General features: G+C 35.4%; 5 protein-coding genes across 7 annotated transcripts; 4 read left to right on the plus strand and 1 right to left on the minus strand.

Moving 5' to 3' along the window:
* The first annotated feature begins 19604 nt into the window (after positions 1 to 19604).
* LOC122047508 (kinesin light chain 3-like) lies at positions 19605 to 81946 on the plus strand. Of its 3 annotated transcripts, none has more exons than XR_006130549.1 (19): positions 19605 to 19950; positions 26269 to 26361; positions 27648 to 27841; positions 28510 to 28614; positions 29297 to 29397; positions 33829 to 33907; positions 34495 to 34506; positions 34620 to 34685; positions 47594 to 47662; positions 47744 to 47800; positions 56439 to 56522; positions 56900 to 56997; positions 57074 to 57119; positions 58533 to 58660; positions 61524 to 61623; positions 63930 to 63992; positions 80051 to 80116; positions 81094 to 81184; positions 81394 to 81479. XR_006130549.1 is itself a non-coding variant. In XM_042608856.1 (19 exons), the coding sequence occupies exons 3-19, from the start codon at positions 26331 to 26333 to the stop codon at positions 81601 to 81603; spliced, it is 1509 nt and encodes a 502-aa protein (XP_042464790.1). In that variant the 5' UTR covers positions 19609 to 19950; positions 20024 to 20117; positions 26269 to 26330; the 3' UTR covers positions 81604 to 81946. The 3 variants fall into 3 exon arrangements, 2 of the variants coding, with proteins under 2 accessions (XP_042464789.1, XP_042464790.1); XM_042608856.1 differs by lacking the exon at positions 81094 to 81184 and adding an exon at positions 20024 to 20117 and having other exon boundaries at positions 19609 to 19950; positions 81394 to 81946; XM_042608855.1 differs by lacking the exon at positions 81094 to 81184 and having other exon boundaries at positions 81394 to 81946.
* Positions 81947 to 83647: 1701 nt separating this feature from the next.
* On the plus strand, positions 83648 to 90719 carry LOC122047509 (phragmoplastin DRP1C-like). Its single transcript, XM_042608857.1, has 17 exons — positions 83648 to 83856; positions 83950 to 84013; positions 84100 to 84204; positions 84606 to 84707; positions 86251 to 86301; positions 86394 to 86455; positions 86816 to 86906; positions 87311 to 87375; positions 87481 to 87675; positions 87775 to 87894; positions 87976 to 88046; positions 88399 to 88624; positions 88837 to 88887; positions 89135 to 89375; positions 89522 to 89661; positions 89968 to 90144; positions 90456 to 90719. The coding sequence occupies exons 1-16, from the start codon at positions 83725 to 83727 to the stop codon at positions 90103 to 90105; spliced, it is 1854 nt and encodes a 617-aa protein (XP_042464791.1). The 5' UTR covers positions 83648 to 83724; the 3' UTR covers positions 90106 to 90144; positions 90456 to 90719.
* A 10809-nt stretch (positions 90720 to 101528) lies between these two features.
* LOC122049613 lies at positions 101529 to 106706 on the plus strand. The gene is made up of 7 exons (XM_042610979.1): positions 101529 to 102030; positions 102141 to 102196; positions 102277 to 102322; positions 103436 to 103519; positions 103878 to 103997; positions 105347 to 105426; positions 106307 to 106706. Exons 1-7 carry the CDS (start codon positions 101584 to 101586, stop codon positions 106407 to 106409), a joined length of 936 nt encoding a protein of 311 aa, XP_042466913.1. The 5' UTR covers positions 101529 to 101583; the 3' UTR covers positions 106410 to 106706.
* A 5795-nt stretch (positions 106707 to 112501) lies between these two features.
* Positions 112502 to 113359, minus strand: LOC122047510 (60S ribosomal protein L27a-3-like). The gene is made up of 2 exons (XM_042608859.1): positions 112835 to 113359; positions 112502 to 112674 (listed from the first exon to the last, which is right to left on the minus strand). The coding sequence occupies exon 1, from the start codon at positions 113293 to 113295 to the stop codon at positions 112843 to 112845; it is 453 nt and encodes a 150-aa protein (XP_042464793.1). The 5' UTR covers positions 113296 to 113359; the 3' UTR covers positions 112502 to 112674; positions 112835 to 112842.
* A 15970-nt stretch (positions 113360 to 129329) lies between these two features.
* LOC122049614 (homeobox-leucine zipper protein HOX21-like) lies at positions 129330 to 130477 on the plus strand. Its single transcript, XM_042610980.1, has 2 exons — positions 129330 to 129905; positions 129979 to 130477. Exons 1-2 carry the CDS (start codon positions 129411 to 129413, stop codon positions 130321 to 130323), a joined length of 840 nt encoding a protein of 279 aa, XP_042466914.1. The 5' UTR covers positions 129330 to 129410; the 3' UTR covers positions 130324 to 130477.
* The last annotated feature ends 13702 nt before the right edge of the window (positions 130478 to 144179 follow it).

A 144179-nucleotide genomic window follows, 5' to 3' on the forward strand; every position in this document is an offset into this window, starting at 1 on the left:
AAACTCTTCTTATTAAGGGGTTATTAATGGGTCATTCATGGGATTAAAGGGTCATTTATAAGTTATTAAAGGATCATTAAGGGATCTTATTGTAACCATCTTGCTCTTTAATTTAATAATTGATGCATGCCGAGAGCTTGAGAGGTGTGCAGGTAGGTAACTCGGATCGGTTTGGAGTTGGACCATCCCAGAAGATGAACTGTCTCGAAAGATGAGATACTAGCACATAATCCCCGCGTTGACCGAGGCCTAGAGAATACCACCCAGACTCTCTATTAACGGAGTCAAGGGCTCATTACGTGGACCCTTAGTTGGACTTTGTGGTTGTTTTGATGTAATCAACCAAGTTAGTTAGATCCTGTTTATTTTTAATCCCTGTGTCTAAGTGTGCAGGAGCTTAGGAGCGCAGGAAGTCAAGCGGAAGACACAGCTAGCGAGAAGGACGGCACGGGAAGGGAGTCGACGGGCTCGGTGCGTCCGAAGGACGGGAGAGATGCAGAAGAGTACACCGGTGGGCGAGAAGAATGTGTGCGAGGTTCGAGGGACGTAAAGCCGGGATAGAAGACTGCTCGAGGAAAAGGCCGAAAATTGGGGTCGGATGAGTCATATTCCGGTTAGCCGCAATCACCCAAGCTCCTCAACCTTGGAGGCACCTCCAATAAGTGTTGAAGGTGCCTTCAACAATGGAGGCGCCTTCAACACTGCTTGAGGCGCCTCCAAGCTGGTCAACTCGACCGTTTGAGCACGGATAGAGTTTTATTCGCTTGACTTGGTTAGAGGCGTCTTGGACCTTTGTTGGAGATGCCTTGGACCTTCGAGACAGAATTTCCAGGAGCTATTTAAAGGCCCCTGGATCTAGGAAATTATAATTTAATCAAGCATTCAATTCCTAACAACTTGTGAGCTCTTTTAGTGTGTAAAAAGGCTTCTCGCCTACGGTGAAAGAGACATTCTAGTGGAGCTATTCAACCACCTTGGATTAACAACCGTCTTGGTTGTAACCAAATTAATTTCTTGTCTCTTATTTAATTCTGCCTTTTACTTTAATTGTTGCTATTTAGTTTGAGTTGAGAACCGAGGAGGGTATACTTTTATTTTGCAAACAATTCACCCCCCCCCCTCTTGTCGGTCCCTCTGCACCGACAAGTGGTATCAGAGTCTGACCGCCTCAGAAGGACTAACTGTCAACTGAAGCACAAAGATCAAGACGATGGTCGGAGCGAACATTCATCCCCCGAAGTTTGACGGAGACTTTACTACATGGAAACGTAAAATGGAGGTATTTTTTTAAAACCGAATTCGATATTCTTTTAATAATGAAATATGGATATACAACGTCAAAAGACAAAGAAGAATGCAACTGGACAAAGAAGGAGCAGGCCGATTTCGTGACCAATGAAAAGGCAAAATTTCACCTGCTCAGTGTTCTGCCGCCCCAGGAGATAAGTCAGATCGGAAGCTACGACTCCGCCAAAGACCTCTGGGATAAATTCCTGGAGCTCCACGAAGGCACCTTAGAAGCAAAGCTAACGAGGCGTGATATCCTCCGGACTCAGCTGACGAATCTCCGGATGAACACCAACGAGAAGGTAGTGCAACTCCAAGCGAGAATCAAGGAGCTAATAACGCAACTGACAAATCTCGACGAATCGGTATCAAACCGAGATTCCATCCGTTATGTACTCAACGCCTTCCCAAGGACTCCAGAGTGGGCGTCCTTAGTAGATGCTTACTACATCTCTAAGCCTAAACAAGTAGAAAAGTCGAACCTCAACATTGCCCTATAAGCCGAAAAGGACGATCCTGACTCCGAAACATCGATCAACGAAACCGAAGAAGCACTACTGGTAAGACGTTTCAATAAATTTCTTTAAACTAATAAATTTAAATCGCAGTCGAGGAAGCAACATCGCAACAAAAGGACAGTCCAGTACTACAACTGCAACAAGGAAGGGTACATCAAGGATAACTACCCCAAATTAAAGAAAAAGGACAACGAAAAGTCTCGAAGATCGACGTCCTCGAAGAACAAAATCCTGAAGGCCACGTGGGATGATTCGACATCCTCCAAATCTGAAGTCGAACCCTTCTCGGGACTAGCGCTGATCGCCAACCATCTGCTAGAAGAAGAGTTAAGCTCAGAAATGAGCATAGATGAAGGGGGAGGAACATCAGAAGAGGAAAGTTATGATGAAAGGGGAGCATCACAAAGTAAGATAAGTAAGGTACGTGCTCTAAACCCTAAACAGTCGTTCCAATTTATTAAAGCTCTTTCTAAAGACTTAGCTGAATTAGAAAAAGAAATTACTAATTTAAATAAAATGTTAGATAATTTGAAATCTGAAAATGATAAATTGAAACTCCAAATTGAAAAGTTAAAATCTGATACATGTTTAAATACTAATGTCTTTCAAAAATAAAAAATTAAGGTTTATGAAAAATTAAATTGGTATATAAGAAAACATCTGGGTTAACTTAGAAGAATACCTAAAGGCTATATACCCCCTAAGTTTTTAACTAACCCTGCTGCAAGGAATCTATACTAGGTTCCAAAATCTTTACTGAATTAAATCTCTTTAAGTTAAAGCTTTCAGAAGAAAATTAAACATTAAAATTTCTTTATGAAACTTTGACTAAGGAAGTGGTTGTTGCTCTAATAACCAAGAAGGCATAGTGCCTCACCACGATTTGGAAGCCAAACTATTGAAAATAAAATATTTAATTAACTTTCTGATAAAAGTATTAAAATTAAAAATAGATAATACTTTGAAAAGTTTTTAAACATTTTTTTGAAAATTTTCCAAAAACATCTTTTTCAAGAAAAATGTTTCTTGAATTTTTCTCTTACTTAGAAAATTTTTAACTTGGAAATTTTTTGTACTTTGTTCCCCTCTCTTTTTGCTGTGATCAAAGGGGGAGATAGTTAAGTACAAGTTTAAGTTTAGGAGTAGTTAGGGAAATTATAAATTTTTTTAAACTTATGTTGCAAATTCTATTATTGTAATTTTTGTACTTAAAATGTTAGTTTAGTAATTTTCTTAAAATTACTATTTGGTTGTTTTTTCCCTAACTTGAAATTGGATTGATGCACATAAAAAAGGAGGAGATTATTGGACTCCGTGGTTGTTTTGATGTGATTAACCAAGTTAGCTAGGTCCTGTTTATTTTTGATCCCTGTGTCTAAGTGTGCAGGAGTTTAGGAGCGCAGGAAGTCGAACGGAAAACGCAGCTAGCGAGAAGGACGCCACTGGAAAGGAGCTGACAGGCTCGGTGCGTCCGAAGGACAAGAGAGCTGCGGAAGAGTACACCGGTAGACAAGAAGAATGTGTGCGACGTTCGAGGGACATAAAGCCGAGATAGAAGACTGCTCGAGGAAAAGATCGGGAATTGGGTTCGGGTGAGCCCTATTCCGGTTGACCACAATCACCCAAGCTATCGGAGCATTGGAAGCCAAAAGGAAGTATAAAGGAGCTAGAACGCTAGCTGGAGGTGCCCTCAATGAAGCAATGGAGGCGCCTGCGTTGTCCTCAACCTTGGAGGCGCCTCCAATAAGTGTTGAAGGCGCCTTCAATAATGGAGGCGCCTTTAACACTGCTTGAGGCGCCTCCAAGTTGGTCAACTCGACCGTTTGAGCGCGGATAGAGTTTTATCCGCTTGACTTGGTTAGAGGCGCCTTGGACCTTTGTTGGAGGTGCCTTGGACCTTCGAGATAGAATTTCCAGGAGCTATTTAAAGGCCCCTGGAGCTAGGAAATTATAATTCAATCAAGCATTCAATTCCTAGCAACTTGTGAGCTCTTTTAGTGTGTAAAAAGGCTTCTCCGCCTATAGTGAAGGAGACATGCTAGTGGAGCTGTTCAACCGCCTTGGATTAACAACTGTCTTGGTTGTAACCAAGTTAATTTCTTGTCTCTTATTTAATTTTGTCTTTTACTTTAATTGTTGCTATTTATTTTGAGTTGAGAACCGAGGAGGGTATACTTTTATTTTACAGGCGACCCTTACTTACCATATGCATCACAAGTATCACTTTCAAGTCTAATGAAGGAGGGTGTACGTCGACTGACTGGACAAATATTCTACTTAACTATCGATATGGTCCATGTGACTAAGTACCTAAAGGAGTTGATGTGATGATAATTAATCGAAATATGTCAAGGACTAAAAGAGAAATAAATCTATGATTGAGTCATAATCAGGGGAATAAGTGACAATTTTATCCCCAATAGAGGAAATACTCAATCCGCAACTATGTTCGAGTCGGAAAAGAATAGCGAACTCGATCTCATGACTCTCGAATAACCATGGAATTGGAGAGAGAATAACTTGATCCACAACTATGTCTGAGTCAAAAGAGAATAGGTCAATCAATGACTAAGTCCTAGTTGGGAGAGAATAACGAACTCGATCTTATGATTCCAGAGTACTTGTGGAGTTGGAGAGAAAATAGTTCGATCCACAGCTATGTCTGAGTCATAAGAGAGTAGGTCAATATGCGACTATATCCAAGTCGGAAGTAAATAATAAGCTCGATCTCACAACTCCTGAATGTAAGGATCTTGAAGGCAAAAACAACACAAGTGCAGCGGAATAAATACAAGATCCTTTCAGAAGATCCATGCAAAGGAAACCGTATACTAGTTGTGATGAGAGTTATACCTTTGTTGAGTAAACATGAACTCCCAATACTAACTTTGTCCTCTTTGGATCTTAGCATGATCAAGTGTTCACGCGTGTTTTGATATCCACACAAACATGTTTCATCCGTCTCACGAACTCACAAACTTGGAGAAGAAAAACCACCTAAGATTGTTCTAGCAACTAAACAAAGAGGTTTCAGTCAAAAAGGAAGAAGAAGAGGAGGAGGAAGAACACAAGTGTTGCACACAAAATGAATCAAAATCCCATTTTGTATTTATTTAATCAATTGTCTTAATTGGCATTAATTTTCCATTAATCCAATTAAGTCTTTTGGTTTTCATCCAATGCATGATCAATTTAAAATTAACCTTTTCTCTTTCTTGGTGAATTCGAGTTCACCCAATGAGTCTGACTCATTGATCCTCATCAATCTAAATTGACTCCATGAGTCTAATTCGAATTGCACTCAATCTAATAGTTGGATCCAATTGAATCTAATTCAATGAGTTTAATTCGGATTAGACTTAATCCAATGATCCATCATATGAACCTATCTCCAAATTAGCATGTTCTTTGTGTGTGTAATCCAGTAAGTTCTCGTAACGTTGGTAATATCTCTAAAATCATTTTAGATACATAAGTAATAAGTGACATCTAACAATGCATCATTGCTACCTAAGTAACGAGAATGTCAAGATTCGACTTAATCTTTCCGTATCTATTATTTTGTATGACTCAATCCTTTTATCCTTGATATCTAAATTGATCAATGAGGTATAGACCGTGTTATCCTCATATCAATCTTTATGTTTCTTGATCTCTAAGTAGATACACTCAATCAAATAAGCTCAATATCTCATATTCACTCATTTGAACATGACCATGTATTCTGGTTACCCAATGATTGACTTTATAGTCCACCTTATTATAGGTGATGTTTGTCGATACCAAAGTACATAACTCTTTATGTAGGGAACTATAGTGACTTCAGATCTAAGGACTATTCATACTAATAGTTACTATGAGAATGTTTATGGCAATTATATAACAACCCATCAAATATTCTTATGATGGGTCATTTAATACATATTCTCTAATATATACTCATGTGTCAATATCCATGACTTGTAAAATTAAGTCATCCATTGACCTAGATGCTAGTCTCAATGCATTAATATTGTCTTTGTATATTAATATCTAATTAGAGATAGTTAAGAGTAGTGTTCTATATATGTATCTATAATATCTCATTATCAATTCAACAAATTGATATATTATAGACTAGAATCTACTACCTTAGAATATTATTGCACTTCTTCATTCGGCACTGAACTAAAGTAAATATAATAATAAACTTTATTTTTTATTAATTAATGAAATATGATACAAAAAGTGTCTTTATTAATCCACCTTATTATAGGTGATGTTTGTCGATACCAAAGTACATAACTCTTTATGTAGGGAACTATAGTGACTTCGGGTCTAAGGACTATTCATACTAATAGTTACTATGAGAATGTTTATGGAAATTATATAACAATCCATCAAATATTCTTATGATGTGTCATTCAATACATATTCTCTAATATATACTCATGTGTCAACCTGATATCTCATATCCATGACTTGTAAAATTAAGTCATCCATTGACCTAGATGCTAGTCTCAACGCATTAATATTGTCCTTGTATATTAATATCTAATTAGAGATAGTTAAGAGTAGTGTTATATATATGTATCTATAATATCTCATTATCAATTCATATAACAATCCATCAAATATTCTTATGATGAGTCATTCAATACATATTCTCTAATATATACTCATGTGTCAACCTGATATCTCATATCCATGACTTGTAAAATTAAGTCATCCATTGACCTAGATGCTAGTCTCAACGCATTAATATTGTCTTTGTATATTAATATCTAATTAGAGGTAGTTAAGAGTAGTGTTATATATATGTATCTATAATATCTCATTATCAATTCAACCAATTGATATATTATAGACTAGAATCTACTACCTTAGAATATTATTGCACTTCTTCATTCGACACTGAATTATTACATACCCAGTGATTGACTTTATAATCCACCTTGTTATAGTTAATGTTTGTCGATACCAAAGTACATAACTCCTTATGTAGGGAACTGCAGTGACTTTAGGTCTAAGGACTATTCATACTAATAGTCACTATGAGAATTTTATGACACTCATATAACAATCAATCAAATATTCTTATGGTGGGTCATTCAGTACATATTCTCTAATATATACTCATATGTCAACCTGATATCTCATATCCATGACTTGTAAAATTAAGTCATCTATTGACCTACATGCTAGCCTCAACACATTAATATTATCATTGTATATTAATACCTAATTAGGGATAGTTAAGAGTAGCATTCTATATATGTATTTATAAGATCTCATTATCAATTCAACCAATTGATATATTATAGACTAGAATCTACTACCTTAGGATATTATTGCACTTCTTCATTCGACACTAAACTAAAGTAAATATAATAACAAATTTTATTTTTTATTAATTAATGAAATATAATACAAAAGTGTCTTTATTAACCATCTCATAATTGGTACTAGAGCTAATACTAACATTGAATACTTATGAAGTCGGAAAAAGAATAGCTCGATCCGTGATTATGTTCGAGTTGGGAGAGAATAAGTCGATGGAGATACTATGCGCACTCAACCCTTATACGAAGGGGAGGTTGATATCGTCGCCTTTGATCTCAACCCTGATTATGTCAGAGTCGAGAGAGTTTGGGCCTTGAAAATGATATAGTGATATATAGTATGCACTCGTCCCTTGTGCGAAGGGGACCAGTCCATTGAAGCAACATCGGTGCATTAGAAGATACCTTGGCCTATGGGAACGCCATAAACTACTTCTCCCATATCGATCGATAAGTCCATCACTAAAGAACCTTTGTAGAATCGTCTAGTAAAACCCCTCATCGAGGTTTTCCAAGGGGAAAGATCCCTGAATTCAGTGGATTGAAAGCCCCTCGAGATTCTCAGTTCTCGAAGGACATCCAGGTTGAATTGCCAAGGCACTTTTGGGTATTACAGATTGAAGAATATAATGGTACTATAGATCTAGAAGATAGCATCTGTAAATTTGAAAATGCTTCTTTGTTACACCAGTATACGGATGATGTCAAGTGCCAAATTTTGTTAACCACGCTCTTAGGTTCGGCTCAAAGATGGTTTAGTTGACTCCTTCTTCTATTCGGACATTTGAGGAATTTAAAGTTGTCTTCATGCAACACATTACAACCAGTCGAAGATATCATAAAATGCACACAATTTGTTTGCTCTCAGGCAAAAATTTAAAGAACCCTTAAAAAAATATTTGCAATGGTTTAATCGAGTAGTCATGGTTTCTCCCTTGGTTACCCTAGAGGTGCAAGTTAGTGCTTTCTCTTAGGGGTTAGTTGATAGAGATTTTTTTTTTCAAATCTTTAGTAAAAAAGTCTCTAGCCAATTTTAAATGGTTAAAGTCCGGGTACTTAGTGTATTTAAGTCGAAGAAGCCCAGTTAGCAAAGACAAAAGAAATGTTGACTCCGGCTCCTGCCCCCACTCATCAAGATTGGAGAGCTCCTTCCCCACTCTTGCGAAATTAGGAATTCACAAATCAGAGGAGAGAAAAAGTGGTACAAGTCATGGAGGTAACCCTAGTCCTACTCCCAAATCGGGTCAAAGATCCGCCTAGGTGATTCAGTACTGTGCCTACCATCAATCAAGCATTCATTTCATTCGAGATTATCAATAGTATGCAAGAGAGTTGAAATGAATAGCTAGCCAGCGAAACACCATTCAGAGTGAGTCGGGTAAGAGGAAGTCTTCTGAATCCTACAAACACCATCGCCACCATGATACCTATTGACCTGCGAGTTGGTGATCCCATTCTCTTTCAAAAGAATCTGAGGCTCTTCTCGGTTTCGTAAGAAGGTCAAAGAGAAAGATACAAGCAAGGACAAGGTTGATGCTCGAGGGACCATAAACAAAATCTCAGGTGGAATCACAGACGGGGACTCCACTCGAACCCGAAGGACTCATGGCAGAAGGTTGGAAAGTTACACTGTCAGTACCAGCCGAGGAAGAGGGCAAACTTCTTCCATAAATTTCAGATCTAAGGATTTAGCAGGAGTCGCGGGCCCCCATGATGATGCTTTAGTAATTGAAACCTTCATCACTAATTATTGAGTAAAGAGAGTATTCATTGACATTGTCAGTTTGTTAGTGAAACCCTGAGAGTCAATCAAGAATTGATTGACTTAGAACATATTGTATCATATTTTATTAATAAAAGACAAAGGTTATGGTTATTATATTACTTCATATCTGTGTTAAATGAATAAATATAATAATATCATAGGGTAGTAGGTTCTAATTTACAATATATTAATTAGTTGAATTGATAGTGGGAAGTCGTAGATATATATAGTGTAGGTCCCTTAGTGCAACCAACAAGAGGGGGTGAATTGACTTAAAAATAAAAAATAAAAATCCTTCTCGACTTTTCGAACTAAACCCCAACTATGTCTAAGTTTGGAGAGTTTGAGCCCTAAAAAGACAAAGTGATACGGTATGTGTTCGACCCTTGTGTGAAGGAGAGGTTGATAATATAACCAGGATCTCGATTCCGACTATGTTCGAGTTGGGGGAGTTTGGATCCTGAAAAGGACAATGGTTATACAATACGTTCTTGTCCCTTGTGTGAAGGGGAGGTTGCTGCCGCAATCAAGATCTTGACCCAAATTATGTCTAAGTCGAGGAATTTTGAGCCTCGAAAAAGATAATGAAGATACAATACACGCTCAATCCTTGTGTGAAGGGGAGGTTGATACCGCAGTTGGGATCTTGACCTCAGCTATATCCGAGTCGAGAGAGTTTAATCCTTGAAAATAACATGGTGATACAGTATACGCTCGACTCTTTTGCAAAGGGGAGGTAATTGTTACCTCAATCATGATCTAGACCCCAACTATGTCTAAGTTTAGAGAGTTTAAACCCTGAAAAGGATATGATGATACGATACACGCTTGACCCTTGTACAAATAAGAGGTTACTACCGCAGCCGAGATCTCGACCCTGACTATGTCCGACTCGGGGGTGTTTGAGACTTATAACTTACATGGCGATACGGTATGCTCCCAACACTTCTATGAAGTGGAGGTTGCTACCATAGTCAGGATCTTGACCCTGACTATATCCGAGTCAGGGGAGTTTGTGCCCTTAAAAGGATAATGGTGATACGATATATGCTTGACCCTTATACGAAGGGGATGTTGCTACCATAGTCGGGATCTCGATCTCGACTATGTTCGAATTAAGGGAGTTGGGTCATGAAAAGAACATGATGATATGGTACATGCTTAACCCTTATGAGAAGTGTTGGGATCTTGACGCCCACTAGAAAAGGGGGGGTGAATAACATCTCACCCAAGTCGTTTGCTTCCTATAATATTATTACACAACGAAATACAAAAATAAATACTAATAAGAGAAACCAACCCTAACACGTTGATTTAACATGGTTCGGAGATAAAGCTCCTACTCCACAGTTGTCTGTAAGGTGGACGATCTCAATCCATCGGTGAATGATTCCCTCGAGAACTTCCGGCCAGCTCGTGTAGCTCCTTATAGGTGAAGAAACCTCACCACAACTCGCACAAGACCACACTAGATTACTTGAGCACTTGGAGACTCTAATAAGGGTTCATCACTATTAATTTTATCAACTTTGCCCAAGCATCCCGAGCTCTATTAAATAGAGCTGGGGGCATTAAATTATTTTTCCGCCACCAGTTGACTGGTAAAAACACTAGTCGACTGGTTCTAAGTGAAATTCGATCGTTGCAGGCCAACGGCTCGATACCAGTCGACTGATGAAAGTATCAGTCGACTGTTCCACATGGGTGAGCAAACAGAAATATTCTGTTAGCTACTAGTCGACAGATGAAAACACTAGTCAACTACTACAGTACTGCTATGATAACTGTTATAATAAAACCCTACACATAGGATTTTATCCTGAGTACAATCTCTCATGCATTAGTCCTTGTCCGCACAACCTAGACCTAGCCTTCTAGTCTCCTTCATCAGCCTCGCGTCCCTCGGATGCCTCCCCATCCTTCATGTCTTACCTTCTGGAGCTTCCATCGGCCTTGTCATTGTTGTCATGTCTTCTTTGGCAAGAGGTCGTGCCTCTGAGACTTCATTCATTGCCAAGTCACACTTGAACTTATGTTGCCAAGACTACATGCTTAGACTTACACCGCCAAGACTCACCCTTGAACTTTCCTCCTTTGCTAAGATGATACTTGGACTCTCCTTGTTATACCTGTATCTGTACACTCACAATGCATATCAAATACAATAATAAATCTAACTTAAACTTTGTCCAAACATCAAAACCTAGGGCACATAGATTTCTCCAACAAGAAGGAGAAGTTGCTACCACATCCGGGATTTCAATCCCGGCCATGTTTGAGTTAGGGGAGTTTAGACCCTGAAAAGAATATAGTGATATGGTACACATTGACCCTTATGCGAAGAGGAGGTTGTTATTGTAGCTGGAATCTTGACCTCCGAGTCAAGAGAGTTTGGGTCCTAAAAAGGACATTTGTCTATAGAGACCATTGGTCCAAGACCATGACTAGATACCAAGTTGTTTTATCATGACTCATGCAAGGAGTGTTGAGATTTGTGTCCCGAGTTTGTGAAGTTGGACATAGATAGTAGCGTTAATCACCCTATGAGACATTAGGCCCAGTTTTCATAAAAAAGAAACAATAGTGCTAGGGCCAGGTATCACTTAGCAAGAATTTTGATAATAATTTTCATGCATCTTCCAAGATAAAAGCATCAACACTGGTTAGAACTTTAGGCTTCTCTAAGTTAATGCAAGCGAAAGACATAGGAAGCAATTCTAGTACTATGCTAAGAACATACCCAATAGCTTGATAAGAAGATAATCATATTAGATATGTTTATACTGACTTGAGTATAGATAGGAAAAAAATATTCATCCACTTAGTATATCAACTATCGAGTGATGATGCTGTAAAAGATAAATGAGATAATGCAAAATAAATGACTTATCTTGCAAGCGAGGATTCCTAGAGACTTCTAAATTATTTAACAAGAGACAAATTCTAGCCAACAATAGGATCCAACTTGAAATAAGATATAATAGCTTCCAATTCAGCTCCATTCTTGGTTTTCCATAAGTAAATTGGTGAAAAATAAGTAATAATTTTGATGTGGATTAGTAAATCAATAATTTGAAAGGATTATAAAGGTGGTTGAGGAAGAAGTCTTGATTTTTCAAGATATGCAATTGCCTCTAATCCTTGACCATTAAGATAAATAACATTGAGACCATGAAAACATAAATGAGTACCTTTAATGAAGAAAAAAATCCTGAATGTCATTGATGATAGAAGAGAGTTTTAGTAACATCCGTTAGAAAGAATATTGTTGGGTTGAACTTGTTAGTGCAGAGAGCATCAAAATTGAATCTATGTTTGATTTTGTAAAAGATTCAAATTTAAGTCTTGTTGTGATTTAATGTGCTTATCAAGTGTGCAGACTGAAGGATTTAACGGATCTAAAAGATCAAACACCAGACTGAAGTCCAGTTAAATCAGAAGGACCAGATAACTGACAGGAAACCTAGATAGGTTAGAGATAGCTTGATATCTAGCAGGAAGTCCAATTGTGTCAATAGGACATGACAACTGGTTGAAATCTAGATGAGGCATCTGGTAAGAAGATCTGGTCAATAGATTAGACATCAAGTAAATCTGTAAATAGTAAGTGGAGGTAAGCAACTAGAGGGGAGAGATCTACTGAGGAAAAAGTTTAGTGAGATTGTAGACGCTGGTCAAACTTAGATCCATTTTAGAAATCTAAGTTGAGACCAAGATTAGATTCTGGTTATGCTAGACAAAATCTAATTCATAATTTTATTATATGTGCTAATTTTGTTTTGTAGATTATTTAGTTATATGGACTAACATATTTTGTAGGAACTAAAAATAAAAAAATCAACTTCAGATGAATAGTACTTGAGGCACTTCGGTTGATTGAAGGGTGCCTTGAGTGAATCTGGAGGTGCCTTAGATGCCTTGAAGGTGCTCCAGAGCAGATAAACTTTGAAGATAAAGTTTCAACCTTGGACGCGCCTCAGGTGACTTAGAGGCACTTCGGAGTTGATAATGTTGAAGTGTTGGAGGCGACCTCAATCGATTGGAGGCACCTTCAACCACTTGGAGGCACCTCCAAAAGGATAAGTGCCGAAGACTTGAGATCGGACCAGAGTTCATGTAGCTCCCTCATTGGAGGTGCCCTCAATGCATTATTAAAGAACATTCAGCTAGAGCACTTCACAATCAATTCCATTGTAAGCTTCGACTTGGTTCTATTGTGTCATTTATACTCAACTTTTGTGTGTGCGACTCTACTACACCCAATTGCTGTAGTTAGAATGACACTGACACTGAGCTTTGATCTTCAGCTACAATTCATATTAGTAAAACAAGTGTTTTCTTTATTATTGTTATACTTGCATAAGAAAGTGTAAGATGTTACACTTTCCTCATTTCTGTATTCAACATCTCTACTTGAAGGTTTTTCAAGAGAAATTTTAGTGGATTGCCCAATCAAAACAGTCCAAGGGATCGTAGGCCTTGGAGTAGTAGTTGCTAAGCTATAAACCAAGTAAAAATAAAAATGTCATTTTTCTTTGTGATATTAGTACAAGTTTTTCGCACGTACGTATTCGAGTTTTCGAAAAGATTTTACCCCTCTTGTTTATTTCCATCCTACATAACTCAACGTCTTTCATCCTTCATAGTAGCTCCAATCTCCATCAACAAGAGATATCTTCTCATTTTGGCGTGACCTTTGATCTCAACAATAACATTCTTCTAAGGAATTCCATCAAACACTCCTTGTGTCTTCCAATTTTCAATAGTTATGAGAGTTGCAAATGAGGGGAGTCTGAGTGGATCGGGAGAGATGACTTGGTAGCCTCAGGCAGTGAGGGAGAGGATTTGGTGGCACTAGACATACTAGAGTTTGGGGAAGCCATGAACGAAGAGGGCGATAGAGTCATCGCCTTTCTCAATGAGATAAATGTTAATTTTGTTCCCAGAGTTTGATTTCCCTGCCCCTCTACTTGTCGACGTCTCTCCTCTTTTCCTCCCTAATCCCTTAGGGAAACCCATCCTCCTCTTACCAAGTTGAGAAGGCAGAGCTTCTGTCGTCGTCAAACAGCCGCAGAGGTGGTGATGGCTACATCCACACTCACTAGTTATTGAGAAAGAGACGGTTAAGATGCATTTCGACTTATGGCAGAGAAGGGGGACGATGGTTATGACAACATAGTTGAGGCGACCATTAAGGCATAGGGGAGAGGGCCAAAGATTGGATCATCAGCATGTCTTGGATTTTTCGGAAGAAATAGTCGTCGTGAGCGCATGGGGCGGCAGAGTCACGGATGACGACAACCATCTTGATCACCCAGATCAAACACCTCAGGGAGTTAGCAAACCTCTGCGGGGGATTAGGATTTTTGGAACCTACTAATAGAGAGAAGAAGAAAAATAATAGATCTGATAAAAAAGAACCAACAGATTTGCACAAGATCTGCACCGAGAATATGTTTCTGTTGGATGGTCGGGGAAGATCATTGGAGTAGTCACTTAGCGTCTTTCGCTCACGTTTCCACAAACAGCGCAAATTCATTCTAGTTTGAAAATCTCACCATGATGATGCGGTAACAGAAATCCATTCTAGTATAAAGAATTATGAAGTCGAGGTTTTCTTCTATATTTCTCCCTATAGCACCATGATTTTCTATGGAAAGTAGCGAACGCCAAAGGGTTCATCGAGAGCAGCCCCAACGAGACCATTCCGATGTCTAAGCTAGCATAGAGGTTTGATAATAATCAGAAGAGCCCCCAGGACGTAGTACAGACGGTGGTCGCATGACATCTTTAGCACTTTAAAATAGTATATATATAAAACAGTTATACATAAATATAAAAGTTATCAAGATTAAAATTATTTAAATTTAATTAAAATTATTATAACTACTATTAAAATATTTTAAAATTATTTATTAATCAACTACTTCTTTAAGCTACTACTATAATAATAATAATAATAATAATAATAATAATAAAATACTAAGCTAATTTAGTTGATAAATACATGAAATAATGGCTATAATGATAGGGGGTCAATATTTTACCAGAAATTTCATCATCTTTGTAGACATTCATTTATATATTTATCAATTTAGGTTCAACTTTCTTGCAGTAATATAATATAGTAACGAGGGGACTGCTAATGTGACGATAATATATTTTACTATAATAATGTTAACATAAACATATTTTTGAGAGAAAAAAAATATTAAGATGTTATTTTAGACCTGCAGTGTTGATATTTCTTTATATGGGACTTGTCTATCAAAATTCTTACATGATATTTAGCGGGTGGGAATGAGCTGCGCACTGCCTTTGTTTTTTTTTTGTTTTAATTCAGGTGTTCATATATTTCGCCCAATTAATTTTGGAGGTGGACTTCTTCTAATTCATCTGCCAATAAATTCGGAACAAAATTTATATACACTCACAGGCCAACCTTAGAATATTTATCTCTATTACAATTATTCTCTTAACTGATTTACCATGCACCGTATCCATGGGGCACGTGTATTGTCTTCTAATTAAACTTTCTGGCGTACTTGCATTGTTTTCCACCTATTCTTTCTTTTTTCAAGTTAATTCATATTTTTTTCAGAATCTTTTCCATGTTCATGTATTAATTTAACCTTGATACTTGTGGAATTCAACCATTTCATCTTTCAATATTCGCTAATAAACTAGTAAAATGATAAGTTTGATGAATGACCCTAATTCTGAGGAAGAAAAAAAAACTTTCTAGGGATACACCTTTTAGCGAAGATATCAACTAATTAGTATTTGGTCCCTTATTGATGTTATAGGAATTCAAAAACGTAGATTCGTTATATCCCACAGATATGAAGGGATGTACATGCAGATACATAGGTACCACCGTACCAGGTGCATGGTGGGGTAAATCCCAGGTCATCAATTTCTGAGAATCGACCCCTGACCATTACGTCAGAGATGTCATGCGTCCACCGTCTGTGCTACGCCCTGGGGATAATGAATTCAGGAATTCAAGCATAGATGGGCGATTGTCATCTGAGCTAAGTGCGACCTTTTTTTAATGGTTAATTAATTATAAGTAATTTAAAAAATATTTTTTAAATCACTTTGCATATAGGAGAAAAATGTATAATATTATGAAAAACCCTATACAATAATATTAAAGTAGTCTACTAATGAATACGTGACAATTACGTTTTTCGAGACTCCATGTTTTGAAAAAAGTTGCAAAATTGACTCATTATCGATAGTATTAAAAATATCTTTCTCGATATAGACTACTAAACTGTCATTCATCCATTCATCTCCAAACCTATTTCGTAAATCTGTTTTGACAATATTCATTACCGAAAATACCCTTTCAACAGTTACAGTAGCAACTGAAAGAGAAGTAAAGCTAGCCCAATTATCCGATACACCAAAGCAAACACAATAAAGGTAATTATTGATCCATTCATCCATCGATAGATCCAACCCAGTTAATTTGTTCCCTGTGATAGAGTTTAGAGTGTGTCGTCTACAAATATAGTGGATGTTGCCTGCCTTCTCTGTCTGTTGTGATGAGCTAATTGACTAGTGGAATATGCCGGTGGTGACAGGTAAGGAAGTGGATGTTTGGGTTGATTTGTAGAGCTTCACCGGAGATGTCATTTTCCGAACTGCTTTCGATAGTAGCCTTGAAGAAGGAAGGAGAATTTTCTAGCTTCGTGATGAGCAGGCTCTGCTCATCGCGGTGCCCTGTCGAAAGCACTTATGCCAGGTTACAAGTGAGCACCAATTACAGTGACAATGTGATTTATGTCGATGTAGAATTAAAATCATGGATTTAATTTTTCTAGAGTTAATTGTCTACTGATCTACTAATACAAGTATTTGCCCACTCGAACAAACACTAGAGTGAAAGCAATCGATAAAGAGGTGAAAGATATTCTTCTGCGCATAATCAAAAATAGAGAGGGGAGCATGAAATCAGGCGACGCAAAGAACGACAACCTTTTGGGCATGTTGCTGGAGTCCAATCAGCAACACCTCCAAGAGCACGACGACACCGGGTTGAGTCATGAGGGTCAAGACGTTTGCTTGAAGCAGACGACGCATTGTCGCCGTTCGACGCGTTTAAAAGAGAAAAAAATGCTTCAAATGAAGCAAACGACGATATCCTCCATCTCAACAAGTGGAACCCATAATACTAGGGGTTCCACCGTCGATAAGAGGGGCGACCGCCGCCCCCACCCCCAATGGATCCGCTCCTGGATGTATGTTCCGTTAAAGGTCTTAAAATCATCGTTTGTTTCTAGAAAGATTAACACATTCTCTAAGTGCCACAAAATTAAATGTCTCAATTTCTTCTTTATAATATCTCAATGTTCTCGTTTTGGAGTTACACAAACAAATCAATTTCGTCCCTTTAGGACGTTCTAGTGGCTAGCGCATGAGGTACTGCCATCATGAGATATGAAGTTCGAATCTCGGCATAACCGAGGTAAATACCTCCCTCATGCGTCAGTCATTATTCCAAAAACTAGTAGCCGCCCATAATTTACCTCCTCCATATTGATCCTGGGACAGATTGGTGGGGCCGCTGGGGGTGAACGTAATCGTGTTTTGCCACCACGAACAAACCAATTTTAAGAAGTCTCTACTTCAATGTGTAGGACGACTTTATAACTAACACACTTTTCTTAGGGTATTAGGTTGGGTAACAACTCCATTTAAACCTCCTTTGTCCAAAAAAAAAATATTAATCTGACGTCGAGTCTAGGGTGATCGGTCCAGCTCCACAAAAAAGTTTTGTATCGATCACCAGGATAAATCGGGAGTACTTGCGGGCGGTCCAGAAACCCAATATCCCTTAATTGTAAGTCCCATTTACAGAAAAAATCCATACAAATATATTATAGCTGGGAATCGAACCGTGAATATCTGAAAAATAACTAAGCATCCTAGAGTTATCATTGCACGATAACCCTAGGGGCTAAACCTCCTTGTCTAGGTTTTTATTCATGAATGTTTATCAAGATCTAATTGACATCCAACTTCTAGTTAATGCCACCACTTTGACAATTCTAGGGAAAGTTTGTGTAAATCTCTCTCTTTTACATTCAAAGACAGATCTTCTTAAAGGTAAGGTTGTCCCAGGCTTTGACCCATTTTTTTTAATATCTATTGTAAACAATTTTCACTATTAAATTTATTATACATTATTTTTTTAAAAAAATACTGACCTTACCTAACTGTTTGCATATATCTTTTAGATAGCAAAAAGTGAAATCTATCATTCTAATAGCTCCACACGATTAACTTCCAGTTAATGCCACCACTTTGACAACTCTATGGAAAGTTTATGTAAATCTCTCTCTTTTACATTCAAACAGACATATCTTCTTAAAGGTAAGGTTGTCCCAGGCTTTAACCCATTTTTTTTAATATCTATTGTAAAAAATTATCACTATTAAATTTATTATACATTATTTTTTTTTAAAAAAAATACTGACTGTTTGCATATATCTTTTAAGTAGTAAAAAGTGGAATATATCATTCTAATAAATCCACACGATTAGCCTCATGGGAATTAAATTGAAAAAATATAATTGACCAGTATGACTTTTTTTCCTCGTATACCCTTTAGCAAACAACTTGTGAACTTATTCTCATGTGTCGCACCCATCAGTCATTTTCTTGACTTTACTAACAACTAACACCTTAATTAGGGCTGTAAACAAGCTGAGCCGAGCTGAGCTTTGGGGTGTTCAAACTTGTTTGTTAACGTAACCAAGCCGAGCCAAGCCGAGCTTAAAATGAATCAAGCTTTTGAAATGAGTGTTCAAGCTTGGCTTGATTTATTTTTTATGAGCTTGAGCTTGTTTGAAGCTTGGTTCATTTAGATGTTATCAAGCTCTTAATTCAAGCTTGACTTGAGTTTGGTTCGTTTAGATGTTATCAAGCTCTCAATTCAAGCTTGTTTGATTGGTTATTGAGCTTGATAATTTAAATTTATTTATTTTATTATTTATTTAGCATATTGAAAAAAGTTTTATTAATAAATATGGTTCATGAACATTATTCATAAATGTTGTTCATGAATGTTGTTCACGAACGTTAACGAGCTGAACACATATGTGTTCAAGCTTGTTTGTTTAGCTTAACGAGCTGTTCAAGCTTGTTTGTTTAATTAATCTTATTTATATTGAACGAACAAAAACAAGCTCTTATCAAGCCGAACATCAAATTTGTTTACGAACACTTGGTTCATTTACAGCCCTAACCTTAATTGCCCTTATTCATTGCCCATTAAATATTTTAGGTCACATTAGAAAGAGCTGTCTCTTTGATCTCTAAATTAGTGATAAATACATATCTATAAGAAATATACTTCCAATAATATATTATACGCTAGATTTTTTAAAAAATTAAAGTATTTTAGATCTTTATATTTAGTAATATATTTCTAAAAATACGACAAACTAAGATATATTTTTACATGTCATAATTACGTAAATATTAAAAGGTTAAAATTTATTTAGAATTTTTTCTTCTTATAAAAAATATCATTAATTTAAAACTAAAAATAACTTAAATATCTATAGAAATATAATTTATATTTTCTTGAAAGTATATATATATTGAAAATATAATTTATCTATTCTAAAAAAATAAATATAAATGTTAAGAATAAGTGAAGGTATTTTATGATTGGAAAAATGACATAGTAAAAATATCGCGAGAATTTCAATACGCGGCCCAAAAGCCCATACGCAAGTTCTTTTCGCAGCCACCGCCTTCCGCCTCTCGTTCGTGCGCGATCTCCGGCGGCGATCGATCGAGTGCAGAGAGTACTCTCCTGGGGTTCGACGTCCGACACCCCTTAATTCCGATAGGTGGAGTGGCGGAGACTGGAGAAAGAGGAGTAGGAGATTAAGGTTTGCCTTGCTTCGCAAGTACACGGTTTTTTGCTGCAGCATCATGTGGATCCGTCGGGGTCTTGCTCTCCTCAGAAGACTGCGACGCCCGGTGCAATTGGCGGCCCCGCGAATGCTTCCTCTCACGGGCACGACTGCTTCGTCGAGTAATCTTCTGTGTTGCTGTGTTCTTACTATATCTGACTTGGTTACTGAATGCCTAATTTCTGTGAAATTTAGGATTTTACGTGCTTTCTTATCATCATTGTTTGCGTGCAAATTGTAATGCGGGAACGCTCTTCCATTCGATGAATATATGAACACCACAATATTGGTAAAGCAATTAGCTTCATCTCTCTCTTTACTGAAGTTTAGTAGGCGTACGTTTGGATCAATCAAGTTGCAGCACTTGGTTTATAGTTATAATAACCTTTGTTATGCTGTTCGAATTGTAATTAACAAAGTGGCTACATGTGTCCTCCCTTCTCACTCATTCTTTGCTTTGACCACGTTGACTCGTGTGCGAGCAACTGAACCAAGTTGACTCGTGTGCGAGCATGACCTGTGCACGTTGAATACCGGACCGATCGGGGCAAAATTTATCCAAGTGAATGAATCAATTTTTTTCACCTAAATATTTTTGCTCAAATGAAATAGATGCATTAATTGATTATTAATGAATAATTTGTAATCTTCAGCCATTTGAGCTAGACGGATTAATGGGTAGTAAATGATTTTAATTTAGTTCTTGAATATTGTAAGGCTGGATCCCGCATGGTGGGAGATTCATGCACCGGGCTGCCCTTTTATTGAATATTGCAAGGGTCTAAGCTCCTATATAAGGAGGTTGTGATCAAGAGAAAAAGGCACAGAGACAATAGAGCAAAAATTTTCCTCCACCTTCGTTCCCCAAATCTTCTCTCCGTCTTGCATTTTCGATCGGTGGTTTGCCCATGATAGCAATGGGTACTTTCTCAGTCGCCTAGGTTGCCGTCTAGGCACTAGGCGCCCGCACCGAAAACATGCTAGTCGGCCTAGGCAAGATTTGGTGGTCCTAGGTGCCGACTAATCAGTTGAATCGTCTAAGCGCCATGGAATTAGTACAAGGTTTTCATGATTATTTTTTTAATTTGGGCTTTTAAATTTAAAGCTTAATTTAAAAAAACCCTGAAATGTAACCTTTTTTTTGTGTGTGCTTAAGTTTTATAAGGCCGAAACTTTGGTTCAATAAGAAAATCGATTTGTTGGCTTCCCTAGCGGCTAGCACCAAACTTTATCTTCAGAGTGAATGAAGAAGCCCACATTTTGGAGAAATCAGAGAGTTAAAAGGCTGGAGAAATCAATTTGAAGAAAAAATTGTTGTTTGATTTTTCCTTAACTGAGCAACTTGAAAGGGATTGAATTGAAGGTTGGTCGAAGCCTCATCCTTTAAAAACTTCATTTCATCAAATACTCGCAATATTCATTAAAGTCGAAAGGTAACTTTTTTTCATTTTGATACTTGCAAATTGAAAGATAATTTATTTTAATTATTATGTAATTTATGTTGATATCGTGGAATCCTCCTAGTAGCGCCTAGTCCCCGCCTAGGCGCTAGTCTGCCCCCCGACTAGCGCCTAGCGAATTTTAGAACATTGGTTGTAGAGCAGAGGTGACTATTTCTCTAGATGAAGAAGAAAGTATTGAAATTAAAGAGATAGATGGAATTAAAAAAACTCTTCCACTTGGCCCCATGGATAGATATGCATCGGTAATTGCTCCAGAAAATGTAGATTTCATGGGAGTAAAGTGCTTCGCCAAAAAATATAAATGAAGCTCTTTTCAAAGAGAGAACTCAACTATGGATGACAACGGGTAGGATTTTATATCCTCCGTACCCATCCCCATTTATTATATCTATCCCCATACCCATCCCCATATCTATCAGGTATTTAACTTTCATACCCATCCCCATACCCGTCGGAGGTTCGGGTATCGATATCCTACCTATCATCCTATTACCCCTACCATTCTTGTTTTTTTTTAAAAATTATTTTAATGTACTTGTCTGCTCGTCTTGCGCTTCTTCGATTGGGTGAATATTTCTCGTGGAAAAGAAGATGAGATACGCGTTAACGACCGGATAAAGAGGCAAATTAAGTCTTTTTTTTTTAGACGGAAAGCGGGCTAAAGTTTTTTCTTTCCTTATATATATATATATATAATCGGGTATCGGGTAGGGTATGGGTAGGATTTTACGACATTCGCCTCCATACCCATACCCGAAAATATTCATACCCGAATACCCATTTACTATAATCGGGTATAAAAATTTCCTCCATATCCTCCTCCATTCGGGTCAGATGTTGGATTACCCATCAGATTCCTGTGAAATTACCATCCCTAAACTCAACAAGTTCGGTAATATGTTGGGAGATGGGTTTATGAAAATGGAATCCCATTCAATGTTGTTGATAACGATAGCTTCAAGCAACTAATGGAGGTAGCGAGTCAATTTAGATTAGGATTCAAGCCTCTAACTCGATATCAGCTTAGGGAGCTACTGTTGAAAGCCAAAGTTGAAAGAACAAAGCAACTGTTAAAGAATCATGAAGAAGAATGAGTAAAGAATGAGTGCTCAATCATGACCGATGCATGGAGTGATAGAAAAAGAAGAAGCATCTTAAATTTGTGTGTTAATTGCAAGCTGGGTACTATATTTTTAGAGTTTAAGGAGTCTTCAAACGAGGCACATACAACTGAACTTATTTTTGAGTATGTTGACAAGTGTATTGAATAAATAGGTGCTCAGAATATTATTCAGATTGTAACAGACAATGCGATCAACAATATGGTGGCAGCTAAATTGATGAGAGAAAAGAGACCTGGGATCTTTTGGAGTTCATGTGCAACTCACACTGTTAATCTCATGCTTGAAAGCATTGGCAAGCTTCCACGATATAAAAATGTTATTGAGTAAGCCAAGTCTTTTACCATTTTCATTTATGCTCACTATAAGACTTTGTCATTGATGAGAAGTTTTACGTAGAAGAGAGATGTAGTCTGGCTAGGAGTTAACAGGTTTGCATCAAATTTCCTCACATTGCAAAGTTTAATTGAAAAAATATCTAGTTTAAGGTCATGTTTACAAGTGACACGTGGGAGAAATGTAAATGATCAAAAACAAACAAAGGGAAATTGACTTATTTTATTGTGATGAGCATGAGTTTTTGGAATGGTGTGACACTTTGTTTGAAAATATTTGTTCCTTTGGTAAGAGTTTTTCGATTGGTAGATGGAGATAGAAAGCCATCTATGGAGTTTCTATACGGGGAGCTTCTTCAAGCTAAGGAAGATATCAAGGTGACCCTGAACAACGTGAAATCAAATTATCAGCCTATCATAGTGAGTATTGAGTCAAAAATGAAGGATAGACTTGATACATGCATACCACTGTATTTTTGTTGAATCCCTATTTTTACTATAAAGATAGTTCTATTGCTCTTTATGAGGATATTTTTGAATGTATGGAAATTTTGCATGCCAATGAGTTTGATCTACTGGATGAATTTGCAAAATCTAGAGACAAGACTGGTTATTTGTAAAAATATTGGCAACAAAAACATGTGAAATAAGTGATGATACATTTGATCCATGTGCATGGAGTACATACGGTGCTCACACACCCAACTTGCTAAGAGTGATATTGAGGATACTTTCATTAACTACAAGTTTATCTAGGTGTGAAAGAAATTAGAGTGCATTCGAAGGAGTAAGTTTTAAACTTTAAGTCTTTAATTAAAATAAAGTATTAATTTTTAAAGTTTTATATTCATGTTACTAACTATAAAATTTACTCACTTTTTTTTTTTTAGATTCATACAAAGAAAAGAAATAAATTTGATGTCAACAGATTGAATAATCTAGTATTTGTCCAATTTAATGCTAGATTGTTGCACAGACAAAAAAGAGTAAATGAAAAATATGTCGATGTCCCTCTTGCAAAAGATGCTTCAACCTTGTGGATGGTGGAGAAGATGATGAAGTTGAACTAGGTTCTGAGCTCACATGGCAAATGGTTGATGAAGCAAGTGGAGCAGATGAAAATCTACAACTCCGAAGAAACCCTAGAGTGAGAGAACTTCACAAGGATGATTTTGCATTCAAAGAAGAAGAGGAAGATCACAATGATGATATTGAGTTTGTGTCCGATGAAGAACAAGTTGTTGAAAATTATGGAGAAGAAGTAGAATAAATTTGATGTTGAGTTTATGTCCGATGATATTGAGTTTGTGTCTAATGATATTTTATTAGTTGTGTAATTTTGAACTCATTTTAAATTTGATGTTATTGTGTTAGGGTTATGATATGTGATTTATTATGCAAATTATGTTGATACCGAGGAATCCGTCTAGCGGCGCCTACTCCCCGCCTAGGCACTAGGCGCTAGGCATTGGTTTGGCGCCCGACTAGCACCTAACGAATTTTAGAACCTTGATCCTGGGAAACATATGCCCGTCATAACCTCAAAGCACAACCGGAGGAGGCGAATCTGTTTTAAGGAAACTGCTTTAAAGCGGACATTAACATTTTCTTTTTGTAAGTCAGCGACTCGGCAGTCGGCGACTCGGCAGTCGGCGACTCGGCAGTCGGCGACTCGGCAGTCGGCGACTCGGCAGTCGGCGACTCGGCACTTGGCGACTGACGACTCGACACTCTGGCTGTTTGCGGGTACTTTCTTAGTTTGCCGCGAACAACTAATGTTTGGTTGTGTATGTGGTTCTGCCGTTGTATCTTGGAAACAAACGCCCATCATAACCTCAACGCATAATCGGAAGAGGACGAATCTGTTTTAAGGAAACTGCTTTAAAACAGGCTTCGACATTTCTTTTCTCCGCAGTCGACGACTCAACACTTGGCAGTCGGTGACTTTGCACTAGGCACTTGGCACTCGGTAGTCAGCGACTAGGCAATCGACAGCTGGCGACTCGGCACTCGGCACTCGACACTTTGCAGTCGGTGACTCGGCATTCGACAGCGACGGTCAACACTTGGATTTGACACTCGGCTAACTCGACAGTCAACACTTGGAGTCGGACTCAGCACTCAGACTCGACACTTGGACTCAACAGTCAGACTCGGCAGACTCAGACTTTGCACTTAGACTTAGCTATACAAGACAACCTAGTCTTCCAGGCAGCCGTCATCCTAAGCAGCTCCTTCCCTGCTTGGCTGTTTGAGATTATTCGCTCAGGCCACTCTCACAAATTGGTCTGAATTTAGTTTGTAAATTTAGTATTTTTCTCTAAAAATCTCCAACAACAGATTGGTTTACACAGTCTTGGTGGTTTCCAGTTCATGCAGACCAAATCAATAAAGGTGAGTTGCTGCATTTTGGCCAAGGTAGAAGTACTTCGTTGCAGGAGTTGCCCTGTAGGAGCTGAAGGCACCTTGTCTGAGCTGCTGGAGCATCATTACTGAATCTACACTTCTGGTGTTCCCATAGAACACACTTTTTCTTTGTCCTTTTTTCTTCCTAAGCTCTACATAATGTCATGCGCCTGCGTATCACTGAGCTGATCCATATTTTTCACCACAAAATTAGACTTACTATTTGCCAAATTATCTACACAAGTGCTGGAATAACTTCCTGTAAATAATGGAATACAAAAAAACTCAGATGACTTTTTGCTGTCCATAAAAAATATTGTAAACTTTGATGCTGAGAGTTATCTCTGTTTACCTTAGTTCTTCTTCTTGGATAAAACCATGCAGGTTAATTAAGATGCGTGTTCACGGTGCATAGGATGAAGGAATGGAATCTATTCCTAGTCCTCCTTAACTGAGCAGGCCAAAACAAGTTAACAACCATCTCAAGGACTTCTAGCAGACCTAGATGTTATTTCAATTCAGCTAGGAGTGGCTTATGCGTTCTGTAGTTCAAATAGAATTGCTGTATATGCATACATCCACGAAAGAGACCACTGAGTTTCTTATATTAACTTTTTTTCCACTTTTATGCCAACCTATGGCTATGACACAGCTAGGCACATCTTTTGAAAAGGTGCTGTTACATATTGTTAGCGTGATGCATCACTAAATGTTGCTTGGAAAATTTCTGAAACATCTGTTGTTTTAAGCAATTTTCTGAAAGATGATATTATTATTATTGTTTTTTTTTTTTCCATTTAAACTGTTTTCTATTTGTCAAAGAAAATGGTTATAGTAGGACGATTGTTTTTCTTTATATTGAAAAAAATTGTTTAATAGAAATACATGCCTTTGTTCGATTTAATGAACGTTGGAAATGCCCTGATCAGTTATTTAACAAGAGTATGTTTTTCCCACATAAGACATTTTTAATGCAATGGTTTATAAGGTCTGTACTTATGTAGTTACTTTCACCCATGGAAGGTTTTTAAACATACTCAGTTCTTGCTTTTCTTGAAGTAAAAGTTAGTGGTGAACTTATGTAACGAACACTCAGCCGCTAATCATTCTTGTAGGTGTAACTCGATATGGCTATTTCAAGTTTGGTTTTTCCTGGGATAAACATAAGTTGGATTTGATGTTGGGAATTATCCTATCTGGACAAACAGGTACAGAGTCATATCTTTTGATACCACGAGTGTTCTTAATTTTCCTGTTTACTGAATCATTGAAAACTTAAACTTGATGAATATCACATACTTTCCTTCTTATTCAACTTTCTTGGAATTCTTATGTTGGTCATTGCCTTTATTTTTGAGCTCATTATAGGACAAGTACTCCTGGGATGGGAGTTTTAGAATTTGTGTAAAGGCAATCAGACTTCCTTTTCAAATCTGGGGTTGATATATTTTGCCCATATTTAAAGTTACTCTGGGTTATTTCTGAAGAATGATGCACAATTTAATGTTTGTGCAATGTTTTAGCCTTTGGCAGACCATTTTAGGGACCAAAAGTTCCTTTACACTGAACACTGCAAGAAGGCCAATTCGTATATGAGGACTTCTATTATATATGTGCTGATCAGGCTTATATCTGTACTGTTTGAGTCACTAACATTGTTGGGTGATGAAGAGTTAGCATACTTTGATATCTTAAGACATGGGTCAAGTAATAAAAGGACTTTAATATTCTAAGTAAGTTAATTTTGTTCATTTCTTGCAGTATACTGTGTTGAGGTGTAAGATAAGATTAGAAGTTAATCAAGCAATGTGCCTTAGTGTTTCTGAATCATATTAGAATGTAGAAAGTACTCAGTCATACGGTTAAAGTGCTTTATGAGTTAAATTTCTTATTATTGCTCAACTATAACCTTCAAGATCTTTTATTTACATACAAATACTTTATTTCAATGAACAAAATTCACTTTTTCTATGACAAGATATACACAGTTTGGTTTATGCTGCTGAGTTGGTGCATAAGCGAATTTTACATTGAGGAACCTTTTTGTTGATGTTTTTGATGAATTAATCCCTTGACATGGCTTTACCGACTAAGGCTAAATCAGCATAGATATGCCTGGATTAATTTTGTACATCCACCTTGACTAGCCCTTGCTTGGGTAAATTCTATCCTTTACTAGGTATCATAAGATTACTGAATTACAAGGAAGCATGTTTTGGATGATTTTTAGATCAAGACAGGTGGAGGGAACCTTAATGTGATACTAATTTGTGTTATCTTTGTTTTTTTTGTATGTTATATTAGATACTAGGAAATGATTCAGCAGTTGTTTGACCAAGTTGATGAGTTGTTCTCTAACAATCTCTAGATTATCAACTGTGTTGTGTTAAATATGTAGGTGGCATTGCGATTACTTGGCTTTGTTAGTGTATGCTAAATATTTATGTTCTCATATATGAGTCGCCTTATCTAATCTTCAGCTGTGGTTCGACAGTATTTTTTCTTGGGGCAAATAAGAATTTTGTCTTTGCTCAAGATGCTTCTGCAATTGAAGCGTTTCCAGAGAATGGTCAAGAGCAAGCACATATTACTGGTTTGCGTCGAATTGAAGATGGTTCTGTAATTTCAAATACTCATACAACTAAGTGGAGAATATTTACAGATAACGGAAGGGAACTGTCTCTGAAGGTATGCAAATGATTCTTCTTTTTGCACCTTTGTTTGATTGCAAATATTGATATCCTATAGTGAAGTCAAACCAAGCATCAAGCTTTTGTTTTCATACAATACTGGACATGAGCTGAATAATTTCAGTGTGCTTGACTTAAGTAGCAGTGTTAGTAACTTGCATTTCACCCATTTAATGGTCTGATGTTTATTCTTTGGTGTTATTTTGCTGCCAATTTAACCACTAATCTGTATTTATATGCAACATTTTAGATTGTGAATTGATAGAGAGAAACTAGGGCCTTATTTTCTAAAAATATAAAATGTGTTTTTTTTTCCTGTTGAACCTTTTATTTTGTATAGGGCCACCTTGTTTCTTTCAAGTTTTGCCAAGAGATTTTTATATCTATCAAACATTTTGTGGCTTCTGTCACAAATCAACCAACCTTTGGGACTTCGATATCAGAGCAGTCATAAACAAGTGAACATTTATTCAATAATAGAAAATGAATTTACTTTCTTTCCGGTGATTTTTTTAACCTTGCTTATAGCTGACTTAAAGGATAAGATTCATGTAGTTAACTCCAACTACTTGGAAGAAACATGTCTTGATAATGATGATGATGATGATAATGAAACAAAATTGCTCCGTGTAGTTCATTGCCCACTTTAGTCTTATATGCTTGCAGGGAAAACTAGATGAGGCTGAGAGATTCTTCCAGGCTGCATTAGAGGAGGCCAAAAAAGGATTTGGCGAAAAGGATCCACATGTTGCATCATCATGTAACAATCTGGTACGCGCTCTATTTCATTTTTATTTGAACTATTCTTAAATGTCCACATCCAGTTTAAATAGACCCTTCAATGTAATTCAGAACAGGTCCTTTTCATCCATTTACAAAATCTCTCCTGCCCCAACCCTGTGCATTTATGGTCCACTGAGAATTCATTTTTTTTTTTACATAATTAGCTATGGAGTTGGCAGATGGCAGGACGTCTTGTGCAACATGGATGGTAATGTATGCTATGAAAGACAGGGCCCTGTCAATCAGCCTGTGTTACATCATGCAAGAACTAGTTCTGTTTTTTGTGCCACAAATAGCAGGGATGGTTCCAGTAAACCAAAATTCACTTATAAAAACAGAATAAATAAATAAATCAGAGAACCTCACTCTTAATCTCTTACTTTCCTGGTTTTCTAGTTTGTGATAAATGCTAAGGGTCTTACTAGACGTTTCAGTGGTGGTAAAAGGGATGCCATCCATCATTTGGTGGGTTCTTCATTTTGGCTAGTGAACCAGATAATTAACTTGTTCTATAACTACCTTGGTTAGTATACCACCAGACAGAATTAAAGAGAAAATTTGCCACTATAACTGAATCCTAATGCTGATAATTGATTGCCTCTTTCTACATACAGCCTTTATTTTACTTATGTTGATGGTTGTTTACCAACTTAGTCATCTATTCATGTAGGCAGAACTGTACAGGGTCAAGAGGGAATATGCCAAAGCTGAGCCCTTGTATATTGAAGCAATTAGCATACTCGAAGATTCTTATGGGCCTAATGATATCCGGTATGGTCTGTTTATCTTTTTAGTTTTCACTTTTAAATATTCTTTCCTCAAAAAATCTATGTTTTAAAGAATATTATTTCCTGGAAGGCATTGCAATTGACAAGAAAGCAAACAAATGCAAAAAAAAAAGCTTATTATCTGTTTCAACTTGTAGATTTTCTCTACTTTAAACAGATCAATAAACGTAGTGCTTTCATGCAACAATAAATCACAATGTATTATGTATCTGCATGGAATTGTGAATAAAAAGGGGAAAAAAAGAAAAAAAGAAAAGGTAAGAAAAAAAAAGAGGAAACAGAGTATAGGATGAAGTGACAATAAACTGATCTACTCATGAGGAAATTAGTCTAGTAATAAGATTGAAGAAAGCAGGTTCAAGCATGTAACACATCTAGGGGATTAGATGATGTAGGCATGTAGCAATTCTCCTTGATTAGCCTCAGGTGAATGCTGAACTGGCTCCTTTTTAAATATGCTTTAGCTCTTGCATGGTCAAATGCTTGATGGTTTTAGATTGTTGTGGATTGCTTAATGTCAAAGCATGACTCGTATAGTGGATGTTCTTTGAGTTCCGTGGATTACAGGTTTTGTGGGTGTAAAGGGTATTTAATAGCAAGGGGATTTCAAGGATGGGGAACTTAGATAATGTCTTCAAGGCTGGAGCCTCTCCAGGTTATCCAGCTCACGTGGTGGCAAAAAATGTGGCTACATATTATTGGAACCCCAAGATGTTTTGATGTGATCAAACAAGTTAAGTTAGGTCCTGTTTAGTTTAACCCTTGTGTCTAAGTGTGCAAGAGTTTAGGAGCACAGGAAGTCGAGCGGAAGACGCGGCTAGCGAGAAGAACGACACGGGTAGAGAGCTGACGGGCTCGATGCGTCCGAGGGACGAGGTGCTGCGGAAGAGTACACCGGTGGACGAGAAGAACGTATGCGACGTTCGAGGGACGAGAAACTGGGGAGGAAGGCTGCTCGAGGAGAAGGCTGAAACTTGGGTTCGGGTGAGCCCTATTTCGGATGGCCGAGATCACCCAAGCTAGCGGAGTCGGAGCGGAAGACCCGGACCGAGGTGAGCTGAACCGGAGCAGAGGGCCCGGACCAAAAAAAGTCAACTCTGTTGACTTCTTGGTTCGGGCGCCCGAAACCATTCGGGCACCTAGAACCATTCCGGGCACCCGGAACCCTTCCGGGCGCCCGGACCGGGATTCTATCCAGATCGCGGTCAAACGCGATCTATGCGAAAAGGGATAAAGTTTTATCCCCTCCCAAGCGCCTGGAACCCTTTCAGGCGCCCCGACCAAGGCTATAATATAGTCTTGGTCCAAGAAGCTGAACAACAACTTGTAATCCATTTCTGTTTACTCTATTTCTCTTTGTGTGCTGTTAACGCTGTAAGAGGTTACTCCGCCCGAAGGAGATCTTCAGATAGTGCGCTTCATTCTCATTGGATTAATTACAAACCAAGTACTCCTTTGTGTCTATTTCTTGTTTAATTAGTCTCGTTATTTTTTAATTACAAGTATTCTTAATTTAGCTATAAGTCGAGAAAAGGTTAATTTATTTTTCAGGACAATTTACCCCTCCCCTCTTGCCGGCCTCCAAAGGGACCAACACATATTACTTGCACAAAATTGAGAAAAAGAGATTGCTTTGGTTTAATTTTAATGTTCGCTGTACTAAGTACATCACACCATGTAAATGAAGTTACACACAATCAGTTTCTTGAATAAGAATTTTTATAATAATAACAATAATCTAATTGGTCAGACTTTACTTTGGCCATGCATTGACTTTGCACGTTTGTAGTCTTTCAACCAAGACTTCAGATCTTAGTTGACTGTGATTTTTTTCTCAATCTTAAGCAATAATGATCAAGTTACACATTAGAGGAGATATGTGACCGGTGTACCCTGTGTTGCCTTAAGATTTTTATTAAATAAACCATAATTTAAGATCTTGTGATGTTCTCGGTCGCTCGAACACAACACCACATTGACTGTTCCATTTCCTGACATTGCTGACTGTGGGATGGGGATCTTGATAAGGGCAAATGAAGGTCTGGTGATATGTTTAGTGGTTCTGTAGTTGGGAAGGACTGTGATCAACTTTTTGGTGATCCTAATTCTAGAGGGGCCCATGACAGTCTATATGCTGATTCTTCCTCGTTCTCCTCCACCTCTGGTGCCAGGTTGACACTTGACCTATGCCAACTTATATCAGATAGGTTGGTCCTATTACTTATTATTATCCGAGAATCAAACCAGTTCTGGATTCAATATTTAGAACCTTGAAAAAATCAACCTACAGATAGTTACTACAAGAGACGATTGACAGTGTGCTCATACAATTTGTTGGTTCTTCTTTCTATGCTTCTGTAGCCGACAAAGTTCACCCATTTCATCAATACGTTATGGTTAGCTATTGTGTTCATTCATGTGCCTTCATTTATACGTTGTCATGAGCTTAGGATTCTAAATTCTGTCGTTTCTTTCATTCAAAAAGCAAATTTACTGATTCTATTTCTTGTTCTACTCCTTTGCCTTTTCTTGTATGAATATTTTTCATCATCTGCATTATATATTTACATTACTTAGTTTAGTTTCTACAAATTCACCATCTTTTTATTATTGGATGATCTAAATCATATTTGTCAATAATCTTAGTCATCCTAGAAAATGATATTTGGGAACAAGACTTGAGAATAATTGCTACAACTGTTCCATCATTCTACAACGAATAAATTCAAGATGATTATTCTAAAATGAGAAAAAGAGAAAAAGGAAGAATTCCTAAGTTAATTGAACTAAAATTTTAGAATCAATTATTAAAAATATAACAAATATGTCAAATAATGATTATACCTTAATAATACAAAAATGAGTGCCATGTGTTAACCGGAATAACATCCTAGTGAAATAAATCATATAATTTTCTATGACCTAAATTAAATAATAATCACATGACATTTGGTATTGGAATTAATTTCTCCACATATCTATAAATAGTGATTAAAAGTTAATTAAATTAAATTTTAGAATTACAAGTTACAAAAAATATAGCAAACATCTCATGGTTATACCTTAGTAATAAGAAAATCAGTGTCATGCATTAATGAAATTAGTGATTGTTATAGCATCCTAGTGAAATCAATTATATAATTTTTTATGACCTAAATTAAATAATAATCACAACACATTTGGTATTGGAATTCATTTCTTCTTATATATAATTAGTGTCATGCATACATGGGATCATTGATTGTTATAGCATCCTAGTGAAATCAATTATATAATTTTTTATGACCTAAATTAAATAATAATCACAATAAGTTGGACTTAGACTAACATAATTGGAACTAGAACCTACACAAATAGAGATTTAACTTGAAGGATATCTCTTTTATATTACTATTGATCTGTCGTCTATTTTCTTCTTCCTCTCTTTATGTCTCCTCCCTTTTATAGTGTTTCATCTAGATCTAATCACGGTTCAGAATCAACAGTTCGAAAAATCTCAATACTTCACCTTAACCATCGAAGTGGGTTTGTGGGTTACGGTTCGTATCATGGTTCATTGAGAAAAATTTTGATGCCTAAACCTTCTCCTTGATGAATTCAATCTTCTATTTGAATTGAAGTTGAAAATGATTGAGATTTGAGAATTAAGAGACGAGAGTAGAATGGTAAAAAAATGAAATAGATTAAGGTATTTATAGATTTAGGGTATAACGGTTAATTAATGTAATTGTTAATAAAAAAAGGTCAAACAATGCAGATCGTTCAAAAAAAAGTAGATTGACTTTTGAACTACTGGCTAACTTTCAATTTCAACGGTTGAAACTGCAGGTTCACAATTTATTTTTCACTAAAACCTTAACTGGACCATCGCTAGATGGATCGATTACGGTTTTGACCTGTCAACCCAGGTCAACAGTTACTTGGTGGCCTGTTGACTCTGTTGATCCGTTTTGAATTCAACCCATGGTCAGGTCCAGTTTGGATCCTTCCTATGAGTGATCCACAAACGAAATCAAAGGATGAGTCGTAGATAAGCTTCATATTTGATTAGTTTTGTATGACTGTCTCTATTCAATGACCCATGCCTAATATGCACACAATAATTTTAATCAAAAAAGGGGAGAAGATAAAGTGTCATGATTGTTCAATGTTATGCCTAAAGTAATCAAACTACCTAAGAATTTTGAAAAATTATGTTTTACATGTATTGGGAAATGCATCTTTCTGAGGAAAGGAAGATAGATGGCTGTCATTTCCACAATTTAGTTAGATACATATATTTTTGGTATAGGAATAACCCTGTAACCTATGGTAGAGTTATCTGTTTTGTTTATACAGTTATTATGCATGGAGTTACTGCAATACTTTTTTTTTTCTACTTCATTGGCTTACAATTAAACAATCTGTTTTTCAGTGTGGGAGCTGCTCTTCACAACCTTGGGCAATTTTATTTTGTATTAAGGAAACTTGAACAGGCTCGTAAGTGTTATGAGGTAAACCAGCCTGCTTTCCTATTTAATTTTTTTTTTCCAGAAAATTATTGCTTATTTCTGTACTTGTATAGGCTAGCCTCATTAGCCTACAATTTTTCATGCAAGATTAAATTGGGAGGTCACACTTCTTGATTGGTGATGGAAGGAGATGTAGAACATAAGCGTGAAACTAATTCTGTTCACATATAAAGATCTTCATTTGACTTGTTATAGTTTCTCAGGCAATCATATTTGGTACATTTATATTCTTAAACTAGTTAGTGTTTCTTAAGATTAAACTTAAATCATCAAGATCCTCATTTAATTATCCCCTAGAAATAAAATACCACTCTGTCATACTATTGAGGTTGCTGAGTTCATTTCTTCTAGAAATCACACTTGGAGAAAAAAATGCACCCTGCCATGCTACCTAATAATTTTATACTTGTTGTTGATTCCGAAAGGTCAATTTTTATGCTTATTGTAATTTCATACATAAAAAATGTCATGTTTATTTAGATGAATTTCTGAACTATTATATTGATAACATTTCACTAACAAGTTTTCTTTTTTCTTGGCCTTTCCCCATTTCTTGTTCCTCTTGGCAGCGGGCTTTAAAGGTATGTCATCTGAGCTATGCTTTCTTTTTCTATTTATGTTATCCCACTCATTTGGTAAACGTATTACTGGAGGTATTAGTAGCATCTTGGTTGTGTATTATGAATATCTACAGATAAAGGGTCGTATTCTTGGTTTTGGTCACACAGACTATGCAGAGACAATGTATCACCTTGGAAGGGTATGGCATGCCAATTCATATTTATTTATATGATTTCTCGTATTACAATTTATTCTTTTGATGATTTCTTCTTATTTCCATACAAAATACATAGATATAATATTGCAATTTTAGTTCCTTGCCAATTTTAGTCTCTGTTTTGTTTTTTCTCCTTTCTTGCTAACCATGTGCTTATACACAATTTTTTTAAGAAACTGTTGCCGATAGCTGGCATGAGACTATTGAAATGATAGCAAATCCAAAAAACATCTTTTCACCAAAATGAAAAATCATTATGTGTGCAATTCTGAGCAACAAGCAATTGCAACAATAGGTTTGATGAAAAAGTTAGCTCAACTTCTTAGTTACCACTTCTTAAAAAGCTAGTTCAACTTCTCAGTTACCATCTTCAATTCATAATGGAAAGAAGTATTATCACAGAAAAATCATCAGCTCCTCATATTTGGGCCTTTTTTACCCTAATGCGGTGCTTGACCTATTTGTATTTGCTATTTCATGCAGTTTTCCTAGTTTGACCTTTGATTCACAATTACAGTTGACCTGTGCTGCCCAAAACAGTGGTATTTACCATTCTTGTAGGGACTGACACCCATACCCCACCGGCACGGTTGTGCCGACAACATGTGAGAATAGGATTTTCGCGTGCATCCTTGTCCTTCCGAGTGTGAATTTGATTCCTTCTGTTGATCATGGGGAAACTGTAGGGGAGATTAAATGGCCTATAAAATGCTCCAAAACCTGCCTTAAAGCAACAACAAGGGCAATCGATGAGAGATATCAACAATAATGATTGCGAGGGCAGTGAGTTCGAATAGGTAAGCTTTTGTATATGCAATTTGGAGAGGGGAGAATCAGGGAGATGGTCGGCCGTCTAGCAATTGCCGATGGTGATTCAGGAGAATTCAAAGATTTTTATTATTATTATTTTTGATAATTTTTATTCTTTTGGTATTTAAGGTATTTTTGATATTTTAGATATTTTAGATATTTTTGATAATTTTTATCTTTTGTATTTTTGGCTTTTAATCCGTTTAGGGATTTTAGGATTGTGAGTTTGTTAGAAAATTTTTCTTTTTTTTTAGAATTTCTTTCCTTTACAAGATAGGAATTATAGTCTATATATTCGGATTTCTTTCCTTTCTTTGTGTCTTAGGGTTGGAGTCTATATAAATATCTGTTTCGATTTTTGGAAGAATATGGAGGACGACGATTTTCTCTTGTCTTCTCCTCAAACCTCTGTTCTCGTCAGCCTGCAGGATAATCACTATCCTGCCCGAACTTGGTATCATAGTCGACAAGTTCCGATTGAGAAAGTCGAGCGTTAGATCCAATGGAAGGTCATCATGGCCGTGATTGGGGTCGTGCCAAGTAGGTTCCGGCTGAGGAAGCCTCGCACCATGGTCATAACACCCAGGATGAGATTGAGGATTTACATAGGCAAGTTGTAAATTTAACCCAACGTGTGAAGATTGATGATTTACTGAGGTAAGTCACAGATTTAACCCAGCGTGTAACAATGCGAAATCTTGAAGATCATGAGGTAAGTGGTCGAGAGGATCGACATGGAAACATTGGAATTCGAGTTAATCTACTTGAATTTTTTGGTATGTCACATGTAAAATTTTGTTGATTGGATCGAGAAAGTGGAGCGGATCTTCGACTATAAATAAGTTCCCAATCAAATGAAGGTGAAGCTAATTGCCAGACTCAAGGGTCGAGCATCGATGTGGTGAAAGCACTTGTAGTGCTTACGAGACCGACAAAGCAAAACCAAGATCAAGGATTGGGAGAAGATGAAGAAGAAGACTTTCTTCGCTTTGGTTACACTCAAACTTCGTTCCAGGAACAATTAGGTTTCACCATGGAAGATGATAGTTTTGACTCCCTAAATGACCTAGATTAATTTGAAGATGATTTAGGGGAGGTATTTGACATAAAAGAAATTGAAGAGGAATCTCAATCTCAAATTAGAGACGAGCCAAGTTGATTAGTGAGCCGATATATGATGATTATGGAGCAGATGCTTGATGATGATCCTTTATTTGTTCCGGATTCATGTTCTATCTAGCAAGATAGTGAGACATCAGACATGACAATCCCCTGGCTTAGTGAGCAGATTTGTTTCAAGGATACTCAATATCAGACTACCATGATGCCTGGTTTTAGTTTAGCTCAATGGATGAGCATGCAACAGAATTCAGCAATGCAGACTGAAGGCCTTCAACCTGTAATACAGAAAATTGGTTCAGGTGAGCAGACCCAAATTTTGCAGTAGAATAAGGGTGTTCTTGGATTGCCTCAACAAACCCAAGTTGATAAACTGTCAAAAGTTATCCTCAATCAAACTGTTCTTGACACCATACCTCATCAGCAACTGCAAGATTCACACGAGAAGCAAGAGGAAAAAAAATTGATCAACTATGTTCCTTGAGCCAAAGCTTGGAAAGTCTTACTCAACCTCAATCTCATGCCTAACCTCTTCTGCAGCAGCAAAGATCGGTGATTCAAAACCATACCACAATCCATCAAAACCAACCACAAGATCTTGACCAGATAATTCTTCTCCAGCCATGTCGAGCAACAGCAGCAGCTAAAACAACAACGAAATAGGATCCTTATTGATTATCCCAACCAACAAAATAAACAGTTCCATGTGTCTGATCTTCACCAGCAGCATTCATTATTGCAAAAAACAGCAGTTTAGGCTCCTGAATTACATCCATCACAAGGGCAAAACAAAATACTTCAAGTGCCACAGCAATTCCTAAATTCTCATGATGTAATAATTGTTGGCGCAGGGAGCACCAAAATCGAACCTATGTTTTGATGCTGTCAAAAGTTCAAAGTTAAGTCCTGTTGTGATTTAATGTGTTGACTAAGTGTGCAGATCTAAAAGACTTGACAAGTCTAGAGGACCAGACACTAGGCTAATGCCCTGTTAAGTCGGAGAGGACTAGATATCTAGCAGTAAGTCCAAGGACCAGACGACTAGCTAAAATCTAGATGGGTATCTGGTAGGAAGTCGTGGTGGGTTAAAAGATCAAACGTCAAGAAGATAAGTCTGCAAATGGTAAGTGGAGGTAAGAAACTGGAGAAAAGTTACAGTGAGGATGAGTCCAGTGGGACTGTAGATGTTTGTCTAACTTAGATCCAATCTGGAAATCTAAGTTGAGACCTAGACTAGATTCTGGTCTTAGTTATACTGAATCTAATTCACAAATATATAACTATTCATGCATTTGTGTAGACTCTATTCTGCAGATAGTCTTGCTATTGGACTAACATGTTTTGCACGAGTTTGAAGTGAAAAGTCAAAATGGAATGGACAGGACTCTAGGCGCCTCAGTTGGCTGGAGGCGCCACGTGTCACGGAGGATCCCCATCTGTGAGGATAGACGTCAGCGCATCAGAGGCGCCCGAGAAAATTGGAGGTGCCTGGAAGAGGATAAACGCCGACTTCATCAGATCGACATGCATGGATGCAGCCCATATGATTAAAATTTTGGTGACAACTCAAGACAATGAATTACAATTCGATTCTTCGATCAATACCATTGCTCCCTCACTCTACGTCTGCTTTGCTGTGACCTTACTGCACTGAACTCACACTCGAGCGAACTTCTGAAGCAAGAACAACACCGACATCGAACTCCAATTCTCGACTGCGATTATTGTCGGTAAAACGATATTATTAATTGTTATTATACTTGCATAAGAAAGTGCAGTGTGTTATGCTTTCTTCATCCTTGTATCCGACCTCTCTGCCCAAAGGTTCTTCGGGAGAGAATTTTAGTGGATTGCCCAATCGAAATGGTCCAAAGGATTGTGGGCCTTGGAGTAGTAGCTGTTGGAGCTACAAACCAAGTAAAAATAAACGAGTACTTTTTTCCACTGCTTTCGATTAAATGTTTTTCTTCCAATACGTACTTCACTTTTCGAAAGAGTTTTCAAAATGTGATCTACCCCTCCTCCTCTCACGTTCTATATGATCCTATAAGTCGTATCAGAGTCTGACTCGCTCATTTTTTGTGCAACCACAAACTTGAGCAAAATTTGGTTCTTTTTCAAAAATTGTCTTCTAAATTCTCTTTCTTTTAATTGCTTCTTTTATACCGCACTATTTATCCCAACACCAAGTCTTGGAAACTTCTCTTGAGTTTTTTTACAAGAACTAAATGACCCAAAGCGAGGGATACAACATTGCTCGTAACCTACTTTTTAACGGGGACAACTTTCCATACTAGAAGAGAAGAATGGAGGTCTATGTGAAGACTGACATCGAACAATGGCTCAACATTCGATGAGGGTACATATCTTCGACAGATGAATCCGGTATTGCGCTCCTCGACCCAGAAAAATGGAACCCAAAAATGAAGAAGAAAGTCCAAACTGACTTTAAGGCATTAAACACCCTCTAATGTGGGCTGACCATAGGAGAACTCAACCGAGTCGAACCCTTCGACAATTCAAAGAAGCTTTGGGACAAATTGATTAAGCTACACGAAGGCACAAACAACTCCAAGATAACTAAATGGGACCTCTTGAATAATTTGCTTAACATCAAAATGTAGGACGGAGAAACTACAAGCCAACTGCATGTTAGGATCAAGGACATCCTCAACGGACTCCACCTGATCGACCATCAGCTAAAAAACAGAGATGTAATAAGGTATGCCTTAAACTCATTTTCTCGAAATGCACTTTGGGCATCTATAGTAGATGCCTATAAAGTTTCTAGAAATCTTTCAGTGTTAAAATTAGACGAGCTTTTCTGTGAATTAGAACTACACGAATAAACTATTCAAAACAAGTTGAGAAGGGTATAACTTTTCTTGTCGGTTCAATCAAGGAGACGAAATCGAAAAATCGTACTAAACCTGAATCCGAGGACAAGTCCGAATCAGACGAGGAGGAACTAGTGAACATGGTAAGAAAAATATTCACTAGAAGAAAGAAGAACTTCACCAAAAATGATCTAAAGAAGATGATCGAATCCACACCAAGCAAAACCAAGGCAAATATCACCTACTACAGATGCAACAAGAAAGGTCACTTCAAGCATGAGTGCCTAAACCTAAAAGAGAACAAATCCAAGACGACAAGGAGAAAGAAGGCCTTGAAAGCAACCTGGGATGAGTCATCTTTGAAAGAGTCGGACATAGAAGAATCAAAGCAAACGAACTACATGGCAGTGGTGAGGGAGCAAGTAGTTGAACCCGAGTTTGAGTTCGAGGTAGAATCAAGTCAAGAAGATGAATCCGAGTTCGACAATGAGTTAAGCCATGGATCTGTATCCATTTTCGAAGGTCCAAACGCGGTAAACTCTAATCTAGAAATAAAATTCTATAGAATTATAACATGTTTAAATAGAAAATTAATTAAATTCGAAGAACAAATTAAACTACTCGTAAAGGAAAATCAAGACCTTAAGGAACAAGTTAACTTGGATCTCTCAACTAACAATATTCAACATGAAAATTGCAAAATTTGAGGAAGAGAATTCCATATTGAAAAGTGAAGTTGAGAGATTCAAGGGGGCATTGGAAAAATTCAATTTGGGAACCAAGTACCTTGATATAATACTTGGATCTCAAAGAGTTGTGTACAATATGTTCGAACTCGGATACAAAACAAATTTGAAAAATAGATCTTACTTGTCTCTTGTAAATCAAAACAAGAAACAACTTAAAACTTGGGTTCCAAAAGCATACCCAACCAATCAAGTAGGATACAATCAATACTAGGTACCTAAAAGTGAAATCTATTACTTAAACGCCGCCACCACAACAACAATAACCAAGCCTTATCCCACTAGGTGGGGTCGGCTATATGGATCCTTTTACGCCATCGAACTCTATCACTTAAACAAAAATAATAAAATCTATGATTCAGAGGAGGTGATAACTTGATTATTACCTTAACAACTTAACTTGCATGCTTAATGTTACGATTCCGCAAGTGCACGGATTCGTCGTCAGTAATATATAAGATTGTCGAACCAGGGACTATTGATTAGGCACTAGAGATGTCACAAAGTAAGTTATCTAGATGGTCGAAAGTTGACTTTGACGCTTACGAACTAACGAGTGTGATTAAAGAGAGGGAAAGAAGGTTGAGACGAAGAGAGAGGAGAGAGAGAGAATTGATCTTGGAGGGAATGACTTTGGGAGATGGATTCTAGGATTTCAGTTTCATTATAATGCTAGGAGATATTACATAGATTGCTTAGTTTCTACCCTCTATGTTCATACTCTTGCAGGAAGTTAAATTGGTCAATACCCCTAAGTATCGAATAGAGACGATTCCTGTGAAATCCTGTAATGGTTAACCCCTGTCACGAGGGCGCCTCGGTAGATCACAAGAATACATGTCTAGTAAATAACAATAAGGATAAAGGTAGAGATTTGGTACGGTTTCCTACTTATGGAGGAATTGCCTCTCCTTTCAAGAGAATGTCCTAGACGTCCGTGAACGGGTTACCCTTATCACTAGGGCCCCTCGGGTATACGATCTAGAGCACTCTTTCTACAAGAGCAGCGATTCCTAAGGGATTGTTTCTCCTTTTAAGGGAACGTCCTAGACGTTCGGAAAGGGTTACCCCTGTCACTAGGGCACCTTGGTCAATACGCTCTAGGGCATCCCCTTTGCGTGATTAACGATCCTCCACATCAATCAACAAAGCGTGCATGAACAAGGCATTAACAAGTCATTGAATAGAAATATGGCGAATCTACATAATTCTACATCTCCATCACATTACAAATACTTCCTAATCCCAGAAGAGGATTTCTACTCCATTGTGAGGGAAGAACAATCCCAAAACATAAAGTAAAGCATACTTACAACCCTTGATGTGAGAAGAAGGGGAAGAAGAGATGCTTGCCGAGGTTTCCGATGTCTTGGGGATGCCTCCTTGCTCTGGAGATAGACGGAACGTTAAGGGATGATGGTGGATGGAGCTCTAGGGTTTCCCCCGAAGAGGAGAACCCTTTCCTAAGAAGAGGGGTGAAGTCCCGAACTAAAGATGCCCCATGAATAGGGTTCTTGATCCTTTTATAAGCTAGGGCACGAGGGCCGCACGACCCGTGCCATGGCCGTGCGAGATCCGCATAGCCAACTGCCTTCTCCCTTCGGGTTGAGTGGCACAGGTGTGCGAGATCTGCACGGTCGTGCCTTCTTTTGTCTCTGGCTGTGCTGCATGGCCGTGCCAATTGGCACGACCGTGTGGATTTGGGGCTCGACTCCTGGGACACAGCCGTGCAGGATTGCACGACCGTGCATTGCTTGGCTACGGTCGTGGGGGGCACGACCGTGCAGGTTTGCACGGCCATGCAAAGATCCACCTCTGTTTGGCCGCACGACCATGCAAGAGTTGCACGACCGTGCCATGTTCTTCCTCTGTTTGGCCAATGGCCGTGCAAGGTTGCATGACCGTGTTCTCTGCCTCGTTCCGGTGCGTCGACAATCGCTGTTTTTGCTCCGAAAGTTATCCCTGTCAACACAAAACCAAACAAAGAGCATATCTCCGAACAAAAGAGTATTTATGCTGAATATATGCTAAGAGAGGTGAACATGCATAGAACATACGTGAATAAAGTAAGTGAATGTGCGTCAAAACATGTATAAATGATCATAAGATCTACGCACATCACTTATCTGTTTGACACTTAGGATTAGAAAGGTTAAAAACAAAAACAATAAGTTAGTTCTAACTTGATTAATAGTATTGGAAAAGGTTGGGATGATAGTATGTTAGGGAAGCTCTGTTGAAAGTATATCTAGGACGAATCATATGTGTTTAACCTAGTGCAATCGACTTAGTGGAACTAGTTGAAGCTACCCAATTAGTTAGATCAAAACCTAGTATTAAGTTCTTTGGGTTGGTTATTTTAGGGAAACTTTGTCTTAGGCACGTGATTACTTTAATGATGTCCATTATAACTCATCACAGCTTGAAAGCTTATTCTATAAACTCTTTCTTGATAAACTCAAAACTAAGTTTGAATCTAACATGAGATCAATCAACTTTTTTCATTTCAAATCAATTAATTAATCTTAATTCAATTCAATCAATCATCTTAATACAATTAATAATTAATATTAAATTTAAAAATAATTAATGTTTAACTTAACCTAATTAATCTGAATCCATCTTATTTCAATTAATTCAAATTAATCAATTCTAATTAATCAACTTAATTCAAAATTAATAATCAATTAACTTAAGCTTAATTTAATTAAGAATAAATTAATGACTAATCAATTAATTTAATCCGAAATTAATTTTAAATTTAATTAATAATAATCCAAAATTAATCTGAAATTTTAACTCAACTAAAATTAATACAAAATTCAAATCAATGAATAATTAATTAATTAATTAACTCAACTTTAATTTAAACTAAAATTAATAAGCAATTTTAAACAATCCAAAATTAATTAAAAATCAAGCTAATTCTACCTTAGACAAATCATGCACATAAGATTATCATGTTTATCTAGAATGAGTGAGATGTTAGGAAAAATAAATGAAAAAGATTTTTAAATTCATAAATCTAATTTCGTAAATTAATTTCCAAAATTTTGATAATTGATTTAGTGCAATTATCTATATACCTTTCAAAAATCAGTACACTTTTTTAAAGTGATTGTTGACCAACAACTAGTGTCTAATTCTTTAAGTCAATCAGGAACTCCTAGACCCAGACACATAGGTATATTTTCATTATGGTTAACAAGGATTTTCTAAGAAAGTGTCAGGTTTAGGGGGAGATTATATTGAAGGACACATTTTTGAAAAACGTTCAAAATAAAATATATTTGAAAATTTTATTTTCAAAGAGTTTGAAAAATTTTATCTTTGATTTTTTTTTGAAAAAAATAGTCTCAACATAATGTCTTTGCTTCTCAAAACTCTTTAGAAAGCATTTTCAAAATTATGTTTAGGAAATAGAGGCGTCCCAGACGGGATAAGTTGCGATGATAGACGTCAGTGCATCGGAGGTGCCTGGGAAACTGGAGGTGTCTAGAAGAGGATAAATGCTGACTTCATTGGATCGGTTCAGCGTGCATGGAGGCGTCCCAGATGATTGGAGGCGTCTCCCATGCCTTGTAAAAGAAATCTTCAGCCACAACTCAAGACAACGAATTACAATTCTATTCTTCGATCAATACTGTTGCTCCCTCAATCTGCCTCTGTTGTATTGCGACCTTACTTCGCCGAACTCACTCTCGAGCGAACTTTTGCAGCAAGAACAACACCGACATCGAGCTTCAATTCTCAACTACGATTATTGTTGGTAAAACGATATTATTAATTGTTATTATACTTGCATAAGAAAGTATATTGTGTTACACTTTCTTCATCCTTGTATCCGACCTCTCTGCCTAAAGGTTCTTCGGGAGAGAATTTCAGTGGATTGCTCAATCGAAACGGTCCAAGGGATTGTAGGCCTCAGAGTAGTAGTCGTTGGGGCTACGAAAGAAGTAAAAACAAATGGATACTTTCTTTCTGCTACTTTAGATTAATTGTTTTTCTTCCATTACGTACTCGGCTTTTTGAAAGATTTTTTAAAACGTGATTCCCCCCTCTCACGTTCTATACTATCCTACAATAATGCCTAAGCAATCGTTGATGAATAGATCGTTGATAAGTGTATGAACTACTAGATCATCTCTCCATTCTCACTTTAATTGATGCGTGCGAAATTGATTTTCAGCTTCTCAAGTTTCGAAATAAAGTTGCATATGGATAAACAAGAATCCCTAAAGTTCAAAAACTGTTAGTGGATTTTACTGATTTACTGTCAGATGATCTTCCTTTTGGGCTACACCTAACATTGTTCTAAACTTGAGGATAAATTCTTTGAACCCGGGTGACTGATCCAGATCCAGAGATTTTTATTATTATTATTATTATTATTATTATTTTTGGTAATTTTCATTCTTTTGGTATTTAATGTATTTTAAATATTTTTGACAATCTTTATCTTTTGTATTTTTGGCTTTTAATTTGGTTAGAGATTTTAGGATTGTGAGTTTGTTATGAAATTTTTCCCTTTCTTTTAGAATTTTTTTTTCTTTACAAGATAGGGATTGTAGTCTATATATTCGGATTTCTTTCCTTTCTTCGTGTCTTAGGGTTGGAGTCTATATAAACATCTGTTTAGTTATTTGAGGAAGGATCCTCGGTTATTAAATAAAGTTTTCTTTTTTTGAAAGAATACGGAGGATGGTGATTTTCTGTTCTTGCTTTCTCCTCAAAACCCCCTTCTCATCAGGCCGCAGGATAATCGCTATCCTGCCTAACGTCAGATGGTCGTTGAGAAAATCGTTTCGGTGACCAACAACACCCCATCATCTCTGTCCACATGCATATTCACGTGGACATTCTGACGGATGGTTTGGTAGCGCTGGAGATGGTTTCAGAGGAGGCCTTTCACTGTCACATATCCCTTGCTGACCTGATTAAGAGGTTTTGTGGTAGTATGTTTGATGTGGTCATTTTGTTGTGAGGTTGGTACCCATGAGAGTAGAGATATGTATGTGAGTTCTTACCAAAGATATCCTCATACTTTATCAAAGATGAATGTCCATCTTTGGACACATGTTTAATTGTACCTTTAATGATATATAATTTACCATTCATAAAAAAAAAAAATATCCGGATGATTAGGGATTGCAGGGTAGGGTGTTAATATAATCTTTTTAATTAAAACTATTATATTAAAATCAAGTATAAAATTATCTATTATAGTGTATATAGGAGTTATATATATATTAATTAAATCAATGTTATATACATCCAATTATATACTTTTTTTTATCCCGAAGTGGTTATATTAATTAATTTGATATATATTTAAAATTTTGAAATAATTCTAAAAATTAGTAAATAATTTTAAAATTTTAATCTTTTTTTTTAAATATTGGATTTTAATTTTTTAAAAATAAATTTGGTTATAAAACTGTAATATAAATTATATATATAAATATATAAACTGTAATGTTTAATATATATATAAAGGCAGCCCGATGCACAAAAGCTCCTGTATGACAGGTTCCAGGGAAGGATCCATTGTATGCAACCTTACCATGCTTTTTGCAAGAGGCTGATCCCGTAATCTTTTGGTCACAAAGTAATAATTTTATCGTTCCGCCAAGGCTCCCCTTCTTCAAGTGATTAAGATTATTTTATTATATACCATAATAATAAAAATATAAATTTTGATTTTGTACTTTATTATATCTATTGCAAAATTTGATAGATACCAAACATCTTAAGAGAAAATATAAAAATATGAACTCAGCAATATACACCTGAAATAAAATCAATAGTGAGCAATTATAATGATCAAATATTAGTAAAACTATTTTTTAATAAATGTACACTAATATTTAAAAATTAAAATGTATTAAATCCGATCGGCATGATACAATACACTACCGAAACCGTATCGTTTTGATCCTGACTGAAACTTTGGCACGACGCGAAATTTTAACCATGCTTTGATTAGGGATCTAAGAGAACCAAGAGAGCTGATTTTTTGACATTTTTGTATCGAAGCTTGTTTAAGAAAATTGAATACCTTGTAAAATTCTTATCATTTGTTCCAGTGTAACAAACTTAATAGCTATCAGAAATTACAAGAAGTTGAATATCACAATCAAATTTCTTAAAACTTGTGTTTTCTTTTTGGAGAGGAGGAGAGTTTTCCATGCATTTCATAAGAACGAAATTACATGAAAAAATCTGAAAAAAAATTTACATGGAAAATTCAAGTTTGTTTGGAATATAATATATTATAATCATAGAAATTAGAACCTACTGTATACTAATAAAATCTTTCATCAAAGAAGCTACACCTTTTAAGCTTCTAGTATACCTTCACTGGTTACTTTCTAGAAAATATTGTTTCCTTGAGGATTCATGTAGCTTAGTATTTTTTTTCTCTCGTCCAATACAACTCAAATAGTTTTCCTTCTTTTTTAAGTTCATCTGAATCTTTTTTGGGTTCAGAAACAACCAATAGATTGTTAGAAGAGTGGAAGGTGGAAAAGGTAGAGAGGGGTCAAAGGAAATATTAGACATAATAGAAGCAGTTTGATTAATTTAAATTTTACTAGTGAGAGAAATACATTTGATAATATTGATGATGACTATGTGAAGCTTGTGTGCTTGCCTTTCTATAGACTTAATTAGATGCATGGAGACAATTCATCAACATTTTTTTTAAATATCATGATTGCATTCTAGGAAGGGGAGCTTTGACGCAATAGTAAAGTTGATGTTGTGTGACCTAGAGGTCACGACTTCAAGTTTCGAAAACAATCTCTTGCAAAGAGGGAAGGTACAACAGACCCTTCCCTCGGACCCTGTATTGACAGGAGTTTCATGCACCGAGCTTCCCTTTATCATGATTACATTCTAGACTTCATTTTACCCATATAGAACTATGTTCCTGCATCTTTGTTTGCTGTCTGTTTTATGTAAAATGTACACTATTGGAAGATGTTGTTTTACAACTTCTAGAGTTTATAAGCTGTCACTACATGAGAAAGGAAGTTGTCTTAAGTTTTGATGGGTTTATTTAGATAGGATTAGGGTTTATTTAGAAGGGGAGCCTTGGCGCAACGGTCAAGTTTTTGCTTTGTGACCAAAAGGTCATGTGTTCAAAGTTTGGAAACAGCCTTTTGTAAAAAGCAAGGTAAGGCTACGTACAATGGATCTTTTCTCGGGACCCCATATGGCGGGAGCTTCGTATACCGGGCTGCCCTTATTTAGATAGGATTAGGGCATGGCCATTCCACAGGATGTTCACACTTGCAGGAACTTAGATACCTTATTCCTAAACTGTAAATTTCTTTTGACTTCTTAAAACTCTCATTCCTATTCTTCTTTGTCTCAGGTTTTGTATCTACAAAAAAAGGAGAAAGAAGCTGAGGATCTTATACGGGAATCAATTAGGATTCTAGAGGTTAGTTTTTCTAGTACTTTAGTTGTTTTTTCCCTGTTTTCATTGCACATTTGATTTCACAACAATTTTAACACATTCCAGGAAGCTGGCATGGGGGAGTCTACAATATGCATAAGGAGGATGAACTATCTTGCCCAGGTACTCTAGTTGCTTTTTGTGGAATTGGATGAAGAGAAAAAGAACTTAAATCTTTTTCATTATTTTATAATTTACAAGAAGTCCAACTTAAATAGGAGGATGCAAGAGACATTAGAAAGAAAGATTACAAACAAAAGGGAAATAAAAATCTCTCTTAATTACAGATTTAATTCCTTTCCATCTGTGTCAATCTCTATTAATCACAGATTTAATTTCTTTCCTTCTATGTCAATCTCTCTTAATTATCAAATCAAATCAGATCGGAATATTCTTTAATGTTGTCAAATCAAATCAGAATATTCCTTAATAATGTCAACACTCCCTCTCAAGTTGGTGCAAAGATATCTATCATGCCCAACTTGTTGACTTGAAATTCAAATGCTTGTTTCAACAAGCCCTTAGTCAACACATCTGCCACTTGCTGTGAAGTTGGCACAAATGGCATGCAAATTATCCCTTCAACGAGTTTCTCCTTTATAAAGTGTTGGTCAATCTCAACATGCTTTGTTCTGTCATGTTGAACTGGATTTTGAGCAATGCTGATCGCTGCCTTTTTATCACAGTACAACTTCATAGGGAGATTAATTTCCTTAGTAAGATCTTCTAGGACCTTCTTAATCCAAAGAACCTCACAAATACCTTGAGCCATAGATCTAAATTCTGCCTCGGCATTGCTTCTTGCAACTACACTTTGTTTCTTGCTTCTCCAAGAAACTAAGTTACCCCAAAGAAATGTACAGTACCCTAAAGTTGACCTCCTATCAGTGATTGATCCTGATCAATCAGCATCAGTATACACCTCAATCCCTCTCTTATCAATTTTCCTAAAGAAGAGTCCTTTCCCTGGAGTCCCTTTCAAATATCGAAGAATTCGATATGCAGCTTCAAGGTGCTCTTTAAATGGAGAATGCATAAATTGACTTACCATACTCACAGCAAAAGCAATATCAGGGCGTATGTGTGACAAGTAAATCAACCTTCCAACCAATCTTTGGTACCTTCCTACATCTGCAGGAGCATGGTTTAAAATTTCGAGCCGTGCCAGAGTTTCGGTCCCAGACCGGAACGATATAGTTTCGGTATCGTATCGCGTCGTGCCGATACAGTTTCGGTAGTTTTTAATTTTAAATATAAATGTAAGACAAAACAAATAAATATATTTTTCTTTTAAGAAAATTGATATATAAACAACTCAAATTAAAATTGATACATCATAATAAAATACCTTACTAATACCAAAAGGAATGATGTGAATCAGATTGAAGCATTGGTTCTTGCAACATTCTGGTTAAATCAACTCCATAGTTTTCCAATGCCCAGATTAAATAATCATCCCATGACATGCAATATTGATATTGATTTCTCCACATGTCCATCAGCATGTCTCGATTGACCACTGAAAGTTAAATTTGAACTGACACCACTGGAATTGGAACTGGTACATGTACAGGCACAGGATAAGGATAAGCATACGTCCCTGAGCTCTGATATGATGGATCACCATATGATGCATCAGAACTATAATAAGAAGGTTGAGAGTACGATAAACTTCGATCAGAATCAATCTCAGCTAAACTCTCCCGCATATCATGATAATCATGAGCTTTCTTTTGTTTGTCACCCTTAGATCGACGTTGATACTGAGATTTAATAATTCTACCTCTATGATCTTTATCTTGGGTTGCATGTGTGTAATCTTTCTCACATGTCCAAGGCTCCGGTGCCGGAGTAGGAGGAACATAGGTGCTACAGCCACCAGATGCATCACCACTGTCATCGCTTCCATTAGTACTTGCACTGCTATTGACATCACTATCATCATTTCGAACTTCTCGTCAGACTATAGTGTCAGAAGGTGATGATGTTTTATCACTATCATCATGCTCTTGCTCATCAATTGCATCGAGTGGATTTTCACTAATTCTCAATGGGCCACTTTCTTTAAAAGCTGGAGTTTTGACTTTTCTTTTCTCGAGTAAAAATTGCAGGAGTTTTACCTTTGTCTTTATCTGCGGACTTTGGTTGACTTTGAGGTTGAGATGATTGAGAACGTCTCGGTCGTAATCCGGAAAATCGAAATTCTTGGTCAAAAGTCTCATCATTATATTCTTCGCTGACATCTCCTCTAGCTTGTATTTTTTCAATCTCTTGAGTAAGAAATTGAGATGGTCGTGGTGGATCTCCAGTTTCATCAAGTAAGGGATTCTCAGCCTCCACGGCACTCCACCAATCCATCATTGGATCATCCTCAGTTTGGACAAATCCAATATCAAATGGGTCTACATCACTAGATTCTTGTTTTTCCAGTTCTTGTTCTTCTGTAATCGCTTTTTGTTGAAGACGCATATTATAATGAACGTAGACCATCTTCTCCAAGCGACGATAAGAAAGACGATTGCGTACTTTTGTATGAATGAGGGAAGAAAGTTGACCAATTTCTTTCGCAACCACTTGAAGACGTCTGTGAGAGAATGTAGAGAATTTGTACTGCAATCTTTTTTAAATTTGGGGCTGATCCTCCATATTGTAACCACCACTCAGCTGTAAGATAAATAAGAATAAAATTAAAATAGTATTTATATTTATTGACAACAATTAGTAATAATTTTTTCTATATTTACCTGCATCCATTTTATATCTGCATGACACTGCAAAAGAATCGCTAAAAGAACCATATGCTTCTCGAAATAATCGACTTTCATTAATAGCCTCAGCAGCTAATTCTCTATTTTTTTGGAGTCTTGATATTACATTTCTGAGGGCTACTAATAGATCTTCATTTGTGGCAAGATTATAATGATATTGATATGCCGGATTGAGATAATAATCTAAAATAATTAAGCATATATTTGACTAATTTAAGTTAATTTACTTAAGATAATATTAAGGAATTAATTAGAAAATTAAAAATTAATAAAAGGGATATAAACTTCGATACTGAAAAATAGCTAAAATTAAGTTAATTTTTTAAAACTCCAACTCATAAAGGAAATTGGTCATCTATTTAAGTTATAATCTACTTTATATAATTCTGTTTATAAATATTCTATATAAGTTTTATATTAAATAATTAAATGATTTAAATACTATAATTTATATTACAGAAAAATTAAATTTATTTAAAAGATTCAAATTTATTTTAATTTTTAATCATTTATAAATTTTTTAAACTATTTATAGATTTTATATAAGTTTTATATTAAATAATTAAATTATTTAAATACTATAATTTATATTACAGAAAAATTAAATTTATTTAAAAGATTCAAATTTATTTTAATTTTTAATCATTTATAAAAATTTTAAACTATTTATAGATTTTTAAATTATTTTAAAATTTTAAACTATTTTATTTATAAAATTAATTTAATATTTAATTTTTTTAATAAATTATAAATTCAAAGTTTTTAATTAAAATATTTTTATTTTTTATAGTTTTAATAATAAATAATAATAATAATATGAATTTATATGTCATAATTATATTAGTTAATTATAATTTATATAATAATTAATTAGAAATTATACATATTTTAAATTATTTATTACATATGTATATAATTTTAATTTGATTTTTAATCAATTACAAATATGAATTTAAAATCTAAATACTTTTATTATTAATAAAAATAAATTTATATCTTATAATTATATTAGTTAATTGACAATTTATTTAATTAATATTAATTTATATATATATAATTATCGTTTATATCATAATTAATTAGAAAATAGAAATTAGAAATTATATATATATATATATATATATATATATTAAATAATACATTATATAATTATATATGTAATTTTTTATAGAAATTTAATATAACACTGTTATAATAATTATAACAATTATAAGTTATAAACGAAACCCTATTCCTTTAAAATACTATTATAACATTGTTATAATAATTATAACATATAAATAAATCTTTTATTTTAATATAACGGATTTAATTAAAACCGTTATATTAAAAATTTTATTAAACGAAACCCTATTCCTCCGCGAAGTCGCGATCATCGCGATTCCGCTGGCATCCTCTGCTCTGCTCGCGATTCAGAGCTTCTCTACTTTTAAATTGACAATTTACTTTGTTACCTGCCGAAGAAATGTGATCGTCGCCTCACTGCCTCGCCGCCTCACTGCCTCGCCTCCTCGCCGCTCGCTGCCTCGCCGCCTCGACCCAATCTCCGTCGCTGATGCTTCCAGGTAAGTTTTCGTCGTTTATATAAGTTTTTTCCCTGATTAAAGTGATCTCGTGATCGACAGAAGGAATCCAATCGATTCCTTTTGTCGCGCACTGTGCCGCAACTGGACGCACACGAAGACGCATGCGATGACGATCCGAATTTCACGCCCTTGTGCTGTGTCGGTCGCGTGCTGTCTCGGTCGCGTGCCGGTGTCGGTCCCCCGTCGGAACGGTAAAAGCCGTGAGTTTCGGGCGGAACGGTTCGGTATTTAAAACCATGTGCAGGAGTTCCTTGTTTGACTTCTCCAAGCTTAACACTAACATCTATTGGCGTTTCTGATGATTTGCAGTCGTTCAATTCAGCTTCTTTTAAAAGATCCAGAATATACTTCCGTTGGGTAACCACAGTGCCCTTCTTGGATCTTGCAACTTCCATTCCCAGAAAATATTTTAGTTGGCCCAAGTCTTTAATCTCAAATTCTTTTGCTAAGCTTTGCTTTAATCTGCTCATTTCTTCAGCGTCATCACCAGTCAATATTATATCGTCCACGTAAACAATCACCACTAAAATCTTGTTTTTGGTGGATCTTTTAATAAATAGAGTATGATCAGATTGACCCTGAATATATCCTTGACCTTTAACAAACCTTGTAAACCTGTCAAACCAAGCTCTGGGGACTGTTTGAGTCCATATATAGACTTTCTCAGGTTGCACACTTTACCCCCAAATTTCTCAGTGAATCCAGGTGGAGGTTCCATATAAACCTCCTCTTCTAGGTTCCCATTTAAGAATGCATTCTTCACATCTAGCTGATTCAATGGCCAATCAAGGTTAGCAGCTATAGATAAAAGTATTCGTACTGTGTTTAATTTAGCAACCAGAGAAAAAGTCTCAGAGTAGTCTACTCCATAAGTCTGAGTGAACCCTTTAGCTACCAGGCGGGCCTTGTACCTCTCCAAGGATCCATCTGAGTTGTATTTCACAGTAAATACCCACTTACAACCAACAACTGTCTTTCCATTAGGAAAATCCACTTTCTCCCAAGTAGAGTTCTTCTCCAAAGCTTTCATCTCTTCAGGAATAGCTTCTCTCCACTCAGGAACATTCAGGGCTTCCTGGATGCTGTTAGGAATGGATACACTAGACAATTGTGAAATAAATGTACAATAGGAAGGTGAAATATTTTCATACGACACAAAGTTTGACAGGGGATATTTTGTACAAGATCTAACACCTTTCCTAAGAGCAATGAGAAGATCCAGTTGACTAGAAAACTCAGGATTACCGGGAAAATTAGGTCCTTGTGAATCATGAATTTCATGATTGAACCTCTAATTGGATTCTTGAGGATTCTGGGAACTGGGGCCTTCCTTCTTCTTTGAATAGACCAGACCTTTATATCGTTTCCCATCCATTTCTGTTATTTCATATTGTTTATTTTGAGATGACATTATCACAGAGTGTTCTTGTTTGTTGATAGACTCAATATTTTCCCCATTTTCTACCTCTTTTAGTGATAGAGCATCATTAGGAACAAGTGCAAAGGTTAAGTCAGATTTATCAACACATTCATCTTCATTAGGTTTGTTCTCCCCTTGAAGATGAGTGTTTTGGTATGAAGTTCCCTCAAGAAAAGTGACATCCATAGAGACAAATATTTTTTTCGAAATTGGATCAAAGCATTTGTAACCCTTTTGATTGTTGGGGTATCCTACAAATATGCATTTATGTGCTTTTGGATCAAGTTTTGATTTTCTAGGATCAGAATTATGAACAAATGCAACACTTCCAAAAATTTTTAGAGGGATGTTTGTCACTAACCAAGAATTAGGAAAGCATTCTGTGAAAACCTGGATTGGACTTCTAAACGACAAATTTCGGGTTGACATTCGATTAATCAAATAGGTTGCTGTCAGAACTGCTTCTCCCCAAAGATACTTAGGAACCTTAGTTGTAAAACTTAAGGCTCTAGCAACTTCAAGGAGATGTTTGTTTTTCCTTTCAGCAATCCCATTTTGTTGGGGTGTATAATTACATGAACTTTGGTCCACAATTCCTTTCTCATCAAAAAATTTTTCCAACATATTGTTAAAGAATTCCATTCATTTATCACTTCGAAAAATTTTAATCTGGGTTTGAACCATGTTATAAAAATTTTTGAACATATTGCAGCCTCAGATTTTTCTTTTAGCAAAAAAACCCATGTGACCCTAGTATGATCGTCAATGAAAGTAATGTACCATCGTTTCCCAGAAAGAGTGGTAACCCTAGAAGGACCCCAAATATCACTATGAATCATAGTAAAAGGTGCTGATTTTTTGTATGGTTGAGGTTGAAAAATAGATCGATGATGTTTTGCTAATTCACAAAATTCACATTGAAAAATTGACTGCTCTTTATTAATAAATAGCTTGGGAACCAACAACTTTAAATATTGAAAACTAGGATGACCCAATCTATAATGCCATAACAAAATTTCACTATTATTTGGAACAGAAATAGAGTTGAAACAAGTTTTACGGTTTGACCCTTCATTAAAGAGGTAAAGTCCATCATCCTGTTTAGCATCCCCAATCATCTTCCTCGAGGTTAAATCCTGAAATTCACAATGCGAGAAACAAAAATTAGCTTTACAATTATGATCATGGGTGAATTTACTGATGGATAGAAGATTGTAGGAAAGGGTGAGAACATGTAGAACATCTTTCAATGTTATAGATTAAGAAATAGGTACTAGTTCTTTTCCTGCAACGCAAAAGAACCATATGCAATTTTGATTTTTTGATTCCCTGCACTTGGTGTATAAGAAGAGAAATATTGCGAAATACTAGTCATATGATCAGTAGCACCTGAATCTAAGATCCAGAAGCCATTTGATTTGGTACATGCAAGGGTACCGATGGGAACAATACCTGAATCAGCAAGGGCACATGAAGGATTAGAATTTCCTAAGGATTGGGACTGAAATAGTTTTTGTAAGTGCTCCATTTGTTCCTTAGTGAAGGGAAAAGATTATGAGGAAGATTGCTGCTTTGGATCAGAATGGTTCACATGAAGGGCACGACTTTCATGTGCTTCCCCTAACTTGTTATCACTGCCCTGTTTCTTCTTTCCATATGCTGGTTTTCCATGCAACTTCTAGCAGTTTTCACGTGTGTGCCACGGTTTTCTGCAATAGTCACACCAAGGCCTTTGCTTTTCTGCACCATGAACTGCAAGAGCGGATCCTTCCATTTCTGGTTTTGATTCAGGAATATTTTTTTAGCATCACATATCGTCTTGCTTCTTCCCTACGTACTTCTGAGAAAACTTCTCTTAGAGGAGGTAAAGGCTTTCGTCCCATAATACGCCCTCGAACCTCATCGAGTTCCTTGTTCAAAGCAGCCAGGAACACAAATACCCGACCTCTTTCTATTTTTTTTTATAGCGAGCACTATCATTTGGATTTTCCCAATCTTCTTCTTCAAACAAATCCAACTCCTGCCAAACAATCATCATTTCATTATAATAAGTTGTTACCTCACGATCTCCTTGCTCCATTTTCCACTGTCGAGTGTTTAATTCAAACAATTGAGAATGATTGTCCAAATCTGAATATGTTTCTCTAACAGCTTCCCACACATCTCGAGCTGTGGGTAGAAATATAAATGACTTTCCAATCACAGGATCCATAGAGTTTATTAACCAAGCAGTGACCATAGAATTTTGAGACCGCCACTGCTCGAATCTTGGATCCTTTGTGGTTGGAGGTTTGATTTCACCATTGAGATACCCAAGTTTTCCTTTGCCGTCTATTGCCAATCGTTCTGTCTGAGACCACTCAAGATAATTTTTTCCATTCAGTTTATGAAGAGTAATATGGAGAGATCCAGTAGAGTTGTCAAGAAGAAAACCCGCCATCGGTTGAGCATTTGCTTGGGCTTTTGCCTCCAAAGGCATCATCTCACTCCCAGCATCCGAAGATGTTGGACCAGAGCCAACCATGGCTGCCTTGAAATTCATCCTTACATCCTATTGCTTTGATACCATGCGGAATTGGATGAAGAGAAAAAGAACTTATCTTTTTCATTATTTTATAATTTACAAGAAGTCCAACTTAAATAGGAGGATGCAAGAGACATTAGAAAGAAAGATTACAAACAAAAGGAAAATACAAATCTCTCTTAATTACAGATTTAATTCCTTTCCTTCTGTGTCAATCTCTATTAATCACAGATTTAATTCCTTTCCTTCTATGTCAATCTCTCTTAATTATCAAATCAAATCAGATCGGAATATTCTTTAATGTTGTCAAATCAAATCAGAATATTCCTTAATAATGTCAACACTTTTCGGTTTTCAAGTCTGCATCTCAGAATGCTTTCTTTTCAGTCAGCTTTATTAGCAGGTTCTGTATATTGATACATAAAGCATCAATTCAATTTTCTGTAATTTCCTTCTCTTGCAGATTTTACTGAAATCTAATAGACTTAATGTCACTGAGGGTGAAAATCTTCAGAGAAAAATCTTGCACATAATGGAACTTTCAAAGGTCTGTCAGATACATATTGGTATATTAATCATGTGCAGTTATCATGTTTAAGTTTTGCTTATGATTGTTGTCAATTTGCAATTATAGGATGTGTTGTGCCCTTTTAACTGTTCGTTGCATCACCTATTTCATGATTATGCACTCTTCTATTAATTTCGTCATCTTACAGTGAGAAATATTAGTTCTTAAGCATTTTTTGCCAGTAGGGATGTAATGCAGTATGCAGTATATTTTTTATTTATGCTGTAAGCTTATTTATCAGATATAAAAATAATAGAAACATGTTGAAAATTCTTCAGAGGGTAATTGGCAACATACTGGGTACTCCCTAGATATATTTACCTTTCTTTGTTTGTATTAATTGAATTACGTTCCAGGGTTGGGACTCTGTTGAGACTATATTTGCAGCAGAAAAATTGGCTCTTACCCTCCGGTCTCTTGGAAATTTAAATGAAGCAGAGGAACTTTTAGAACGGTTATTTTCTTGTCAATTTTTTTTTTTACTTCATCCATATTGACTTGTATTGCAAAATTGAAAATCATTCATGCAGATGTCTTGCTGCTAAACAGAAGATACTTCATGAAAATCATCTTCAGGTCTAATATTTCCTAGTGTAAACTTATTTCATTGCTTATTGCCTCATAATACTGAATGCCTGTTCTGTCACTTTTTCTTTTTAGTTACATGGTAATGGTATGAGAAGGGGAGCCTTGGCACAACGGTAAAGTTGTTGCTTTGTGACCAAAAGGTCACGAGTTCGAATCCTGGAAACAACATCTTGCAAAACGCAGAGTAAGACTGCGTACAATGGATCCTTCCCCGGCATCCCGTATGACGGGAGTTTTGTGCACCGGCTGCCCTTTTTTTTTAGTTACCTGGTAATGGTATAACTGATAAATTAAACTATGTTTTGAGTGATCCATTTGTTATCAAATGTGCACACATTGATATCCAGCCTCTGTCCTCCACTTGTCTTTCTTGTCTTGTCCACCACTATCGCTCGAACTCTCCTGTTCAATTTACATTAACCTCTGATATCAAACTGTTCACTTGCAGTTCCATGCATACTTCAACTTAAGAATGAGGAACATGAACATTGACAGAGCTGGAAAATATTTAAAATGGTTGGATATGTTGTAAACATAAGAGATTGCATAGCTATGTTAACAAGGATTAGTCATTTACTGAGAGGAATCATTAAATATCTTTTCACCATTATCAATATTTTTACCAAATATTTACATAATGGGTTCAAAGTCTTCTTCTTTTAATTATTTCAAATATATTATCCAAACATTTCCCACTTTATGTGTGTTCTACAACAGGAAAATTTGTGCTCTGCAGGTTTATTATTATAGTGCCACCTGACACCATGTTGTATACTCAAATAGCAATAGACTCCATCAATGTGCTGTGCCTGTTCTAACTGATAGAAAACTGGTTGTTATGGATTTGCCCAATTGGTTTTGATGCCCATATTCTGCAATACACGAGAAGTTGGATTTGCTAATTTTATCAAATTGTGTTAGTTGTGCCAAATTATTGAAAGGAAGTTGTTGTATACTTTGTTCTATGCATATAACCTCAATTGATGCCGCTAAATATGTTATGTTTTGGACTTCTTGTGCCAAGTGGTACTTTTGATGCAGCATGGAAACACTGGTAAATAAAATTGATAATCACTAGGCTTATCTCAAACTCTCAGAACTTACGAAGTAATAAAATATTATGGATTGAAGAATGTAGTTTCAATGGGCTAACTCATAATCCAACCAAGTCATCTAAAATGGCTAACTTATCTCTAGAAATATTAACAAACCTTATAAAATTACAAATAACCTTTAAAATTAAACACAGACTTTTAAAAATTTAAAACTCTAAAATTTAAAACAACCCTAAATTGTATTGGCTCAACTGATACTTCATGTGCCCAAACCAAATTGTATTGGGTCAAGGATCAATACTTTAGATGGCTTGTATGTGAAAAGTATTTTCTTCCTATATTTTAGGTTGCTGTAAATATGCTTCACTTGGCACAATTAGCTAGGCTCAAATCCAGCAACCTGCAAAAGGTGAAAATTTCTGAAGCAAGGGAGGAACTAGACAAGGCCAAGCTACTTTTATATAGCTCAATCAGGTTCGTAATTCATGCTCTTATCTAATGTAAATTCATTTGGTTTTTTTTACAATTAAAGTTCCTCCTTCTTTGAGGTCAGGAACAAGGAAATATAGATTGCACCTTTTTCTAACTGCTAAAGTGTGCACTCTCTGTGTGGTAGCTGCAAATGGTCTCTCAATCAAGTTTAGCATTAGTAATGACAGCAGAAGGCCACATGTTCTTTACAGTTCATGCACAACTTAATTAATTGCTTTTTCCTTAGTAATAGAGTATCCATTAAATTTCTAATGGACGCTACTTGATATAGAATTCTTTGATAAACTTTTGAAGCAAGAACTATAACAAGATATTATTTTCTTATTGCACTATTCCACAATTGCAATTGTTTGAATATTGAACTTTGCACTGGTGGCTCAGCTAACTAATTGGTTAGGTGCCTAGCAATACTTTTTAACTAGGTAGACTATATGCACATCCCTTTGGTATTCCACATGCCCTCCTTATTTTTGAAGTATGACTAATCTTGTCAAATTTAATATAAGTTAATGCACATATTATGTTAATTCTACGGGTTTCAAGCTGGCGTATCCTTTGTGTGTATCATTCTATGGATTTCAGGCTAGTATATTCTCTCTGTATGTCATTCTGTGGATTTCAAATTGGTGTGTCTTCTCTCTATGTCTATCATTTTGTGAACATCAAGTTACATTTGCCCTCTTCTCTCTGCGTGTCATTCCGTTGACATTCAAATTGGAATATATTTATATCGAGCTAATCTCTATAGTATATTTGAATCAGCTTGGGGGTATTAAGGGTTATATGTAAATATGTTAGGATTAAAGGTTATTTAATATTTCTTGCTCATCAATAATATATAAAGGTAGGAAAACTCCCATATGGGATGAGGGCCATTCAACAGGCTAGGGTTTTTGGATGTTGCTGATGATGTTGAAGGGAACGGGAGAGAGGAGAGGGTGGTGGTCAACATGATCCCAATGGAACCTGCTGAGCTGTGGAGGCAGAGAGTGGAGAGGAAGGTAGAGGAAAGTTTCTTGTTGATGGAAGAACAACAATGGAAGAGGCAAGGGGATCTTGCTAGTAGAGAGAGCTGATATTTTTCTCAGGTTGACTGGTGGATTATTGGGAGAAGAGTGGCTGTGAGAGTGCTTGTGTGGAGGGCTCGATGGATGTGTCATGAGCACAATGTTGTGGCAAGTGCAAAAGCACGCTGAGAGAGCAGGTAGTGGGCGGTGGCGGACATGCGCTGCGAGTGTGATGGATGCATGCAACGAGTATAGAAGCTCATGAAAAGGGAGTTCATGCATAGGTTGCATGCTAATCTGGTTTATTTGAAGTGAAATGCAACAGTCCACAGAACACATTGCCTAGACTTGAGTGACAAAGCTGAGTGACGATCGATGCGGGAGAGAGTATTAAGGCGCCTCCTCTCTCTAGACCACTCTTTCTACTATAGAAGATATTACAAGTAACCCCCTTAATCATTACATATTTACATGTAACTCCTAAACAGGTATGAATAACCTAAGGTTGTTAAATGTTGTTTTGCTGCCTATTAAATTGGATCATATACTAATAGGAAACTTTATTCCTCATAACTCCAGCCTCCTAATTATATATATTATTGATCAGTAGGAACATTACATATACAATTTTATCTATTTACAACTTGGTCTATAACATCACTTCCACTCTCCCTCAATCTAGTTTGAATATACTATACTCATCCTATGGCAAATGTACTCACCCCTCAAGTCCTTTTAGAGATTCATTGTATCCCATAATGAAGTGAAGATTCATTTGATTGCAACTATGAAATAACGATCAATCTTTACCTTTGATGAAGCACTAAGTTTGAAGCTACGTGTATAGCAATTTGGTTGTCGTGATTGGTTCCCGTGATACAAATTTATTGACTTTGCAAGGGCATATCCTACCTTGGTTATTAGTTGTTTAACCCACATGAGATCACGTGTACTTTCGGCCATAGCCCTATATTTTGCCTTTGTACTTCATCTTGCTACAACTGTCTACTTCTACTTCTTGCTTTTCCAAGAAATAGAGTTACCAACCTTTTGAGAACATAATAGTCAAAAGTCAATAATCTATATGGAGGAAAGCATGACCGATCTAAATTTGAGTATCTTTCAATCTGTAGATGGACTCAATCAAAAACAAGATAGGTTTTCCCAAAGCACTTTTGAGCAAAGAATCCTCATAGCTGCTACCCAATAGCTATGCCATGGATTCACCTGAAACTAATCATCTTAACAACAAATGAGATGCTATGGTGACTATGAGGTAATTTAGTTTTCCTACCATCTTGTATTTTTCGGATCAGTTAGAAGCTCTTTGGCTTGTTAGTAATCTACATTAGGATCCATGAGAAAATCTATTGGTTCGGAAAAATACACCTAAGGTGGTGAAATGATGCATAGCTGCTCAGTAAGCTGGAACACATAGTAATACAACAACAAATGAACTATGAGCTCAAACTATTTGATGTCAACTATATGAATTCTATTCTGCTATAAACAACTAATTGGCGTTATCTACCATGAGCCCCAATAAATAACTCAATGCTAGTCTGTAGCTTGCATGAAAAAGAGATGCAAACTTACATTAGGCCTTGACAACTAGTGTAGAACTGCATCAACAATCTTACATTTTCAGCATGCAGAATATAAACTTTATTATGGTAACTTTCAATATATAAATTATGGAGTGCATCCTCAGAATCAGACTAAATACATTATATGTTTATATGCTGTGACATTTCTTTCACATTTTCTTTATTCCTGGATGAGTTTTTCGCTCATATTGGTTTAAGTCACTGATTCTTATTTTTTGTTTTCCCCTTAAGGATTGCAAAGGAAAATTTAGGCTTTACAGGTGTGTCTCAGAAGAATTTAAAAAATAGCACCTTAAATGAGAAGGATAAACACCTTGCGCTGATTACTTTGGTCAGTCTTTATCAGTCATTGTCTTACATTTTTTGTATATCATTAGTTAGATTGAATTGTATACAGTGCTTTCCAGATAATTAACTACATGCTATCTACCATTTGCAGTATGCTTTCCATGATTGTATAATGATGTATTATTTGGTATATTTTGGTTCCTCATTGCTTCTCTAGTTTTGATGCACAATTTCACTGATATTTTTGCCAGTAAAGTGTTTCTTTGGTAGTAAAATTTTTTGCTTGCATATCAAGTGACTATTATGAGGATCCAAATATACACTTGGTTAATATTTGTCATACAATGGTTGTAGAAAAATATAAAGCTTCATAACAATTATCCTTTCTATAATGTTCATATTCCATAGTTCAAGTTTATTTCTATTCTTACATAAATTGGCACGATAGTTTTGTGGGTATTCTGCAAGCTCAGATTTTTAAATCAAACTTACTAGAGGTAGAAGGGTACTATTGTAGAGACCATCCTTCTTACTATGAATGATTACAAATAATGAAGGTTCCAACTTCCAAGTTTATTTTGAATTTGATTTAATCTGTCCCCAACCAAAAATTGAGACAATGATTCAAGTCATTTGAAGTCTTGTCCAAGAGTTGGTGTTTAAATCAAGCTATGTTCTTTCATATTGTTTGTTAGAGTTATAGGAGTAGTTTAGTGCCATGTTTTAGTTATGGGGTATTATTTTGAGTTGCATGTAATAACAACAGTATAATGTCCCATTCCTCTCAATTGAGCATAGAGTGGTATCCTCCTATGACTAGGGTTCTCTCTCTATCCCCTTATGATAAGCCTTTCAAGTTTGATATGATGGTGTGGCAACCTCCTCTCTGTCACCACCATAAAACCTGTAGGGATACACAAGTAATATTAAATTAATTTATGAAGAATGAAGAATGAAGAATGAAGAACGAAGAACGGTTGCTATTCTAAAGAAACTTTTGCTTCTATTCTATTATTAAATGAATCATAAGATGCATTCCTTTTTTACTACCTTTTTTGTTTCATTCATTAAGCAAACTTATTTTGTTCATCAGTTTTTTGAATTTTTTTCTCATCGATTTTAATCTATCAATCCTACCAATTGATTACCAAATGCCTATGTTTTTGAAATGTTTGACTTCAATATCAGCATTGCCCCACTGCCTCATCCTTTGAAGATCTCTATCTTGATGATCATCATGAATAGTAATCCAATGGTTACTCTTTGCATATCAATCTAGAGCCTCACATGATTAAGTTCTTTACTAGTATCATGTCTTGGTCTTTATCATCCTCAACCTCAAGTGTAGTTAATTTTATTTTTCTGTCCTAGCTACCTTTTTTTGTTGTAAGATCATTCTTTAGTTATAAGGGAATGTTAAAGTCATGATTTTGAGTGTATCAATACACGTCAGCATGATCAAAACATATCTTTTCAACTATTGATTGGTACAAAGTGTGTCGGGATGGATACATGTTATTTTGCATTTGTGCTAACACAACTTTGATGGAATTGATCAAGACAAGGGTCGCTTCGATTGGTACCATCCAAATTTGGCCAAGACATGAAGATTGTCTTCTTGTATCTCATTTTTCTATTCTACTTTGCCAATTATGAAGAGGAGATAAAACATTGTAAAAACTGATGAAATGGGAAGCATCAACTAAAGCACTAACAACAACAAAGGATGATGTTGGGTCTTAGAAATCAAGATGTATATCCTGTACCTGTTTGTCATTTCTGCTAGTTAGGGTCCAACTTCAGTTGTTAATCAAAATATCTTTATATGGCTTGAGATTTCAAACCTTGTTGCTTTATAATTTATATCGTTAGATAAGCAAACTTTTTAAGTGGAAGAATATTATCAGATTATAACTCATTTGAGTTGATCTTGGCATATATGGTACTCCAACTGTACTGATTGGAACCTGAAACTTTAACATGAAATATTAGCTTAAACATTGGTTAAAACTATTGGAGTCAGTTATATGTTTAGGATATTAATAATATGTAATAGTTGTCTCTTGTTAACAACAATACAATATTTCATTCCTTTCAACTATTTTCATAGATCTCTTGATAGTTTCCTTAAAAAATTATATTTGGAAAATGCGAGCTCACATTTGTCCTTTAGAATGCTTAGTTGCTATCGTTTATTGGGCAACTCCAGACTAAATGAATCAGATACATGTTTGTTAACTGTACAGGTTTTTTTTCATAATAACAATCTTATTACTTTTAAGCATCTCATGCAATCATAAACTATTTCATATGTTTTACTGAGGCTTGGACAATACACTTATTGTGCAGTTACAGGCACTGGAATCTATTATTCCTTTGGAAGTCAAGAGACAAGAATTGGCTGAACCTGAGGTCTGTTTTCTAGTTATAGTCTTGTTATTTTGTTTATGATGTTTGTTGAACACTTTGTTCATTTTGTTGTTTTGCAGCGTAGTGTTAGATAAGATCCATGTAGTAGACCTCATATAGTTGGAACTCACAGCTTGTAATCTTCATCTAGTGTTAAATTTGACTCACTGACCATTTAACCCGAAAGCCTAAACTATTACAAAGAGCACAATCTAAACTGACACTCTTAGGATTCCCCCTCACATTGTATGGAATTGTTGTAATCATCCAGTGTTAAATTTGACTCACTGACCATTTGCCCCCAAAACATAAACCATGGATTGAAATTTTGTGCCATGTTGCTTGGCACTAGTGAAAATTTCTGTTGTGCGTATACATCAACACACAAAATTAGGCAGAATAGGAGCGATTTTGACTAACACCCTGGGCAGCATGGGAGGATTTCACATACCAATTATAGGAAGAAGAGAAGAAACATAAATATTGACTGAAGATTGAAGGAAATGACATATTAGTAAGGAATTTAGAGGCATGGAGGCAGTGACAACGAAATATGAATTTTTTATTGGTGGATTTTAATAAGCTTGGAGAATCAAGTAATTACAAAATCTTCTCACTAGAGTTCTCGAGTCTCGTCAACATCATGATTTGTCGTTGTTTGTGTCGCGGTCGTGACATTGGGTCTATGTGTCTGCATCGGCATCTTCATCGGGAGTGAGGAGAGGTTTTTAAAGTTATATAATATATAATAGTAGTTGGTCCAGATACTATTTCTAGGGTTGTAAACGAGCCAAACCGAGCCAAACTTTGTGGTGTTCAAGTTTGTTTGATAAGGTAACCAAGCCGAGTCTAAAATGAACCAAATCGTTGAAATGATTGTTCAAGGTTGGCTTAGTTTCATTTTAATGAGCTTGGTTTGTTTAAATGTTATTGAGCTCTCAATTCAAGCTTGTTTGATTGGTTACAACTTTACATTTTAAGATTGTTTGGTTGGTTACTGAGTTTGATAATTGAAACACCCCTAGTTTTTTTTCTTTTTTTAATAATAATACATAAGCTGTGGACGCCACATACTCATACTTCCATAGCGGTTATTGGTTCAAATAAAATTACATAAATGACTTGAAGAAAAATAAGCATAGCTAAATGCGGAATTAATCTAGAAGGCCTTCGGGTTATACTGTCGTTGTTCCGAGTTGGCTCACTAGTCGACGCCTCCTACCTTATTGGTTTCGTTGTCTGAAAAAAAAGAACCAAGTCTGTGAGTCGAGAGACTCAGCATATTCAAAACTATGTTAAGCAGTAGTTAGTATCTATATTCTAGTGTATTAGGGGAGACCACATTCAAGGTAACTTGGGATCTCTCTACTATCATACTATGAACATTTGCACAGGCAGTGACATAAGTGTGACAACATAGAGGTAAGCATGGTAGATGAACTAAGCATAATGATAGACTTGATCGCGAGCATGTCCATAGACATAGGCATAAGAATAACATGAACATAGTCATAAACATCAGCCCTAAACATAGACGGAAGTGTAAATATAAACATAAACATAAACGTAAGTATAGACATAAACATGAATATGACTTGAACATACTTGCATGCGTACTTATAAACATATCGTTAGGGTAGCCTAGTTGCACTTAGCAGTACCTTAACATAAGTTGTTGATCAGACAATTACCCTAGCGCTAAGTTGGTAGAGGTCCGAACTTAGGACCAGAGTCCTCCTTTATTCTGGCGCGCTCACCGGGCTTAGGTCCCCGGATCATACCACCATTCCAGAACATATCTTGGTTGATTTTGGCGCGCTCACCGGGCTTAGGTCCCTGGATCATACCACAATCCCAGAACATATCTTGTTTAATTCTGGCGCGCTCACCGGGCTTCGGCCCCCGATCATACCACCATCCCAGAACATATCATGTTTGATTCTGGCGCGCTCACCAGGCGTAGGTCCCCAGATCATACCACCATCCTAGAACATGATTTGACAAGCTCCCCAGGCTTAGGTCCCCGGTTCATGACTTAACTCATAACAAGATTTGGTACGCTTTCCCGGGCTTAGATCCCCGAGTATAACTAACCACATTTATCTCATAAGCATAGATATAAGATTAAACATAAACATAATCATGATCAAGGTATAGGCATGAATATAAATATGTAAACGTAAGCAGGTTCATTTCAGGAGCAATTAAAGTTATCATGCTGGGGAGAGGAAGCATAGGACTAACTATACTAAATTCAAACCTTTTCTAAACTAGCAACCGGAAGTCACATGTAGGATATAAAATTGATGACAAGCAAGAAGAAAACATAAGCCTGCCTAACTAGGAATCCAAAAGTACATGTTGCATGTAAAGTTAGCATGATGACAAGCAAGAAGAAACATAAACTTTCCTAAATTAGAAATTCTAAAAATACATGTAGCATGTACAGTTAACATGATATCAAGCAAGAAGAAACATAAATTCTCCTAATTTAGAAAATTCGAAAATACATGTAACATATAAAGTTACCTTGATGACAAACAAGAGGGAAACATAGGCTTGCCTAAACTAGAATTTCCAAAAATTACATGCAGCATGTAAGGTTACCATGATATCATGCAAGAAGAAAACATAAGCTTTCCTAAATTGGAAATCCGAAAATACATGTAGCTTATAAAGTTACCTTGATGACAAACAAGAAGGAAACATAAGCTTGCCTAAACTAGAATTTCCAAAAATACATGTAGCATGTAAAGTTACCATGATATCAAGCAAGAAGAAAGCATAAGCTTTCCTAAATTGGAAATCCGAAAATACATGTAGTATATAAAGTTACCTTGATGACAAACAAGAAGGAAACATAAGCTTGCCTAAACTAAAATTTCCAAAATCCAAACCCACACAAGACATAGAAACTCAACTAGAGCAGAAGCACAATTGACAACATGCTTAAATTGTATGGCCGAAACATGATATCCTTACCAAGAGATCAAACCAAAACCTTTCAAGCTTCCAAGGTTCGAAACTACCCAAGGCATAGGAACTAACCTAAGGCACCAACATAATTGAAAACATGCTAAATTTGTGTGGCCGAAACATGACATCCTTATCCAGAAAATAAACCAAAACCCTTCAAGCTTCCAAAAATCCGAAACCATACAAGGCATGTAAACTAAACTAAGGCACTAACATAATTGAAAACATGCTAGACTTGTATGGCCGAAACATGACATCCTTAACAAGGAAACAACCAACACCTTACAAGCTTCAAAAATCCAAAACACACAAGACATAGAAACTAAACTAAAACAATAACATGGTTGAGAACATGCCTTACTTAGCTATTACTCCTTGTCTTCCCTTGAAACTCTAGTACCGGCGGAGAAACAAAGGGTGGGAGAAATCTCCTTAGGGTCGGCAACAATGAATAGAACACGTTGGGTTCTAGGTGAGGGTTTTTATAGAAAGTGGAGGCTTTAATTTTATCTAAATTCTATCAACTATGCCATATAAATCTTATTATATGTATACCAAGCTGTCAATTTGATATTGGATAAAATTTCCTATATATATCCATATCTATATCGTATATACATAGTAATATTTAATTCACATATTAAAATTTATAATACGAAGGGGAGCCTTGGCGCAACGGTAAAGTTGTTGTCATGTGACCAAAAGATCACGGTTCGAATCCTGGAAACAGCCTCTTGCAAAAAGCAAGGTAAGGCTGCGTACAATGGATCCTTCCCTGGGAGTCCGGGACCCCGCATGGCGGGAGCTTCGTGCACCGGGCTGTCCTTTTTATTAAAATTTATAATACATACATTTCTTATATAATTTATATTACATATTACATACACACAATTATAAAAGATATATATGATACTATAGTTTACACGTTTCTAACTATATAATCCCTATTGTATATTTTATATCATATAAAATATTTTATTTCTATATCCATCTTTGAAAATTTCTACATACTAAGTTTTATCCCTAAATGGTAAGTCCTTTAATTCCTATATATATTTTATATAAAACCTCATACTAAGTTTTTATCTCTATCCTTTATCCATATCATAATTATATAATTTTCCATATATGCATATATAATTTGTATGTGATGAAATCTTGAAATTCTTAGTTATTATCTACAACATATTTCATTGGTTAGGTGTTTACACATGAGGCATATAAGTTGACGTATAAATTCATATGCTTTTATTTACTTTCTAGTTAGATTTCCTAAATGATAAGTCCTATATATTATTCTTATAGATCTTGATACTAAGTCTAAATAGAAACCTATATCCATGGTTATATAATTCCATGTACTAATTCCATATTTATATAAATCCATGTATATATCACCCATACATGATAATATTTTTAATTCATATTAGAGTTTCTTAATACTAAATCATTAATTTGATATTAAATCAAATTATATATTTCCATATATATATCATGTATACATAATAATTAACATATTAGAGTTTTCTAAATATACACGTTCCATTAAATTTACATTATATATATAATATGTCATTAATATTAGTCATTAATTTGATATTGAATCAAATTTCCTATATCTATCTTATAATTTCCATATTTCCATTATTTATGCTGTATACTTTATATTTCCTATATTATTTATATGGATCAAATTTTCCTATATATATATCCATATATACACATAGTAATATAATTCTCATATTAAATATTTTAGTTATTATCTACGCGTTTCTTATATACATATTATATTACATTATACATATTATATTACATATTACATTACACGTTTATAATTCCTATATACCTATATTATATTATAATTTCTTATTTACACGTTTCTAACCATATATTTATATCATATATTTTATATTATACCTAATATATTATTTATATTTTATTTCTATATTTACTACATGTTACATACATAACATATTAATTCTATATATATATTCCTTATTCTTATATTTTATATTATATAATATATCCTATTATTTCCTTAATTGATTAATCCAAATTCTATAATTATATGTTAACTTAATTAATTTAAATCTATAAATAAATTTTTAATTAAATTGAATGAACCCTCTTAATTAACCATTGGTTTGCGAATATTACAATAATATTGTTTGTTTATTTTGAAGCTTTCTTTATTTAGTATGTTGATAAGAATTTTATTGATGAACATGGTTCCTGAATATTGTTCACGAACATTGCTCATGAACGTTGTTCACAAACATTAACTAAATACATATGTGTTCAAGCTTGTTCATTTAGTTTAATGAGTTGTTCAAGTTTGTTTATTTAATTGATCTTTTGTGTATTAAACGAACATAAACAAACTCTTATCAAACTGAACACTAAGCTTCTTCACAAACATTCAGTTCATTTACAACTTTAGTATAAGAGTTTTATTCAATGTTCTAAAAAGCACGAAGCATGACGAAGCGCCGAGTCCAAGCTTCAAGCTTTATAAGCTTAAACAAGCTTTGGACGATTTTAAGCGTAAAAAAGCATTTTTTTTTTATTTTTAAATAAAATTTAATTATATTAAACAAATAAATAGATCAAATAATGCTTAAACATGATAACTTTAAGGTTCATGCATAAATTTCTCACATTTTTAGAAAGGCAAAAGTCACAAAGTTTATAATATCTAGTAGTTTTCAGTTTCACAATAAAAAAAACATAAAAAACTAGATATTATCTAATTCCTTGTCTGATTCTAATTTGATCTCCTCATCTTCATTCATCTCATCTTCCGTATTATCTGATACAAACTCATTTTCATCGGGCTCCCCTATAATATTAGCATTAGTGTCTCTTGTTGGCTATAAAGTGTCAATCTCCACCTCAACTTCATCATCACAACTCTCAACTATCCAAGATTGTGCCTTGCTACCATCACATGCAAGTAAAGTCTCTAATTTATCCTTCCCCTTCTTCTTGTTCATCAATCTTGCATTAAATTGGACATAAACTAGATTATTCATCCTTGTAGCATCTAGTCTATTCCTTTTCTTGGTGTGTATCTAGATAAGAAAAAAATAAAAAAGTTAAGAGTAATTTATAAATTATTATACAACTATCAAATTAAAATATAACAAGGCAATTAACAATATTTTACCCCTTCAAAGACACTCCAATTTCTTTCACGGTGAACTAGTAGTTAAGTCAAGGATCCTCTTTGCCATCACTTCTAAATTTGGTGTCTCATTGCCATAAAAATCTCACCAACTTACTGGAAAATATTGAAAAAGAGACAAAATATGATAACAATAATATATTAATATGAAAGGAAATCAAGAATAATGTCAGCATACCTGGATTGTAATTTTGATCATTAATATGACATCCACTTGTTGCTAGTTTCTTCCCAAGAGCACCTTCTTTTTTAGTGTACTTTTGCAATTCAATATTTATCACATGATGTTGCATTTCAGCTTCGGGAAAGAACTTTTCAACACAAACAATCATATTATCCGTTATCAAAGGATCATCTTTTATACTTTGATTCTTGAAAAAGTAATATGGATTCAGAAGATAAGTTGTGGTATGTTGCATTTGATTCTTGAAGAAGTAATATGGAATCAATAATGTTTAAAATCGGCAAATAATCATTCTCTTTCTTGAATGTTTTTCGAATTTCCTCTTTTGCATTCAATATCTCTCCATACACAAAACCCATGGATGGTTTCTCCTCTCCATCAACAAGTCTAAGAACTTTTACCGGAGTGAATATCCACAAGCACAAATCCATCGAGTTCCAAAAATCATTTGGAACAACAACATCAAAAGCCTCTTTTCCCTTTTTACTCCTAGACTATTTAGTGTTAGCCCATTCATTGCTAGTCATCATATTTCTCAATTCTTGCTTCTTGTCTAGCAAACTTTGTAATGATAGGAAAGACCTTGCAAATTTAGTGACTACTGGCCTAACTATCTCCCTTTTTGTAAACTTTCTCATCAATGCCAAAGTCTTGTGGTGTGCATAAATGAAAATAGTGAAAGACTGCCTTTTTGATCACTCCATTAACTTAGAAAATGAGGAAGAAATAATTTCCTATACAAAAGAATATGTACACGACTCTCTTGTTTATAGAGAGAATTTACAATAGAAAGGAAACTAAGGAAAAGGAAATTAAATAATAAGGAAACTAATTAAAGCTAATAATTGACAAATGATCCTTTACTATTTTTCCTAATTTGTAGATCTTTGATTTTAATGATGACAGGATTTCCCAACACTCCCCCTCAAGCTGGTTTGTAGATATCTTCCATAGCCAGCTTGCTAGTTAGCTTATCAAATTGTTTCTTGTGTAATCCCTTCATTAATACATCAGCTAATTGTTCATTTGTTGGAAGATATGTCGTGCATATTATTCCAGTGTTGATTTTTCCCTTGATGAAATGTTTATCCACCTCTATATGCTTTGTGCGATCATGAAGAACAGGATTATGAGCTATGGAAATAGCAGCTTTGTTGTCACAATAAACCTTTATAGGAGTTGAGTAAGAAAGCTTCAATTCCTCAAGAATTCTTTTGATCCACATTACCTCACAGATTCCATGGGCAACAGCTCTGAATTCTACTTCAGCACTACTTCTGGCTACCACATTTTGTTTTTTACTTCGCCACGTAACTAGGTTCCCACCAACAAAGGAACAGTAGCCTGATGTTGATCTCCTATCCATAACACTCCCTGCCTAGTCTGTATCTGTGTAGACTTCGACTTGAAGATGTCCATGTTTCTTGAATAATAAACCTCTTCATGGAGTTCCTTTCAAATATCTTAATATCCTATAGACAGCCTCGAAATGTTCTGCTCCTAGTGAGTGCATGAACTAACTTACCATGCTAACTGCGAAAGCGATATCAGGCCGTGTATGAGACAAGTAAATTAATTTTTCTACAAGTCTTTGATAAAGGTCCTTGTTCTTTACTTCTTCATCCTTAGCAGCTTGTAACTTCAAGTTAGGCTCAATTGGAGTCTCAACCATTTTACACCCAGCAAACCTATTTCTCCAAGGAGATTAAGAATATATTTTCTTTGATTAACAAATATACCTTCTTTGGACCTTGCAAATTCCATTCTGAGGAAATACTTGAGGGCTCCTAGATCTTAAATTTGAAACTCTTTTGCGAGTCTCCTCTTTAGGTCTGCTAATTCTGTTTCATCATCACCGGTTAAGATAATGTCATCAACGTAAACAATTAAAACAACAACTTTACCCCTTTTTGAATGTTTATAAAAAATTGTGTGATCTACTTGACTCTGCAAAAAATCATAACTAATAACAACCTTTCTAAAGCGTTCAAACCATGTTCTTGGTGACTGTTTGAGTCCATATAATGTCTTGTTTAATTTGCATTATTTTTCATTGCCAAGTCCCTTCTCAAATCATGGCGGTAGACTCATGAACACCTCTTCTAGATCACCATTGAGAAATGTGTTTTTAATGTCAAGTTGATGTAGAGGCCAATCTGAATTTACTGCAAGAGATAACAGAATTTTGATAGAGTTTATCTTAGCAACTGGAGCAAAGGTCTCTTGATAGTCAATCTCATAAGTTTGAGTGAAGCTTTTAGCCACTAGTCTAGCCTTGTACCTTTCAATGCTTCCATCAGTTTTACATTTTATTGTAAACACCCATTTACACCCAACTCGTTTCTTGCCTTTGGGTAGATCAACTATCTCCCAAGTGCCACTTCTCCTTAAAGCATTCATCTCTTCCATGACTGCTAAATTCCAACTTGGATCATCCAACGCTTCTTGTATATTCCTTGGAACAAACAAGTGTGAAATCCTAGAAGTGAAAGCTTTATGGTTTTTTTAACAGTCTTTGGTAGGAAAGATAATTTGCAATAGGATGATTAGTGCAATTTCGAACACCTTTTCTAATTGCAATAGGAACATCAAGATCGGGAATAGTAGGTGAAGAATTAGACACAATAAGAGGAATCAAAGCTGGACTTATGATAGGGCTACCATGAAATTTCGAAGCCAGAGCTCGATTTTTCAGACAGGTGTTGTGCAGGCTTGACATTTGAGTCTTTATTCCTCAGATGAAATCTCTTCCTAGTATAAACTTGAAGCTCAAAAGTCAGATCACGACGATCAGTTTGTAGTATTTCTCCCCTCTATCGAGAGTTTCCAACACTAGGCACTAGAGGTGGGTGATTATTTTCAAGATTGTCGGGAAAAATGATATTGGGAAGTGGGTTAGAAATGTCCAAAAAATTATCTTTTTCTTCACCTGTCGTCTCCTGTAGAGAATTTTTAGAAAAATAGGGTTTTGTTTCTAAAAAGGGCACATCCATGCTCACAAATTTTTTTTTTATTTGAGTATCGAAACACTTATACCCCTTTTTGTTTGACGAGTAACCCAAGAATACACATTTATAGTACGTCGTTCAAGTTTTGAACGAAATTGACATGGAACATGAATATAGATAGTACATCCAAAAATTTTGACAAACAAATCAGAAAACAATATAATTTCAGGAAAAAACTTTTTAAGACAATCAAGAGGTGTTTTGTACTCTAACACCTTAGTAGGCATCCTATTTATCAAATAAGAGGTTGTTAAAATTGCTTCACCCCATAAATACTTAGGAACATTCATATAAAATATTATGGCATGTGCTACTTCAACTAAATGTTTATTTTTTTGTTCTACAATGTCATTTTGTTAAGGGGTATCTTGGCAAGTGAATTGATGAAAAAAACCTTTTTCATTCAAAAAATCACCCAAGTGCTCATTAAAATATTTTGTTCCATTGTCAGAATGTAAAATACAAATTTTGATTTGAAATTAGTTTTCAATCAGTGTAAAAATTTTGAATAAATTTCTCACTTCCGATTTTTTATTCTTTAGATAAATCCAGCATAAACGTGTATGGTCATCAATAAATGTTACAAATCATTTTTTTCATAAAGAGTAGTAATTTTAGATGGGCCCCAAACATCACTATGAATCAAGTAAAAATGTTTGGAGGCCTGATAATTTTTTGACAAATAAGTTGAACGATGAAATTTTGCAAAAAAACAAGTTTCACAATGTAAAGAAGAACAATCAATGCCTTTAAATAATTCTGAAAATAAGGTTTTTAGATAAAGAAAGCTAGGATGTCCTAGTCTATAGTATCATAGCATTATTTTATCTCGAACTGAGTTTGAACTAATATTGTTAAGGCTCTGAGCTTTTTTATTACTAATAGGTATTTTATCCAAGTAGTAGAGACCTTCAATCATCCTAGCACGCCCAATCATCATCCCCGAGTTCTGGTCCTGAAATTCACAATGTGATTCAAAAAATATAATACAACAATTAGAATCTTTAGATAGTTTACTAATAGACGAAATGTTGCAGGCTAATTTAGGAACATGAAGAACAGAATTAAGATTAAATTGTTCGGTCAGTTTGATAAGTTCTTTTCCTGCAATAGGTGAAAAACTACCATCGGCAATTCTAATTTTCTCATTTCCAGAACAAGGGGAATAAGTATCAAATAGGTGAGAGCAACTAGACATGTGGTATGTGACTCCAGAATCTATAATCCACGGAGAGGAGTTTAAACAAGAGAGAGCTTTAGACATGTGGAGAGCTTTAGGATTACTACCTATTTGTGCCAAGGAAACACTAGGAATACGAGATAAGAAGTTGGATTTTATCAGCTTCAAGAGTTGATCCATCTGCTCTTTGTTGAAGGGGCCTGAGTCGGCTTCATTTGCAGTAGGAATTCCACGATTCTTCTCTCCTTGCTTGCTATTTTAGTTGGTAGGTTTGCCATGAATTTTCGAACATGTCTCATGTTTATGGCGAGGCTTGTTGCAGAAATCTCACCAAACCCGTGGCTTATCATCAGACCTGCGCTGGTAATTTGCAGCATTAGTAAATAAGGCAGAATTTTCAATTGATTCACTGGTACTCCTTTTTCCGAGCATGACATTCCTTTGGCTTTCTTCTCTTTTGACTTCGGCAATTACTTCACCAATGGATGGGAGAGGAAGTCTCCCAATAATCCTTCCTCGTACTTCATCAAATTCGATGTTGAGACCAGTAAGAAATTTGTAAATACGACCGTCTTCCATGGTTTTCTCATGGTGGTTGCAGTCATCAGGTGATTTCCATTCGTATTTGCTGAAGAGGTCAAGATCTTGCCATAATCTTTTCAATGAATTAAAATATTTTGTGACAAAATCATCTCCTTGACGCATTTCCTCCAACTTTAAAGTTAATTCAAAAACCTGAGATTGGTTACCCAGGTCAAAATACATCTGACTAACATTATCCCACAGCTCTTTTACAGTAGGATAACACATATAATTGGTACTTATATCCTCCTCCATGGAGTTGACTAGCCATGTTATAATCATGGAGTTTTCAGCATCCCATATGGCATACAGCGGATCATTAAGAGCAGGAGTCTTCTTGTCACCTATGATATAACTGATTTTTCTTTGCCCACGGATATACATTCGGACAGATTGCGACTACCGGAGGAAGTTGTCACCATTTAGGCGGATGCTGGTGATCTGGACTAAATGAGAGTTGGAATGGTGTTGCAGGGTCTCAAAAGGTTTTACCATAGTGGCAGGGATTGTAGTGGTTTCGGACGTGACTTCTGACATAGCTCTGATACCAACTTAGAAAATGAGGAAGAAATAATTTCTTATACAAAAGAATAGATACACGACTCTCTTGTTTATAGAGAGAATTTACAATAGAAAGGAAACTAATGAAAATGAAATTAAATAATAAGGAAACTAATTAAAGCTAATTAAAGCTTATAATTGACAAATGATCATTTCCTATTTTTCCTGAATTTGTGTATCTTTGATTTTAATGATGACAGGATTTCCCAACACATTAAATATAGGAAGTTTAGAAATTCCTTCAAGCATAAGATTTATTGTGTGAGTGGCGCATGATGTCCAAAATATATTGGGTTTTTCTAATGCTAAAAATTTTGCGGCTGCCATATTATTTGAAGCATTGTCAGTCACAATTTGAACCACGTTTTGAGGCCCAACCTCAACAATACATGCATTAATAATCAAATATGTATTGGGCAGTGTGAGCATCATTTGAAGCTTCCTTCGATGAAATAAAAGTGGTACCCAACTTACAATTCACACACAAATTCATGATGCTTCTTCTTTTCCTATCACTCCAAGCATCTGTCATAATAGAACAACCATTATTTTTCCATTCTTCTTCTTGCTTTTTTAGAGTTTCTTTTGTTCTCTCTACCTTTCCTTTTAAAAGTGGCTCTCGTAGTTGGTATTGAGGAGGAGGGATATAACCTGGACGATATTGTCCTAAAACCTCAACAAATATTTTAAAACTATCATGCTCAATTGCATGGAAAGGAAATCCAGCTTCATACACCCATCTTGCTAAATATTGATGGACTTCAAGTAATCTTTTCTTAGCAATTGCATCATTAATATTTTGTTGCCTCATTTTCTTACTTGCACTCATAGAAGCATCATCTACTTTAATTGACTTTGCAAATTGGTCAATGGGTCCTACATTGATGGACCTTTTCCTGCTTTCTTTCTCAATGATAGCTATTTCATCATTTTCCTCCTCACGAGAATTCAAAGTCATAACCACGTCATCCATTATCTTAGATTGATTCAATACCTTCTCTAGCTTCTTAGACTTGTTCTCCTCAAGTGTCGAACTATATTTTTCTTTTTGTTCTTTGGTTGCCCTTCCATATGATTTCACACATTTTCCTTTAATTCCCGAAATATGGATTTTGTGCCTATATATTCCACCCTTTGTAACTTTACCACATAAAATACATTTAACAGAGTTAAGATTTTTTGGATCTATAAACACAGTCGTCTCTCATCCAACATTCTCGGACTCTTTTTTCAATTCGCTGTCTTTAGAATTAGAGTTAGATGCCATCGAAGAATCATTTTGTTCCATTGATCCCTACGAAATACAAGTCCAATTGATCATCTGCTCACAATCCAAATTTCTCCAAATAAAAGACAATTAACACGAATTAAAATTAAAGTACATAAAAAAAATACTTCATTTACAGATCATGTACCAGAAAACACTAAGCAGAATCTTGATTAATCTAACAAAAAGAAAACCAGAGCAACTACCTACTAGTTTACTACAAGCCCTCTGCTGGCTGCTTCAACAAAAAGGATTGCATGATCTGGATTTGTCCTGATAATTGGTAAAACCAGAGATGGCCATGAATTCTAAAACTTTGTTAGGTGATTGCATTTTATTTCGTTTGAAAAAATTCCACCCTCATGCTTGCAACAATATACCTAAAATTCACAGCCTCAAAGAACCTATAATCAGCAAGAACAACAAAGCATTATGGCTTCTTTGTCTCGAGAGGGAATACCTATAGCTTACAAGGTTTATGACTACATAAAGGTCCCGATCAGACAGACAATCTTACTTCCTTTCCAGATCAGAATGAGGAACTAGTTCTTCAAAGGCAGAGCACTAACCGGAACTCAAATTAGATTTACTCGATTCTAGAACAGCCATCCCAAGCTCACCTCTTACCCTTTTTCGGAATTTCCAAACTAAAAAATAAGTTCTCTATGAAAATACACATCGAATCAGATAGCAAAGAGTGGTGATCGAATCGATCCTGCTTTCGAGCGAGTTCAATAAATTGTCGAGGAGACTAACCGTGTAGAGAAGTAGAGAATGGACAGGAAACAAGAAGACGAGACCGAATAGAAACTGTCGCCCCTGCCGCCGTCATCACCACCCCACTGTCGATTTGCTTGCAAAATTTGAAGTCGATGACAAGTTGTAATACTTTCTGATCGTTGGCAGATTATGGGGTTTTCTCTTGAGAGTTAAGAGACGATCGCTTTTTATCTCTTGGTTTTCTCCAAATTTTTATTCTTATGTTCTTTAAAAATTTACAAATCAATTAAAATTATAATAAAAAATCACACTTAAGCGCTATTAAGCACACTTAATCATGCTTAATTCGATCAAACGTACTTTGACTGCTTTTTCTCCGCTTTTGGCTAAAGAGAAGCTTTTCTTCCTCGCTTCGTACTTTAGCGTGCTTAATGACGTTTTTTAGAACACTGGTTTTATTAATGAACATTGTTCACGAATGTTGTTTACAAACATTAGCGAACTGAACACATATGTGTTCAAATTTGTTCGTTTAGTTTAACAAGTTATTCAAGCTTGTTTATTTAATTGATCTTGTGTGTATTGAACAAGGGGAGCCTTGGTGCAATGGTAAAGGTGTTGCTTTGTGACCAAAAGGTCACGGGTTCTAATCCTGGAAACAGCCTCTTGCAAAAAGCAGGGTAAGGCTACGTACAATGGATCCTTTCCCGGGACCCCGCATAGCGGGAGCTTCGTGCACCGGGCTGCCCTTTGTGTGTATTGAACGAACATAAACAAGCTCTTATCAAGCCGAACACCAAACTTGTTCACGAATGATCAATTACAGAATTGTGCACAACCTTACCTTGCATTTCAAGATGTTGCTTCCATGACTCGAATCCATTTCACATGGTAGCAATTTTATTGTTGAACTAAGATGACATGATACGATATTGAAATTGTATCATCCCATTTAGTGACCGAAACTCAACAAAATTCAAGATTCCAAATCTTTTGCCTAAATTATTAACAAAGAGCTCATTCTAGACTTGTATTCTTAGCACTTTCTCTCAATCATGTGGGAAAGCAAACTAGAAAACCCAAGCCTTACATGGTCTTTCTTAAAAGCTTCAAACGCTTGACCTCCTACTTTGTTAAGAAGCTGAGTCATGACTCACAAACAATCTAATCTTAACTGACCATTGGGTTGTGCAAAGTTATATCACTGGTTGTGTCCAGAATTTTTGAATGACTTTGTATAACATCTAATGTAATATTCTTTGATCTTCCTATATATCTATGGCTGATACTACTAGTCTAGTTAAACCTATTAGTTATCTTTAAACATGTCCATACTATGAACTTATTTTCTCTTGTTTTATCATCCACACCTCCTCCTTTGAGTAAATTTGATTTAGTAGCCACTTAAAAAGTTTAAGCTATTAAGAAAGAGATCAATCTACACTATAAACATATAGTATTTGTCACTGCTCACAAGTGTGCATGGAGTTTCAATATAATCAAGCGTATGCTTGTTGCAGCATCCATAGCAAGTAGCCACTTTTTGGTACAAATGAAAAGAATTGCAGTTTACCTCTAGATTTGTTTCCTAGTCACCTTAATGCTTCCTGTATCTCGAATATTGATTGCCTTTTTTTAATTGAAGTCAATTTTATCTTCTGAGATTCATTGGTGAATCTTTGAAGTCCTTCCATGACAACATGAACAAAATAGTGATAGGTGATCATGTTTTGTCTCAGATCACAAGAATGTCTACAGAAAATTCATTTTTCTCAATTTGAAAAAAATTGTAATTCTCAGCATCTATAATATTTTGCCTGATATGATGGGGTTATATTTGACCATTTTCTTCTAAGTTGGCTTTTTATGACCAAGATAATACATTTGAAAATAATGGTGAATAAAGACACCCAACATATTACTGTGCTGAATGAACAAGGCAGTGCGTTAGATTTTAATTTTTGACTAAATGGATAAAGGTGATACCTTGGACTTGGTTTTTTGTAAAACAATTACCTAAATACAGGCATTGGGGTTTGGGCTTCTCCAATCAGTCTATTGAAAGAAAATAATTGACTTTCTCAGGCCTTCATTTATTGACTATGTTGGCTACATTGATGGGATTGGGCAAGATGTATGTTCACTACATCCATTCAGATAGTGTGTTTTCTATGTGGAAAATGCAGTATCTTATTCTGTAATAGTTTGCAAATGGTCTTGCTTTCCAAGAAGATTTGCAAGCAGCTATAAACTAATTGTTGGTTGCCTTAGTGACTATTGATCTGCATTCCATCTATACATTTTGCTCTGGAGCAACTTGTTTATGATATTTTTCATATTGTTTTTTAAAAAATATTCTATCTTGCTTTTTTACATGTATTTAATATTTCTAAATCCAGGATGCATTGGAATATCCATCAGAAATTGAAGTTGCTCTTCGTGAGTGTATTTCTATATTCAAAGAGGTACACCATAAATGCATAGTTTCTTTTTTCTTAAATTTTTGATATTTAGCAATCTATTCAAGATTGAAATCTACTCAAGATTATTTTCTAGTTAAGAGATAGTGCGTTATGCCTATTCACGGTGTACTAACATTTAGGTGCATTTGAAACTTCAGTTTGAAAATAGCTTCAAAATTTAGTTGTCTCAGCTCTTTGAGAAAGTAAATTACATACTTAACTGAACAATTCTGTGGGTGAACACAGATATGTTTTCAGCATGCAATTCAAAGTTTCAAGACATGTATTTGTTGATTTTGTTCCACTCGAACTTTGAAATTGAACTCCTCTTTTCATGTTAATAGCATCAACTTCTGTATTTGATATGAACACAATCGCTATTTTCAGTGATTCACATGCGGTGACAACAGCTAAGCATTTTGGTAGTTAAATTCCTCGTTCTGCTTAAGTTCCACACTATTGTGTAGATTACCATAGCTAGATTCATATCATCTATAACTCAGTTTAAATACTTTTTGTTTATCATGTGTCATGATTCATGCTATGCTTTATGATTCATTGGTACCCACACGTAACTCCCTCCATATTCTTTCTTGAATGGGTAAAAATAACTGAATTTTCTCATCCAAACCCCAGTGAATTTTTAACGTATGTTGGGTGAAGCCTCTGCTTTGCAACAACCAAGTCTTTTTGCAAAACCAAACACTTAGGAGGTATAGATTGATATCTCCTTTACGCAGCAATAACTGTTTTATCCCCCTTTTTTATCTGAACATCTGTAGAATTGTTATCTAAACTATATGGATACATGAAAACAAGAGAAATTTATCGATCATTTAAGAGAAGACAAAGATAGAAATTAAAATTGAAAAGGAAAAAATCTTCTGGTTATTGACCTCCTTTTTTGGAGCAAGTTAATTCTCTGTTACCTTTTCTCCTCCAATGTTATTGATGTTCTTTATTGGTTATTTATATTTTAGATTTCTCCATGAGGCTCACAAAGTTCTCGACTCAAATATTGAACCAGCAGAACCTAAACTGCAAGGAATGAGCATTATCAATTTTTAAAGAGTAACAATTATTGCCTTAGACATAAACAGTGATTATTTTATGATAAACATTGAGGATTGAAATGTAAGTTTGTGTCATGGAAAAAATCTCTTCCATGCTCGTCCTTATAAAAGGAATTTCATTGGGTATTGAACTGTAACTGTTTATCAAGTTTCCCAATAGTTTCCCGATAGAATATATTAATCATTGATTATTTTCTTCTTATGTAGTCTTACCAACGGAGCATGGTTTTGAAATACCCCGACGTCGAGAAGCATTACATCTTGTGCTTGAAGCACCTGGCGGATCATACCATCACAATTATGAAAAACTCAGCCTTTGAAACAATTATGAATGAATCACAGAAGTCAAGAGCGCTGAAGGATTTGGTAGATGAAGCACAGCAAATAGAAGCTGAACTATCATCAAAGCAGCACTAGGATGGAACATGTAACTTCAAGACCTGCAATTGAGAGGGACGGAGGACGGAAGAACGGTCCAGTCCCCATAAATTAAATATTTCATTAATACCTTTTATTTCAAGTATGTCTTCCCTAACCATCAATGTTAACTACATAATTGGCCTCCCAAAGCATGAATTCTTGCTTTATACTCGCAACTTAGGGTGGGTAACCGATACATCAATCTCTGTGATTGAGCTATGTTAGTATCTGAATGTAAGAACTTGTTCATATCAATAAGTTACTGGCTGCTCATATTCATCATACACATTCATGTAATGCCATCTTTTTTGAAAGTGCATTATGGATGTTTTATTTCTTTTTTCTTTTTTTTTCCTTTTTATTGTATTGAGGAGTAATGGATATATATCTACTGCATCGACCTGTGGATATAAAAATGCTGATATGGCATCACACACTAGCTTGAACACTCTTTTTTATATAAATATATATATATATATATATGTAAATTGAGAGATTAAAAACATCAGTCCAATGCGCGAAGTTTTTGCTAATATGGATCATTGTACTAAGGTTTATTTGGCATTGTAAAAGGTTATTTTTGCAATTTGAATCTGTGACGACCTCAAATGATAATAATTTTATCATATTTTTTTTTGCAAATTGAGAGATTATGCATAATTAAGAGGGAATTTTAATATGTATATTAATTTTTTAAAAAAATAAATCTTCATAGAATTTAATTCATGCATATATTTAATTCAGATATTAAATTAGAAAAAATATTTTTTAAATAAATAATTCATTATCTTAATATAGTAAAGATGTAATTAATTCATGTATTCAATTAGATCATTAATTAATAGGCAAAGATAACATATATTTACAATTTAATTTAACTTAATAATTAATTTTTTGGGATTAATTTCTGATTAAATTTGTTTTTTTTTTAAAAAATAAGTAACAATTTTTGCAGACTAAAAAATAAATAATTACTATCTACTTTAAGATTATTAATAGTTAAATAATTTATTTTTTTACTTAGAAAAATTGATGAATAAGGTAAAATCTGGGACCATTGATCTCATCTTATAAAAGTTTTTGCGGCTAGAGCAAATCAGAAAGTATTCATAACGAATAGTCGAGAATCTCAGTATTTCATGATTGTACTTTCTTTTTGGAAAAAAAATCTCTACAATGAGAGATTGAATCATGAATATATGAATGACTCCCTTACCTCACACCATAGATTTATTTTTTTACGTATAAGTTGTTCTGTTGGCTCGATTATTAATTATCAAATATTTAAAGAAGTTTATGTTAAATGATTAGCATTGAAACATCCACATTCATATTAATGATATTAATATGTGAGTGAGATTCAAGTTAATGAGAAGAATAAAAATATGAGTCCGATATTTTTGAAATGGTAAATTTCAACAGTTAGAATCTGACCGCTAGAAAATAAATATAAGGTGTTTAATTAATACATGTTATTTTAAAAATATAATTAATCATTAATATAGAAAGAAATCATTTTTAAAAATTAAATATAAAAATATATGAAAAAATATATAATTATCTTATAAAATATGATATTATTTATATATCCTTAATAATGATCCTAAAAATTAGGAAAGAATTAATTTTAAAGAACCAGTTTTAGTTATTTAGTATTGTATTTTTAAAAAATATGGCATATTTTAAAAATAATGATTATGTCCTAATTATGATAAGATTTTCAGATATTTAATAAAGTTGGTTGTGCTAACGACAAAAAAAAAAAAAAAGATTTAATTTTTAAAACTAAATTTAATTTTTTTTTAAAAAAAAAAAAAAGCAAAAGGAAGCAAGGAAAGTGGGTGGTGGAGGTCTATCGAGCTCTTCATTGAGTGGTTACTTCGAATCTTCGATGGTTCAGTTCGAACTACACCGATCCTGTCCGTCCATTTTGACGGAGGTCCCATGGAACTTGATGTAATGGACGGCAAGGATCCATCCAACTGAATCGCCCGACCCTCACTTGTTTAAATGGCGACATAGTGGAGAACACCTCGAAAACCGTTTTTTTTCTTTTTTCCTTTTTTAATTTCCCTCTCGCGAATCTCGCTGCAGTCGTCGCCGTGCTCCTCCACTGCAATGGCGACCATGGAGAGCCTGATCGGGCTTGTGAACCGGATTCAGAGGGCGTGCACCGTCCTCGGCGATTACGGCGGTGATGGCGGATCTCTCTGGGAAGCCCTTCCCTCCGTCGCCGTCGTTGGTGGTCAGGTAACAATACGTCTCCCCTCGTTTCTAGTCCATTTCCAGCTTTTTTATTTCTTGAATCCGCCCAATTTTTGGACTTTGTCATCGTGATCTCAGAGTTCGGGGAAGTCGTCCGTGCTAGAGAGCATCGTGGGAAGGGACTTCTTGCCTCGTGGATCTGGTAATTACTCAAGGAGGATCTGTTCCGATCCGCGTTAGTCTTCTTATTCCTTGGGTGACAGTTTGAGATCTGTGCGTTTGGATCAGGTATTGTGACCAGGAGGCCGTTGGTGTTGCAGCTTCACAAGACTGAGAGCGGGTCCGAATACGCAGAGTTTCTTCATGCTCCTAGGAGGAAGTATACTGACTTTGGTACGATCGGATTCACTAACTCATTTACTTTTTCTCTGTTCTTCTGAATAATATTAGTAGCTCAATTTATGCGCATTACATCTTGTAATGAACTCTTCGTTTTTGTGATAGTACTTTTTCACGTTTAGATTTTTCTCATATTTTTTTCTATGCGGAAAGACCTTGCATATTTGCAGTGATTCTTTGATTGTACTTGCTTGGTAGATGGATGAAATATTCACTTCCTCTTTCTTTTAAATTGAACAATTTTGATGAATTGACACCACCCTTTATAGTACTTTCAAGTACAGTGAGAGGATTCTGATTTTGCCTTCTAATTTTTTGCTTTAATTATTTTTCTTAAATCTATTTGTACGAGCAACCATGATTAATCAGCCTGTCTGAATTTTTAAAATATACAGCTGCTGTTAGGAAGGAGATTGCAGATGAAACTGATCGGATTACTGGAAAAACAAAACAAATATCCAATGTTCCAATCCATTTGAGCATTTACTCACCACATGGTTAGTATGCTTGCAATGGTTTTTGCTTAGGTTTTCATTCAAGGAACTGTTGTTTACAGATGTTAATATATAAATTTGTTCTTTACCGTTTATTTATTTTCCTCTTTTCCATAAGTTCCCACAAGAGGAAGATGAATCTTGTAAATGTTACCTGTTGTTCTCAGTCAATTTATAAATCACTTACATGGTGAGGGTAACCAAATCATAAGGAAAAACTACATTCTAGAAGATGATATGTTTTTTTGCATGCCTTTACATGGATTTGAGATGAAATGAATGCACCAAGGCAAGGAAATACAACTACAACTGAGGAACCATGAGGATTCATACTTGACTAGTTAGTGTTTGTTTGTAAAAATAAAATCATGTGAGTGGATGATAAATGGAAAGATGACAAGTGAACTAAGAGTCAGGGGCCATGTCCAAGATCGTGGCAAAGGTAGGCAAGATGAGGCAGCTGTGATGATACTTCCAGTCCAATTTGGATGTATCAATTTTGAGGGAAAGGAAGAGAAGATTCCTCTCACTTTCGTTGCAGTCTTTCTTTGAAATGTCTATTTTCTTTCTCCTCCAGTTCTGTTTTCTTTCATCTTTTCTCTCACTCAATGGCTGACTAACTATGGTGGTACTGAAGGCATTTAAAAAACTTGCTAGAGTGGCCATTCTATTGGGTACCACAGAAGTGAGCCAAAAATAGCCGCTATACGACATCATTCTATGGCTTATTAGGGGAATTCATCTAGAAGGTGAGCTTTGATCATAGAGGCACAATACGGTCTTGATCAGTTGGATGAGATAAAGTTATCTGCTAATCATCTGATCACCTGCATGTATTAACTTAGCCAGTGCCTTAACTCTGCCAATTTGTAGAAACTCTTGTTTTCTGAAGCCTACAATACCTTCAAAGGTGATACACATAGTAGTGATATTTACATTGCATTGTTACGGTCTGCATTTTTTTATTAAAATTAGCTGAATTATTTTATGTAAATGTTGAAACAAAGGTTAGTTTTTGACACAAGAGTATCTGAAGTTACTTTCTATATCATGTGATGCTGATTGCACGAGTTTCTTTACTTTTATGCTACCATATGAAGACTAGAAATACTGATAAAATATCACACTTGATGCTGTTTAAAATTGCAAATAGGATTTGATTATCAAAAATGAATAAAGCTTGAATTAGAACTTCATTAATATGATTGATTGGGAAAGATGGTGGCTGCACTAGATATGTTGTACTTATCATTTATGTTTATGTACCCTCATGAAAACACTCATTCCACATGCATATAAATAAAACTGATACAGATAAGCATGCATCACATGTAAGATCCACATATTTATTGTAATAAAATTATGGAAATATTATCTTTTGTTTGTTATATTTCCAATTATGCAAGAACTTCTTGAGATTCTATGCAAGATATTATATCTTTTATGGTGTCCTTTCATATCTTTTGTTATACATGGATGTTCTGATTCTTGCACAAAAATCAGTATCTTCCAGATCATTTTGTTTGATCACATTGCTTTTCTGCAGTTGTTAATTTAACACTCATAGATCTTCCTGGGTTGACCAAGGTTGCTGTAGGTAATGATCTAAACCTAAAAGTTATCAACTGTAGTTCAGCAAACAATATTATTCTATTCTGAGGAAATTTCCGAATCTTCTTTTTTATGCAGAGGGGCAACCCGAATCCATCGTGAGAGATATTGAAGATATGGTTCGGTCTTATGTTGAAAAGGTTAACAAAATGCCTCTAGATTTCTGCTTTTCCAATGTTATGCGAATTAATTATGTGCAATGAATCTTGAGTTCAATCAAACAACAAATAGTTAGGTTTCTGGTTCTATTTTACATATCTATATAACCTTAGGCACCAAGATTATGTACCCAACCCAACATGACTCTTCCAGCTGACCTGCCTTCTTAATATACAAACTGAAAGGTCATTTCCCACTTTGCACAAGGTGTGATTGCTTCCATAGAAAATCCATGTTTGGTGTCCTCTTTCAAGGAAGCCTTTAGTATTTTTCAAATTCTATTGGAACTATTACATTAACTTGCTTATTTTGATGCTGATTTTTTTTTTTCATAATTGTAGCCCAATTGTATCATTCTGGCCATTTCTCCTGCTAACCAAGATATTGCTACCTCAGACGCCATCAAACTTGCAAGGGAGGTGGATCCTACGGGTAGAGATTACTTATATTTACTTAGTGAAATTCACTGGATGTTTGGGGTCTGTTGGTTCGCAAAAAATTTATTTATTTATTTCTACGGATTGGAGAACATGAAAATTTCACTTTTCATGAATTTTAAAAATGTAAAAACTTGTTTGTTTTAGTGACAACTAAATTATTCATGGAGATACAGATAATCAGAATTTATTTGGTGATTATGAATAGCACATTATAATAGTAATAAAGTATAACATAATAATGTAGAATATATTACTTGAGAGATTAATAATTATAAATTTTAAATATGTAAGCTTGTCATTCTCGATTTAACTTTTTGAAGATAGAGCTCACCTAGGCCTTTAGATTACATGTATACATATAAACAATGAATGTAAGTTTTTTGTTCATTGATCCAGGTGAGCGAACTTTTGGTGTTGTAACAAAGCTTGATCTTATGGACAAGGGTACTAATGCTCTTGATGTAAGCTATACATCACTAATGAATCTATGATGTAAAATTTGTGAACATTATATCTTATAGAGCAACCCTGCCTTTGAAAACTTACCTTTGTTTTTGTTATTCTAGGTACTGGAAGGAAGATCATATCGGCTGCAACATCCTTGGGTAGGAATTGTCAACCGCTCACAAGCTGATATCAACAAGAATGTTGACATGATTGCTGCACGGCGGAAGGAACAGGAGTATTTTGCTACTAGCCCTGATTATGGACATCTATCACATAAAATGGGTTCTGAGTATCTTGCAAAACTACTATCCAAGGTGGATCCTTTCTCCATTCTCATTTTAGCTCTCTTGTGCTTTTCCCATTTTGTTGGTAACTTTTGATATTGGAAATAATCAATCATTTCTCTTTTCTAGCATTTGGAGAGTGTGATCAGACAACGAATACCTAGTATAATATCTTTAATTAACAAAACAATTGATGAGCTTGAAGCTGAGTTGGATCGGCTTGGCAGGCCTATTGGGGCTGATGGAGGAGTAAGATACATAACACTATACTTTTTTTTGTGCATAATCTTTTAACCCACTTAATGTTCTTGCATGGTTTCGAATATGCAGGCACAACTTTACACAATATTGGAGATGTGCCGTGCATTCGATCGAATTTTCAAAGAACATTTGGATGGAGGGTAAACTGTTTTCACTTGATTTTCTTATGTTGATGGCACAGTTAAATATTCTTTAAGTAATGATACTGGTCCAAGATCATACAATTATCTTACTGGTTTGCCAAGCAATCATCCAGCCTATTGTCTGTGTAAAGAAAAAAATTGTATGTATTTTTGGCACAGCTGTATTGTCGGAGTACTGGTCCTTTCTTAAACTGGTAGCAGTTGTGATTTTACCTTTTATTCCCTTTTTTGGTAAAATTTGTTTGACCTATTTTTTGCTAAAATCATATTGACAGAGAACTTCCTTTAATGTGGCAAATATATGGCAAGCTTGACTTGTTATGATTTTCATTATTTTTTTTTGTTCTAGACGACCTGGTGGAGATCGGATATATGGTGTCTTCGACAACCAACTACCTGCAGCTTTAAAAAAACTCCCTTTTGATAGGCACTTGTCTCTGCAGAATGTTAAAAAGGTTATATCAGAGGCAGATGGTTATCAGCCCCATTTGATTGCTCCTGAACAAGGATATAGAAGGCTGATAGATAGTTCTCTTGGCTATTTCAGAGGTCCTGCAGAGGCATCTGTTGATGCTGTAAATCTCTTTGCCCACTCTCCTATTCTTTTGATATCATTGCTATGCTTCTATGAACGTTTCATTTTTGCTTATTGTGTGATGCAATTGCTCTCCAAGTATGTATTTTTTTAATTTTTGTCTGGATATCGATGTAGATCAACTATGCAAACTAATTTGTTAATTTTCATTTAGCTATAGCCTAAGCAAATTGCGCTCACTATAATTTCCAGGTGCACTTTGTCCTGAAGGAACTTGTTCGGAAGTCAATTGGTGAGACAGAGGTAAGCATCCTTCTGGTAAAAGTTCGGAAGCATATAATTTACGTTATACATGCTTTCTGGTTCTTGTTTATCTAGAAGCTCAAGTTGTGCCTAAATGCTTCTTCATTATCATGTCCATTAATCATCATATAGCATTTTCCTACAAGTTCGCTAGATGTCTTTTCATGTACTGAACTTTCTCTGCGGCGCCATAGCTTTTGTTGTTTGGTTAATTGTGATGAAGCGGTGGCTGCTTTCCTATCGGTAGGAATTGAAGCGTTTTCCAACTCTCCAGTCAGACATAGCAGCTGCATCAAATGAAGCCTTGGAAAGATTTCGGGATGAAGGCCGTAAAACAGTTCTTCGTCTTGTAGAAATGGAGTCCACCTACCTTACAGTGGAGTTCTTCAGGAAACTTTCTCAGGAACCTGACAAAGGTCAAGCTCCTGGCTCCACGCCAAATTCTCAAGCACCAGATAGATACGGTGATAGCCATTTAAGGAGGATTGGTAAGTTGAAAACTCCTGGTTGTAAAGTTTGCATTCACTTGGATAATATCTGCCTACTGTTTTCTTTATCCCAGTTAAATTAATGCTCAAGATTATTTCCTTTTCTTCATAATGGCCACTTGAGATGCACATCATCTGATTTTCAGGCTCCAATGTTAATGCGTACGTCGCCATGGTATGTGACACCCTGAGGAATACTATCCCGAAGGCTATTGTTCATTGTCAAGTTCGAGAAGCAAAGAGGTCACTGCTTAATCAATTCTATGCCCATGTCGGGAGTAGGGAGGTGTGTCTTCAGTTACCACACTCATCTTGTGATTTTTAATTTCAGTCACTCATGAAAGCCTTGAGATGCATTAAAATGATGCCTACTTATCATGTAGTTATGCAATAAGGTTTCCGCTAACACTACTAGGTATATATGATCTTTATGAACTTGCTAAGATAAAAGATAACCTCTCCATAACAGAAGAACTACGGCCCAAAAGAGTCCTTCTCTTTAGCTCCTCTCGAATGCATTTTACTTGGACCTTTAGATCCATACAAATTCCCATACTGATTCAGTTGGACGTTATTCATTTCTGCCTTGCAGAAGAAACAACTTAGTGCTATGTTGGATGAAGACCCATCCCTCATGGAGAAGAGGAATGCCATAGCGAAGCGACTAGAGCTCTATAAGTCAGCTAGACATGAGATTGATTCTGTTGCATGGAATGACAAACTAAACTAAACTAAACATCAGATGCCACACAAACGAGTAAAAGCAAAGGTGAGAATCCACTTCCACAAAATTACATTCCTTGATTCTATCATGCATTTTCTCTATACCATCGCCACTAGCTGCAGGTCACTGCTTATTCATCTACTTTAATTGTTCTTTTTGCATCCTGTTTGGTTGGATCATCTTCAAAGGCAGATAGGAAGACTACTGACTCACTCCTTTGTTTTTTTTTTCTTTTTTTTTCATTTACTTCTTTAATATGCTTGATATCCAACAAAAGCTCAGGCAAACTTTGTGGTTAGTTATTTTTACCCTAATTTTTGTTTTCAAATAAAACTCCTACATTCTTTCCTTTGCAGTCTTGGTCCATCGTTCCTCTTCACCCTCTGTGGCGTTGACATCTGACCGTACGTGGAGATATTGCTGCATAGCTGCACCTCATGAATGCACTAGATGTGATGGGACATGAAGGAGAATGCAAAGACGACAGATGAAGAAAACGTGTATTAGATAAATGTTTGTGTTAGACTTTAATGCATAGTGCTTATGATAACTGTCCAACCAAATAAATTCTCATTGATTTAATTTAGTGCAATACATAAATTTTTAAAATTTTTACGAAATTGGAAATGAAATTTATAGCGAGCATGTTTTTTTTTTGGTTTTTTTCTCTAACTTAAATATTATAACTCAAACTCTACATTTAAACTTTAATCTTAAATTTTAAACCGTCTGTTTAAAAAAAACTATAATTGGTGCTCAGGGTAACATTCTTGTGAAGGAATGTTCCACTTAATATAGTTTTTTTTTAAAAAAAAATACACTTAATACGTGATAGATATTGAAGCAGTGAATAATATAACTATTGAGAAAACAAAAAAATTTTGATTGAACTTATTTGTGGCATAATCAATATAATCTTATAAAGGTATTATGGATTTACCTCCCTCAATATCCGTAGGATCGACTCTAAAGGGACCGTTGATATGACGGTTCTACATTTTTTTTTTATAAAGGCATTATGGATAGTTTAGAATTATATTAGTTATTGCTTAATTAATTTGGTCATCATCTATTAGATCGATGAAACCTCTCAATACAATCCTCTCGGATGGGTCTAATGGCTAGCACATGAGGTGTTGTCACCAATGAAGTCTGAGGTTTGAATCTCGACAAAGTCGAGATAAATACCTCCCTTTTTTACCACCGATGAAACCTTCCAATACATGTATCCATTTTAATTATTAAATTCATGAAACCTCCCAATACATGTATCCATTTTAATTATATGCATGCGTGTGTATTAATTCTCAAAATTAACTTTTAACACTCTTAATTTTGAGAGATCTAATACTCCAAGTTTTTCACACAAGTAGAGAAATTTTTCGGTCAAATGTGGCATTGTGAAAATATCGATTACTTAATCTTTAAATTTGCAGAAAGCTAATTTAATTTCTCTTTTACTTTCTAACTCTATGATGAAGTGATATTGTAATTCGATGTGCTTTATGCGACTATGAAAAACAAGGTTCTTGGTCATTGCAATAGTAGACATATTATCACATATGAGTATGGTTGGCGCAAATTGTCCTTGCTTCATATTCTTGAGAATTTTCCTTAACCAGACTTCACATGTTATTCAACATGCTGATATATACTCACCGTCAGTAGAAGACATAGCCATATAGTATTTTTCTTTTTTGATGACCAAGAAATAAGTTTTGTTCCTATGAAGAAAATATAGCCCGATGTACTCTTAGGATCATTTATTAAACCTGCCCAATCGTTATCAGAAAAATCATACAGTTCACTATCTTTTTCAGCTTCAAATATTAGTCCATAATTCTTAGTTCCTTGCACATATCTAAGATATGTTTAGCTACAACAAGATGAAATTTACTAGGTTCACTCAAAAATCTTGAGACAACGCCAACAACATATATAATGCTTGGTCTTGTATTTGTGAGATAAATGAATGATCCAACAAGTTTTATGTAGATGGTTTCATTTGTTGGTGTAAGTTACACTAATAATTAGATTTTAATGTATGATAAATAGGTTAAAGTTAGATGTATTGTTATCTAATCTCTTTACCCAGTGTGCAAGGAATTGATGAGTTTATAGGACCTAACATAAGGTTGAAGTATAGATGTGCGATTTTGACAGGAAGTCCAACTGGCTGGGTCTGTGGGACCTAACAGTTGGCTAAAATCCAATCGGGATGTTCAATTCTTGACGATTGGTTGAAATCCGAATGTGCGATTTTGGCAGAAGACTTAGTGGGTCAAGAGGTAAGTCAAGAGACTACAAATGGTAAGTGAGATAAATCACTGATAGAAAGAAATCCAGTGAGGACAAGTTCCAATGGGACTATAGGCGCAGTCCAGCTTAGAGCCATTTGAAAAATCTAAGCTGAGATATGACTAGATCCTAATCTTTAAAAGACAGGATCTAAGTCATAAATTGTTCATATTTTTAATATGCTAACTCTGTTTTACAGGGTAATTTTTGTTGCTTAATGTGTTTTGCAGGGAATCAAAGTTATAAAATGGATGAAAAAAGAAGCTCCAGGCGCTCGGACCTTGTCTAGGGTCCCGGAGGTTCGGGCGCCCAGAGATGCTCCAGGCGCTCGAACAACCTGGGTGTGGTAGGAGGCAACTAGCTGAGGTGGTGATCATTTTTTGGTAGGCATATGCCATGGTCCAGGTGCCCGGAGGTAAAGTTTGCGGTATAGACTTTCGATGAGGTGCATCCACATCAGCACACTCAAAGCGTTCGAGGATGGATCTAGCCATCTAGGCACCCGAATGGGGTTATAAAAAGAGGCTTCGACCAGCAACTTCAAGAGATCAATTCAAATGACTTTTGTTCTTGTGCATTGCTCTGAGAAGACTCCTACGACACCGAAAGGATACTCCAACAACCGATACTCAAGCTTTTTATGTACTTGTTGTCGATAATATTTTTGTTTATATACATTGTACTTAAATTCTTGTAATCCTTTTGATATTATAGTGATTACCTAACGAAAGCACTCAACGAGTATGGACCTTGGAGTAGGAGTCGTCAAAGGCTCCAAACCAAGTATAAAATTACTTATGTTAGCGTTTACCCTTTTTTCCTTTCTCTTTTCTGCTGCGTTTGCTTTTATTTTCTATTTTGAAAAAGTGCTATGATCTTGCATTATTAACCTTCTTAGCTCCATCACTTTTTGAAAGCTTATCATTGACTACTATAGGAGTATAAGAGGTCTTACAGTAAGTCATGTTGAATTTCTTTACCAAATCAGCAACATATTTTTCTTGAGAGACAAAGATTCTCCCATTCTCTTGCTTCACTTGCATTCCAAGAAAATTTTTCATATGTCAAAGATCTATCATCTCAAATTGGCCCATCATGACTTTCTTAAAATCTTCAATTATCATGATATTATTTCCCATATATATCAAATCATCAACATAAAGACATGCTATAAGAAAATTTGTTGTACCTTTTGTTTTCACATATAATGATGACTCACTTGGGCTTCTTTAGGATCCATTTTTCTGAAAGAAATTGTCAATTTTTGTTATTCCATGCTTGTGAAGCTTGCTTTAACCCATAAAAAACTTTTTGAAGTAAGTATACCATATTATCTTGACCTATAATTATATATCCTTGTGGTTAGGGATGTCAAAAATGAACCCGACCCGATGACCCAACCCGAGTCGACCCGAAAAAAATTGGGTTCGGGTTGGGCATTTTCGGGTTCTGGTCGGGTTCGGGTTGGAGGGTTGGAACGTAAAAAAGTTTCGGGTTGGGTCGGGTCGGGTTCGGGTTGACCCGGGTTGACTTAAATATAGGGTTTTGTAGGTTTTTTTGGGGTTAAATCAAATTTTATTTTAAAAATTTAGATGTTTTTATGTATATTAATATCATGTTTGTATGATAATGATGGAGTATTGAGATAAAAGTGAAGAATTATAGGGAAAATAGCCCAAAAAAGTCATTTTGAATCGAATTTTTGGGTTATATGGGTCGGGTTCGGGTTCGAGTTGAACTTGGGTTCGGGTTGTGTTAAAAAAAAAAATCAACCCGACCCGACCCGACCCACCCGAATTGACACCCCTACTTGTGGTTGTTGACATATACTTCTTCAATTTCTCCATTTAAAAATGTAGATTTTATTAGTGCAATTGGTTCCCAAGACTTTGATGTTTGTTTGACAATATATTTAATGGAGCTTAGTTAAGGTTGACCTAGTTAAGTGTGAAGTCTAGTCAGGTCAAGGTTGACCAGATAATTGACATGTGGTGAGTAGTCTACTGAGTGATTGCAAGTGGTGAGTAGTCTACCAAGTGATTAACAAGTCCAAGCATGTCAAGGTGACCTGATGCTTGGCAAGAGAAAAACCATAGGGGGAGGTAACCCTAGGTAAAAATGAAAATTCTAGGGGGAGGTATCCCTAAGTAGTGAGAAGTTATGTGTGACCGAATGGTTTCCGGTTGACCACGTGTGGTCGACCGGGCCATTGAATTTTGATAAATCTAAGTATAGTTTATCAACACTATTTTACATTACTATTATTTATTGTTGTGCTAATTTAGTATTGTAGGAAAAGTCTTAGTGGACCAGGCGATCATACACTGAATAGAGAAAGTCCAAATAGGTTTGGAATACCAGATATTTGGCAGGTGAGTTAAGGTAAGTAATGGAGACAGTGCGGTGAAGTCGTATCCCAATAGGGACACACCTTGGGTGTTGATCGAATTGAAGAAACCAACGAAGGTTTCTAAGTTGAGATCAAGACAATCCTTATTATCTTCATGTAGGGATCTTTTGCAAAAAATAATAACATGCGCAACGAAAAAATTATCCCTCCAGTGATCCAAATGAATATTGTATACACGTTATTCTACTCTATCAAGATAGAATAGTTACCTTTTTTATGTAAATGGTATAATCCCAGCAGCAACTTTGATTTGTCGGATCATAATGCGATCAGAGTGGCCACACATCTTCGGTATCCACATGAACACGTCATTTGTTTGTCTCATGAACTCAGCCTTCGGAGAAAAACCATCTTTGTTATGCTAGCCACTTTAGTGATTCGACCAAGAGAAGAAGAAGAGGAAGAAGAAGAAGATCAGGAGTCTCACAAAATTTCACTCAAAAGACCCTTTTATATTTATTCAATGAATACCAAGGGTTTTACCTTTTGGTCTTCTTCCATTAATGATGAATTAATCTTTATTAATCTTCTTAATGAGTTAAATTTAGTATATTAGATTAACTATTACCTAATAAGTCATTAACCCAATAGTCCAATTAATCTAATTCATTAATCCAATGAGTCTAATCTGAATTGATTTGAGTCTCATCCGGATTCATTTGAATTAACCCACTAATTTTAAGGTCATAGTATTTTAGTCAAATTAAAATAAACCTATTTCTAAATCAACATGTTCTCTATTTTTGTGACCCAATAGGTTCTCATAACGTTGACAATGTCTTTAAAATAATATTTAAGATACATAAGCAATGAGTAATATCTAGCAATGCATTATTGCTATCCAAGTGATGAGAATGTCGAAATCTAACCTAACTTTTCTGTGTCTAAAATACTGTATAACTTGATCCTTTTATCCTCAATATTTAGATCAATGATGCATATAAATCGTATCATCCTTTTATCAATCTTTATGTTTCTTGATCAATAAGTAGACTCACTTAACCAAATGAGCTCAATATCTTATATTGACTTATTTGAGCATAACCATGTATTTTAGTAGTCCTACTTAATCAAGAGACCCATAAATATCACTTCCATCATATGAAAGGGATAGATCCTATCTTCATCACTCACATCCATCCACATAACTTATTGTATATCCAGTAATCTACTTTGTAATCCACCTTGTTATAGGTGACATTTGTTGATACCAAATTACACAACTCTTTATATAGGAAATCGTAATGACTTCGGATCTAAGGACTATTTATACTAATAGTCACTATGACAATATTTATGACACTTATATAATAATCCATGAAACATTTTTATAGCGAGTCAATTCAGTATATATTCTCTAATATATACTCATGTGTCAACTTGATATTTTATATCCATGACTTGTGAGATGCTAAGACTTCATTATGCACATTTGTACTAATCTTATTTTGTAGGTTTATACTCTAACTTTGTTTTACAAGATAAATCTTATATCTATTTTTGTAGGATCGTTTCGTCGACGAAAAATGATGTCTAGTTGACGGACCCTGAAAAACCAGAGCAGTGAGATTCGATCCAGACCACAAATGGAAATTGCAGTTTCGTCGATGGATCAAGGTGATCAGTCGACAGATCAATATATTTCCAGAATTAATCAAGATTCGAAACAGAGTACAAAAGATAAAAAGATGTTCAGTCAACGGAAAGACTATGTTCCGTCTACGGAACAACGAGATTTCCCTGATCGAACCGATTGGATCATAGTAAACAAGAAAGGAACAGAGAATATGCCCACGGATAGAATGATTATGCAGTCGACGCATCGGTTCAATTGACGGAGCCTCTTTTTAGTGGACGGAATGAACCCTATAAAAGAAGCCCTTAAGCTCCGAGTCAATAACAACTTTTGTCTTCTGATATTCTACCATGCTTGTTTAGTGTTTCTGCAAGCTGTGATTACTACGACACCGAGAGGCTTCCAACAACCTATACTTCATCTTGTATTCATTTGTTGTCGGTATACTTAATTTCACTTGCATAATGTACTCATTATAATATCATCTGATCATTTAGTAGATTTCTCAACGAACGCGATCGATGATCGTAATCCTTGGAGTAAGAGTCGTCAAAGGCTCCGAATAAGTAAAAAAATAAACTTATTTTTTGTCTTTCTCGTTTCACTTTTATTCCATTGTGTACTCTAAGTTTTAATGAAAGAAAGAAAAAGTTTTAAAAGCGTCGAGATTCCCCCCCCCCCCCCCCCCCCTTCCCCCTTTTGATCTCTTATGATCCAATATATTTAACATCTAGTTGACATATCAACAACTCGAGTTGAGCAGCAAGAGTCATAAATGTACGATAGTTTCCATACAAATAACTAGTGCAAATGTCTTGCCGAAGTTAATTCCAGGATGTTGAGCATAACCCTTCGCAACAATGATAACCTTATGCTTTTAAATAGAGCCATCTTCGTTGTACTTAGTCTTAAAGACCCATTTTAAGTCGATAATGTCGTTGGATGGTGGCTTTTCAATGAGCTGCCAAGTGTTATTTTTTTCAATCATCTTTATTTCTTCGTTCATGGCTTGTACCCAAACTTCTTCTCCAACAACATCCTCATAATTTTAGGGCTCACTAGCAGTCAAAGCAACATCACATGCTTTATATATTTCTTGTAATGAGCGAGTCTTTCTTGCCAGTGAGTCAGTTGTATTTGAAACCAACTAATCATGACTTGATGATGGAGAACTTGGAGTTTCTTGATTTGGAGAAATTAAATGAGTGACTTCATTGTCTTCGGAAGGTGTTGCATGTGAATTGAACTGTTTGTCTTCCCATTCCCATGTACTTCCTTCACCAAAAATTACATCTCTTGAAATTATCAACTCTTGGGTGTTGGGATTATGCAACCTGTAACCTTTGGAATGATCAATGTAACCAATGAAGGTGCATTTCTTTCCTTTTCCATCAAACTTTTCCCTATTTTGAGGAAGAATGTAATAATAAGCCAAAGAATCAAAGATCTTAAAATGACCAACTTTGGTTTCCAGTGGAACCATGCTTCATAGGGTGTAATTTGTTGGACAACCTTAGTTGGAGATCTGTTCAAAAGATATACCACTGTATTAACAACTTCTGCCAGTAGGTGTTGGGCAAACTTTTAGCTTTCAACATGCTTCAAGCCATCTCCACAATGTTATGATTTTTATGTGTTGCAATGCCATTTATTGAGGACTTTGTCGAACAGTAAGTTGCCTTGTTATGCCATTTTCTTGGCAGTAGTTTCAAAACGGCTTTGAAATAAATTCCTCTCCTCAATTTGTTCTCAAGCCTTTAATGACATGCCCACTTTGTCTTTCAACATAGGCCATAAATTGAAGAAATTTAGAGAGAGCTTTAGATTTCTTCTCAAGAAAATATACCCACATCATCCTTGAATAATCATCGACAAATAAAAGGAAATATCTTCTATTGTTCAAGGAATAAGTTTTGGTTGGACCACAAATATCAGCATGCAATAATCTAGCGGACTTGTAGCTCTCCATGAGAAATTAGGAAATGATATTTTATGAATTTTTCCATAAACACATCCTTCACAAACTCTCCCACTTACGTTAATAGAAGGTAACCCAATAGCCATAGTCTCTTTATTCAATAATTTAAGGCTCTCATAATTTAAATGCGCATACCTCATATGCCAAAGCATTGAATCATTTATGACTGCAGACTTTAAAAATCAGCTTTCTTTATGAGACATGCACATTGGAAATACTCTATTTGATGTCATAGATACTATCATTATTGTTTGTTCCTTTTCCTTGTCACTCATTGTGCATCTATCCTTTTCAAATGTGAACATATAACCATTTACTATCAATCGACCCACACTCAATAAATTTTGAGATAATTCAGGAACATAAAACACATCTTTGATAAGTTTAGAAGTACCTCCCTTTGTTTTCATGATGATATCACCTTTGCCTTCCACCTTCACATACTTTCCATCTCCAAGCTTCACTTTGGATTTAAATGAATCATCCAGATAGACAAAACTAGACTTTATACTTGTCAAATGACGACTGCACTTGCTATCGAGGTACCATGTATCTTGATCTTCTTATGTACTCATGCAACAGTAGAATAATTGTTCTAAGAATTCATCATCTTCAGTGAAATTGGCTTGATTTTTCTACTTCTTTAGGCAATTGATGTAAAGATGGTCAGAGTCTTCATAATTGTTAGATTGGTGAAACCAACCATCTTTGCTTTCATGATTGCTCTTTTGCATATGTGGTATCGTCTGAAATCTTTATTGCTAAACTAATTTTTCTTCTACTCCTTGCCTTTTGATTCACCTCTTGAATTAGAATTCCAATGTTGATATTTTGGTCATCTCGATCAATTATTCTTTCTGTCTGTCACATTTATTTTGGATTGAAGAGCCTCCTCTAATGGTTCCTTTGTATATCTAATCATTTTATTCTCATGAACTTCAACAGAACCCATTAGTTCATATATAGTCCGTGTAGACAAGTTTCCTCAATGAATGACAAGAACAACATGTTAAAATTTTTGTGATAAAATCCTTAAAATTTTGTCAACTATTTTCTTTTCTTCAATAGTGTCACCGCAACTTCTAATCAAGTTAACTATCTTAGTAATTTTTGAAAAAAGATCACTTATATACCCTTTCAGTTTCTTTCGTGGACAAATTATCAAAATTTGTCCATAGAGTTTGTAATTTAATGACAGTGATTTTCTCTAAACCTTGAAATTCTTTGTTCAGAACGTCCTAAGCATCCTTAGCTTTTTTAATATTGAAAATGCGAGGAAAAATTGACTTCTCAATCCTTGCTGGATGTATCGTAGTGCATTTGCATCCTGTTTGATATTCTTTTTATATTGTTGTTGTTGAGCATTTGTCCATGCTAGAGGAGCCGTTGGCGGTTCTTCGTAGCTTCATTTAATTATCTCCCAGAGTTTTCGTGAGATGAAAAATGTTTCCATCTGACTATTTCAATAATCATAATGCTCTCTATAAAAAATTGGAACTTGACTTAGAGAGTATTGGAAGAAGGTATTTGTCATCAGCAAAGAAAAATATATACTTGCTCTGACATTGCTGATAGATATTGAAGTAGAGAACAATATAATAATAGAGAAAATAAAAAATCTAATGAAGTATTTGATTGAACTTATTTATGACATAACCGCTACAATCTTATAAAGATATCATGGATAATTCTAAAATTACATTACTTATTGCTTAATTAATTTGATCATTATCTGTTAAATTCATGAAACCTCACAATGCATGTGTTTTAATTTTGCATGTACATTCTATGCATACATGTACATTAATTCTCAAAATTAAATTTTAACAATACTATACCCTAAACTCTAAAGTCAAAATCATAAATGACTAAACCGTAAGTTTAAAAAAAAAATTTAAAAAAAATGTTGCACACCGTGTAGTTGCGCACATGTGCGCATTGCGCGATGTACAACATAACAATATATGAACCAAATTACCCCCCAGCCTATCACAGTTAATCATACATTCATAGATCAATTGTGATGGACTCCCACACTTCAGATAAGAGATCTTATATTATCGACTACTGGATCATCGGAGGCTCTTGGACAGAAGCTAGCAATTGGTTTGCTTAGGATGATGGCGAGCTAACTAGGACATGATTTTTTTAGGCATCCTAATATGGAGAAGTCATGAGCCCGGATAGTATGGAAAGCTACTTGTAACTAAGTTATGCAGTCACATTTTGATGCTGATGCAAGAATATCTTCCCACTAAAGACAGACAGGATCATTTAAAGGATCGGCATTGTAATTTTTATGGACAAATATCAAAGACACAATAGGAACACATATTCTTCATGTATATTGGTCATTGAGTGTTTACTCTGATATAATAATTTGTTATAAGTAACTCCTAAATGATTGATTATTATAATCTTAGTTTGAGTTATCCTAAATTTTTACTTATAAAAAAAAAAATAGGTCAACTGTGAGTGTATTATGAGGCCAAATTTAAGGGGGCAAAATAAAATTTATTTATTTTTTAGCTTCGAAAAATACAAAAATACCTCCAAATTCAAATCCGAGTTAATGGATCATCAATTTTAGTACTCAAGCAAGTCTTGCCATCAACGACACAGTTTGATTCCTCACAAATATAAATACTACTTCGAATTCTTTCATATTTTCTATCTAAAAAGACCGATTAAGATTAAATAATTTCTTATGATTTATACTAACATTGTTTCGGAGGGATCGATATGGCACAGGTAGGATTGAGTTAGCTACTATTTCATTGAATTTACTATACTACATAGAGGTCGAATCTCGGTAAAAACTAAACGAACAATTCTATTTTACAATAATTAATTATAACTTTTCGATTTATCTTTCTCGTGCTATCAACCATATAAAACTCTTAGGATGATAAATTACATCTTTCATTGCAATATTATAGGGACCGATGCCACTTCATCTTGTATCTCTATTGAATTTTCGAGTTACTTAAGTCGAGCGCGTGACAAATGGGTTGAAAGGTTCTCTCATGATGATAAAAGATGAATATGTTCATCTTCAATTTGTCATAAGATTAACACGGAGGAGAGAAATTACGGATGATTATTGATATTTGAAATAAAAATATTTATCGATATTTGAAAGGACAGTTGAAAGGTTCTCTATTGATGGTGGTCTGCCTTTTTGAACCGCCCCTTCAATTCGTCCTCCAAAATCTGCCCGCCATGGCCTCCCCCACCTCCTCCTACTCCGCCGCCGCCTCCTCCCTCGCGGCTTCCGCCCCGGATCCACCCTCCTCATCCGCCCATCCCCTCCCTCAACTGCGGCCATACGCCTCAGCCTCACTCCGCCCTTCACCGGCCTTCTCTCCCCAGCCCGTCCTCGGCAAACCCCTAAACCCTCCCCCTCCCACGCAGGGACTCCTCTACCACCACCGCGGTGCCTTCCCCCCGCGCCCCTCCATTCGCCCCTCGCAGGCCGCTGCCGTTATGACCTTTGCGGCCGCCGCACAGGCGAGGCCTTTCGCCTACGGCCCCGCAGATCCGATGGTCACCCAGATGCATGTGCCCATCCACCACCTGAGGCCGCCTCCTGCGCCGTTGGTGGTCCACCGGCCCGTCGTCGCTCCCACCGGTCCGATTAAGAGCATCCAATCAGGAGCTCATCCAAAGGTTCGCTTTTTACTATAATTTCATACCTTCGTTTGTGGTTTTATCACAATTAGAGCTTGCTACGGTAGATCGAACTCTGATCTGTATATTCCTCTAAATTTACAACTCAGGCTCCGCCAAATGCTTCAGTGTCTTCAACAGCAGAGGACAACAAATTTAGGAAGAGGTAAGTGACTATTTGCATGATTTATCTCAACTACTCCATCTCTTTTTTCTTGCTATCACCGATCAAAATGTGCTGTGCAGGGAAAGGAGCAGGGAAGATGATGTTATGGTGATTAATGATCGTAAAGTAAGCATTGACATGGGATACGTTTTAAGATGCCTTTTCTATGTTGTTGAAGAGGAATATTAACACTAATGCATATATGTCTTTGTAGCTGTCTTCCATGTCAATCCAAAATTTGTTGGATTTATGTTAACGTGTTTGTATCAGTATTTCTGTATAAGAATTGTCAAATGTTATTGCTAACTTCGCTAAGTGATATGCCTGGTACTGAATCTAGGTGGATAGCTATTTGCATAGGAGTAACGAGTCAGTTGAATTGAGTAAATATGTATGCCTAATGTCACGATGAGTTATCCTTCAACAACTATTAAATATCTTAAGCATATAGATACTAATATAATATACTATCTCGAAGCCTTTTAAGTGAAAACGACATGCTTTCTCATGTCTCTGTGCATAAAATATAATCTGTTTGATTTGAGATATCTCTGTTTAACATGATTTTTTGTGGGAATATTTATAGTGAATATCTAGTTATAAATGGTGATAGAAACCTTAGTCGATAGAGTATATTTGGTGGAACATGAATGCTGAATGTTGTTACTCTTAAGAGTTTGCAAAAGGCACTTCCTTATATGGGTTTCACATTTCCATTATTGTTCTGATTTCAGTTTCGTATTAATTCAACACAATCTTTTATTAAGTAATTAGTTGATACTCAAACCATTAGCAAAATGGAGGACATTTATAGCTAAGTATTTCGTCCTCCATAATGTTGGGACCATGGTCAATATGTTATTGGATAAAAGATTATTTAGTTCAATGGAGGTTACATTGACGTGGCTATTCCAAGAAAATAATATTATTTATTTTTTTAGAACATTGTTCGATTAGGCTGATTTTGTTTTATGACATATTAGAGCAAAGGTGATAACGTTCACCCCCAAGCGGCACAGTATTGTCAGCCCTCGCTAGGTACAGACAACTAGGGGTGCATTTTCCCTAGCACAGCGACCCTTTGCATGAGGGAAGTTAGGCACCTAACGAGGCATTTTGCATCCATTGGAAATTCACCCCAAGACCTATTGATTTTGTTTTATGACATAGTTTGCACACTTGGTGATTTTGCAGTAGTTTAAACCTCGTCACTGATGATGACTATGATGGCTCTTGAAGGTCAAGTTATTGGATGGTTGCTCAACGTCCCTTTATTCTCTTTGCCGATTATGGGTGTGGAATGGCCAGCCTCATGAAATTCAGGTTTTGACATTCTCATGTATTCAAGAAAATTTTATCCTGTGATTTTGTTTTTTGTGAATTTGATATTTCAAGCTTCTATGCTTCAAGCTATAAGAATCATCTTGATAAGCAGGTCATTTGATGACCACTTTACCATTTCTTGAGCTTGCTTAATACCCAGTGATTGTACTCTCCTAAAGGATCTTTCTCCTGTATATCTACTATAAAGAGTGAACATTATGGCATTGGGTCCTGCCGTATGGACTGGTAGTTTGCGTACATAGGTGCATAGGATTGTAATAATTTGTCAAGCAATAGCAAGTTCCTATCTCTCTCTCTCTAGTTCTTTTATTTGAACATGAATCCTATTTGTTTACAGACAAACTTTGGAGATGGTGAGAAGCTTCTTCCAAGACCTTTGCCTGCTTCTATGGTTGATTCTGAAGTGAATGCGCAACACGAAAATGATACTGAGGTTGATGATGTCAAGGAGGATGAGGTATATTTCTGAAGTGACTAAACAAGTTGTAAATGGTATTGAAGCTGTAAAGTCTGGTGGCTTCAGCAATAATAAAAGAGGATTTTAGATGTTTTGGATCTACTAATCAACAACAAGAGAGAGAGAGAGAGAGAGAGAGAGAGCTGTGAATTTAGTGGAGATTTTAGAGTCTTGTGTTATTCTCATGTGTCTCTTAGGCTAGAGGAAAACTCTACAAAATTATGGTGGTTTTCATCCATAATTTGAGCCAAAATATTCATGACAAAAAAAAAATAGTATGACAGAAATGAGAATGAGGAGATCGGTGTACGGATTCACCAAAAGAAAGCGAATAAGAAAATATTAATATGCTAGAGCAATTAGATGTAGCTTTAATTAGTGAGAAAATTAGAGGAAATATGTAAACATTTGAATGTCTTAAAAAGCAAAATAGTCTAATGCATCAATTATCATTGAATGTGAGAGGAATAAAAGGAAATTAAATAAAATTCTACTCAATAAAATTGCAAGTACTTTAAAATAATTGGGGCATTGAAAGCACAATCTCATATTAAATTCAATGATGGGACGATGTGATCCATTTAGATAGTTGGGGCTTAATGTTTGGTATGTTGTTGTAGTATCAGTTATATTTATTGCAAGGGTTAGTGTTTTTGTATATTGTATCACTAGATACCAAAATATAGTTTGATTAATATTTTTCTTGGCAAATTTTAACATTAGAAAATTCAGTCTAAAAGGTTCAAATTTATGTCATTGTATGTCGTTTTGTTACTAGGTTATGTAGAAAACTTGTGATTCTAAAACAACTAATTATAACATTTTCCGTTGTTCAGATGATTATGTAGGTGTTCTTTTAAAGCATATAATTACAGATGGAAACTCCAAGTTGGTGCAAGTAAAATAACACTTTAAGTACCATACAGTCAAGGACATAGTTTGGTCAATAATGGTTTTAGATTACAAATCATAGGTTCATATTCAAATATAATGTTTGAAGAGCCTTCCATTTGAACAATGATTTACCATTTGTTTTTGTTAGATTGAGATCATCGTGAGTACATATAGATTGTTTCAATTTGTTTGTCATCCTTTCTTATGCCTTAAATTGTAATTCTGAGCAGTATATCTTCCAATTTTATCTTGAATTGAGACATTAGAAATGAAGACCAAGTTTTATACCAAGAACTACGTTCATTACTTTCAAAATCACTTCTTTTGTGGTTTTCTAGGTGCTTCCGTTGCATGTTTTCATTTGCTTAATAACATTGTTTCTTTGTTAATGATCACTATGGTAGAATTTTAATATGAAAAGCAAACTTGTACTGACATGTAAATTAAACTTGCAGCATGTTGGCTCTATCGAGGAGTTATCTATGGAAGATTTGCTCCACAGACATGTAAAACATGCAAAAATTGTCAGGGCGCGGTATGCTCATGATATTTTTCCCTTTATTTATTTATATTCTTTCCATCTTTCTTAACCAATAAGAAATTGCATTTTGTTATTCAAATTTTCAGTGGAAAATTGAACTTTATCAAGTAAGTTCAGTTGCTTGCCATATGCTAGAACTGTAGAATTTCTCTTTCATTCATTTTTAGATGTTGGTTGCGCACATATAATGGTGTAACTACATGTCATCGATTAGCCTAAAAGATCTCCCCACCACAACAGAACCTGAAGAATTATTTAATATTCTTATTTATTGGATCCTCGTAGGCCATTGGGCTTCATCCTTTTTTACCTAAAGTAGCTAGTGCCAGCCTTCTAGGAGCCACTCTACTTCTATGCAATGAATATCCGTTTACAAACTCTTTGCTGTTTATGATAGCTTTATTCAGATGTTACTGGACGTTGACACTTCCATACATGCAAGCTTCTGGTTCGTGCTTTAATCTATCAACATATTGCCGTTCTATCTTAGCAAAGATCGATTTAGAAATAATTAGGAATAAAATAATTATTCATTTAAAATAAGATAGTGTAGAAGAGACTAAAAGAATGTTTTGTTTATATGTGAATTATTATCCTCTAGATTAATCTAAGCAATACATATTTTTTAGTGAACCAAAAAAAAATATCCAATTTCTAAATAACCTTCCTATTATGAATTTACTGCCTTAATTTGGTTGTTAGCTAAGAAGAACAAAGAGACCTTCACCCAATTAGCATTCAATGTATTTCGTTCCCCTTTTTTTGGTTTCGAAGAACAAATCTATGTTTTGCTAGTCAAGGAAAACTACTGCAGAAACTGTTAAAAGAGTAAAGAATTTTCTTAATCTGGTGTTTCTTCGCCAATGTGATGTAGATTGAGAAAAGAGCGTCTTCGGAGGATTCAACGGTGCAAACAGAGACTCGCACTTCTTCTTCCTCCACCAAGTGAGCTTGGTAAAAATGAGATCACTCCATAAAATCAGCTGGCCAATTACGATTTGGTGTTTCACTTCATCCCACAGGCATCCAGAGCTGTTCCCTGTTGAAGAAACGCCCAATGTATGTTTGCTAATCTTTAAAATTGTTGTGGAATGTGGATTGAAATTGTTCCTGTATTACAGCTCTAGATTTGTTTATGCCAATTTCTTCCTCTTTTATAGTGAATTTCTTCAGTTTTATGATTTTGAAGCAATTGTACTAGAGAACTTTTCCACATATATTAAGGATTGAGAATGAGGTAGATAATTTTGATGGAAACATAGAAAATATGTTGAGAAATAACTTGTGAATTTTGTCATGATCATTCATATATTATTCATTTAACTCATGTTATCATACAGTCTAATTTTAATCTTCCTATTAACTTGCTTCTAATCATATTTAGCGTGGTGTAATGCTTTCTTGGAAGTTGCATTTAATTCTTTGATGTTTGTGTGCTGGTAGATAATCCAATCTACATTATCTCATATGGTTTAGCATGCAGTAGAGCCTTGCATTTCGTTACAAATGTGATTGATAAACCAACTATTAATCCAATGGAGTGAGCTGAGCTAATTACACAACTAGTCCATTGCCAACCCTGGTTATGGTGCAGTGGTGGAACACTCATGCAGTCTTTTAAGTATTCATAATTTGATTCTCAACTGTGATGTACTGTAGGCTATTTTCTTTTATGGAATGATAAACTTGAAATGTTAGGTCGTTGGGTTGTCTGTTGTTGCGAGCACTTCTGGATTTATTCCGATGGTTGGTGGAAAACTTTTGTAAGGTTGAATAAGTCATTCTCAAAAATAGTCGGTCCAAAGGATTGAATATTTGATTCTAGCTAAAAATAAACTAGTCAATTGTCGTTGTTTTGTTGGCCACTTTTGAGTCGATGCAGGCACAATCATAACACCATTGGCATGGTTAGAGGCTGACTCACAAAAGGGCAAGGGGTTCTTGGGCGCCATCATTTTTTTTTAAAAAAATTACTAGTATACTCTTAAATTTTTAATTAATAAAGTAAATTTATTTTACAAAACCAAAAGTCACAAAATCTTTTTTCTAGTCTTTTTCTCTTGCCCTCATTTCAAAAAAAAAAAAAATGTTTCTCTTAGCTTGTGATTTGTGAAGGTATCACATTTTCTCTTATTTCCTTTCTTTTCTTTTTTTTGACTTTTCAATTTTGATATTTTGGAAATATATATTATATTTATTTGTTATTTTTTATGTGTTAATTGTTAGTTTGGTGTCTTTGAGTTTTCATCAATTTTGATATTAGAAATTTTAAATTTTTTCTATTGTTTTGGAGTGTTGATTGTTGAATATTTGTTAGTTTTATCATTTAAGATTGATTCCAAGTATTCATGTTTTTAACATTTGCTTTATTTTTTTTTTTAAAACTGTGTATTATGTTAAGATATTTTTTAAGAAAATCAATTGTTTAAAAATATAATCTTTTGAAAAAAGGAATTGATCTAAGAAAAGAATTATAAAAATTGTGTTGAAGAAAAATTCAAGAGTCTTTTGATGAACTTTATATTAGTTCAGATGTAATTGACATTTTGTTCGATGTAGGATTAAGATTTAGGATTATGAATTATAAACCTAATATCAATTTGGAAAAAAAAATATTATATAAGAGATCCATGTCAACCCCATAAGCATAAATTAAAAATTAGATATTTCAATAACAAGCTAAGAAGATTTAATTTGTCATGGTTTAATGAGTTTGATTGGTTGGAGTATAACATTACATGCTACGTTTTGTCTATATTGCTATCTTTTCAAGAAGTGTAGGGAGCAAGGAGATGGTAGCTAAGATTTTTACAAATTGAAAAAAGAAAGAAAAATTACGAGAGCATGTGGAGTTCCTAATAGTGCTCATAATTTAACTTTTAGTAAATGTCAAGACTTGCTAAATTAAGAAAAACGTAGAATAATTTTGTTAAAGCAACGGAGGAAGTGAAAATTGATTATAGGATTTGATTGAAGTCATATAGATTTCTTATGAATCATGGTCTTCTATTTCGTGGTTACAAAGAATCTAAGGATTCAAGTAATCGGGGATTTTTTTAGCTATTGATGATATGCTTTCATCACATGGTTTGAGCATTTCAATGTTGTAAGGTTAAGGTTATAATGGACTTAGCAATATGCAAGGTGAGTATAATGGACTGTTTTTATTTTAAAAGCAAATGAGTCTTCACATTATCATTATTTTACTCATCAATTTCAATTAATTCTAGTGGTAGTAGTGAGGCAACATGTACTTATTGTTAGACTTGTCAATTTAATTTTTGATATTGTTAATGTGGTGGGAGCCTCATGTAAGTGACAAGATCACAAATTACTAGAATAATTGCTAGTATAGAAAATGAAAAAAAAAACTTAGTGGATCGTGATTGAATTAAGAGACATCTCTCACTCGTCCTAATGATACATATTGGGGATTATATTATAGAACTCTAAATGGTTTTATGACATTATTTGCATATGTGGTTGATGTATTTGATGTAATTGTGGAAGAAAGCATATTTTCGAATAAAAAGTTTGAGGCATCTCGTTTGCTAGAGGCAATACAAACTTTTGAGTTTGTGATTACTTTTTTATTTGATGCAATCATAATTGAGAATAACAAATGAATTGTCACAAGCTTTATAGAGAAAAGATCAAGATATTGAAAATATTATGAGATCGGTTGATGTCTAAACAATGCCTTCAATCAATGAGGGATATGGGTAAGTTTTTTTGTTGGATGGAAATATTTTATTCATGTTCTCAATAGGGATGATTCATTTGTAGTTCAAGGATGATCACAACGCAGAACTGAAGAGATGATAAATTTTCATCACTAACATGTTGAATTATTCAACATTGTCATTGATATGCAATTGCAAGAGCTAAATAGTCAATTTAATAATACTAACACTGAATTATTACTTTTGTGTTGCCTGATTAAATTCATCTAATTCTTTTGCTTCTTTAGACAATCAAAAACTGATTTGATTAGTCGAATTCTATCTAAGAAATTTTTTTGATATTGACCTTTTAGAACTCTCAAATCAATTTCAGATTTTCATCATAAATGTCTGTTTAGATATTAAATTTTCAAGCTTGAAGGATTGAGGGGATGATGAAAAATAGAAGAGACATAGTATATTCATTGATTTATAAGCCTTTAACTTTGTTTTTAATTTTGTCAATTGCAACTTTCAGAATAGAGAAAGCATTTTTAACTATAAAAATGGTGAAGAATCAACTTCATAATAAAATGAATGATGAATGATATACATTTAAAAAACATATTTAGTAACTTATCAAATGATTTTATCATAAATTATTATAAAAAAATATGAAAGACCTAGAGATCAATTGTAAGTCTAATAATGTTTTAATTTTTAATGTCCATCTTTTAGTCAATATAAATTATATTTTTATAATTTTATATCTAATGAGTCCCTAAACAAAATTTCTATGTCCACGTGGTCTTTTCATGTGTCTCCTCTTCCAAGTATATCCTCTAACTGCTAATGACTCAGTCAAGATGAAACTTATCGAATTAATTGTTTTTTAAAATCAACCTGATTGATTAAATTTTATTATTAAAATTGAATTAATTAATTTTAAAATATATAAAAATAATAATAAAAGCTTAATTGATTTAATAAAAATATTTTTTATATAATGGAAAAAATTATTCAATTTAATTTATTTTTAAAATTCAAAATTGAATCCATTCAATTGAATTAATTGATATTAAAAAAATAAACTACTGAATAAATTAAATTGAAAATTTAAATTAATTTAATTCCATCGATTATTTTGATTCTAATAGCGTGAATTTGAGAGTGACGATCACTTTTAGCAACATAATTTTAGAAATCTAAATTAAATATAAATTAGATTTTATTTTCAGAAAGTGTTAATAAATTAAATTATTGAAATTTCCTAATGATATTTTTAGCGTATTTATAGAGTTATAAATTATTTCTATACAAATTTTATTAATAAATATTCAATTATATGAGATATTTTCTGAAATACTCATTTCTTTCCATACTATAATCTATTTTTTATAATTGTAAATTTTAAATGACAAAAAAATTCTTTGAGACAGGTCTCTGTGAACATAACTGCAAAGCCTTCTTGCCTTTTTTGATAATTGAAATGAAGGCTATTTTTTAAACTTAAAATTAATAGCGACTCCATAACAATCAAAATAAGAATAAAAAATATCCAAATGCAAAATGATACCTATTTAGCATGTGTAAGAAAAACGCCATAAACGAATAAATGCTAAATTAATTAAATCATTTCTAATAAAAATAAAATTATATTAAACATCAGCTCCCATACTTGTCTTTATATATTAATCCCGACGAACTCAAAATACATTACTATATAAATATTCTGTACAGATGATATTATTCAAATAAATGAGACAGATAAAAAAATAAATAATAAATTAGAATTTTAATAAGAAACATTCGAAATGAAAATTTTTAAATTTAATAAAATAAAAATAAAATATGTACAATTTAAAGTTAATAATATTAAATATAATAAAATAATTATTAAAATAGAAGATAAAGAATTAAAAGAAAATGAGAACTTTAAATATTTAAAGTCATGTTAGCAAAACAATTAAGGCATTTAGAATTATATCTTACATATGGTTGAAATGGAAAAAAAAGTATGGGATGTCTTATGGTTGAAATGGAAAAAAAGTATGGGATGTCTTATGTGATCATAAAAGTATTTCTATTTTTTTTAAAAAAAATACAAAATGAAAATTAAATATGCTATTATATGACATTGAATGTTGGATTATGATTAGAACATAGTTATAGAGATAAAAGTATTAAAAAGAATATATATGGAAAATAATCAAAATAAGAAATGAGAACATTAAAAAAAATCATAATTGCATCTATTAAAAAAACACTATGACAAAAAAGATGATGAATAAATACTCCAATAAAATGATGTGAAACTATACCATATAAGAATTTCAAACAAGATAAAAAAAAACTTGACCAGTAATAATAAAATAAAATAAACTTTATTTGAATATAAATAATGATACAGTAAGGGATAGAACTAAAAAAAAAAAAAATTATATAGCCAACTCAACCTAATGGGATAAGACAATTGTTGTTGTAAAGTGTAAACTATTTTAACAATGTCAATTTATCACACAAATTTAAGGCATTCATAATCACCCAGGACCACTTTGAATCTAAACAACTAGAATAACTTTTAGTAGATCGATTAATCTACTAATCACAACTAAACACCTTTAATCAAAAGTGTTTAATGATTCTAAAAGACTTAAAATCTGAACAAGTAAACATGGATAACCTTAGAAGAATACCAATAGTGAAACAACATGAATCCAAAGCCTTTAAGGTTGTACTTTTTGCAAAAAGTGTTCAACTTCTCTATAAAACTCAAATTTTGAAAGAAAAAAGAACAATCTCAGGAAAGATGTTCCTATAAAGATACTTATACGACACGAATCTAAGTCATCAAACACTGTAACCAATTGACTAGATGTATTCAATCAATTGAAATCTCTTCTAATCAAGCGGCACTATTTTGACAATTAGGTGCTTTTTACAAAATTTCAGTGTAATAATTAATATGCAATTTAGATAATTTTAAAAGTTTCTAATTATTTCTTTCCTTCAAAAAAATTGGCTATTTATATTGCACTTCTGTTGCCCCATAAAGAATCCTCTCTTCCAACCTCATTTTCTCCATTCATAAATGCATTAATATAAATAATTGTAAATATTTATATTAATAGTCTACATACACTCCTTGAACGAAACCTTTGAATCACTACCCATTTAATCAACTCTATTTAATAACTTAAAATGACTTAGAAATCTAATCACTCCTCCTATTTGATAAATTATAAGATGGAATTGTTAATTTAAACATGTGGTGTCCTTCATTATAAATCTACAATGACTAGCATGAAAACTTTGAAACCTTACAATCAAAAGAGCAAAGAAATTGTTGTTGATCCAGAATTTCTACAATCATAACAGCAGCAAGTTAATATTTGACACAACAAACAAGCAGCAAGCTCAGTTTTTATGAACCTCAACGTGTAAAAAAACCCAATTTTTATCTAATATTTGTCTACAGATAACTCTGAAAATTGGAATCTAACTCATTCCTGATGAGTTCTTACTGAACAGCAACGTATCAAGTTGAAATATACGAAATGCATGGAGTGATCGTTCAAACCTGAACAAAAAAAACTTAATTTTGAATGACAGCAAAGATTGGAATTGACCAGAACGTTCGACAGAAAACCACGATAATTTATACGTTTAACAGATCCAAAATCCAAAAGTACATGAATTTTAAGAGTAAAGTAAATCGTCACTCAAGAAATGGAACTAACCGACAGGATCAAGCAGTGAGCACTACGGCACCGCCTCCAGCCTTGATCTTCTTCTCAGCGATCTTCGAGATGAGCTTGGCCTTGACGACGATAGGGCGGCCCTGCGGCAACTCCCCCTTTCCGAGGACCTTGAAGTAGCCGAACTGAGTGACGTCGATGAGCGGGGCACTGGCGCCGCTGCCATCCTTGGAGGCGGCATCCTTGACGTCGTCTGGGACGAGGGACCAGAGGCTATCGACGTTGACGATGGGGCAGTGGTACTTGTTGCGGAGGTGGTGGAAGTGGCGCATGCCGACCTTGCCGAAGTACCCCGGGTGGTACTTGTCGAAGAGGATGCGGTGGTGGTGCATGCCTCCTGCGTTTCCGCGTCCACCAGGGTGCTTGCGGTGCTTCCCTATGCGGCCGTGGCCAGCGCTGACGTGGCCCCTCTTCTTCCTGTTCTTCTTGAAGCGGGTCGTCATGGCGGCGGATGGCGGCTCACCTCCTACTCCTCTAGGGCTAGGGTTTCTATATACTGGAGGAGAGAGGGTGGGAAAAAAGTCGAGACCAAGCCTTATATAGATGTAGGGGTTGAAGTTGAGTCGTCCGATTGAGGTTGGACGGCGTCTGATGAAATGAAGTGAGCGGAGTTACTGGTTTAGTGAAGAAATTTGAGTTAAAAAATAGTAAAATAATTTCTTAATTAAAGAAAATATTATAATAAAATATTTTTCATAATAAAAATATCAAAATAGAACCCAATTACACCTTATGAACAATAGTTTTAAAAAATAACATCCGAATTTTAATAAAGATGAATATTTTTAAAAATATTTTCCGAGGGTGTATAATCTAAGTATCAAAATTTTTGAATAAATTAATTTTTAGAGATCATCCGGTTTGACCATACAAACAGCTATTGGTCACCGAACTAAATCTAGAAGCTCGTGTGACTCCTCCCTCAATAGTCTTAGATTTTTTATTACTAGATAAAAATATTTTACTATACGCCATAATTAAAAATTAAGATCGCCGGATCTTTCATGTGACGACGAAGGGTAGTCGTTAGTAATCGGAAGAAGTTATGTGGATTGTGGTTGAATTAGTTTAGTTTTCTTAATTTAATTCTGTTCATTGCTTATGTTTATTTGTGTTAATATTTTGTGGTTGAATGTTTGTATTGAACTAGATTTTCTATGTTTGAATTGCACTAATCTTGCTTCATTTGATTAATGCTCACAACATGTTCGATGAAATACTTCAACCAGTAGTTAGGTTTATTTGATGTATTTTAGTTTGGTTAATTCTTGCTTTGTCTTGTTCGTTCAATTTCTTTAAGTTTTATTCTTTATTCGAATGCAATTATGATAGATTAACTTAGGTTTCATTACATGCTAGTTTCATTTTATGCTTTACTTATGTTGTCTTTTATTTTCTGCAATTGTAGTTAAGTTAGGTTTAGCTTTATTACTTGTATTGTCTTTCGTTATTTAGATTAGATTTCATTTGTTACTTCGCTATTTCGATCCTTAGTTTAATTGTGTTGATAGTTAAACCATAACGTAATGTGACAATGCGTTGTGGATTAATTATTCACACTTAGTTAGATTTCACTTCCGCACTAGATTAGTTTTCTACTTGCTTTACTTTTAATTTGTTAGATTTAGAATCAAAATCTCAAACCCCCAATTCCATGTTAAAAACCTCAAAAATAGAAATAACATACGATGATAAGTTTACCATCCTATCGTTGCTTTCGTTGACGGACGACCCGAGTCATTCCTATACTACATTAGCGTAGGAGGGGTTTGGTACTTCATTGTTTGATGCTCAATTCACTATATAAAAATATTCTATTATACGCCATAATTAAAAATAATATATATATATATATATATATATATATATATATATATATATATATATATTCTACATATCTATTCGGTGCATATTTTTAGATGACTCTCACATAGAATCGAGGTACTCCCTAGGCATTTGGACCTGTGAGGGTTGCTCAGAAGTGTGTACCGAATGAATATGTAGGTTATAATTTGCCTCTATGTATTTGTATATATATTTGTTACAGTCCAGACTTTCATTGCGGACTCGTCCGGACTTGATTTGGGGCGCCTGAAATTGATCGAAGCATCTCAAATGACTTGACAATGAGCACTGAAATTGATCCATGTGTTTTTTTTAGTTTAGAAGGTAAGTCAATTAAATTTTACCTTTAAGATATAGGAGTTAGGTCATAGTGTTCAAGTTAAAAAAATTAAAATTAAAAAATTGTTTAGATGATTATCGGGTATAGTATATGTATTTAGGGCCTTTAGAATTTAAGATTTAAGAAATTTTAAATTTTTTAAAAATAAAAAATAATATAAAAAAAATCAAGACTCTTGTAGCAATTCCAGATGCTTAGACTAAAAATTTAAAAAATTTATTTATTTTTTTTAAAACAATTAAAATGTCTGGATCATTTTCACATGCCTTGACCAAGCTGTTGCTAACCATGTCACAAGGAACGATCAGATTGACTGATGCAATTGGGCTCAATACTTTTGGGCTTTCATGGGCCAGACAAGCTCATTTGGATTGGAAAAAAAACTAAATTATAACATTTATAAATTTCATATTTAGAAGCAATAATTCTTCTAAAAATATTAGTTTAACACTAACGCTAACATTTTAGTATCTCAATCACAAATTCAATAATTTATCTAAAATAAAATTTTAAACTCTTAAAAATAGAATACTTAAAAAAAATAATAAATCAAAAAGGACCTCTTACATTTATTTATTTTTATATTTTAATAATTCAAATATCCAAATCTAACATCCCGCCTTTAATATAAATGAACGTCTTATTCTATTTTTCTTTTTATCTTGATAATCCTCTACTTTTAGCATTATTGTAGCAGATAAGATTATTATAGTAAAAGTGATAATCTTCACCTCGGGGCTCTCCCATGTGATCTAAAATAAAAGTAAATTAAGGGGAGTTTCACCTAGTACACTGACCCTTTTCATGAGTGCAGAGGCGGTTCTAAGAAAAATTAGACCCTATGCGAAACTATATATTTAGTCATTTGAGTCCTCTATCTTACATTAATTTGAGAAGTCAAATATATATTAAAAAACTAATTGAATATCATAATCAAAATAAGTCAAAATATGTAATTGAAGAAACTACACACTAGAGAATATTTTACATAAATTCTCAAAATAACTTATTCAACAATCAATATTATTTAAAATAGACTCTTTTTAGGTTTTTTGAAGTAAAGCTGAGATATTCTCCAATGTGTTTTTTTTCATGCAGATGATTGCTAAGTCATTCGATCGCTGTTGAATCATTATAGTTCTCAAATAAGATTTTAATAATTTTAATTTTGAAAAACTCCTTTCAGCTAATACTACAATCACAAGAATAATCAATAAAATTTAATAGGCAACCAACCACGACCATAAGGAAAACATCCATTTTCAATGCAATCTAAAATTTTAACAGTTGTCCAAGATTTATTTGTGTCATATGCTTCCAGAGGTATCATCTTTTGCAATATTCGTAATTCTAAAAGTATATCATGTGCATCAACATCAGAGACATCATCCTTTTTTTAGAACAGATTCAAAATTCACACAATATTTTCTTAAATCATCTTCATCTAATGTCATTAATTGTTCTCCGTCAAATAAGAACCCAAACATCTCTTCAAAAGTATTCAATTGCTAAAACCTACCCCTCAACTCCATAAGGACAATATATACCACAACAAGAAAATAATCAGTCTTAAAGCATTCTTCAATTTTTTGTGGTTCTTTTTCCGTATTAGCAATCTCATCAAATTATCTTTTTTCTAAAAACTTTATCATCGCTCAGGACATACAAGGTCAATTCCTAAATTGGAAGCAATTCTTTAACAGATTTTATGGCTTATGCAAATTCTTTTTCCTTATAATTCTCAAAACAAAAAAAAAACAAGCCCTTTCAATTATTTCACCGCAATATCAATTCACATCATTTCGGATTGTAAAGATTTACATGCTGAGTTTATGTTGTAGAGAATATCATACCAAATTACCTAGCTTAACAAAAATTTAAAACAATGCATCCCTTGCTAATCTTGCATCATCAGTTAAATCAGCTATCTTAAGTAAAACTTCTCTAATTTGTTAAACTTGTGATTTAATGGCTTTGACACTTTTGATATGACTTTCCCACCTCATGGTGCACAATGACTTAAGTGTTAAATTATCCAAACAATCAAGTAGAATACTCCAACATTTTATAGAATTGGAGAACATTGAATATATATATATACATTGACATTCTCCAAAAAAAAAAAAGATTTTGCTTTAACACAAGAGTTAGCCAATCACAAATCACCAAAATAAAAGAATGACTACCACATGACATGTAAAAAGCTTTCAGATTTACATCAAACAATCTTTACTGAATGCCTTAGTGTTTTCCTTTCATGTTGGAGCCATTATCATAACCTTGTCCTCTAATATTATCAAGACCAAGACCAAGGGAGTCTAATGTATCACACAATTCATTGAAAAGACTCAGTCCACTTTGTTAGGACCAAAAGTAGCTAGAGGGGGGTGAATAGCTCGTCACGTGCCCGATGTTCGGCGTTGCTTGTTTCTTCAAAGATATGACAGCGGAAAATACAGAAACAAATCACACAACGCTAACACGGTTGGTTTACTTGGTATCCACCTCACAATAGGTGACTAGTCCAAGGATCCACACCTACACACACACCCTCCACTAATAAAACTCTCCTTTATGGTAACTACCAAGGGCGGAGAAGCCCTACAAGACTCAATACAAGAAGAAAGGGAAAGGTAATGAAATACAAGCTCACAAGCTTACAATGAGTGCAAAAGCCCTAACCCTAGTTTCTTCTCCTTGCTTTGATCCGCCTCTTGACTTGGAAGAACCTCCAAGAACCTTCAAGAACTGGCGATCTCGAGCTTGAGAAGAGCTGTGGAGGAGCTGGTGAAGATCTGAAATGAATCGGTGAAGAAGTGCTGAAGGAGACGCCCGCCTGCAGCTCAAATAAGACGCAACGGTCGGATCCCGATCGATTCGAAAACTCCCAATCGATTGGGGAGGCTTTGGATCGATTCACGGATCGATCCAGAGCGCCTCTGTGCTATAGAAAAACGCCTGGATCGATCCACGGATCGATCCAGCGCTTATCGTGCGAAGCAGCAGCGTCCCAATCGATCGGCTGATCGATTAGGACCTCTGGATCGATCCACTGATCGATTCAGAAGCTCTCTGTTCGCTAGGAAAGGCCTGGATCGATCCACTGATCGATCCAACTCTTGGTTTTTGCCCAAAACCAAGTCCCAAGCCTCTCAAACCAACACCCGGTCAACCTTGACCTGTTGGTACACCATACCTAGCATCTGGTCACTCCCTTGACCTGCCAGAACTCCCCACCAAGTGTCCGGTCAATCCCTTTGACCCACTTGGACTTTTCTCTTCGTGCCAAGTATCCAGTCAATCCTTTGACCTACTTGGACTTCCCAACACCAGATGTCTGATCATCCTTGATCCATCTGGATTTTCCCTTGCCTGGCTTCACTCACCAGGGCTTTCACCTAGCTTCACTCACTAGGACTTTAACCTGGCTTCACTCACCAGGATTTCCATCTGCCTAGCTTCACTCACTAGGACTTTCACCTTGCTTCACTCACCAGGGTTTTCCATTCTGCCTAGCTTCACTCACTAGGACTTTCACCTGACTTCACTCACCAGGATTTCCTTCCAGTCAGGTATCCGGTCACTTTTGACCTACTTGACTCTTCGTTATTCACACTGATCAGTCCCTGATCAGAATCTCTCCATATGAACAACTGCACCTGCATTGTCCATGTGTCTACATGTATTGTCAAACATCGAAACTATGACCAAGACTCAAGCTTGGTCAAACCAGTCAACCTTGACCTAAGGGATATTGCACCAACAATCTCCCCCTTTTTGATGTTTGACAATACCTTTAAGTTTGGACCATTCTGAGTTAAGCTAATCCTATAGCCTTAACTCTCTTCATGCCAAAATATGAATGTTGGTTCCCTTCATTCTCCCCCTATGACCTCCCCCATAGGTAATGAAAGTCTAACTTAAACCACACATTCTCCCCCTATTGGCACACATCAACCCATCTTTGAGCACACATCAACCCGTGCCTCAATTTTGGGCACACTTCAACAAATGCCCCATTGTTGAAAACTCTCCCCCTGAAGAGTTGCTCATCGTTGTTCACAACTTCACTCGTTGTGACCAACACGATAATGAAGGACCCATTCCCTTCATTTTCAAATAATGCTCGCTCTGGAGCATTAACATGGTCTAATGACCCAAATGAAGGTCTCATACCCTTCATTTATCCTTAACCCTACATTCTTCCTCAATGTAGGCAAATGCCCATCCTTGAGCATTATCCACTTAACGGAAGGTTAACCACCTTCCAAGGTTCATGAAAAATAATTTTCATGCCTTTAAAGAGTCCCTCCCCCTAAAGACATGGTGGTAACTTCTGTCATTGCACCAATAATGACTTGGAATCCCTAATCCTTTAGGAAACTCAAATTTAGAAGCTTTGAGGTTCAAATATTCAAAATTTGAAACAAACCTCACCCTAGACTTCAATATAGTCTTCCTTAACCAATCCATCCTTGTTTTCAACACGAAAACACCCTTTTTATGTATACAAATGTATTTTGAGGGGTTTGGAATGGTTACCTAGACTAACATAGGTTCAAAATGCTGAAATCAGGCCTTTCCAGCCAAAATCAGCAACTTGGATCGATTGGAGTTGGGTTCCAATCGATTGAACCTTTCTGAATCGATCCACTGATCGATTCAGGCCTTGTGGATCGATCGGCTGATCGATCCAGCAAGCTTCTGTTCGCGAGAAGCTTGCTCCCAATCGATCCACTGATCGATTGAGACCCTCAATCGATCGGTGGATCGATTGAGGTCTGATAGTTGCTGAAAAAATGATTTCAGTCACCTTCAGAGGCCCCTAGAAAATTCTACAAAAATTCAAAAATCATGAAATTTCGTGTAGACATTGTTTAGGGTATACTTTATCATGGAAAAATAGTTTTCTATGAAAATACATCATATTTTCAAAGATTGACACAAGCTTGAAAACTTGCTAAAACTTTAGCATATTCTTCAAGTTTATGTCTAACTATTCAATGGTGAGTACTATCAAAAGATAGCCTTCACCAAGGTTTTCCAAAATCATTTTGAAAATATTTTCAAAACCAATTTCCCACCATGTTCCTTGGGCTTAATGCACATGACTTGTACATTAGCTTTTCCAATGATGGGAAAACACATAACTATGTGTTTTGATGAACTTAAAACTCAAAAGAATGCACTAAATCAACATATTGAGTTTTGTTCATCATCCTAACATCTCACTTGTATCTAATGTGCACTAAAACACATACAAGTCATCTTATAGGTCTTTGTGAGATGTGAGATTTTAGTTTTGCCCTATTCTAGGGATCATGCATATCTATCTAGGCATTTAGAGATATTAGACATCCACCTAGGATGTCACTTGTTAATAAGTGTTGTTAAATGCCATTTGTCCTTAATTACAAGGAATTAACCTTAATGCATGATTATGTTATGACATACATCAAAAGGAAATAATTTTTCAAAAGAAAATATCCTATAACTACATGATGTATGAATGTCATGACATGGTATTTTTGGATTTTTCATAATAAAACATGAATGCAAAAATAGACATGATGTCAAGGCATATGATGGACAAACAATCATGGAAAGGTTTAGCATAAATAAAATATACCTAGATTTATTATCTAAGTATCCTTAACCACTTAGCTATTTCCACTTGTTTTAGCTTAAAACGTTAAACCTAGATTGCCCTAAATGCTTCAAAGAAGTGCCAAAACCTAAATTGACATTTCTATTTCTCTTGATTTGTTTATGCCACTTAAAAATTAAGCATATCCTCAAATGTTGGCATATTCCATTTTTCCTTAAGAGTAAACACGTAAATCAAGGCCCGGATTGCCTTAAATTTCTAAGAGAATACCAAAATCTCAACTTGGTATTTCTCTAGGTTTTCTCAATTTATGTCATTTAAGATAAAATCAATTTTTCCACCATTAGGCACATTTTACTCTTTCAAAGAGTAAATAATGATTCCATTTCATTTTCAAAGGTTAACAAAAACCTTGAAAATGCTCATTGAGTGTCAATTTCTTCAAAGTTAGGTTAACTACCCTTCTTTTTAGAGTTGACACTCTCTAACCCATCTATGGGGTAGAGAAGATGCTCCTAGGAACCCAAAATCTATTGGTGCTCCTTGGATGCTCTAGGTATTCACTAGGGATAACTTCCCTAAATACCTTCCTAGTGACCTTGTTTGGCTTCTTAGAAGTCTTGGTCACTTTTTCTAGGTCAACTCTAGGGATTGCTTCCCTTGTAACCTTCTTTGTGACTTTCTTAGAAGTCTTAGTCACATTTGTTGCAAAAATACTCTTAGGGATAACTTCCCTTGTATTTTTGGCTTGACCACTAGACCTAGGGTTGATTCTATAACTATATGGAACCCTATGGTAAGAGATTACATCCTTCTTAGCCTTTGGTTTGTATCCCAAACCCCTATGGCCATTAGATGACCTTTGTGCTCCTAGACCTAGGCTATGCTCATTTTGCCCTTTTAGGATATTTTCCATCATTTTTAGGGTCTTTTCCATTTTATCAAGCCTTGACCTCAAGACTTGATTTTCTATCACTAAGTCCTTAGTTTTTGGTTTTCCATTAAATTTATGAGCATTTTTATTTCTAGGCTTGTAGCTAAGGTCCTTAGTGTGATTGCCTAGATTTTTATCTACCTTCCTAATCCTAGATGTGATAATTTTAGCATAGTAAGCTACATTATTTTCCTTAATTTTACCATGATCTCTATTCTTATGGTAAATAGCATTAAAATGATATAAGTTAGAACTAGCATGCTTTTTACCATAATGTAAAGGGGTAGGCTCAATAAAAGTTACCTTCCTTTTTACCTTAGAGGCTCCCCCTTGACTTGAGCTTCCTCCTTGAGCCTTGACCATCTTCTTCCCCTTAGGGCATTGACTCTGGTAATGCCCCTTTTGATTGCAAGAGAAGCACACAATGTGCTCCTTGCTCTTCTTTGTTCCGGGGATGGTCTCCTTTGGCTTCTTCTTGCCCTTTGGTGCCACTTGGCCCTTCTTCTTGGCCAATTTAGGGAACTTGCTTTTGTAGTGCTCATGTTCCCTACATTCAAAACATATAATATGATTCTTATTATTAATTGAACTATTTATACCTTCTTGTTTAGGGGTGGCACTTGCTCCTCCATTTGATATGAATGTAGAGGCTTCCTCTTGATCCGAAATCGATTTCCCTCCAATTGATTTATCTTGACTTGTGGAGGTGGAAGCTTCTTTATCCTCTTCTTCTCTTGACCCGGATATGGAGGATTCTCCTTCTTCTTGATCCGGTGTCACCAAGAGTTGCTCCCCCTCAATCCTAGAGGTGGAGACTTCACCTTCTTCTTCATCCTCTTGTACATGAAACAAGGAATATGCTCCTTCCTTGCTCTTTTGATTACACTCCCTTGAGAATGAAGCTTCTTGGATTTCCTCTTCTTCGGAAGTTGAGCATCTCTCAACTTCGGAGTCCTCCTCTTGATCTTGCTCCAATGAGTCACCCTCTTTGGATTCTTCTTGGTTAGGTACAGTGGAGGGGATCTCATGAGCCTTTTCCAATTTGCTCCATAGCTCTTTGGCATCTTCAACTTCTCCAATTTTCTCCAAGATGTTGCTTGGCAATAGATTGACCAAAAGCTTGGTCACTTTGTCATTGGCCTCACATATTTGGATTTGTTCTTGGCTCTATTTGCTCCTTTTGAGAACTTTGCCCTTTGAATTCCTTGGAGCCTTAAAACCTTCCATTAGAGCAAACCATTGCTCTATCTCCATCATCAAGAAATTTTCAATTCTTGATCTCCAAGAATCGAAGCTTGTGGATGTGTATGGTGGAGCCACCCTTTATCAAATCCAAGTCCATCTTGGAATTGCATCTTGAAGTTGAGCTTGATAAAATCTTGAACTTGAAGAATTTTCTCCAACTTCTTCACCCTCTAGCTTTTCTTGTTATGCTTGACCCTTCCGACGATGATTCCGGTGAAGAGCAACCTTGCTCTGATACCACTTGTTAGGACCAAAAGTAGCTAGAGGGGGGGGGGGTGAATAGCTCGTCGCGTGCCCGGTGTTCGGCGTTGCTTGTTTCTTCAAAGATATGACAGCGGAAAATACAGAAACAAATCACACAACGCTAACACGGTTGGTTTACTTGGTATCCACCTCACAAGAGGTGACTAGTCCAAGGATCCACACCTACACACACACCCTCCACTAATAAAACTCTCCTTTATGGTAACTACTAAGGGCAGAGAAGCCCTACAAGACTCAATACAAGAAGAAAGGGAAAGGTAATGAAATACAAGCTCACAAGCTTACAATGAGTGCAAAAGCCCTAACCCTAGTTTCTTCTCCTTGCTTTGATCCGCCTCTTGACTTGGAAGAACCTCCAAGAACCTTCAAGAACTGGTGATCTCGAGCTTGAGAAGAGCTGTGGAGGAGCTGGTGAAGATCTGAAATGAATCGGTGAAGAAGTGTTGAAGGAGACGCCCGCCTGCAGCTCAAATACGACGCAACGATCGGATCCCGATCGATTCAAAAACTCCCAATCGATCGGGGAGGCTTTGGATCGATTCACGGATCGATCCAGAGTGCCTCTGTGCTCTGGAAAAACACCTGGATCGATCCACGGATCGATCCAGCGCTTATCGTGCGAAGCAACAGCGTCCCAATCGATCGGCTGATAGATTGGGACCTCTGGATCGATCCACTGATCGATTCAGAGGCTCTTTGTTCGCTAGGAAAGGCCTGATCGATTCACTGATCGATCCAGCTCCTGGATCGATCCACTGATCGATCCAGCTCTTGGTTTTTGCCCAAAACCAAGTCCCAAGCCTCTCAAACCAACACCCGGTCAACCTTGACCTGTTGGTACACCATACCTAGCATCTGGTCACTCCCTTGACCTGCCAGAACTCCCCACCAAGTGTCTGGTCAATCCCTTTGACCCCACTTGGACTTTTCTCTTCGTGCCAAGTATCCAGTCAATCCTTTGACCTACTTGGACTTCCCAACACCAGATGTCTGATCATCCTTGATCCATCTGGATTTTCGCTTGCCTGGCTTCACTCACCAAAGCTTTCACCTAACTTCACTCACTAGGGTTTTCCATCTGCCTAGCTTCACTCACTAGGACTTTCACCTTGCTTCACTCACCAGGATTTCCATCTGCCTAGCTTCACTCACTAGGACTTTCACCTGGCTTCACTCACCAGGGTTTTCCATTCTGCCTAGCTTCACTCACTAGGACTTTCACCTGGCTTCACTCACCAGGGTTTTCCATTCTGCCTAACTTCACTCACTAGGACTTTCACCTGGCTTCACTCACTAGGATTTTCTTTCAGTCAGGTATCCGGTCACTTTTGACCTACTTGACTCTTCGTCATTCACACTGATCAGTCCCTGATCAAAATCTCCCCATATGAACAACTGCACCTGCATTGTCCATGTGTCTACATGTATTGTCAAACATCGCAACTATGACCAAGACTCAAGCTTGGTCAAACCAGTCAACCTTGACCTAAGGGATATTGCACCAACACACTTGTGTTTCCAATATTCACAAATTCTACAAAGTACTCCTTAATTTTTATAAAAATACATGACTCATCAACACACCATAATATTAAAGTCATTTGTTCCTTGTGGCTTGCATTAGGAGTACAATCAAGTATTACCGAATAATACTTAGCTTTCTTGACCTTTTCAATGAGTATACTTTTCACTTTTAATGACATATTTGTTATCAATTCATTTTAAATTTTATGACTGAGGTAATGATGATGAATTTCTTTTTCTTTAATGAGCCGAAGGTGTTCTTGCATTATAGGATCAAACTTGGCAATCATCTTAATCAAGCTCAGGAAATTACTTTTTGAATCATCTTCCAAATTTTCATTCTTTTCACGGAATGCCCAAATATTTTACCATTGCTACAATTCTTATCAAGACCCCTCTCTAATGGTATGTTTCATTTTTAATTTGTTCATGCAATTCTTTGTCAATTATTTCATTTTTCCTCAATCTCACCTGTAACTCCACCATGGATCTTAAATTAGCCAGGTGGTCACAACATTATTCATGCTCTCTAAGCTTCTCACTTAGATGTTTCCAATCTCTAAATCCCTCGTTGCCAATTAACTTCATGATTGCAGTGTTTTGAAAAGCTTTCAATAGAAACAAAATACTTTATCTAACTCTTTTGAATAAACTAGCCATTTTCTTCCATGACTTGTTTTGTTTAGAAGCACTCTATTATAATGTTCTTAGAAAAAATGTCTACCAAGTTCGTCATGAGGGTATTTAAAATTAACCTCTCTAATTAGACATTTTTCAATGAGTAAATCTCTCATTTTTGTATCAAAGTCATCCCAAACTCTTGGATCAAATATATTTAGAGAATGATCTATGCTTTTATTTTTCTCATTATTATTTTTGTCTTGATCCATACCCTTAATGTTTGCAAAATACACATCTTCTATTTGTTCTTTAGAATGATTTTTTTATGCGCTCTGATTATTTAAATTGTCAATCAAATTTTCTTATTGTGTTTTTGCTTCCTTCAAAATAAATTTATCCATAGAACCTTTGATTGATTGAGTTATCTTCTCTTCTATTTTTTTTTTTCCTTTTAGCACTTCTAGAGGAGTATTTTTTAGGCATCATTTTTCTTTAAGTTCTACTATACCAATTAGTGCAAATATAATAAGACAAAAGTGTTAATTTAATTTTTGATATAACTCAAAAGCAAAACCACATAAACAAATCATGTTTTGCTAAGGAATTTTAACATAGATAAAACTTAAAAGCAAGAGTAATATAATCATCCAATTTCTAAAAATCATTAATAAGAAAAAGCATGTACGAAACTATGACATAGATCAGCATTCATAGAGAATTGGAATTTGCAAAACAAACAATATAATCTGATCGAAAATAATAAAACTGTGTTATATACCGGTATAACACAGATCCAAAATAAAAAAAAACAAGGGTAATCATGCAATTTCTAAAAATGATTAGCTTTTATCGGAAATGGAGCTTTGTCGTGGCGAGGGTGGGAGGGCACAACGGGGAAACCCTAGCTTCGGCGCGACGAGTGAGGGCGGCTCAAGGGAAGGCGCCTGTGAGAGCTCATCGCGGTGAGGGAGCTAATGATAAGGAGAATCAGCAATCACGAGTGAGACAGGGCTAGGGCTTCAGCCAAGAGGGATTTAGTAAAAAAAGTTCATTTATGAAAATAAAAAGAGAAAAACCAGTGATGATATGGTAAAATTTTGATTTTAGTATATATATATATATATATATATATATAATATCGATATTTTTTATAGTATATTAAAATAAATTAATTAGGGTCCCACCGAAAGTGGGGCCCTGGTAGGTCCCCTGCTTACCCACCCCACAAGTCACTCTTACATGGGCAGGGATCCTTTGGTCCAAGATTCTTAGATCAATCCTGGACCCTTGCATGTTCATTGGAAGAGTGGACTGTACCCTACCTGTTAAATAGGTAGGGTTCAGTTCATCCCACCATTAAATATGCAAAGCCTCTTTTGGTCCAGAAGATTCTGAACCAGAGGATCTGACCTCCTCCTACATGGGTGATCAAGTGACTTACGATCCATTTCACACATGTTAGAATAAATCCTACTACTTATTATGAAACACCACATGTAAATAACTATATCAAGAGTAACAATTAAGACTAGCTACTGTAACATATAATAATTATGGAGTATCTATTATCCTAATATCTACAATATTATAATAATATTGTATTAGCTATTATAACATTACAGTGGTTACTAAGTTTGTATTAAAAATATTTTAAAATAATTTTGATAAGTTAAAATGATTTCCCTGGAGTTTAAATAATTTTGAACTATAGCAAATATTATCGAGTAGTCACTATATATTATTATAGTTAATTGCAACCGTAATAACCATTTTAAAAATATGATGAAGTGTTTTTTTTATAATTTAAATATTTAACTCTTCGAATCAAACCCTATAATTTTTTTTATTAATTATTAAGATAGATTAAAAAGTATTTGTGATCAAAATTCTTAGATATACTTTTTATCGGAAAGAAAACCTCCTACCATACTGTACTGTAATTGGGACTCAAATTTTGAATCTTTTAATTATCTGTAGGGTTTAATCATTGCCTGGATTTCAAGGGTTCTTTTGATAATTTTTATAAAAAAGTTGTCCATTTAGATTAATTAAATTTGAGATACCTTTTTAATTTTTAGTTTTTATGGACCCAAAGGTTGCCCACGTCACCTTGTGATTCGACAAGTCGCTTTGGATTTGGTGCAGAACGATTTAGTTGTTGTGATGACATCATAAATAATCTTAAGTTCATGTGGTAGATAGATTTCCTTGGGAACACCAAACTTTGTTTTTTTCATCCAAAACTCATTGAGGAAACAACATAGATATTAATAAAATAAAATAAAAATAATAAAATTTCATAAAAAAAAATGAATCGACAAAAGAAATTCACAATCTACTATTATATTCCCAATTTGTTTTTAAAAAATATATATTAGTATTTTTTTTATCTCTTTATTTTAATTATAAATTTAAAGTGCCATACATAAATAAAATGTCAAATTATGAACACGACATAAAAAAATGGAAATACAAAATGATAAAATATTCAAAATAAATGAATTCTAGACTTTAAAAACCCATTTTCATCCTCAATAATTTGAGAATTTTCTTAGTTGCAAAATTGTTCTATTTAGAGGGTTAGTTAGACTCGACCACAAGGGCCAAATGAATCGGTAAAAAGTTCATTTTCCCTTTCTTTTTCAATGGTAACAAACACAAACTATGGTTTGCGAGAGTGAAAGGTGATGTAGAAAGGAACAAGATAGCACGTTAGCTTGTTGTGGGTTAGGTGGCAACCCTAATCGTAACCCTAGGACCCATCCCTCCCCCAAGATTCTTTCCTATGGCCACCACCCTACAAATTCAATGGTTTATCTATACGCATCCAGCCCATTCCTCCATTTCCTATCTTTTATTTGGTTACCTTATTTTCATGTCAACCCCACACCTCACATGGAAAAGAATCCCCACTCTGAATAATCGATAATGTTTTCCTAAATATATATTTTCGGTCGATAACAAAAATACCATCCCAAGATTCACTTAAGTTACTACTAACTAATTACTTAATTGTTCTACGATGCCTTAGTAAGAATTAGAATTGAACATAAGTGGCAAAGAGAGAGAGAGAATTTTCGTCTATTTTGATAATCTTATCGTAGGATGGTGAACGAAAAATGAGACATCGTATTTTGTTAAACTCTAATTCTTTGTTTATCTTAGGAAACATCACCTTAGTAAGAAGTAGAATTGAACATAGTGGCAAAGATAGATAGAATTTTAGTCAATTTTGCTAATCTTATTGTACCATGGTGAACAAAAAATGAGACATCATATTTTGTTAAACCCTAATTCCTTGTTTGCTTTGCAAACACCACCTTAGGACATCCCCAATGCTATTAACGCGCTCACGTGTTAATGACATTTGCTATTGTTTTTTTTTTTTAATTTTTTTTTCAATTTGTAGTCATTAACGTGTTCAATTATTTGAACGCGTTAATGCTACAGTAGATGAACAGTACTGCCACGTTGGTATACACGTCTGCATTAACGCTCCTCATTAACAGCATTGTGGGTGCTCTTAGTAGGAAGTAGAATTGAACATAGCGACAAAGATAGAATATTTCCTACATTTTGCTAATCTTATAGTACGATGATGAACGAAAAATGAGACATCATATTTTGTTAACCCCTAATTCCTTGTTTGCTTTGCAAACACTAAGGGATGTAGATTTGAACATAGCTATAAAGATAGATAGAGTTTTCATACATTTTGCTAATCTTATAGATCGATGAGCTAAAAATGAGACATCATATTTTGTTAAACCCTGATTCCTTGTTTGCTTTGCAAACATCACCTTAGTAAGAAGTTGAATTGAAAATAGTAACAAAGATAGATATAATTTTCCTACATTTTGCTAATCTTATCATACAATGATGAATGAAAATTGAGATATTATATTTGTTAAACCCTAATTCCTTGTTTGCTTTACAAAATTCACCTTAGTAAGAAGTCAAACTAGATAAATAGAATTTTTGCGTAGTTTGCTAATCTTATTGTACAATGATTAAAGAAAAATGAGCCATTAATCTTTGTTTAATTATTATTATTTTTTTCATATATAATTTATGATGAGAATATTCAACTACTTAATCTCAACAGCCATCTGTAGTCTCAGATCTCTGCACATGCTTCTTCCTCCTCTCCTCTGCTTTCCTCCTTTTGACCTCATCAATGGCCTGCAATGAGATGGCCGCCAGCTCCTCCTCCGCCTTCTTCCACCCGGCCTTCATGGCGCAGGTGCAAGAGCAGCACCAGCAAGTGCACGGCAAAGGCGGCGGCCAGCTGGGTCCTCCCAATTGGCCGCCTCGGCCGACGAGCAACGGCTGCAACGGCGAGGGAGGCGACGGAGGGGAGCAGGAGTACTTGTCCGACGAGGAGGGGCTGCAGCTGGCAGGGGAGAAGAAACGGAGGCTGAACGTGGAACAAGTGAGGGCTCTGGAGAAGAGCTTCGAGCTCGGGAACAAGCTCGAGCCGGAGAGGAAGCTGCAGCTGGCCAGAGCGCTGGGGATGCAGCCCCGGCAGGTGGCCATTTGGTTCCAGAACCGGAGAGCACGCTGGAAGACCAAGCAGCTGGAGAAGGACTTCGACGAGCTCCGGAGGGAGTTTGAGGCCGTCAAGGCCGAGAACGAGGCCCTCAGATCCAAAAACAGCCAGCTCCAAGCCGAGGTATACCGTCTCCGCGATCGAATTCTCCTCGCCGGCGCCATGAATTAACTTTCCGGTTGACGATCTGCTGCAGGTCTCGGCGATAAGAGGAAGGGAGGCGGCGGCTTCCGACGTGATCAACCTCAACAAGGACACCGAGGGCTCCTGCAGCAACCGGAGCGAGAGCAGCTACGAGATCAACCCGGAGATTTCGCGCCACACTTCGCCTCTGTTCCAGACGGCCAGGCCGCTGGTGGACATGAACCAGGCTTTCCAGGGCTCCGCCGCCGCCGTCGGCGGCGGCAGAGCAGAGGCGGCGGCGTGCCCCAAGCTCGAGGTCGGCCATGAGCCGGAGAATTTCAGCAACTTGCTGTGCGGCGGCATGGAGGATCACTCCGCCTTTTGGCCATGGTCGGACCACCACCACCACTTCCACTAGCTCGATCTTTTCCGATCATGGTTTCAGCGATTGATCGATTGCTCTTGTTTCACAAACTCTCATAAATAACGATCGATATTCCTTCCGAATTTGTGAAAAAACAAAAAGATTCATGAAAAATAAAAATAGATTAATTGATCTCTTGTTCATTGGAGACTATTCTCATAGGAAAGTTTTAGTCTAGAGATTTTATACGTTTCTCTTTGGGACTTCACACTATGTTCCTCCTAGCTAGTCGATCGATCGAGTACATGTCTAGTCATTTTGACAAGAATTGAGCTCCAATTCATTAGACAGTTTGCTAAGTCCTAACAAACTTGTATTGTAAATTCATCGCACCAATATGATTGATAGTGAGACTACCATTCTCGTAGCCATTACCTCATTCCCGCATTAGTGGAACATAAACATGTGCAAAGGTCATTGTAGATGATTATGCTCATCTTATATGTCTCTCATAATCCGTCCTTAAATTATATAAAGAAAAATAAATCATATGATCAACTCGACCATCAAATGATCAAGGGGTGGAATGAGTTTTTTTTTTTCTTTTTGAAAGCATAAGGAGGGTGTCTCCTTCAAAACGACTGATCATTTTGAAATGAATCGATGCCATAGCTGAGCCTATTACGAATGCGCATATCTTCTCTTTTGACGTCTCAAAGTTACAATCGATTGATTGAGATTTACTCTGCGCGCAATGCCCATCTAGTCTTGTATTATCTTCAATATATGAATGAATCTATTTCCCCTTAGAAGAAAGGAGTAAAGACACATAATATACATAGGGAAAATTATACACAACATATAAAATGATAGCCTTGAAACTAGGACATCTGTTGCCAACTAAATTAAAATATTTTTCATCCATTTTAACAAATTAATTGTCCTTTATTTTGATTTTTTTTTCAAAGTAAATTGTTTGTAGGCATAGACATGTGCAAGGCACAGAAGAGGTGGGGGCATGGACTGCCACTGCTCAGGCATGAAGACAATTTTGAGTGCAAAAAAATAAAGATTAGAAGACAAACTTGATGCACTACTAATTATCCAGTATCCACTCAACCAAATCTAGAATATTTTGGATTGGATGGGTCTTTTTGCAATTTTTGCAAACTTTGTTGGGTTGTAAATGTAAAAGAATGAGTTGATGTTAGACCCGATCATGGTTACTGACAGTTTGACTACAAACTGTTCGATGGATTGAAATTGTCGGTTCGACATTTCCAAAAATATCAATACTTAACCTTAATTTTAATCTTCTAAGGCGGTAACAGTGATGATTTGGAATACTTAGTTATGGTCTGATTCACGGTTCATGCAAGATTATTATTATTTTATTTTTTTAAAAAATTATAAATTTATATAAATAAAAATATAAAAAAGAATTTATGCTTTAAGTTGTATACTTATCCTATAAGAAAGTTAAAGTCATTTTTTTCCTTTGAAAGTTATATTTCTTTTATCATTGGAGCTTCCAAAATCAAAATAGATCTACAAGAATATGATATTAAATTTTAAATTATTTAAATTTTTTAAATATTTTTTTTAATATTAATTGATAGTAGTTGGGATTTTACATTGAGTAATACGATAATATATAATTAGTTTACAATACCTGATTATAGTCGGGGATATTTTCAATATAATTATCTTGGGTTATTTTTTTAATTGAATTTCATTCGACTTTGTTCCTTAGTCTAACTTGAGGGAGGAACATCTAATGGTAGCCAGGATTTTACCTCCGAGAAATATAATAATATATATTTGGTTCCGACAATATAAGTCAAGATTTTATGTTCAAAGATAATGAGGTCCTCGGACCAATACAAATTAAGATCCACTATTCAAAGATAATATAATGAGGTCCTCCGAGCAATGTAGTGTAGATCTTTCGAGCAATATAGATATGCTTCTCCGAACAATATAGTTAAGCCCTTCCGAGCAATATAAATAAGCTCCTTTGAGCATAATAGTTAAGCCTTTCCGAGCAATACATGTAGATCTCTTTAAAATAGTGTAAGCAAGGAAGTTTTTGGTTATTTATATTTTTAGGGTTTTTAATATGGAAATGAGGGTTGTTTGATTTTGATTCTAAACCTAACGAATAAGATAGTAAAATAAGTATGAAATTTACTCTAATGAAATGAACGACATCCTATCTATCCATTAATAGTGATCTAGTGACTCTACACTACGATTTCACGATCAATAAAATTAAACTAAGGAATGGAATAACAAAGCATTAAATGAAATCTAATCTAGTAAATGCAAGATAATGCAAGTAATGAAAAATAAGTTTAACTTAACTACAATTGCAGAAAATAAAAGGCAACATGAAGTAAACCATTAACGAAACTAAACACGGAATGAAACCTAGAGCATGCAACGAAACCTAATCTAATCTATCCTAATGACATTCAATCAAAACTAGAACTTAAAGAAATTGGAAGAACAAGACAAAGCAAGAATTAAACAAAGTAAAATGCATCAAATTAAACTTAACTAATGGTTGAAACAATTCATCGAACACGTTGTATGTATGAACTATTTAAGCATAGTACGTGCAATTTAAACATGGAAAATCAAGTTCAATACAAACATTCAATCAACTATCAACCATCAACAATGAACATGAAAGAAACCAAGTATCCAAACCACAATTCACCCAACTTTAATTTCAAAGACTACCCTTACCGTCACACAAGGGCCTAGAGATGGAACGCCAAACTCCGATGAACAGTAGCACACTGCCGGTGGTTCTTGCTTTGACAACAATGATGGTATGAATCTTCCACCGATGAACCCCCTCAAATGGAAGTTGCCCGGACTGTGGATGGACTATGAAATGGGATGAACTACCGCCTTCTTCTTCTTGCTCTGCCGCTTGAACCCTAAATGGTACAGATGTCAAAAGGAAGCCGGAAGGTGGAGGATCTAGCTAGAAAAATCCTCTCTGACAAGATGATGAAGATTTGAGCTCACTGCTGCCTTGTTTCTTGAAACTCTACTTTGCAACTGCTACAACATAGAATCAAGGAAGCAAGGGAGGTAGCGAAGAACACCGGAGGAACACCTCACTGATGAGCTGAGCTTCATCGGAGTCATCTTCGTTGCTTGTTTCATTCGCTGCTTGGAATCAAGAAGAAGAGAAGAGTGGAAAGGAAATGGCTTGCCAGTGGCAGTGAAGGTAAGGGAAGAAGCCGCCAGCCGATGGTGAGGAGAAAGAAAGGAGAAGAAGGTGGCAACGCAAGTTGCATCTGTACCCTAGTGGAAATGAAGAACAAAGAGGAGTTGTTTTCTACTTGTGGGAATCGGGAGAAAAGAGTGTTTGACTAATCTAGGTACCTTAGGTTTTGATGTTTGGGAAAATGTTTAAGTTAGGTTTATTATTGTATTTGATATGCATTGTGAGTGTGAATGATACAGGTATAACAAGGAGAGTCCAAGTGTGATCTTGGCAAAGGAGGAAAGTCCAATGGTGAATCTTGGCGGTGTAAGTCCAAGCATGTAGTCTTGGCAACATAAGTCCAAGTGTGTATTGCTCGTGGCTTTCACTTTCGTTCTAGAAGATTAAGAGTAAAACGCAATGGAAATATATAAAATAATTGCAAACACGCGAACACCAAGTTTTTTACTTGGTTCGGAGTCTAGGGCGACTCCTACTCCAAGGCTCATGCTTGTTGAGCATTTACTTTGAGCAATCACTATAAGTTCGCAAAAGTTACAGTTTAGAGTACAACAATTAAGTATAGTAAGAAAATATACCAACAACTTAAGAATAGAAAATTTAAAGCTTCAGGTCGTCGGTGTCTTGCTATAGCTTTATCGGATGGTTCTTTGAGCTGTCCACGGAAGATGGATTACGTTTTCATTGTTGTCTCAAGCTGCTACTCGAGACTGCCTTATAAGGTCCGTGGAGGGCACCTCCAACACCATGGAGGGCGCCCTCATCTGCGCCGAATCCGCAGCGTATATGAGCTCTGACCAAGTTGTTGGTTGCTACTCGGAAAACCTAGAGGTTCCACTGTACAAAAATTTTGTACAAATGTCTGAACCTTTTCCTAGCTACCATGTGTTCTTTTAAATTAAATTTTGGATCGCCTGCGGAACTTAACACGTTTGATCCAAAACTTAATCTATTTGTTCTTTTAGGTTTAGACTTGGATCTCCTGCGGAACTTAACACGTTCGACCCAAATCACCTTAAGTTATTAATTCCATTAAATATTAATTTCCATAATTGATTCCCAGTACTGACGTGGCGAGGCACATGGCCTTCTTGGATATGGGAGCAACCACCACCGACTAGACAAAACCTTTTATGGAAAGCTAATATTTAATTTCCTAAAATAACTTTAGGTTAACCGAAAAGAAAAATCAAATCACAAGGAAAAGAAAAACAAAAGAACACTATATCGAAAACAAATTCGAAATACTAGAATCGTATGCCTCTTGTATTTAGTATTATTTCCAAAAATAACTAGTATGATGCGGAAAGAAAAATACTAGTTATACCTTTTAGAAAAACCTCTTGATCTTCTACCGTATTCCTTTTCTAACCTCGGACGTTGTGTGGGCAATGATCTTCCGAGATGAGAACCACCAAGCACCTTCTTGTTTCTTGTAAGTTTCGGCCATCAAAACTTCTTCTAGGATGAAGAGGTTCGGCCACCACCACCATGCTCCAAGGGATGCTAGAAAAGAGGCTTCTTTTCTCTCCTTCTTCTCCTTCTTAGATCCGGCCACCAAAGCTATCTCCACCATGAGAGAGTTTCGGCCACACAAAGGAGAGGAGAGAAAAGAAAAGGGCCGGCCATACCCAAAGAAGAAGAGAGGGAGAAAAATAATAGAGACATTCATCATGAAGCCTCCTCTACCCCCTCTTTTATAATCCTTGGTCTTGACAAATAAAGAAAATTAATAAAAACTTCCTTAATTCTTTTGCCATTGAAAAGGAAAATTTATTTAATTAAAAATAATTTTCTTTTAATCATGTTAATGGCCGGCCACCTTAATCCCTTTAATCAAGGAAATTTTAATTCACACAAGAATTAAAACTTCCTAATTTGCTTCCGAAAATTAATAAAAAATTCTCAAATAATTTTTCCCTTCATGGTGGTTAATAAAAAGGAAATTTTATAAATTAAAATATTTCTTTTAAACATGTGGATAAAAAGAAAGTTATCTCTAAAAAATTAAAATCACTTTTAATCTACAAATAAGGAAAGATATCAAATCTTTTCTTAATCTTTTATAGAAACTTATAAAAGAGAATATTTAATTTTAAACTCTCTTTTAAATCATGAACATGATTAAAATTGAAAGTTTTCTTAAAATTTAAAATCCTCCTTTAATCAACAAATAAGGAAAGATTTCAAATTTTAAACTCTCTTTTAAACATGTAGATGATTTACAAATAAGGAAAGTTTTTACCAAAAATTAAAACCATCCTTTTAAACTACAAATAAGGAAAGAGATTAATCTCTTCTCTTAATCTTTTATAGAAAGTTATAAAAGGAAATTTTTAATTTTTTAAACTCTCTTTTAAAATCATGATATCCACATAAGAAATAATTTTAATAAAAATCCTTTTTAATATTCTAGTGGCCGGCCACCTAAGCTTGGGACCCAAGCTTTAGCCGGCCACCTACATGACTCATCCACTTGGTCTTGGCCGGCCCTAGCTTGGGTTCCAAGCTAGCTTGGCCGGCCCCATTGGATGAGTAAGAAGGTGGGTATGCAGTGGGTATAAATCTCTATATACTAGAGGCTACGATAGGGACCGAGAGGAGGAATTGATTTTGGTCTCCCGATGAAATTAAGCATCCCGTGTTCGCCCCGAACACACAACTTAATTTCATCAATAATAATTCATTCCACTAAAGAACTATTATTGAACTACCGCACCAATCCCAAATTACATTTTGGGCTCCTTCTTATTATGAGTGTGTTAGTCTCCCTGTGTTTAAGATATCGAATGTCCACTAATTAAGTGAGTTACTGACAACTCATTTAATTAATATCTAAGTCCAAGAGTAGTACCACTCAACCTTATTATCATGTCGGACTAAGTCCACCTGCAGGGTTTAACATGACAATCTTTATGAGCTCCTCTTGGGGACATTCTCAACCTAGATCACTAGGACACAGTTTCCTTCTATAATCAACAACACACACTATAAGTGATATCATTTCCCAACTTATCGGGCTTATTGATTCATCGAACTAAATCTCACTCATTGATAAATTAAAGAAATAAATATCAAATATATGTCCTTGTTATTATATTAGGATTAAGAGCACACACTTCCATAATAACTGAGGTCTTTGTTTATGATCCTGTCCGAACCGGTTATCAGTGGACGCTGGGCACGTGGCGCTTCCTGCTAGATCCTCGAATGCTCCGGTGAACCTGCAACAAAACCGAGCCGGGAGGGGTGTCCCGACGACGGCCCTCCGACGCTCAAGTCAGGCGAGGAATAACAAAAAGGTGGCTTCAAGATGAAGATTTTTCATACCTCCAGTGGAGAAATGGAAGCCTTATATAGATCTCTCAAAGAAGCCTGGGCGTGCCAATCAAAGCAACCACCTGCCTTTGACCATGCCCAGGTATGGGTCTGTCAGAAGGGCCATGTCTGAATATGGATCTGTCAGGGAGACGTCCATGAGACCATACTGTTACTGTATCAGCCTCTCCATGATGTGACGGCAAGATCGTGCGATCTTGTGTACGGCCTAATCATCAGACATGCTTCTGCTGATATCTCATATCCTGAGCCGAGCGCATAGGCCACTCGGCAACCTTTATACCCTCGCCCCTATTTGGCCGAACGGACAACTCCCTCGGCCCTTGGCCCCTGCCGAGCGGACTCCCGCTCGGCCCTTCGGTCTTCCTGCCCTGGCGTCGGAAACATGAGCCCATGGATGGGCTTATCTCTAGCTCCGTTCGGACCTACCCATCCGCTCGGCTCGGCCATCCACCGCACAGCCTTTCATCAGTCCTCAGGTTGATCCCCTTCAGGAAGTGGGTTCCCCATTCTTACTGCCGGATCAGTTTATTTATAAAGTCAGTATAAAAGAAACGACCTCTAATGGTCCTACTCAATACACTCTAAGTGTACTAGTGTAATTATATAGTTAAGATAAACTAATACCTAATTACACTACGACCTTACAATGGTTTGTTCCTTTCCATTATGGTCGTGAGCTACTGTTTATAATTTATAAGGTACTGATAACATGATCCTCTGTGTGTGACACCACACACCATGTTATCTACAATATAAATTAATTGAACAACTTCATTTATCATAAATGTAGACATTTGACCAATGTGATTCTTATTTCTAGATAAATGTTTATACCAAAAGCTAGGCTTTTAGTATACACTCTAACACAAGTCGCTGCCTATCCACCTGAGGGAGCCTCCAAGCCAATGGAGGGCACCCTCGTGCCAGGTCCAGGGCGCCCTCAAGATCCATGAGGGCACCCTCACGCCTTGCCGCGAGGTCGTCTCCGTATGCGACCCGAGGTGCCTCAAAGCTCCATGGAGGGCGCCTCGGGTACTGTTCATCCGAGGCAAGGATGTCCAATTCGTTTCCTGCAAAATACGTTAGTCTAACAAACTAACATACCCAGAAAAACAAAGTTAGCACAATATAGACATGTGAAATAAAGTATTTGACAATCATCAGACTGTCCGGTTCTGACTTCAGATTTTCAATCAGAAACCCTAGGTCGAACCGACGCATACTGTTTCCTCACCGGAGAACGCGTCCTCACCTACTCCACTCAGGAGAGTTTACCTGTTGCCAGTTGATCCTCCAGACCAACTGGACTTTTGCTTAGCATCTGAAGCTTCCGATCTTCATGCTGGACATCCGCTCCATGACCCATCTAGTCTTCCACTCGGTTCGCGACACCAGCATTTCAACCTAGGGTTACCACCCCCTAGGATTTTGCCCGAAGCTCTTAACCCGCCAAGACTTTCCGCCTAGGGTTACCACCCCCTAGGACCTAGGGTTACCGCCCCTAGGGTTTTCCCTTTGCCTAACCGCAGCTAGAATTTTTTTTCACCTAGGGTTACCACCCAGGTTTTCCACCTACCTAACCGCAGCTAGGACTTTTACCTAAGTATACTTAAGACTTTTCTGCAATCTCATCAAACTTGTTAGATAACAAAACAATCTAACTTTGAACCCTTTGACATAATCAAAGCACAGGTTCGACTATCAGATGCTTCCCACACAAACAATCTCTCTCTTTTTGATTATGACAACACGGTTTAAAGTTAAGTAAAACATAACAATAAAATGAAGGAATTTAAGCATAAGTATCATGAATAAAAAACTTTGTGCTCCCTTTTTATAAAAATTATGTTTAAATTCTTAACTTTCTTAACTTTGATTTCTCTCTCCCCCTTTGACATAAATCAAAAAGTATACTAAGTAGAGAGAGGGTTGTAAAAAAAATTAATTCCTTTTAACTTTAAACTCCTCCTGGAGGGTAGCACTCAATGAAATTAAGTTTTGGAAAATACTTAGCTATTTCAAAAAAAACTTAGATAAACGTAAGTTTTGAAACTATCATAGTCTTTCCAAAGAAAACTTAGCTAAATTTTTAGTTTTGAAAATACTTAGATTTAAAAATACTTTGATAAATTTAGCTTTCAAAACTTAGCTTTTAAAAATACTTTGATAAATTTAGTACTTAGCTTTCAAAACTTAGCTTTAAAAAGACTTTGATAAATTTAATACTTAGCTTTCAAAATAAAGATTTTGAAAAAAAACTTAGTTAGAAGTACTCAACTTTAAAAAAATGATTTTGATAAAATCTTAGGGTGCGTTTGGTTTGCCTCATTTTCATTTTCTGAAAAACGCGCGTTTTTCGTTTTTTAGAAAATGACTTTTCCGCGTTTTTCGTTTTCTTAGAAAATGCTCTCTCATTTTCTTAAAAATGAACGTGGAAAACGCAAACCAAACGCGTTTTCCATTTTCTCAGAAAATGAAAACAGAAAACAGCGTAGAAAACGCAAACCAAACGCCCCCTTAGTTTTTAAAAATTTGATAAAAGCTTAACTTTAAAAATATTTTCTTGTAAAAATACTTCAAAATACTTTAACAAATACTTAGTTTCTGTCAAAGATTATTCATTTTTTTAAAATTGAACTTCCTTTTTAGAAATATTTTGAACTTTTTGAAAAGTTTAATTTTGAAAAATAATGTTTTAAGAAAATAAAGATAAAAATTAATGTCTTAAATTTTTTTGCACTCCCCCTTAATTAATGTCAAAACAAATTTTTAGGGTCCTAGAATCCAAGCATGTAAATAAAAAACATAAAAGTTATTATTTATTTTTCTAATTTTTCATCTTACCCATTCTAGGTTATCAAGCATGTTCAGCTTATGAGTATGTGTGTGACGGAGTTAACTTTATTTAAAAATATTGAAATTTAAATTTAAAATATAAGTTTAAATTTTCAGTTAGTTTGAATTTGAAGTTTTAAAATATGAGTGAACATTTAAAATTTTGAAGATTTTGAAAATATATTAAAAGTTAATTAAGTTTAAAATTATAATCTTACATATTAAATATGATTTAAAAATTAATTATTATTTAGAAATAATTAAGATTTTGAAAATCTAATAATTAATAATTTGAAATTTAATTATGATTTAAAGATTAATAATCAAATAATTTTATTAAAATTAATTATGATTTTGAAATTATAATTTTGAAAATAATAATTTTGTAATTAATCATAATTTAAAAATAATTATAATTTTAATTATGATTTAAAAATAATTAACATTTTGAAATTAAGATTTTACATTTTGAAATTAATTCAATTAAGTTAACTTAATTGAATTAATTAATTTGGGTATGATTAACTACTTTAAATCTAGGTCAATATCATCCTTTTCTAGATTTTTAATCAGGGAGTTTTAATAGATTTGTGAGATGATTAATTTAATCTTTGATTTAGGTTATTATCTAAGGATTAATTTACATTTGAGTTAGACTCGGGTTTTTCAATTAGTCAATTAAATATTCATTTCAAAGATTGACTTCTAGTCTGTGGCGAGGCACTAGGCCTTCTTGGGTATGAGATCATCCACCACTTCTAGACAAAGCCTTTCAAAGAAATTGAATATTTAATTTCTTTATTGAAACCCCTAGGTCTAACTAGTCAAGTGTAAATCATGCCTATGTCCTTATCTATCCTAGTTTAAGCATGCATAATTAAAGAAAAACAATAAATCAAGCATCAAACAAATCTATCTATTGATAAAAATGGTCTTTCTATTGGCTCCCCCTGGATTATAGCCTCGATAAGATCTATCAAGGTAATAGACCTGATCCTTGGGGATCCAATATTGATCAAGTCCAACTTGATTAATCAACTTCGACTTGGGGACTCATGCTTGAACTAAGTTTCTATTTGAGCATTTTAGTAGAGACAAATAAGATCTGTATTTTTATTTGGCCTTAAATCCAAGTCTGGATCTATTATAAACGACTGCTTGTTTTCCAAGAATCAGATCAAGATTCTTGGAACCCAAGGTAAACTGTTCCAATGTGTCTTTGAGTTCTTTAACTTGAGTTTTCAAATTAGAATTTTCTTTACCAAGTTGTTGGACTTAGGTTGAACTTCCATTTTGAACTGACTCAGTCAAAGAACTCGAGTTGGTCGCTTCCTTAAAGGTTGTTACCTCCTTTTGGAGTGACTTGACCCAGACGTTAGATTTGGCCAATTTCTTTAATAAATATGAAACTAATTAAATCGTCTACATTAGTACTATAAATTAGAGAGCTTACAGTGGAGTTAGGCCCTTCGGAAATAGATATAGATCCGTGGCTTCACTCGGACTCAGTTTTCGATTTGCTCTCGATATTTGACTCAGATTCGGACTCAGTTTCAACCACATATGCTTGTATTTGTGTTTGAAAGAAACTTAGACCGGCGTGAGATGCATAGGGTACAGTCTGGACTCCAGAATGCTTATCTCTGTGCATCATAGTGAGTCTGGGCGTTAAAAACTAACGTTACATTAATCAAGTTAAATGATCCAGCCCTAGTCAAATCTAACTGGATGACTAACTTAACTTGACTAACCAAGTGAAAATTATTGCCCTCTAGGCATTCAGTCAGTAGCTAAAGGTTAGACAGTTGGTGTAGGATATTAAAATTTCAAATTAACTCAGCTTGCACTTTAAGGCTCTGATACCCTGCTAAAGGAAATTGATCAATTTTCAACTCATGCTTGGACATTAGGGTTTTAAGCTTACTGCTCCTCCTTTGCCTCTAAGGATTTTCAAATTATTAATGTCTTCTTGACTTCTATAGCCTTTCTCAAAATTAACTTTTTGATTTAAAAAATTAAGGTCTCCAGTTAACCCAACTTTTTAGAAGATTTTAAACTAATTAAAAAAAAGGCTATTCGAAATTAATGATTTTTAAAGGCTTTAAGAATTTAACGAAATATTTTTTCAACAAAGCCTTTTTCAAAATCTCTCTCTTGCAAAACTTAGCCTACCATTTTTGAAACTTGCCTTTCACAAATTCTGGCTAAGTAAAAAAAATTCTTCAAACACTAAAGTAATTTTCAAGTAAAGAAATGTCGTTTTAAAGTACAAACTTTTTGGTTGAAAACGTAATTCATTGGTTTTAAAGACTTAGACCTTTCATTTTGTCTCTTTCCTCCTACAAAGACTTTTTTTGATAAATGGCAAAGGGGGAGAGTAAGACAAAATTCAAAATACTAATTCAAAATTAAGTGATAAGAAAAACAAAGCTCTCATTAAAGGGGAGCCTTACACACTATGTTTTAGCTTAAATCATGTCTGCACTGTCTATAGCATGCTTATCTTAATTTTGTGCATCTTATTTTACTTAACTTTGAATTTTTGTTGGTATAATCAAAAAGGGGGAGATTGTTGGTGCGGGAAGCATCCGATGATCGAACCTAAGTTTTGATAATGACAAAGAGATTCAAAGTTAAGATTCCTCGTTATCTAATGTGCTTAAATGAGATTTTAGGAAAGTCCTAACTGCGGTTAGGCAGGTGGAAAAACCTAAGGGCGGTAACCTTAGGTCCTAGGGGATGGTAACCCTAGGTGAAGGAAAATCCTAAGGGGCTGTAATCTTAGGTCCTAGGGGGTGGTTGATAGATCGAGTAGTGCGATAGAGGGGGGGGGGGGTGAATATCTCTTGTTTAAAACTTTTCTTTTCCTTTTAAATCAAAGTCGTGCACAGCGGAAAGTAAAAGGGAGACAGATTGTTTACTTCGTTCGGAGCCTAACTCGACTCCTACTCGAAGGCCCGTGGTCCTTGACCGCACCGATGGGCAAAGCACTATAATCCTTCTTTCTGAAATCCTCGGAAAGAAGTGAATCGTACAAGTACAAATATGTAAGATAGTAACACTCCTATTATCTTATAGAAATTAAGTGCAGTACTAAAATAAATATATACCGACAATAGAAGTAGTAAATCGTAGCTCGGTCGGCACTGTTGGATGAAGTCGCTTGCAAACTTGATGATGACGTGTAGTGTGAGCAGCTTGCAGAAGAGCACAAGAGTTGATCAGAAAGTTCTGTTCAGCCTCTGACTTCGAGCCTCAATTTATAGGTATGATGGATGTTCGGTCGACCGATCCCTCTGTTCGGTCGACCGAACCAGCTCCGATCCCTTCCAGTTGGAGTCTGACGCTGGCTCGATATTCTGCATTAACTGACCTTCAATGGTTCGGTCGACCGAACCATCTTTTCGGTCGATCGAACAAGCCTTTTCCTTGTTCATAGAAATCTGCCAGAGATCTTCTTTTAATGTTGTTTAATGCTGATTAGATCGGTCGATCGATCCCTGGTTCGGTCGACCGATCAAACATCGATCGGACTGTGCCTCGCTTTGGTCTGAACTGATCTCTGGTCTGAGTTAAGCTGGTTCGGTCGACCAATCCTCTTGTTCGGTCAACCGATCGGGCCGAATCTGTAAAACAGAGTTAAACAATATTCCTACAAAACAAAGGTTAGCACAGTAATATAATGCATGAGTAATATAGACAATAGAACTGTCTTGATCTCAACTTGAAAACCTTTCCGGTTTCTTCAGTTGGATCAGCGACCTAAGGTTATTCCCTTTAGGAACCCGACCTCACTATCGCTCCTCCAGTTGCATACCTCAACTTACCTGCCAAACATTGGTCCTCCGGACCTGTTTGGACTTTTGCCTGCTTAGTGTCTGATCGCCCGATCCACTAAAACTTTTCCTGCAATACTACATTAGCCAACAACAATAATAGTAATACAAAATACAATGGTAAACCTAAACCTAGATTTATCGAGATCCGCTGGTCCGGTCGACCGCGCGCGATCGACCGGAAACCATCTGATCAACCTTGCTTGGAGTTCACTCCTCCAAGACTTCTCGTTACCTAAGGTTACCACCCTCTAGGATTTTCTCCACTTGGCTTCACTCACCAAGACTCAGTATTCGGCTACCCAGGGATCAAGTCATCCAGACCTATCCACCTGACTTCCACGATATACTGAGATTTCCCTTACCTAGCCTACAACTAGGACTTAGTATTCGGCTACCCAGGGATCAAGTTCTCCAGACCTATCCACCCGGCTTCCACGATATACCGAGATTTCTCTCCTTGCCTAGCCTCCAACTAGGACTTCCCTTGCCTAGCCTACAATTAGGACTTCTCTAGATCAAGCTTCATACTTAAACATACTTAAATATACTTAAACATATTTGTCTGACATTAAAACCTTGGAGGTCGATTGCACCAACAGTGGTAACTGTTGGTGCGGTTAGCACTAACGATTTAACCCAGGTTTTGATGA

The sequence above is a fragment of the Zingiber officinale genome, chromosome 2B (assembly GCF_018446385.1).
Source record: "Zingiber officinale cultivar Zhangliang chromosome 2B, Zo_v1.1, whole genome shotgun sequence".
Taxonomy (NCBI): domain Eukaryota; kingdom Viridiplantae; phylum Streptophyta; class Magnoliopsida; order Zingiberales; family Zingiberaceae; genus Zingiber; species Zingiber officinale.

Excerpts from the sequence above, each read along its gene's own strand:
- LOC122047508 (XM_042608855.1), top strand. The coding sequence starts at position 19,848 with ATGTGGATCCGTCGGGGTCTTGCTCTCCTCAGAAGACTGCGACGCCCG. Across the intron at positions 28,615-29,296 it reads CATCATCATGTAACAATCTG|GCAGAACTGTACAGGGTCAA; the intron begins GTACGCGCTCTA and ends CTATTCATGTAG. Across the intron at positions 34,686-47,593 it reads CAATGTATCACCTTGGAAGG|GTTTTGTATCTACAAAAAAA; the intron begins GTATGGCATGCC and ends TCTTTGTCTCAG.
- LOC122047509 (XM_042608857.1), top strand. The coding sequence starts at position 83,725 with ATGGCGACCATGGAGAGCCTGATCGGGCTTGTGAACCGGATTCAGAGG. Across the intron at positions 83,857-83,949 it reads TCGCCGTCGTTGGTGGTCAG|AGTTCGGGGAAGTCGTCCGT; the intron begins GTAACAATACGT and ends TCGTGATCTCAG. Across the intron at positions 84,708-86,250 it reads GAGCATTTACTCACCACATG|TTGTTAATTTAACACTCATA; the intron begins GTTAGTATGCTT and ends GCTTTTCTGCAG.
- LOC122049613 (XM_042610979.1), top strand. The coding sequence starts at position 101,584 with ATGGCCTCCCCCACCTCCTCCTACTCCGCCGCCGCCTCCTCCCTCGCG. Across the intron at positions 102,197-102,276 it reads GACAACAAATTTAGGAAGAG|GGAAAGGAGCAGGGAAGATG; the intron begins GTAAGTGACTAT and ends TGTGCTGTGCAG. Across the intron at positions 103,520-103,877 it reads GCCAGCCTCATGAAATTCAG|ACAAACTTTGGAGATGGTGA; the intron begins GTTTTGACATTC and ends ATTTGTTTACAG.
- LOC122047510 (XM_042608859.1), bottom strand. The coding sequence starts at position 113,295 with ATGACGACCCGCTTCAAGAAGAACAGGAAGAAGAGGGGCCACGTCAGC.
- LOC122049614 (XM_042610980.1), top strand. The coding sequence starts at position 129,411 with ATGGCCTGCAATGAGATGGCCGCCAGCTCCTCCTCCGCCTTCTTCCAC. Across the intron at positions 129,906-129,978 it reads ACAGCCAGCTCCAAGCCGAG|GTCTCGGCGATAAGAGGAAG; the intron begins GTATACCGTCTC and ends GATCTGCTGCAG.